Genomic DNA, 119,989 nt, shown 5'->3' with positions numbered 1-119,989 from the left:
TTGCAAACATAACACAATTGTATCATTCACAATAAAGTTTATAGATTTCTTCTAAATATCAAGAATTAAAAATCTATTATGATTTTTTTTTCACCTTATAGCATAATTTAAGTTCACACTACTTTAGGATTTAAAAATTTTATAATTAAAAGATTTTTTATTTTAAAAAATTTATAAAACATTTATTTAATGAAATGTTTTTAACATTTATCTATAAATAATATAATAAAATATATCATTTAAAAACTTAAAAATCTTATATTACAATGATATGCACGCAAAAATTAACAATTAAATTATATAGCCAAAAAATAATTATTATATTCTGTATTATACTTTTTATTTGATAAAATGATTATACATTCGAAAGATATAATTTTTTAAAATTTAAAATATAATTATTAGCTGTTAAATATTACAATTATCTTTATAAAAACACTAAACTCAAATCACAAATGATTATTTAAAAAAAAAAAATTAATATGCGACGTGTTGTACTCTTCTAACCATGTGAATAGCTTACACTTGGCCATGCAAATGTTATATTTGCGTGGCAAGATCTGATAGCTGGTTAAAGCCATACCTTTAAATGATTTCGCTGAGGATCCATTTTTGGCTTTCGCGCTTTTTCAGGATCTTACGCTCTCCGGCCTCAATCTCCTTATCTTTCTCGCAATAAACCCAAAAAGAACTCCCTCTCCAGTCGCTGCTTTGTTCTTTTGGTCACAAAGCGGCTCTCTTTATCAGATTTTCCTCGCTATTTCAACTAAATGATCCCTTTCGTCGTCTACTGGCCTTAAACGCTGCCTCTTTTTTCTATCTCTATCCTCTCCTGACTCGCTACCTCTTTTTAATTTCACTTATGCAGTCTCTAAGGATCACCCAGGGCCGATTGTGCCCATCATCTCCAAAATCAGTAAACACCCATCTCAGTTTTCTTCCGATCGCACAACTTGGTTTTGCTTATTTGTTTGGAGAAAGGTGTAAAAAGGCTTCCTTGACGCTTGTAAGAACAGAGGTAGGCGGGCTGGGCAATTCACGAGATGGATTATCAGAGGTTCAAAATGGGAATGAAGAGAAAGGTCTTATATTGGGGGCAGAAAGAGATGAGACTGGTTCTGTTATTGGGTTTAACTTGATTTCTCAGTCTGGTAAATGTTCTCTCTTCATATTTTTTGAATTTTGAGATGTGCTTTCTATGTCTCTTTTTATCTTCCTTTACTCTTCTTCGTTGTTTACCATAATTTACTGATATTCGTGATATCCTAATGATTACTCTTCGATCTTGTCGCTTTTCTTGTCAAATATACATACATAGGCACTTCGAGCCTATCTAGGATTATAGTTGAAATATACCAAGATGGCTTGAAAAAAATCATTTGGAAAGGCTACGGATATTATAAATTCCGAGATTAAATATTAGCTTCTAGGCTTATTATAAATTTTAATTAATTCTATCCATTTAAAAAATTTATTTTAAAATTAGTTTTAATAATTTTTAACTAATACATTTAAAGAAATATTTTTAAATATATTTCCGCTCTTCCTAGCAGAAATAATAATTTATAGCAAGACGAAGTAGCACTTCAATGAATTACTCTATTTTAAAATATTTTTGTCTTCGGGATGATGAATTACAATACTTTGCCTGCATTTGACGCATGGCACTGAGTGAGGGAACAACTGCCTTAATTTTTTATAGAAACTTCCATTAACAGATTTCATGTGACAGTACAGTTGCCAGAAGTAATCACATGCTTAGGCTGACTTTTGGTGAGCCCACCACTTTTTTTATGCCAGATATTGATGGCCTGTTAGGATTTAGGGACAATTTCTTGTTGCTTTTGGGATGTTCCCAAGTTTAATTCCACAAAATGTTCCCGGCGATCTGTAAAAGCACATTGGATTGCAGCAGTAGAAGAATCAGATTTAGCATCAAACTACCGTTGAGTTATAGGATTCTTACAAGTCATTTTTTAGTTTGTTTAATATGTTATAGTAATTAGGGTGCTAAATACAAGAGTGTCTTTTGGGAAATATTACTTTGATCGAATTGGGGTCACAGATTAATTATGATTATGTACGATATACCGAAAGCCATTTCTTAAAACAAAAATGACCTAACTGTTAGAGTCATGCCTAGCGATCCCTGTTTTATGATAAGCGCCTTAGCATATAATTTTGTCCATATGTCGAAGTAAACTCTTCTTTTCAATGAAAAAAAGCTACTTGACATTATACTTATTTTATTACTGATTTAATTGTAGCAGATGGAAAAAAAAAATCTAGGCTGAAACGTGTTTCTACTGGTTTTTAATATTGATCGTTAGTAATGGATATAAAATTATCTTATTATGTATAATTATGGAATGCTTTGGGCCACTATTCCAAGGTTGAAGTACTATAATAAACGTTTTAATGTTGTGTTCTGGATTGCTGTGGATGCTGAAGACTTGTGCAACAGCTTATTGCAAAATTAATACACTGTATTGCACTCACAGGTGATGATGGCATTGAATCTCCTGACGATGTAGCTATTGATATGGCAGAAGAAACTGTGGATGCTGAAGGCAGAGAGAAAGCCCAAACCAGAGTAAATCTCAATATTGTTTTTGTTACTGCTGAAGCAGCACCATATTCAAAGACAGGTGGATTAGGAGATGTTTGTGGTTCTTTGCCTATAGTACTGGCTGCCCGCGGACATCGTGTAATGGTTGTTTCCCCTAGATACCTGCATTCCTGTCCTGAAGATAAGATTTTTGATAATGCTTTAGATTTAGACTGTCACATCAAGGTACAATGCTTTGGAGGCGCACAAGAAGTCTCCTTCTTCCATGAGTATAGGGAAGGTGTAGATTGGGTAAAAATTCTGGCATCCTGTCATTCATGAATTTCTCAGGACTTTTATTTTCTGTAAAATTTGTATTTGCTTCTTTTGAAAACTATTTCAGAAATTATAAACTTTTTCCCTCTAGTTCATTCGTTTTCTAGTAACTTCACCAGAGTAGCAGAATCTTTGTGGTAAAGATGACTTGTTTAAATTTTCATTTTAGGTGTTTGTAGACAATCCTTCATACCATAGACCTGGAAATCCATATGGTGATAGCCATGGTGCTTTTGGTGATAATCAGGTAGTTTGCTGATTTTTCTTGCTGTAGGGTTGATATTGATTATATTATGGCCTCTTTGGGTCACAACAATGACAAGCTTTCTTCTCATTTGGCTTTACAGTTTCGGTTCACTTTACTTTGCCATGCAGCATGCGAAGCTCCTCTAGTTCTTCCACTTGGAGGTTATAACTATGGAGAGAAATGTCTCTTTCTTGCTAATGACTGGCATGCTGGGCTAGTCCCTGTGTAAGTGGTTACTTGTTCATCACTAGGCCTAATGATCTGCTTGTTAGTGGAAAGATGCATGTTGAACCATGCATCAGCCAATGATCTCGTGTTGCTTTTTTTTCTTTTTTTTAATTTTCATCTCTTGGTTGGATGCCTCTCTTTTTCTCTTTTTCCCCTGCTCACTCTATGTTGTGGATCATGTTCTATTCTTGTAATAATTTCCACAATACCTCCAAGGGATGTGTGGTTCCTCTTATTCCTAAGAACTGGGACGGAACCTCGGTTCTTTTTTTTTACTTTTTTTTTTAATCGGGATCAAAGTCTTGGTTTATTTCTAAGCATTTTCGGGTCCTATTTTAGTTTTGATTCCATTTTGGTTTTGATTTCGATATCAGTTCCTATACGAAAAATTACAGCATTCTTGTGTTTCTTTTAAAAAGAGTAAAAACAATTATAAATTTCTAACATCTAAATATCAATAAAAAAATAATAATACTAACATCTAAATAAAATACTAAAATAAAAAAAATGTATTTTATATAGTCTTTAATAAGTATATCATATTATCTATTACCTATTTCTTAATTATATAGTTTTTAATTAGAAGATATATATATATATATATATATATATATATATAAGAATTAAAAAGTGTATTATATGACTAAAAGGTGATCTAATCACATAATTAATTACTATAAAGTTAATACTGTTATGTTTAAAATTGTTAAGAAAATTTAGAGGAATAAAATATAATATTAAATGTAATTTGAATTATTAAAATTTTAAATAATTATATGCCTATCAAAATGAAATTAAATTTTCATTTCTTAAATGACTATTAATTATTTTTCTCTAAATATTCTTTCATAAGAATATAACAGTATAATATCTTATATTTTTAATAGTAACTTATATGATTTTGTATATGATAAAGGATATAAAAATATAGTTAATTTAATTTTAAATTTTGAGATAAGTTAATTAATAGATTGTCTTTATTATTTTTTAAATTCTATTAATTTTAGTTTTTTTAATATATCATGCGGCGATTATTATTAAGCTCTAAGTTGCTTGCTTTTTTAAGCTATTTTTAAGTAGTACTTGGTAAGCTGTAAATCAGTCATGTGTTGATCTTTACGTTTCGTGTTGTTCAGACTTTTGGCTGCCAAATATCGTCCTCATGGGGTTTATAAGGATGCCCGTAGTCTTCTTGTGATACATAACCTTGCACATCAGGTTTGACTCTTCTTTGATACATATGGCCTGCTGTATCATTCTGTCTCCTGGTTCTTGCAATTATAAAACAAATTTCGGTGTAATTAAGCTGCAAATTTCCAATGCTAATTAAACAATTGGCTTTATATGCAAGGGAGTGGAACCTGCTGTCAAATACAAAAATTTTGGACTGCCTCCAGAGTGGTACGGGGCACTGGAATGGGTGTTCCCAACGTGGGCAAGAACTCATGCTCTGGACACAGGTGAAGCTGTAAATGTACTTAAGGGTGCAATTGTGACAGCTGATCGAATTCTCACAGTTAGCAAGGTCATTGATTTATATATTAAGTTCCTACTTCCCTATTTCCAACCCTTTAAGTATTTCAGAATTAAAAGCCTCTGTTAGATGGCCTTTACTTTTGAAATAATATAAATTCAGCATGAAAATTGCAGAAATTTAGTTCACCTGTGTGGTAATGATTATCTGTTGACATAATTTTGTTGGGTTTTCAATATTGCTTCATATTAATACTTAATATTAATTTTAGGGCTATTCTTGGGAAATAACAACCGTTGAAGGTGGATATGGTCTGCATGAGCTGTTAAGCAGTCGAAGGAGCGTGTTGGATGGTATGTGTTTGAACATAATATTTAGGACTTAATTTTTTGTGAATAAGGGCTGTGTCAGATGATAACACAGATTTCTTTACCCAATGTTATCCATTTCGGTCCTTGAGTTAGTAAATATTTACCATGTTCATTAGGGATCATAAATGGCATTGATGTTTCTGAATGGGATCCATCATCGGATGAGCATATTGCTGACCATTACTCTGTTGATGATCTCTCCGGAAAGGTGGTTAAGTCTCAATTCATTTTCTGTAATCAATTGCTTTGAAGTATTTTCTATTACCCTAGTTCTTTGTCAATTGCAGGTTCAGTGTAAGATTGCTTTGCAGAAAGAATTAGGTCTCCCTATGAGGCCTGATTGTCCATTGGTAAGATATTAATTCCTTTTATGTACATGTTTATTAGCAATAGGATCTCTTCTTTGTTAGTTGATTGAAATTGAAATTTGTAGATTGGATTCATTGGGAGATTGGACTATCAAAAAGGCATTGACCTGATTCGCTGGGCAGTTCCTGACCTGATGGAAGATGATGTTCAGTTTGTAAGTGAATTTTCCAATTCATTTCACTTTTCTTTTTCCCATTCCTTAAACACTGTATTTAGAGGGGAATTGTTGATTGCTTTGCAGGCTGCTACCATTGATTCTTTACATAAATTTCAATCTCAAACATGTTTAGACATTCTTGTTCACTTTAATTTTTAGAGTTAAACACCTCAATCTGGTAGTCATATCTTCTAGGTTTGAAATTATAAACATTATTCTGAATTGATGTTTCTGAATGGGAGCCATTATTGATGTGTATTGAAACCTCTCTTGAAGGTGATTTTTTTTATATGCATACATGCATCGGATTATCTTTAGTCTTTATGTATCAGGTCATGCTAGGGTCTGGGGATCCACTGTATGAAGAATGGATGAGAGCAACAGAGTCAACTTACAGAGACAAATTTCGAGGATGGGTTGGATTTAATGTTCCAATTTCTCATAGAATAACTGCAGGGTAACCCAAAATTTCCGTCTATGTTTATGCACTACTGGAAATATGAATGACAGTTTTTTGAAGTTCATTCAATGACACTGATTGAAATTTTGGAATGAACAGATGTGACATATTATTAATGCCCTCAAGATTTGAGCCATGTGGGCTAAATCAACTGTATGCAATGAGATACGGAACTGTACCAGTAGTTCATTGCACTGGGGGACTTAGGGTGAGTGAAAATGTTCAAGAAGTTAAAAGCAATTTTTTTATTATTTTGTTTTTTTTTTTGTCCATTCTTTATTCACTGTATGACTTGCTCTGTATATATCAGGACACAGTACAAACTTTTAATCCATATGCTGAAGAGGGATTTGGTGAAGGCACAGGGTATGTGATTTTTCTTAAGCTTTTGCACTATATAATTTTCTGGAAAGATCCTTTTAGTTGCAAAACTTAATAACAAGAAATGGTGCCTTTTATGCACCTGGGATAACATAAAATAAATCTTAATTTTAATTCTGCATCTGATATTGTGTTTTGTAGCATTGATGTGGATGAATTCTGGAACATAATTAATTCAAGTTCCAATGCTTCAGATCTGCAGCTAGGAACAAGCACTTTTTTTAAAGACACTTTTTTTTCTTTGAGGTTGTCAACAAAAAAATATTCGTCTAATTCACTTTGTTTCTTTTTCTTGAAATTGTTTTTTCCTTGTCCAAATTTCTGTCTATAATGGAATTAGAAGGATTTGTTATATATAATAGAATGTACCATTATTTCCCAATTAGGAAAAAAAATAAATTCATATACCTGTGGCTTTTTGCCATTTATTATTTCTTCCCTTTTCTTTTAATATTTCTTTTTCCCTTATTCCAATGTTGTTTTGCGAAGCATTAACTTACAGTTTCATATAACATTTACACCCAATCCTCATACATTATATTTTCATTATACAACAATAACCTTGTTATAATGAGAGAGAATTTTAACATATTCTATCTGAACTGCTGGTACTTGTTCACTCAAAAACTTATTAGTGAAGCATTATGATCATAGAATTTTATAGACTCGAAATAACTCTATTCTTACTTAGACTCCAATAAATGAATACCCCATTTATATGACTCCTACACCCATTAAGATTCTTATAAACTCAAAACATTAATGAACGGAATTTAAGGCTCAAAAGATTAAAACCAGGACAATGCTCAGCAAAGCCAATAATTAGCAAAGTACCCGGAATAGTATTATGAAGTCTCTAGTAACCGATTCATTTGAGTGGACATATTTTTAAGATTCTTAAAGAACTAGAAAGCACTCTAATTTCCCAAATAAGCCCCCTAATAAATTTCAACTGTAATTCTAAGTTTTTCAAGTCCTTAATCTTGTTTTCTTGTGAGTTCTATATTGTCTGTCTCGCCACAAAACTAAGACATGCATGTCTTTTTCTTTTTTCATGGGAGAAAAACTAATCTAACAAAGGTTGTTACCGATTAACTTCTAGGGAATTTTATTTTGGGGGGAAATTACTCATGATGATCAAGTCATTTTTTTGTTAAATAAACTTAATATGATGACTAGAAATGTATGCTTTATGTTACTAGAATGGCTCTCTGCATATTTGCCAATTTTATTTCCTTACTGGGAATTTAGTTTTTTTGTTTCGTTTAGATAATGACTTGCATAAAATTCTTTTTATGGTAATGTCATGGAATATATTGGCAGGTGGACCTTTTCTCCGCTATCAAAAGAAAGTATGCTGGCAGTAAGTTAACTTTAATTCATGCGCACTATATTTCTTCGTCAGAAATTCTGATTCTGTTTCAATGCAACAAATGTTTTAATTGTTTATTAAGTTTACTATTTGAAATCACCTTTTGTTCCCTTTGTTCTTGTTATCCAAGAGACATTTTAGTTTGTGAGAGATTTGAGAGTTTACACATTACAAAGCTGATTTGTTGGTTTTGAGACTAGACTTTTGCAGACACTAGTCATTCATTCAGTCGAGCATTTATCATAAAATCTGCTTGATGAAAAAGTTTTAAGGGTTTTCCTGTCACAAGCATTCCTATGATGAATGACAAGCTCTCCCCTTTTAAGTTTTGATTCTTCTGCAATGTCATCACCTGCAGATGCCCCCTAATCAATTTCTCACATGAGTAGAGATTTTAATTAACTTTCTGTAAAATTTATATAATTTGGTGAAACTCTACTAAACCATTTTAAAAAGGGTATCTTTTTCCTGAGCACATGAACCCTATCGAGTTGACCTTTAGGAATAAATTTCATGTAAGGTGCTAGGAGGACCTTCCCTGCAATAATTTGGCTCGTGCCTCGTGATGTGATCAAGTATTAGAACAGGGAAAGGATTCAGAGTAGCATCATTGGCCTCATGCTAGCATCTTCCTTTCACCATTTAATTAGTTACCAAAGGCTTTTTTGTATTTTATTAATGGTTTTGTTGTTTATCATTACCTTATTTCTAATTATACTTGGATTATTTTTTTTATAGGCATTAAGACTTGCTGTCAAGACATACAGAGATCATAAATTATCCTGGGAGGGAATAATGAAGAGAGGTATGGAAAGAGACTACACATGGGAAAATGCTGCAATTCAATATGAGGAGGTCTTTGAGTGGGCCTTCATTGACCAACCCTATGTTGGCTAAAAAGGTAATACAAAATGAGCGATAGACAACCAAAACACAAAGGAAAAGAAGAAACAGTATGAGAAATATCATCTGATTCTGAAGACCAGCTAGAAACCATTTTTTTCTCCTAATACTATGGCTATGAGTTTTATTCTTTGTTTATTTTAGGTCATTCTTTTTGTTGAGGGATTATAATATAGGGTGCATGTGCACCTCATTCACAATGATTTTAAATTTTTATTGTAATGTATATTTTGATGAAAACAGCAGCAGCAGCTTCTAAGATGGTTATTTTGTTGTTTTATTTTTTTTCTTTTGGGCAAACAGCCTTTTGCTTGTTTCCTAAGGGCTTAGGACAATGTCCCTTTCACATGGTACTAGCAGAAAAATATTTTGCAAGTACCATGTGAAAGTGAACATATTATATCATTGACACTCAAAGGCAGTTCTCTATTATTGGAGTTGTTTTATAATTATGAGTTCTTCTAAATACATAAGAAATAACTCTGTAAATAAAGATACAATATTTTTCTTTTAATAATAGAAAAGAAAACAATTATTCATGGATTACTGATTTATTGTAAAAGTTAGGATTCAAATTTTTAAATTTTGATAGTGTTTTTTCTTTTAAAAAAATTTATGAAATACAATAAAAAAAATATTATGCTATTCACCTTTCCATTGTGTTCATGGGATTAAGATGATTAATTATTTTATTAAAAAATTATAAAAATGTTGACTAAGCAAGAAGAAGCGAAAACTAATATATTTTTAAAGAATAAAAATATAAACTTGATTAAAAATTGGATTTTTTTTTTATTATTTGAGAAACCTAATAGTGATAGGGACAATTAGTTAAATAGGAAAAAATAGGGGTGGAGATTTCGCTTTGCCAACCTTGAAATGATAGCATTTATAAATTTATAAATGCTTTGCATTATAAATTCATAACTTTCTTTTAAGAATCAAAATTTTGAAACTCATTTATTAAATTTTAATAATTTATTAACATATGTTAAATTTTAGTTGATTTATTTTTATTTAATTTAATTCGATTCAAATTTAAATTTAATGTTTCATATTTTTAAAAATAATTTTAATATCATTAAACTAAAATTCAAAGTATATAAATTAAATTTTAAATCAATAAAAATTTTATAAGTAAAATTTATATGAGATTATTAATAATTATAATAAAATATGATAGTGAAGTTTTACATTCTAAAAAATTTTAAATTAAATTCTAATTATATAATTTTCTCTTTGTAATATTCTAATTTTAGTCTTGATATAGCAAAATATTTATATCTGAATATTCATTTTATTTATTTAATAAAACATTTAATTTGGTGTTTATTTTAAAAAATAAAAATAAAAAGAAGATTATATTAATTAAATTAAATGTCATAGTGGGGTTAGCAAAAGAAAAAATCTTAGTGAAGGGAAAGAAACTAATTTGACTAAATTAATCCTATACACTGGGCCGTTAAGTAAAAAATAAATAAAACAAACAAGGCACATCCGTAATTAGAAGGAAAAAGAAGGGTTAATTAATGTTACAGAGGCTGCCGTTATTCTGTTTTCTTCTGCCTTCCAAAGAATCCTCATTCTGTTCATCTCTCTTCCATTCCCAAACCCTAGAAAGATAGACAAAATTGCAGAGCTTCAAAGAGAGGAAGAGAGAGAAACCAATAAGAATTTAAATCCTTTTCAAATTTCAGAGAAAAATCAATTGAATCGATAAGAAAAGAGAGAAAATTTATCGTACTTGCAATGCAATTTTTTTTTTCTCCATTTCAGTATCCATTTTCTCTCGAAAATTTTGCTTTTCCTTGATTTATACCAAAGGAAAAGGAAATGATTTCGAATCCACATCTCGTCTTCTATGCTTGCATTGCAAAAGGATCCACAATCCTTTCCGAGTTGTCGTTGTCCAAAGAGCCGGGAATCGAAGTTGTAGCTAAGCAATGCATAGAGAAGACCCCTCCTCTCCACTCCATCTTCTCCCATACCATTCGCAAGAAGACCTATGCCTTTTTAATCCATGAACCTTTTGCTTATTTCGCCATTTTCGATGAAGATCTGGAGAAATCAGAGTCTATGTGGTTCTTGGACCGTGTAAAGGTCGCTTTCGAGGAGTTTATTGCGTCCAATCCAATCAAAGATTTTGCTAAGCTCACTTCCCTTTGTTTTCAAGGCCAATTCTATCCTATTTTTCGCGAGATACTTTCATTGGATGTAGACTTGGTGGATTCTTTATTGGAGGTACCAAAGGATTTTAGGAATCCAAGTGTGGATTCTACGAAGGGAAAGAAGACGGTAGTGAGACCCTTGCATTCGAAGCCGACTAAAATGATGATGAAGAAGAAGAAGAGACCATTATGTTGTGCTGGTGCTGGTGCCGGTGGTGCTAGTGATGGACGAGGAGAGGCAAATGGGGATCATCATAATTTTAAGGATGGTGGTGGTGCTATGATGGATAGTAAGGTGAATCATGTGTATGAGAATGGAAATATTGTGGTGAATAGAGAGTTTTCAGTTTCGATGTCCCACAAGAATGGTGGGTATTATTTGGGTGATAACAAGCAAAAGGTCAAGCAAATTTGGAGGAAGCACGTTTGGGTCATTTTGATATTGGATTTGGTTATTTGTGCTGCTTTGTTTGGGATTTGGTTGTGGGTTTGTAGGGGATTTAAATGCATTGATGGTTGAATTGGGAGATGATTTGACATGCTAATAATAATGTGGGTGTTCTACTTTGAGGATTCTGCATCAGAGATCAAGAACGTATTTGGGAGAGAATAGTGTAAATGGGGTTGCAAGAAAAATTGTTGTTCATTCGTTCTGGAGTTCTGTTTGGCTTCCATTGGTGATATTCTTAGCTTCTTTGATGAACTCTTTCTCTTTGTATAATTAATTTCTGGACAGGTTGTATAGCCATGTCAACATGCATATTTTCTTCTATTGCCATGAACTGTGAATACCTATCAGCAACATATATAAATTGTGCAGGCTTTTGTCTTTTTCCCATTGTTTGTAGAGGCTGTATACGATGTGTTTTTGCCTTAAGCTTCCACAAGCAGAAACTACGCAATTTATGACGTGTCAATGAATTTCTTTTAATTTTCTTGCTACATTGCCATTTTAGGGAGATGCTTATTGAATGACGTAGTTTTAAGATTGCGGGTGGCATTTTAGCATCTGTCAAGGTTCCATTGATGAGTACTGGTTCTATTGATCAACTTTTAGCACCATGAATACTGCCTTGGTCAATCTATTTGCCTTGTAATTTGTGACCATTCTCATATGTGTATGATCAATTCTCATGATATGAGCAATTTTAGTAGATCAAATTGGGTAGGGAAATTTTTTGGACATTTGAAGACTGGCAGATAAACTGTCATTCATGCTGCTGTTGTTTTATTCTTATAGTCCACTGCAATTCATCTAGTTTAGTTCTACCTACATTACTGAATCTGCTTGGTAAATCTTCAGATTCTCTTGTAATGAACAAATATGAATGCTGCTAGAGGGGCTCCAAAATCAGCATCCTAGATAATGAGATCTTACCTCTATTTGTACATGTCAAAATTAGTGTTTTCTTTTCTGCAGCAAGTTCTTTTATGCTTTCATGACCAACAAAGTTGGTTTCAGTGTGTACTTTACAATTTTCTTTTATTATTTTTTCCCTTGGGTATAAATAATACCAATGCGATGGCTGTTAAAAGGTTTTCTGCTGCCAACCACAATGTAAGGTTGCCATTGCCGTCTAAGCTGCAAAATCTAATGTTATCTCATTCCAGGTCTTAATTTGCCATTAATTGCGGGATGAAATTTATTAGCAAATAACAAGTCAGCACTTTGGTCGTTACTTGAAATTGGAACTGGAGGGTTTAGGATCCAAGGAGTCTTGAATATCAAGAGGAATAAAATTATTTGAAAACAAAGAAAGCAAACGTCACGTGGGAGAGGCATAAACACAGAATCTAACTCATCCTTGCAAGTTCGATACAATTTTGCATTCAACTATATTTTAAATAATCTTTTTTTCTTTTTACCCTTATTTTATGTTTTAATGTAATGATTTGAAGTGTAATAGAATTGGTAAACCTTTTTCGGGTTAAGTTGGAGAATTTTTCAGGTTTTGCGTTGAATTTAATCACCAACAACATTTTATTTGTTTAAAAGCTTAACTTTTAACTTTTCTTAAATTTATATAAAATTTTCAATTTTTATTAATTTTAATGAAAACTTATGATATTGGTAATAATTTTAACTACAAATGTTGAAATTATACACTTTCTCTGCTTCTTACTCAAGCCAAGCCGAACCGAGCCAGTTATCGTACGGATCTATCATAAAATTAACTGCTCATTAGCTATACAAATGAATTAATTTTAAATCTTGGGATTGATATTAGTTTTTTGATGGTCATTAGAGCTACGCATAAAATTAACTTCATTTCTAGTTCTGTTATATGATTATCTTTGGCAGTAGTTCTCTTTCCTCGGTTTAATTTGTCATATTTCATCACAAACTGAACGCTTTTTGACAAAATAAGAGAAAAAATATGTTCAAAGAATTCAAATTCAGTCATTTCAATTCGCTTTCTATCCAAATTTGAACCTAAACAGTTTCTTTTTTCATGTAAATTACTGCCCAAATATTTCAAGCTTTACAATTAATATAGTGTTTAATTAGGCTGAATTAGAGGCAAGAAAAATAAAGTATTGGCTTTGCTAATTTGTACATAAAATGGATAAGTTAACCTAAAAAACATCAGCATTTAAGCTCAACTGAGCAGTTTTGGAAACCGAGTCTTGGGAACCATACTCATCATCAACGCTGCCCAATTTATGCAGAGCATCAGACACCTCACGCAATAACTTGGTAAGGCAGAATCGTAATTCCAACTCTTGCCCTTGTAGGGACAAAATGCGCACAGGAGGAGGAGAAATTTTGTTATACCTTCATGTTTACACGAATTTATTTCTCTATATTTGGATGAATAGACTACATACAATTAAGGAAAAGAGACGGAGAGAGATGATGGATACCAGAAAAAAAAAAGAAAAAAAGAAGAAAAGAAAGCATTGAATATAAAATGTGCAGTCACAACTCATCCTTGTACATAATAGACATAAAACAACCTACTCAGAATTTAGGCAGCACAGTTGATCATCAAAATGCACGACTATACACCCTTGAGACAGCAAATATGCTATTCCCAAGCTGGACCAGCTGCAAAAAAAATGTGCCTCACTTGTGAAAGAACAGACTCTTTTTCTTCCCTTTTCTTCTTTCACCAGCCTGCAATGGCCAACAAAATTGAAACTTTGGTATACATGCTTTTAAATGGGAATGCACATGAGTTCAATTTGTTAATGATAATCACCACAAACTTTAGGGTAAATTTCATCAATCAACACTCAATTTAACTCTTAGTTTCAATTTCATGCCAATAAGATCACTGGTGCCACAATCCTGTTGGAAACCAGCTGAAAATTTGATGTAGCAACCTTTAAAAGCTACTTTACTTTAACTAAGATAAGGAGCAGATAAAATCTATACAACTTGAAACATGATATTCCTGCACTAGAACTACTAATTCCCATTCAAATTTCAATACGAATTAAGGAGCTTAAAATGCTATCTAGCAATCATATTATCACAGAGAAAGTAATATTTTGGTTATTAGAAAGTGGACCATTTAAAGCTAAAACTGTGTTCTCCTTCGTCTCTCTCAATTTGCAATATTAAGTCGAATTCCAACAAGTTGTCATGCTAGATTACTGTTTTTCCTTTTCAAGAAGATTCTTCATAGGGCCATGGAGCTTAACAGAAAGTCATGGAGATGTTAAACAAAAATAACTTCAATCTAGAGCGTCTGAACTTGTAGACATAGAAAACAGTAGTTTGCAGCCAGATGACTTTCCAAACTAACAAAAAGAAGACTGAATATTATATTATGTGAGCCTGATCCTTGTGTTAACCCTTCAATACAAGCTGGTCTAACCCAAAGGTTTAAAGCCACATCCATGAAAAACCGTATCATCTGCAATGCTTGCCACCAACAAAGAGGGGGGAAAAAAACCAATTTATGAGTGTGGTCCTAAATGCGCCAAAAAAAAAAAGTAATAACTCAAAATCTACATGGATGGATAAATGTAAAAAGCAACAGAATTCCATGTCACATGGAGAGAGAGAGAGAGAGAGAGAGAGAGAGAGAGAAACTAACAAAAAAGTGACAAGAAATTTGTACCCGTATGATAAATAATCTCAAGATGATCACAATTGTATCTCTTGAACTGCAAAAAAGGAGGGGAAAAAAAAACAGAATAGTAAATTAAACCTAAAAAGGAAGAAAAGATGCTACAGAAAAAAATGTAAACTGCTTCAGGTAACTAGAGCAGGAAGATGTTAAAAAAATGACAAATTAACCCAATCTCAGCATAATCATTCAGAAAGAAAGCTTTCAAATCACCATTCCCAAACCTTCTGGAAGAACAGGAAAACAAAGCCCAATAAAGATGCATAGGGTTGGCTTGAGAGGAAAATGGAATGGAAAGGTACAAGAACTGTTTATGGGGGTAAAATGATGCATTTCAGCATTCCAGCAAGTAAATCCAATCATTTATACCTAGTTAGAATAAATTTGTCCATTTAGACACTTGATTGCCAGAAATAAAAGTTCAGATGCTAAAAATTTCAGACACCAACAATATGATTATCCCTTTATTAATATAATAAGTAATTAATTAAGAAGACATAGCAAAGTGCACACACAGACATACATCAAGTGGGACATCAAAGCCTACAAGACAAATAGACAACCAATGCCTCAATCGACTAAACAAAAAGCCAATTTAACCTTGTAAGGAGACTAAATTATATTACCATAGAAGAACAACTTGATCACTGTCAAGTGTCAACCAACACAAAGCTTTGGAACTTCTACGATATTTCAAAATTCTAAAGCAATCCAAACAATTACAGAAAAATGTTTGTATCTTAAAAAAAGGAATATCTTAAAAGCAGGATAATCATTTGGAGCAATAGTTGAAGTCTGAAACAGCCAAAGCTGAGTGCATGGTTCGCCATAATAATATAGATATATTCACATAAAATATGCTGACAGGTAGAGGTAACTTTCCATATTTTACCAAATGAAGATGTTGGTATAGAACCACAATGGGATTATGAAACATTTTAAAGTCCAGCCTGTTCCGTTTATTTTATCTTGTTATTTTATTTGCATTTTCAGATATCACAATTGGAATTACCATACATCAATATTGCACAAAAAAAAAGCAATTTAAATTATTAAGGTTAAATGGACACTGAACTAAGCTAATTTGCTTCTGTGTTAATAAAGCTGAATGGTTCATTATACTCATGCTTTAAGATTCACTAACCAGCATTAGTAACCTGGATCCCATTTCCCTCTAAATGGTAATGATCTTGCAATACTCATAGAGTTGGTCCTTGCATAAAAGGATCCTCAGGTTTGTAGCCTTTTTCCATGCCAAAGAGAACTATCAAATCATAAGTTTTCTTTAGCAAGTGGGCTTATGTTCTAAATTGGTTCTAGGATTTAAGCAATGAACATAACGTAATTAGACAACACTGTTGTTATTCTTTATCCAGTGAACCATATTTATAACATAAAGGAAAATTAGGAACACATAAGAAACCACTGAAACTCACCAGCTAAAATCCATTGAGTTGCTATCCACTCGTAAGAGATGCTGAATGCCACTAGAACTGGTGATTATAAATTCTGTAGGCTGTCCATATGGGATTGCAACCTACAGAGAAAAACAACAAAAACCAAATAAGGCATTAAGCAAAATATCGTGTAAGACGTAGAAAAGGCATTTGATTGATGGTATTGAATGAGGAAAAAAAAAAGACTTAGAATATAAGATCTCAAGTCATCAGTGCACGGTAACTCTCAACTCTAATAATATGACATGATGGCAGGTTGAACAGAAGCACGAGTCTTTCTTTACCTTCTCAGAGCTCACTCAAGGTCAGCCCATAACTATTGCTATTGAGTAGTCAAAATTAGACAATGTTATTGTTGCCTTTTGTCATACCAAAAAATAGTTGCATAGTGGAAACTAGATTTGAAACTTTCTCTAACCCAGAAAGTGCTGAAGACTATTGGTAAAGTCCAATTGTTGAGTTTGAGATTGCCTCTACCAAAATGACTTAAGCCAATTGGGTTTGGCTCACCCTTGATTATATTCTCTTTTAATTTTTCTGTAGCTCTACAGTGTGGGACTCTAACAATTCCACCTTAAGTGCAATTGGACTGGACTTAAGGTTTTTAGGCCCAATTGTCACTTGTAATGCATGCGGTGGCCTATCCAGAGTTTCACCTATTCTTTCTGTTCTTTTTTTTTTTTTTGGCTTGGCTCTACAGGTCTAGTTAATTTTACAAGAACATTGATCCACTTGGGTCTGGTTTGTTGCAACTCCACCCACCATGCTTTTTCGGATCTACAACTCAACTCAACTCAACTAAGCCTTTATCCAAAAAATTTGGGGTCCGCTATATGGATTCGCTTTCTCCACTCTGAACGATTTTGGGTTAAATCCTCAGAAATGTGTAATACTTCTAGGTCATGTTGTACTATTCTCCTCCAAGTCAATTTAGGCCTACCCCTTTTTTTCTTTCTATCCTCTAACCTAATGTGCTCTACTTGTCTAACTGGAGCCTCCGTATGTCTACACTTCACATGACCAAACCACCTTAATCTCCCTTCTCTCAACTTATCTTCAATTGGATCTATAGAACAAAATAAAAGATTTATATATTTTATTCCCTATGCTCCACTATATCATTGTCCTTATTCTCCATGTCAACCAAACAAGGGAAAATGATATCTTTTCTTTCCCCCTCATTTTCCTTGACTTTTCAGGCAATAAAAATTAGCATTAAGTAAGAAATCAAAAGAGATCGAAATTTGCACTAGCATCAAAGTAATTGTACAACCAAATAAATGAAAACCTAATTAAAATTCCCCAGTTATCATATTTTTTTCAGAAATATATACCATAAAAATGAAAACCAATTAAGGAAGCCTTCTTGCAAATGATGCCCTCCCCCTAGAGGTAACACCGAAATAAACTTAAGTTCAAAGTTAAGCATATAGAAATATGAATGCTCTATCTCAATCTTAGTCATGGAGTTTAATTGCTAAGTACACCAACCTCTACACCCAAAGAAGATTACACATTGGGACACTAAGAAAAGGATCAAATAGCTGTGGGTACAATTTAATATTATTTTTGGGAACTTCATCTGCCTCATTAATAATGATAATGAAGTAATGAACAAGCATGCAAAGAGATTCAGCTATTCAGATATCCCTTTTCTCCCTTTGATATGTGGTTCCATTTAAGTATTTTCACATAACTCAGATGATACTAAATTAGTTAAGCCAGATGTTCAATGCCCACCACATGGTGACGTGCAAATCAATTGCGAAAGCACAAGCAAACCCCAATTACCTTTATCCTACCTCTAGTCAACAGCTCACTCCAAATCTCCAAAATTTATAAAAATGAAATTAAAAAAAAGACCTATCAGAAGTTAAAAAAATTTAAATCACATAGCATAATAGTTATGTCAAAAAGTTTCTAGCATCAATTCTAGAAATTCATAAATCGAACAATGAGAATAACCAAGCAAGGAAACATACACTTGTGTTTGGGGAAAACTTCTCAGTGAATATAGCGCCACTGGATCCACTACCCTTAATGTTGTAACCGTCTCTCTTAATGGCCAAAGTGACCGGTTCCCATATATCAAGATATCCAGTCTGCGTCATAAAAGGAATATGTAACATTAGCTACGCCTTTTCTTTTCTTTTTTTTTTTTCAAATAACTTGATATTCAAATAGAGAATGGAAAGAAGGAAAATTATATTTAGAGCTTGTTCCACTCCCACTAGAAGTCATACCGACAAGGATACTTTATATGAAGCATGACCACTATAAAGAGTTTTCTCAATATGTCGTTGCATTTCAAGATCTGTGAACAAAGAGAGAAAAAAATTGTAACATTTATAACCAATAAAGGAGATACAAAGAAGTTAAATGTTTTTACCATTGCACACAATGCAAGTATTTTACTTATGATGTTGTTCTCTAAGGTACATGGTATGGATACAGGAGTGTAGTTTGATGTTTTTATGGTGTGCAGTACAGGTGGAAGGCTTAGCTGGAACGTATTTCAGGTTGTGAGTTCATGGATATATATATATATATATATATATATATATATATATATATATATATATATATATAAATTCTTAATTGACAATAAACTAATAATAAAAATGGCTAAGCATATGTTTGATAATTAATATTTTTAAGGGGAAGATGATTTCAACAGTAACTAAAATTAAGTCTATGACAAGACTCATTAAAAGCATAAATCTCCCAAGAAAAAAAGTCCAACAACTAGAAAAGAGACCACACAAAACTCAACAATGTGTTCATTTCACTCTTTTTCCTCTGATCCTTTTCCTTATTATATTTTTGTGTATAAGCTAACAAACAAAAGAGTTAGTTAATATCATAAAAATTTATGGGACCGCAATGCTTTTGTTATTCTCAATATATGATCCATCATCTCCAAAAATGGCAGAAGTTCTGCTCTCTTCATTGAGTCCCACCCACATGCTACCCTCTCTTCAACTCCCTCTCATAATTGTTTCTCAATTAAAAAATCACAAGGTATTTAAGGGAAATATCTTAAAAATCAACATAAGTTACAAGTCCAACACCCAACTGCTTAGAATCAAGCTCATATTTCAAAATATGTATATCAAATCAAATTGAGACTAAGAGTTCAACCAATCATAGTTTCCTCAAGATTTCAAATAAAATCTATTAAGTTTTTTTTTAAAAAAATCCTTAAAAATCTGCTTCTATTTTCATATGTGCCTATCAAATTCAGATAGACTGATTTCACGTTCCAGAGTGCAAACACACCATGTTTGGGATCAAGCAACCTGGAACACATTTCCATAGGGGGTTGAGCAATCCTGGTCACAATGAGCAATAGTGACACAGAGAGAAATATGTAAAGAAATCAACTCAAGAGTTACCAATTTTGATGTAACTTGCACGAAGGTAAATAATGTCAGAATCTTTTACCACTAGAATATGAATAAAGCATGGTTACAAAGCACAATATAAAACATCATTATTTGGAGAACAAGGTTAGGAGAAGGCTGTTATAAATGACATGCAACATTCTAACAAATCAAGAACAAGAGCAGCAACTTGAGTAAACAAATGCTTTTATGATGCACTGTAAGATGCCAAATTCTTAAAGTCATAGGCAAAAAGATTGATTCGTAAAAATTGAAATACTGATTACCAAATGAAAGCTTTACACCAAAACACATGCAGACATAAAACTCCATCTAAACCATGTACAAGTTATACTGCAATTACTAACCACAAATAATTTTTCTGTGCTCATTTGCAAACACCTTTACAAGCTCTCCCTGCAGAAATTGAAAAGAGAAGAAAAAGAAAATATCCTCATATGCAAATTTTCATATAACTTAAAATTATGGTTAGAATGAAAAATCATCACTCAAGTCGACACTTCTACACACATTCATTTACGTGACTGTGGATGCATGTCTGCACATATTAATTTTTGTGTTTCTGTCATTCATCTTCATCCCAATAGCCCACAACCAAAGCTCCTATTTGTCCGTGAGGCCACAATGCTAAGATGTTGAGATTGCAGAAAATCAACAACAGCAAGATGCATTACGGTTCTATACATCCACCATGCACTTCTATCAGCCACTCTTATTATAATAATAAAAAATAATAAATAATTATTAAAATATAATAAGTAATGGTTGAAATAAATATGGAATTTGTATTTATAGCCAAAAAAAACTATTTATTATAAATATATACACAAATTTAATGTCAATTTTTTTAATTATTATTTTTTGCTTTTTTTTTGGTCAAGGTTTTTTTTAATTATTTGATTTGTAAGGAAAATAATATAAGATATATCAATTATATAAACGTATTGACAGTAATAGCTGCCAAAGTTTTACCAAACAATTAACAATTATCAACTATCAGTCATTGGCAACCAACTATCACCAGTAACTAAACCAAGCAAGCCCAAAAGTTTAAGTAGGATGTCCTAAAGTAATCCTAAGATCTAAACCTTTGCCCCTTAACCATGTCTCACCATCCCAGATGACCAAGAGAATGTGCATTTAAGTGGTCTTGTGCTCTGCATGTTCAGATTATCCTGTTACACTGGATGACTGGAATAAAATTTAACTTACAACCAAGTTAAAAATCCACAAGTTCTCTACAGAATGAAAAATTAGGACTCCCATTACAACACTATGTCAAAGCCTTGCAATGTTGCATCAGGAAAAAAAAAAAAAAAAAAAACACAAAGGCCAACAGCCAACTAGGCAACTACTACAAAGTACATGGCACATTCATCCATAGCTAAGAGTTTATACCTTACGCTTTCTGTCATCCAGAGGCTGGACTTCTATAGCAAGGTAGGTATCAACATCATCGGCAGTAACAAGATAGTTTGGTTGTTTTGCTCCTGCAATCAAGACATCCTTTTCCTTCAGTAATAGTTCCTAGCTATGGGCAAAATGATAAGCAGTAAAAGAGGATGACATAAGAGAGGCATAAAAGGATTACCATCAATATAATCAACAGATCCATCTTCCAAATGGCGTACCCACTGATGGTGTAACAAACAGTAGAAGAACATGAATAACATTATAAAGAAATATGCTCAGAACAATGTTTAATGCATATCTAGAAACTATGACCAAAATATTAATGGATGAGACCCAAGAAGTCATACCTCAAAATTACAACTAGTTGTTCCATTGATAGAATATCCACATGCCTGCAGTTCTTGTCCAGGAAATGCTTCACCTGAAATTTGGAGACCCTCAATAGCTGGCAATGGATCATCTTCTGCAGCTGCACACCACAATGTATCCATCTTAGATAGTCAACAATCTCAGGCAGAGAAAAATGGACCAACGACCAAGCTTTTCTCACCCTCAGAAAAGGAAGAAGAAGGTTCCTCAAGAACAGGAGGTAGGTAAGGCGAATATGAGGAGCCAGGATCATCAAGGGCAGTAGTCCCCCAGCTGGCCGAAGGTTCTCTCTCATTCTGTTGTCCCTCTGCATCTGGATTATCCATCTCATTGTTGCTAACAGGATCAGAGAATGTAACTTGTTTATTAGTGATTTCTTCACCATAATGTACAGCACGACTATCACCCCTAGTAGCTGCAAACTGTGCTGGTATATCATGGATCGTAGAGTTCCTGGAAAAAAGTGACATACTGGATCAAGGTTACATGAATAGAGAGAGAGAGAGAGAGAGAGAGAGACAAAGATCATCTAAAATAATTCACTGAAAATTTGAGATGGCTCCAATGCAGATATGCATGAAGTTCAGTCTCTGCTATAAAATCTTCTTTTCATTTTTTTTTTAGGGGAGAGGAAAGAGGCAAGACGTCTCAGGAAACACCAAAATTACCCAGTGTTGTGTATGTATTAGGTAATGCTTTAAAATTTCAACTTCCAATTAAGCCAATAAACAATATATAATAATATTCACCATAATGCACCCATATGTTAAATACATCTTTCCAGTGAGAATATTGCTTCATTCAAGATGAAAAGCAAACTGATCCATTTAGCTGGCCCCACTATTGGGGCCAGACTGTCAAAGTTCGTATATGCATGCATCCATAAGTATCAAAAGATTCCACTGCTGCATCTCATGGCGTCAGCTTATGGAAGGCTACGAGGAGTGACAAGGAAGAATACTTGAAAAATTCAAGGTGTAGATTGCTCAATGGGCTAATTTGGGAAGACTGTGATCAGGGGAATAATACTTCATGGAATCTTTCCCTTAACTTTAGTGCAGACAACAAGAAGGCTTTAGTGGCTACTACATGGTGCTTGTGAGTGGATGGGGTGGTGAACAAGAAGACTTCTCAAAATAACTCATGAGAAAGTACAAAGAAATGAAATCCCTTGGCAGTATAAAAGAAAAAAAAAAACTGCTTAAGGAGTCACTCTTCTCTTGCTGTGTATCCCTTGATCTCATATTAACTGTTGATAATTGAAAAGGAGAGGTTTTTCCCTGGCTACTAGGTGCTTCCATGATCAGCAAAATGCTTGCTTGAAGGATTGGGTTTCTTTTTTTTTTTAAAAAAAAAAAAAACTTTGGAAACAAAGGAATCACAAAGTTGATGACAAGGAGACAAAAAATTCTCCAAAGAAAAAACAAGCAGCAAAACATGATGACAGGACAAAAACCAGCAGCACCCTAAGTATGCCACCACCTAATTTCTCAGAAGTTGCCAACTTCTGCAGCTTTCTCTCAACATTCTTTTCTTTCCTCTCACATGTTGTTAGAAGATACGCAGAGAACTATTATGGTTAGAAGTAGAAGACAAGCAGATTAAAAAAGAAGATTAACTATTTTGTTGCACAAATGCAATTCAACGTCAACATCAAGGGAAGTTCATTATCAACACAAATTCACATGCATTATTTACAAAAATATGCCCAACCAACATAAAAATTTAATGAAAACAGAACCCACCAACAAATGGAGATGATTGTTATTTGTACATTCAGTTCATGGTAGCAGTCTCCATTTGACCAGGCTCACCTGCTTGCAAGAGGTGAATATCTCCCCAAATCATCCGATTCTAGATTTTTTGCAACTGCACCTCCTAAACCTCTCTGTTGGTGACTCAATAAATCCCGATCCCAATCTGATGTCTGCGCATCAGGAGAAGTCATTGGTATCTTTCCAAGGGAATATGCAGGCTGTGACACCAATTCAAGCCCATTTTTGTGCTGACAGAAAACAGCGAGAATTAAAGAAAATTATTATGACATACTGGAAGAAAGAAGATATGAGGACAGTGAAATTACTAATGCTAAACCAGTGGAAAGAGATGGTGACTGAGGAGATACATTTGAGTGGTTCACATCAGAACGCCAAGGTGCCATTTGATACTGGGATTCCTTGAGCTTAGACTGAAACAAAGAAAAGAAGATAATCAACAGAATTCTTTCATGAAAGAATCAATAAATAAAGCCACGGGATAAGTTAACTGTCATAACCCCAGTAAACTTGCCTATCAATTAAAAATTCAAAATAAGATAGATAGATAGCCATGGAAAATTTACTGAAAGCCTTGCATATGCATAGCATACCTCAGTTTGAATGAGCTTCTCCTGAAGATGTCTGAACAGAACCTGTAGAACAAAACCCCAGCAGTAAACAACATCAGGAAGCAAATGATTTTTATAGCAGAATAGCAGAAACAAATGAAACAGAACAATAAATAACCAGATAAAGATAAATAGAAAAAAAAAGAAGAGGGGGAGGGGGTGTGAAACAGCCTCAGAGATGCTTTCAAGTACTGTTCCCCAATTGAATCTTTTCCTACAATATTAGTTCTCACATCAAGTTAAAGTAATATAGAAAGCTGACTACAACAACACAGCATTGTAATCTCTCTATCCTCTCTTTGGAAAATATGCCAGGCCACTAACAAGGGGAACATATATATATATATATATATATATAGAGGGAAAGAGAGAGAGAGAGAGTCAAATGGTCTATTATTTGTAACTGAATGATCGGCCATTTCTATATAAGAGAAAATTGATAAAAAAAAACAGGGAAAAATAACTATAGATGATTAATTTTGTTTGACATTTCTCCCTAATATTTTCAATTATTTATTTTTTTAAACTTTGTAATGTTAAAATTTTTCAGATCAAATATATCTTTATTGAAATAATTTCTACCATACAATAACCAATAAAAAAAGTAACTATAGACAATATATTTTGTCTGACATTAACACATCAAAAATGGCGGATCTACCACAATAAAAGAGGGGTCAATTGACCCCTCTTTTTTCTTAAATTACTCATATATTTATATATTTGTTTAAATCAAACCCTCATAAAATCTAAGTATTGAGCTCCTCTTTTTTAATAGAGGATGTAAATTTAACAATAGGACCTCAAAAAAATTTTTTTCTAGATCCGCCATTGTTTCACTCTTTTTTTCAAGCTTTTGTAATGTTAAAATTGTTTAGCAGCAAATATATCTCTATCAAAATAATTCCTACACCTACTTTATTTCATCTACTGTGTTTTTTCTAGGCTTTGTTTCACCTACTTTTATTTTGATGGAGACTTGGTATCCAATAGAGCTGAATGACCAAAAAAGATCCATGTAGGCATAGCTAACCCAACTAGTTTGGGATTAACGCTTAGTTGGTGTTGTTGTTGTATGCTCGCAATTTAAACATTGTTGTGGGATAAAAAAAATTTAAATAAAAGTAAGACAAAAGTGTGAAAATAAAAAAGGCAAAGCAAAATGAAATAATAAACAGTAGTACATTCCTCTTTCATGTAGTCCATATGGAAAAAATAGGATATGAATCAGATTCTACTCAATTAAAGTACAATTGAACATTCAAACACAAATACTAATTTACAAGCAGCAAGTACAAGCAATCAAATACATACCATGCAAAGAAAGTTCTAGGAGCATAGAAGCATAAAATATTTCAAAGACATAACTAGGAACAATTTGATACGGACCCTGACATCGCTAACGATAGACTGGGCATCTGGAACTGGTGGCTGCAAAGAATACTCTGCGAGAAGGGGCAGCAAAGATGAAACAAACGTTGACCTTTCTTGCTGTGCAGCCTGAGAGAACCAAAATAAGTACCTCAACATTCACTCTCGTAAAATCTTATTAAAGCCAATATCAGTGGCAGCTAAATTTATGGTGATTATAGTGCCATTCATAGGATGAAATTTACATTAGCTTTTCAAAAATGGTTCTGTAAGAGTCATATGTTGCCACACAAAAGCAAGCATGCTTCAACATCAATTCACAGGGAATATTCAAACATGGTGAGCAAAAGAAAGGAAGAAATTAATGACTAGCATTTGTGGTTAGTCGGTCAAAAACAATTACTTGGCACTTAGCCCAATACATTATCAAGGGTAAAAATTTCAATCCAATAAAGTATTGAACAATATGGAAGGAAAAGAAGGCATGCAAAAAAATAGGCTATCAGTGGTTGCAGTGGACACTTGACAGTTGACAAACAAGATCAAATTCTGACTAAAAAATATAACATATCAGTGAGCAGATCCAAGCAATGCGTGTGAAAATGAATAATAGAGTAAATCAAATACCCCAACCCAAAAACGAATAAATAAAATAAAATAAACATACCTGCAATTCATATGTCAGACGTATATTCTCTTCAATTATGTCTTGTCTATATGAGAGAGCCTTTGATTGAGTATCAACAAGGTCCTGTTGTTGTTGATCGAAGGCCTAGTGGCAAGAAGTCCAGAAAGTATAACAATAACCAAATACTATGAAGGTAACAAGAAGAGAAAACAGGGATAAACTTCTAATAAACCAGTAAGAACATAAGGCCAAAGTCTGCCTACCAGACGCATATAAGCAATACGCTTTTCCATAACATATTTTTCATTGCGTATTTGTGCTTCCTATCAATGAAACATTAAATATTAGGCACACACACATCCATTGGCATAGGTTTTTAACAAGCAGTAAGGAAAAAATGTCTAAGAAACAAGCTATTACTACTTATGCTCATACTACCTTCATAGAATAGTCGGAAAGATGTTTCCTTAACTGCAAAATCTCTTCTTCATGCTCCCGAACCTTGAAAGCAAAATCCCATAGAAATATAATATAGTTCATAAAACTCAAAACACTCAAGCTATTACAAGGGCCTTGAAGAACAATTTGCAACTACCTCTTTCCAGAGATCACCAGGGTTATTTACTTTAGCCATTTGCATTTGCCCATGTCCAGACAAATTGAACTGTTGATCATATTCTCCTTCCATTTGATACCTAGGAGAAACAAGCCAAGTTGTTGAAAATTGTGTGCATCATTCACTAAGACTACTTTATTTCATAAAAAAAAATACCTGCTTGGCGAAACTGATGTTGTGGATGGTGAAGATAACTGGGAGAGACCAGCATTATCAACAGGTGCCTGCCCTCCCGGAAGTACCTTCAATGTCCCATTGATCTTGCTGCTGTCAGAGTGGCTTTCCACTTGACTCTTCATGGCAGGATCCTCTCTATTAAGCGTACCTGATTGATGAACTGCAGAAGTGCTGCCCATGCTCTTAACTTTGTCTTCTAGATCACCTACAGAAGGAACTGATTGATGAACTTCATAAGGGCCATTAACCCGCTCATTCCATTGATCAATAGAATGAGATCTTTGTGCTATTGATTCATCTATTTTCTGCCAAATTCCATGGCCAATAAAAATGAGTAAAGAATCCACTGATGAGGGATATGACTGATTTATGAAGATTAAAACCCATTATACAAAACAACAACAACTCAATTGCATAGTTTCAAGGCACAATTCACATTAAGTTGCAAAGGGGTCCCTGATCCTAGGCAAACAGTGGAAGCACACACATAGGAGACGTGATGCACAAAAGAAATTGAAAAAAAAAAAAGACAACTGGCCTATAAAAGATAACTACAAATATTAATAGCATAAATCATTTAGAATTATAGCATCAATTTCTTTGAAATCCAAATAAAACTAAAGCTAAAGATGTTAACAAGTCTTAAACCATAATCCTTCATTCCTACTAAATAGCAATAACCACGAAAACACCCATAAGGCAACTACTCATTATCAAGGGTAAAATAGTATTTTTTATCATGAAAGAACAGAACATGCTGTATGCTATAAATCTAACGTCTTCATTTTCCCTAATTGCAGATTCCTTACAGTCAAATTAACAATTTAGCATCAATTCATGCAAGCTATGTTAACGTGCAGCAAATTCTTCTTAAAAAATTAAGCAAAAAAGAAACATAAGCATTCAAGAAAAGAAAAATCCAAAAGCCCAAATCAGCGCTCCCACTGGACTGGACCCTCATGTTTCAATTTAGCACTGTTAGGCCCTTACAAAATTTGAGATTAGGCAATTGAGCCCACTTCCTCCAACTTAGAGCATGTTAAACAGATAGACGTCAGTCTAGTATAATTTATATTGCTTTAAGGCTAAAACCTGTGCTAAGGTGCCAAAAAAAAAAAAAAAGTGTTCCATCAAAAAAATGAAAATTGGTGATAAAAGGGGGAAAAAAAAAATAAAATATGGTGATGATATCATTGAATAAATATAAGGGGAAAAAAAGGAAAGTCAGCTCATGACAACCATTCTCAATTGTAAATCTCAAGAATTATATAGTCAATGGTATCACAATTAAAAATTATGATGGAAAAAAAATTAATTCCAAAAGCAAAGGTGCTTTTAAAATCTACCAGCAGACATGTTGAATGAGAAATAAGTTGCAAACCAAGTAAAAAATAAAAAGCTTTCATTTTTTAGCAAGGGTAGAAGTTTTCTTTGTTTAGCGTGAGCAAGAATGAGAAGGTTAAGATAGACGTGCAGAAAAAAAGGATGAAATGAAATAAATAAGGAATGAACACATTCATAGGAAGTTGGAAGCAGTGTTGTTGAAGGCGTTCCGAAGCACCAGGCGAGGCGAGGTGACCCTCTAGCGCCTCGCCTGGCTCCGCCTCGCCTGGGTTACATGAGGCAACCGCAAGGGAGAAAGAGATGCAGGGCGTGAGGCGAGGGAGGCGACACCTCTGTTAAATAATGTGTATTTTTTTATTTTTTATTCATTCTTTAAATGGCAAGAGTTAGGCTGATTGAAAAAGGGAAAGAAGAACAACTCAAGGAATAAGGTACGTCTCTCTCTCATCCTTCCTTTCTTTCTCTCCTCTGCTTCTTCCTTCCTCTCTCTCCTCTCCTCTCTTCTTCTATTCTTCCCTTCTCTCAAGTCTATCGCAGCACCCATGTTTTTCTTTTTTTCTTTTTTCCTTTTTAACATTTTTTTCTCTTCTCTCCTCTCCTCCTTCTTTTCTCTTCTTCTATTTTTTCTTCTCTCACAGTCACACCATTTTTAGTCCATCTATAACACTTATTTTCCTGCATTCTTTTTTCCCTTTTTACTTTTTTTCTTTCTCTTCTCTCCTCCTTCTCTCTTCTTCTATGCTTTCTTCTCTCACAGTCACACCATTTTTAATTACCCAGCAGCAACACTTTTTTTTTTCTTTTTTAATTTGTTGTTTCACTATTTATTATATGGGCATTTGATATGCATTTGTTAGATGGGTATTGTCAAATTTGATGTGCTTTTCATTAAATGGGTATTGTGATATATTAGATTGAGGTGTGCATTAGCAAATGGTTATTTAATTTCGAAATTAGGTCCTATTAATTGGAGACTTGAAGCATGGGTAATTGTCAATTGTGATATGTTTTTTATTAAATGGGTATTGTGATATGTTAGATTGAGGCGTGTTATGTATTTGCAAATGGTTACTTGATTTTAAAATAGTTTATGTTCTATTAATTGGAGATGTGATATGCTTTTTAATATGCTTTTTTACTTATTAAACTAGTTAAAGGTATGAATTTTTATATTCAAAGTACATATAAATATATATATAATTTAGTAATTTAGGTTATAACGCCTTGTTTCAAAAAGGCCATCGCCTCGCCTCTCGCCTAAGACCATAGGGTATCCTATCACCTTAGTGTCACCTTTCGCCTTAATAACACTGGTTGGAAGTGATACCTACTATAGAAAAAGTTAAGAGAAGGGAGATAGCTTAGAAATGTGCATTATAGACCAAAAAATGCACCATTACATAAGGTTGAATACACTAGAGTGGTAAAATATGAGAAAGGGAGAGGCAAACATATGATGCATGAGGTGTGGAGGGAAGTATAGAGAAAGCACTTGGCAACTATATCATAGCCCTAAACCAAGTGAAACGAAGGAAATATATCCATATAATTGAACCCAACTAGTTTGGATTAAATCTTCAATAGTTGAGGTTTTTATTGCTTTCTAACACATTTAACCCAAGACAGATCTACAATATATGCTCACCAACAACCATGCAAGACCCCTCCCACCCTCCAAAAGAAGCTAAAGAAAAGGGGAAAAAATCCCAATCCGATCTCCCAAAGAAAATGGAAAACTAAGTGAATATTTGGTTGAGTTATTGAGGGCAATTGTTAGTTGTTCAATCCCTATAGCTGGAGCTAGCCTATTTGGTTAAGCTTGCAGTTATTAGATATCCTACAGCTACTGTTCACACCAGCTTCAACTTGGAACTAAAATTATTTACAGCTAGAATGAGAGCCTAAGTATGATTAGACTTGAAATTTGTTTAGCATAATATTACATCAGAAGGCAATTTAAGCATATATCTTCCTTTAAAGAACTAGCCCATCTTTTTGGCAAGAAAATTGTCTTGCGATAAGCACATAAGAATTGGGAATTTGTTCAACATACAACTGCATCAATATATTTCTCCACAGGATAATAGAGCTGCTCTAAAGGTTTGAGATTTTCATATCAGTATATTTTTCACAATGAATTCATTACTTCCAAGTAATATTATATGCCTTAAACTTTGTTTTATAGTTTTAAGTCATGCTATCATATTGAAGTTATCACCCATTTATCACATCCAACCACAAATATATTTCCAATTAAATCATAAACTAGAGATATCTACTGATATCTACTAAACTATCCAGAGGAAAATGAGGACTGCATATGCAGTACTCAAAACTATATGCTTAAATCCTAAGCAGTTTAAGTAGCAAAATTAAAATCCCATGCATTGTAACTCACTCTCAACATCAATGATATACTGAGATAACAAGGAAATAGTTAGATTTGATCAGTTGGCAATCCAAGTCATATTAGATGGACAATTTGTAGAAACTATAGAAGCACTTACATATTTTTCGAGTTCCTTAATTTTTTTCTGTAGTTCAGTCCTTAATCGCGTATTCTCCTCTGCCTGAGAGAGTGCAATGTGAAATATTACCAGCAAAGCTCTATGTTTTACATGCCAAAATCAACGAGGTAAAATAGTAAGAATGCCACCACTAGTCACCACGTCTACGGTTAAGACATCTAAAGGACCATAAATCCTTATACAACTCAGTGCATTCATTCATCAATGAAAACCAAGTGAATAAACATATTAAGACTACAAGATAGGAAACACTTGATCCATTAAAATTATATAGCATATATAGCAGTTTCAGAGTGAGCATTCCGTGATGAGTGGATTTAAACAGAGATAATTTAAACAATAGATACACACAAACACAAGAAAAAACCAGAGCATACCCATCATTTCATTTCACGTAAAAAATAAAAATAAAAATAAAAATAAAAAATAAAAATAAAAATAAAAATAAAAAAACAAAAAACCTGTTGTCTGATGGTGGCCTCAGCAGCTTCTACAGCTTTCATAACCTGAAACAAACTATCGTTATTATTGCTGTTGTTGATGGTAGTACTTGCAGTAGTAGTGGCGGTACTACTGTTATTGAAATTAAGATTGGAAGATGAAGTCGCCGAATCATTCAGCGCTAATCCCGACATCTTATTTGCTAATTTCCCATCGTGACCGTTCTCCATGATCCAAATCCAGCCAAAAAATAGAAATAAAACCCAATTACAACACCTCTTGCATCAATTTCATCCTGCCTCCTTCAATAAACAATACCAATTAATCCAATAGGGAATGAAATGCTGAGAGAAGCAAATATTTTGAAACCCTAAACCTAATCAGACGGAGAGAAGACAGAGAACGAGAGAGATATTAATGAATTAGTTGTGCGTGTTTTCTCTCTTTGTCTCTCTCCATGTGTGCGTGTAGACAGAGAAAGAAGCGCGTGTTGAGGAGGAAGACATAAGCATTTTAAGAAGACGATGCTGATTTTACTTTTTCTTTGTTTGTACACTTGCGCGAGACCATGGTGATTTTCATGATTAATTAGTAGACTCGTTTTTTTTTTTTTTTTTAAGGTTAATTTTTAGATTGACTTGATAAGTGAACTGAATGAACTTATTAATATTTACTTTATTTGAATTTTTAAAGTTATTTATAAATAATTTATTATTTAATTATTAAATTTTAATGAATATTATAATTTAATTTTTTATATTTTAAAAATTAAATATTTAATATCCCATTTATATTTTTATTAAAATAAAAAGTGATTTTATTTAATATTATTATTAATTTAAATAAAAAAATGAATATACCTTTTATTTAATTAAAAAATTTATTATTTAACCTATAAATTTTTGGTGATATTATAATTTGATCTTTATGTATTAAAAATTGGATTATTTAATTTTTTTATTTGATAATTATTAAAATTATTAAAATTTATTTTTTTTTCTTATTAACTTTGCTCTACTAAAATATTTTCTTGAATTTTTTTATATAATAGAAAAAAATTAATTTATTTAATAATAATTAATTTTAATTGAAAAAAATATAAATGAGAGACTAAATTATTTAATTTTTAAAATATAAATATCAAATTATAATATCAATTAAATGTTAAAAATCAAATAATAAATTTCTTTAATAGAATAAACGATATTTTTATTTTTTTTACATAAAATAACAGTAACACTGGATGTAAAGAGTTTTGATTTTAATGAAAATATAAATAAAAGACTAAATCGTCTAATTTCTAAAACATAAAATTAAGTATAATATTGATTAAAATTTAATAACTAAATAGTAAATTTCTCTTTATTTATTATAAATTTATAAATTGACTTATTAAATAAAAGTTTGAATTGTTGGTCAAATAAAATGTGAATGAATTTATTGAATAAACTCATAACATGACTTTATTTATAAATGGACTTAGTTTATTTATAATATTAAAATTATCATAATGTTTATGTTACGTATGAATAATTTATATTTTTTATTTTTTAATTTAATTTTTAATTATATTATAGATAAATTATTATCAATTTAATTTTTAATTAAAATATTTCTCTTAATTGAATTTAATAAAATTTTACTCAATATAATAAAAAAAAATTTTAATTAATTTATGGTGTAATTAATTAAAATACCTATTTATTTCTTTTTATACATATAAAAATAGTAGTTTATATAATTATTTCATTTAAAATGTAATAAAATTACTTTATTCAAAAAAATTTAAATTTTATGAAATTTTTATATTTTATTTCATAATTTACGTAAATCGATATTTATTTTTTGTAGATTAAAAAATATATTAAATTAATAAGAAAATAATATTATTTTAAAAATATATAAATATAATATTTTTGTTATTAATATTATAAAAATATATTAAATTTCTAAAAATGAATTAAATTGTTTAATTTTAATAATAATGAAAATATATAACATTATTATTAATTAAAAATAACTTTTTATTATATTATTTTTTAAAAATATTATTTCTTTAAATTTTTGTAAAGTATAACTTTTTTATTAATATGATATATTTTTTGTAAAAAAAAAATTATAGAAATGATTATCATTTTATATAAATTTATGATATAAAATAAATATATTTCATAAAAATTAAAATTTTAAAATATCATTATTTTTTATTAATATAATAAATATTAAAAATAAAAATAAATCTCATAATTTTGATATTATAACTTTAACTTTTTAATTATCTTTACTTTTAGCCTAATTTTTAATATAATCATATTTATAATTTATCTTTAAAATTTAAATATTTAGATATTTAATTAAAATTTGAAAGTAATTTTATTAAAAACTAATAATAATAAAATATAAATAATTAAAATATTAGTTATAATTGCTTTGATATATAATTATAATGAAATAAAATATTAAAAAGTTTTAAGAAATATTAAATAAAAAATTTATAAAATTTTTTTAATTAAATAAATATTAATTAAATATATTAAATAAATAAATTTTGAGAATTATAACAATAACTTTTAAAAGAAATATAGCAAATCAAAAAAATATTTGAGAGCACTTAGGTGAAAAAAAAATATTTAATGAGAGGATAGTATTTAATATGTATCAAATATCTCATATGATATACTGTATATAGATAAATAAATTAAAATTATTTAAATAAAAAATTAATTTTATAATTAAATATTATTTAATTAAAATACGGTAAAAAAATATTTAAATTCAATTCTTATAATAATAAAATATTTCTCATTTATTTCATCATTTCAATTCAATGACTATATAAGTTAATAATAATAATAATAATAATTAATATTAAAAAAATAAAATAAAAAATATTAAATTATTAACGTAAAAAATAATATATACCGATTATAAATAAGATAAATTTTTATATTTTTATTTTTCTATAACTTTTTATGTAAACTTTATCTCTTTTTTTTTAATATTTCTTTAAATTAATAGTCATTAGTAACTTTTTATTACTATTATTATTATTGTCATCATTTGTTAAATTATTTTTTATTTTTAATTATTATTATTATTATTGTTGAGAGTGACATGTGATAAATAATATTTTTATATAAATAAATTTTTTAAAAAATATAGATAATTTTTAAATATTACATTTAATTATAAAAATATCTTAATTTTTAAAAATTAAATTTTAAAGAAAATAATAATTTAAATAATAAATGTTAAAATAGTATTATAAATAACAATGATAATTAAAAGATAAAAAAAATAAATAATAATTAGTATAAAAAAATTATTTATGAAATGTGACTAGGGGTGTGAAAACGATCGGTTAGGTTTCAAACCGAACCAAACTGATAAAATTGAAAATAGAAAATCAATAATTTTAAAAATCGAACCAAACCGATAAGTTTTAAACCAATCAAACCGAATTTTATAAAATTTCATATTTTCAATATTAAATCTCAATAACAAAAACATAAAAAAAAAAAAACTTAGAAATCAAAACTCTAAAATCTTGGGGTTTCCTCTCTCTCTCTCTATATATATATATTAGTAATTTTGGTTCGGTTTGATTTTTTTATTTTTTATGAAAATGACCGAATCAAATCGATTAATTGAAATTATCAAAATTTATAAATCGAACTAAACTAATTAAATTTTAAAACTAAACTAATTGAACCGAATTGACTCAGTTCGGTTCGATTTTTTCGATTTAGACTAAAATCTATTCTCCCCTAAATGTGACACGTGGCAAGCTCTATAAAGAAAGTGACATGTAGCATTTCCTTAAGAATACCTTACTAATGTCTGTATATATATATATTCAATCATTTTATTTTAATTAATGGTATTTTTATTATATTATAAATGTTAATTTTATTTATAATTATTTTTATACAATAATATATAAATAATTATTATATAATTAATTTATTTAAAATACAATTAATCCTTAATATTATGATACTAATAAAATCATAAATTATAATTTAATTAAAAAAAAAAAGCTGGGTGGACGTGCATAGCGCCAACGGCAGGCATGACAGTCTGATTAAAGCAAAGAATAAGCATCTGCAATTGCAAGAGAGTTGAGAGAGTTTAATGACGACTGTAACGGTTGAATTTCAATTTCAACTCTTCGAGGTGGATGATGAAAACGCTGAATTAATTGGAAGGGTTGAGCAGGAGTAAGAGAGAGCCATTTTAACTATCCTTTTCGATTGTTTCTTCTTTTCCATGGGCGATAAATCTCAAAAGCTATGTCCCAAAAATTGTATTTTTGGGTTTATTTTCAATGTCTTAAAATATTAAAAAAATATATATACTCATTAAAAACCAACTTTACTATTTTCTAATGCCAGTAATTTTGAATTTGTTTAGTCCAAATTCAAATGTAATGGTGTATTTGACGGTAAATTAATTTTATGGATTGGGTCAGTATTTTTACCCACGATTTAATATGTAACTTGAGAAAGTTTGAAGGAATAAAAGTAAAATATCAGGTCAATTCCTGCAATAATAAGTCAAATAGTTTGATTTCAATACGTGAAAGTTGACGGTATGTTGTGATGTGTAGATATGGTCCATTAGATGAATGCGGCTCCTTTGGGCCAATAGTAGAAAGATGGTATCAAAGAAATTTCTTACTTGCATCAAGGTATATCTATTTATTTAATAAATAAATGATATATTATTAAAATAATAATAAATCTTACCAGTGAATTTTACTATAAAATATAATTTTATAAATTTTGATTGGTTGAGTATATAAAATAGTTTGCACATCTCGATGCAACTAAAAATTTTCTTTATGTTAAAAACTATAGTGCTAACCTTTGATGGTGGTGGCTACTGAGTAACCCCTTTTGGTTAAAAGAGATTCAGATGTTTGTGAGTTGTATAATGCTTCTTCTTCTGGAATCGTTGTCGGCAGATCAAAGTTCCACTTTTTGGGTGTTTTTACGGCGACTGGCTTGGAAGTGAGGAGCTTTCGTTTTTTACTATTGGCTAAACTTATCTCAATCAAACGTGCATCACTCAATGAGTTTATCGGCCGAAGGGGCTTCTCTCGCTGATCTTGTTTATGCTTTGTCTTCGCTCTTCCTAGTTTATTGTTGGAGTCTCATTGAGGGCTGGAGTAGCTCAGTGATATGCTAGTGCTGGAGGTCTTCAATACTTACTTCATTGTAGGCTGCTCCTTTGCTGTTGAGATGAGTAGTGCTATGCTTGCTTTTGCTGATTCTGAAATATGCAGGTCAATTAACTCGTTTGTTTTAGCCGCCTAATATTTATATTTTTGGGCTTTTCGGGCTTAATATATTAGATTCTAGATGGTTTGGACATATGGATATATCCATTTGTTATATCTCCTTAGGCCTTATACTCTGCATACTAATGGATATCCATCTTTGATAAAAAAAAAAAAAAAAAAAATTGAAGAAAGTAATTTTATTATTTTTATGAAAAAATTACAATTTAGTTTTCAAATTTGACTCAATTAACTATTTATCTCTTATTTTAAAAAAATATATTATTTAGCTTATAGACTTTATTTCTGTTAAACTACTTAGTTTCTCCATAAAAAAATTTTTAGTTAAATTATTATTTAATATTTTTATTTTAGTGAAATTAATTAATTAATCTCTTTATTTTAAAAAAATATATTAATTAATTCATATAATTTAATTTCATTAATTTTTTAATTTCTCATATTTTTTATACCTAAATTATTATGACCCTCCCTCCCTTATTTGTTTTTTATCCACCCTCATTTATCTCTCCTCTTATCTTTTCTCTTATGTATTACACCCTTTCTCTCCCGCATTCTCTCTCTCTCTCTATTTTTTATGTTTTCATAAAAATTGATACAAATTAGATGCGTAAAAAAATTAATCAATTCTCTTAAATCTCTAAGTAATTAAGTAACAATTTAGGAGAATTATTTTCCAATAAAAAAATGATTCACAAAGAATTGAATGAAATAATTCAAACAATTTAAAAAGATGTAAAATCAGATTTAATCTTTATATAATAAAATTTTCATCTAAAAATATGCTTTTCAATGTATAGGGATAAACTAACTTATTTGAGACTAAATAATAGTATTTTTTAAAATATATAAATTAATTAATTAATTTTACTTAAATAAATAATTAAATAATAATTTAACATCTATTAACTAATGAAATATTTGATGAAAAATTAAATAAATTAATAAAAATAAAATATAAAAATTAAATATTATATATTTTAAAATATAAAAAATAAATAATTAGTATGACTAAATAATAATTTTTGACCTTTTTATTCAAACAAGCCAGTTAATTTTCTATTATCAGAATTGCATTTAAAACCAGGATGCGTTGTTTGTGCAGTTTTTGAACTCCCCTGCATGTCAGGTGCTGGGCGGACAAAATGAATTAACACCAAACGACGTTGTTTTTGCAAAAAGTAAACCTCAACTCTTCCTCTTCTCCTCCTTGGGCCTTGGCCCTTCCAACCCTCTTTTCAACAGCCGCCACCCACCTACTTATCTGTGTCGTGTGATTGCTCAGTGGCGGCCAGGACTCCTGGGTAGGAAAACCTTCCAATAACCACGAAACCTGATACGTGTTGTTTGAGTGAAAGTTTGAACCGTTGGTTTTAACTATCAGTGTGATACCCCTTATTCATTTACAGTGTAGCCGAGCAAGATATATCACATAATATATCGAAATATCATATTTTATTTCAATCATTTTTATTCTCCCTTAATTTATTTCTTTATGGTGATATAATGCAATTTGTAAAATTTATCTTATTTAAGTCATTTATTGAAATTATAAATTTATTTAAAATTTCGAAAATTTTATAGAAAATTTGGCAGAGTACCGACTAAAAATGGAGAAAATACTTCCAATAATTATTCAAATCACAACTCCAATTCTCACATCAATTTACAACAATTTCTTAATAATTTCTACATTTGTCATTCATTCATTTCACATCATCATCATGCTCAAATCATAAATAAATTTTCATAAGTTATTTATAATCACAAGTTACAAATACTTACATTAACACAAAATTATATTACATTTGTTTTAAATGTACATGATAAAATAAGAGTTTAATTACAAAACTTACAAAAATCACAAAATACAAAATGGGACCTAGTGTCCTACCAATGTACTATAGCCTGTGAGGTGACACGGATACTATGCAGAATTATGAACGGCCTTACCCAGTTTGTGGTCTACTGGGCTCTCTGTCTAAATCTTCAGTACCTACGCGTTGCAAAAGCGACGCGCTAAGCATAAAGCTTAGTGGTGCCAATAATACAAGAAAATATAATATGCGAATAAAAATAATAATTTCCTAATTATTGTGTTTGTAAGAAAATTAATAATTACTAACTTATTGTTTAATCGAAGGCTAATTATATTCTATGATATTAACTTATTCTTGCATTTTGTTAATTGTTTTCTTGATAATTTTGAGCTTCTTTATTTTATTGTAATAATTCTTGATATTTATCATGATATTTAATTTCCTTATTTTCTTTAATAATCAGTTCAATTACAATTATACTTTTCCATGCCCAAGTAACCTATATAAATTGACCGGACTGGATAAACGGGTAAACTAGCACTGGGCACCAGGTACCTCAGGCCGTCACACTATCGGTTACAATGTGTCTCCCGGTGTGCAAACAGAATGGCTAATAAGCCATAAAAGCAATAAGGGATAAAGCCAAGTTAACATCATAATTATTATAACCATAGGCTATCACATCATAGAATGGTATGAAGCCATACATCATACGCAGTACTGCTATCAGAACCCTATTGGCATGTCAACCTATCCAAACTAATCACATTAGGTGTTGTCGGGGTCAACATTAGGCCTACTAGGGCATATTACAAAGTAATTTCTTGAATATTTGTACTTTACATGTAGGGTTATTATTCATTTCATTAGTCAACTAAAATGTTGACTTTTTCATAGATAATAGGTATATTGGTTCAAATATCACTAACATACCATATTTTGCATTCTAAAGTTATTGGCATTGGTTGCCAATTTCATTTCAAAGCTTAGTGTTAGTTATTTACAATTTTATAGAAAATTTGGCAGAGTACCGACTAAAAATGGAGAAAACAGTTCTTCGAAACCTATGAAAAATACTTCCAATAATTATTCAAATCACAACTCCAATTCTCACATCAATTTACAACAATTTCTTAATAATTTCTACATTTGTCATTCATTCATTTCACATCATCATCATGCTCAAATCATAAATAAATTTTCATAAGTTATTTATAATCACAAGTTACAAATACTTACATTAACAAAATTATATTACATTTATTTCAAATATACATGATAAAATAAGAGTTTAATTATAAAACTTATAAAAATTACAAAATACAAAATGGGACCTAGTGTCCTACCAATGCACTATAGCCTGTGAGGTGACACGTATACTATGCAGAATTGTGAACGGCCTTATCCAGTTTGTGGTCTACTAGGCTCTCTGTCCAAATCTTCAGTACCTAAGTGTTGCAAAAGCGACGTGCTAAGCATAAAGCTTAGTGGTGCCAATAATACAAGAAAATATAATATGCGAATAAAAATAATAATTTCCTAGTTATTGTGTTTATAAAAAAAGAATAATCACTAACTTATTGTTTAATCGAAGGTTAATTATATTTTATGATATTAACTTCTTCATGCATTTTGTTAATTGTTTTCTTGATGATTTTGAGCTTCTTTATTTTATTGTAATCATTCTTGATCTTTATTATGATATTTAATTTCCTTGTTTTTTTTAATAATCAGTTCAATTACAATTATACTTTTTCATGCCCAAGTAACATATACAAATTGACCGGACTGGATAAACGGGTAAATTAGCACTGGGCACCAGGTACCTCGAGCCGTCACACCATCGGTCACAATGTGTCTCCCGATGTGCAAACAGAATGGCTAATAAGTCATAAAAACAATAAGGGATAAAGCCAAGTTAACATCATAATCAGTATAGCTATAGGCTATCATATCACAGAATGGTATGAAGCCATACATCATACGCAGTACTGCTATCAGAACCCTATTGACATGCCAACCTATCTAAACCAATCACAGTAGGCCTACTAGGGCATATTACAAAGTCATTTCTTGAATATTTGTATTTTACATGTAGGGTTACTATTCATTTCATTAGTCAACTAAAATGTTGACTTTTTTTATAGATAATAGGTATATTGGTTCAAATATCACCAATATATCACATTTTGCATTGTAAAGTTGTTGGCATTGGTTGCCAATTTCATTTCAAAGCTTAGTGTTAGTTATTCACAATTTTCAGATTTTAAGCATTAAGTTTATTATTCTATTGGTCATTTGTACAGTAGGAATTTGGCAAAATTGTCTTCATAAAAGTTGTTTCTTATTGTGTCTAGATACATTTTTTTTTGAATCACTCCATTTGGAGTTTCGTAGCTCAAGTTATGGCCTAAATACCATAACTGGCCAGATTGTAAATTTTCCAGATTTTATGGACAGAACCAAATCTACAGTGTTTTGTACACTGACTGCAGGTTAGTTTTTGAATATGTTATGATCAAAATTTGGCTTTGGTTTCCTCATGAAAGTTGTAGGTCTATGTCTCAGCTTTCTGCTGGTAAAATTTCAGGTCAATTGGACCTTTCTACACTAAGTTATGACCAAATGAATAAATACTGTTCATTTGGTCATTTTGCCTAGCAGAATGCAAGTCACCCGGATTAGGGTAATTTTGAGGTCAATTTAGTTTAGTTTTCTGGGCAAGGTTTCTTCACAAAGGTTGTGCCATTATGTGTGTAGTTTCATGTTCAATTGGCCTTGCACTAATTAAACCTATACAACTACATTTATAACTACCCAAACCTGCTGGACTCACAACCAGTCCTGCAGGTCACCAAGGACAGCATGCCTAAGTTCCACTCCAACATCCTTACTCACTTCAATTCCTCCTCACACACATTCAAATGGTCACTAATTGACCATTACAAGGTTAACATACCATTATATGAGCAAACCCTAATGTTATACAAATGTCCAAGTTCTCAAGTTTATTCATGCACTATATTTGCATTTCACTTACATAATCATATTCAAGCACTCATCTCATGCTATGGGTAGCTCATAAACACTTTACTTCAAGTAAATTCATTAAACCCTAACTACCCCCAGGCTGCTGAAATTTATAGGGATGGATACACATAATTTTTATTTTGTTTTTCTTACATTTTCTACTTATCTCATGGCATTAAGCATGAATCAAGTAAAAGTGCTAAGAGAATAGACACTAACCTCTTTTGCTCACTCTTCCAAGTCTCCAAAACTTCATTCTTTCTTCTTCTTTTTGCTGGGTAGAGGTTGTTCAAGATGCAAGATCACTTTTTTGTGAAGTAAGATAGTGGTTTATCGTGAGATGAGGTAAGGTTTGAAGCTTTCATTAAGCTTCCATGGAGGAATGGGTTTGGGAAAGGGAAATGTCTGGTTTGGGGTGAAGAAAAGCATATTATGTTTTGTTAATTTTTACCTCATTTTACCTCTTTTTAATTGATTTTTAATAGCTTGTTCAAATGTGATTGGTGGGAGCACTTTTAATGACATCATATGATGTTATAATTCTCTATTTTTTTCATTTTTCTTTCCTTTTCTTTTCTACTCATTTTCAATTAAATTTTTAGCAATATTTATTCATATTTTAGATCATAATAATTATTTACTTAACTGGACAAGTCGGCCAAAAATCACCTCTGAAGGCGAAATGACCAAAATGCCCTCCGTTTGGCTTATTTAGCCAAAATCCTTTATACCAATTGAAAATTTTTTCTAAGCATTTTTTTGGTATTCTAATACCATAGAACCCTCAACGACTCTTCTCTAAAGTCCCAAAAATTATTTTATGAATTTTCTCCTCGGTCTAGGGCTCCTAATTGTGAGAACTGCAACTTTCCACTAGGTTACCCATCGCTAGAGCACCGGCTCATTTAACTTGGTTGTATTTTATTTTTAAAATTTTTTCTAAATTTTTCTTATTAATATTTGAGTTAATTATGGTTCCTTACTTTAGTTTAAATATTTTTCCAAACGTTCTAGCTGTCCAGACCGACACCGGTCACCTGAATAGTAGAATGTATGGAATGGTTATAGTGAGGGTGTTACAATCAATTAGAAAATTGTTAAACTATTAGTTAGCTAGTTAGAGGCAGTTATTACTTAAATATACATAAACCTTTAATTATAGGAGATCATTAGTGTATTAATTGAATAAAACTACTATTCTCTTTTAATTATTCTCTCTCTTGTCTGAATATTCTTCTCTTGTTCTCTCTCTTTTCCATTGGAATTGCATCAATGGTATCAGAGCTGGTTGATTCTCGGCCATGGTGGAATTATAGGTTCTGATCTTTTTTTTCCTTTCTCTTATATTCTCATTCTCCTTGTTCTTCTTCTGATTCTACCCAATTTCTTCTCAATTTCTCCTTAATTCTTCTCAAATTCTTCTTCCTTTATTGAAATCTTGAATCGAATTATTCCTTCTTATGTTGCTGTTTAGTTCCTTCTTCTACTCTGTTCTTTAATTTATCCTTTTCAGTATTTTAAGAAACTTGTTTCTTGAAAGGGTTTCAATTCCTTGAAATTCTTCTCAATTCTTGATCATTCTTCAATATTTTCTTTTTCTCTTTTCTATTTTTTTTCTTCAATTTCTTTGGTTTCTATAAAGTACCGATAGCAAACCAAAGAATTAGAAAAGATTATTCAAGGTATGCTTGAGATTATAGAAAGATGCGAAAAGAAAACATAAATTTCTGAGAAGTCAGTTCAAGAAGAAACAAAATTTCAGGGTTCTGAGAATGAGAGCAATGGAGGTGAATTGGGATTACTAATTCAAGGAGGAAAAGTTGATGAAGGCCAAGCTGAAAAAACAAATCTCTGGCAATGAAAAACCAATGTTCATTTCTCAATCATAAAGACTATCTCAAAATTAAATAGAAAGAGTGTCACGACCCAACCTATGGGCCGGACCGGCACTAGGACCTGGGCCAGCTTAAAGCCCCCGAGGCCCGTAGTAAGCCTAACTATTCCTCAAATCCATAACCAGGCCCAATATGCATATAAAATAATTTAAATTAAACTGTTCTAATTATATTTTGAGCCAACTTAACCCAGAAATTTTCAGAAACTAAGATTCGGGGGAGCCCAGCTCAACCCTGTTACCTCATTTACAAACTGTTTAAATACCATACAAATCTTTATTTATTAATTTCAAAAATTTAAATTAACACAATTTCTATCAAGGTCCACACTATTACTAACACATGCGGAGTTCTAGATTTTAAATTTTGAAAAGATAGTAAAATAATTAAATAATCTACGTTAAACCTGCGAGGAAGAAAATAGGTTGCTCTGTAAAATAACTCCTCCTGTGGCCTGGAAAAAATATTGAACAGGAGTGAGCGTTCGACTCAGAGAGTAAAATATCAATTTTAACCATAATCTCTATAACTATCTAAAACTAATGCACCCTGTGGAGTGAAATGCAACATCAATAATATTTTCACATCATAACAGCAAAAAGGTAATTTGGAGCACTCACACACCCAGTAATATCAATAATAATATATGGGAGCTGATCCCATGTACAGCTCTCTTAAATCCAACCTGGTGTCAGCGAAGAACTCAAGCCGGACTTTCGCTTAATAAACCAAATCGGGGGTCCCAGCGAAGAACTCAAGCCGTGACTACCCGTCCTATCCATAGTCCACACCACATCACACGCACGCCAACGCACGCACACTGCTCCAAATTACCACAACAACATCCATGACACTTTTAACAGTTATGAATGCAACATAAATCGTGCCTAGAGTTTAACTACATAAATATATGCATATAAGTGATACATGGACATGCTTGGACATATAATAATATCGAAATTACAATTAAAATTAATATTTTACTCACAGTACACCGATGACTATTGTGGTTGCTGGATGCAGAAAAATAGCCGACCTCGATCACCTAATAATTAAATTATAAATTTATTAGTACTAAGTTAAGATAAAACTCTAAAGAGGCAATAGACAGCCTAATTCATGCCGAAAATCCGACAGAGTTTTCCCTATACCTAGGGCCTACCCAACCTGCAAAAAGGCTCAAATAACACTTCTAAATTCTCAATTTCCACAATCACATCTCATCAATATCACATGGCCCCTCCTGGGCCCTCCAAATCAGACAATACTCAAAATCTTAAAAATTACGTTTTAGTCCCTATAATTGACATTTTTCAAAAAATCCACTCAAACATGCTCTAAAAATTCTAAAATTTTACCCCGCGGTCCTTAATAATATTATAAGGCTATTGCAAAATGAATTGAAATTTTCTAGTCACCCATGAATATTTTATTCAAGAATTTTACTCGATTCCATAAGTTTCCAACAGCTAACATATTTTTAATTCAACTCAATTCAATATTCACATATTTAGACCTCCATCCTCAAGCTTCAACCAATTATATAAAATTTAATTATCTTAATTTCAAATAATCTTATATGCCCATATGCTAAAAATCTAACTAAAATCCATCTATATTTTTCAAAAATATTATACAATCACTCAAAAATTCAACAAACACCATAGAATATCTCCAAATAATTTTACTTTCATCATATATTTTTCTTAGAATTTTTCTCCAATTTTTCCTGTTTAAGAAACACTGTATTTATGCTCCATAGACAGAGAAATAATAGAAATTGTCTTACCCGAAGTTTATCTGTGTCTAAAAAATTTCAAAAATTTACGAGGAAGCCTCTGAAAGTTGAATCACCTCCATAGCCCATCGAGCCATCACGAACCATCACAAGACGCGGTGGCCGGCCGCCGGTCGCCGGCGACATTTACCGGATCTGATCATACCAACATATTCCTCTCATCTTCCTCAGTCTATAGGTGGTCTCGGATCGTCGATCCAACGGTCGGATCGTCGTAGATCTGACGAAAAAGCTTGAAAAACCCGAAACTTCTCTCCTCCATATCTCACTCATCCAACCTCCATTTGCTGCAAAATTGGCATCAAAAGAAAGCTTTCGGAACAAGCTTTCCAACGCCACCTGAATCGCCTCGATCGGACGTCGGATGAAGCCGAAATCGCGCTGGAAAGCCGCTGCCCACTGTGCGCGCATTTTCTCTCTCCTCTCCCTCTCTTGCCGCCGTTTCTGGTGTCTGGCCGTCGCCGGAGGGTCGCCGGCCGGGTGGGAAGCTGCTTGGGAGGTCGCCGGCCGGTCACCGGAGAAAGAAAGAAGAAGAAGAGAGGGAAGGAGAGGGAAAGAAGAGAAATGGGGGGGGGGGGGTCCTCCTCCCGTTTTTCTTTTGAATTTTTTTTTTTTTTTTAATAAAAAGTTGGCAGTGTGACAGTGGAAATCCACTGTCACACGCCAAAGTCAATTCATTCATTTTTTTTTTTTTTGTGGTTGTTACAAGAGAGAACAAGATCTTTGTTATATTTGTGGCAAAGAACCAATGTAGGTCACCATTATAAATGTTGTTGAAGATGAGGAAGTCATTGTAGATTTTGAATTCAATGAAGAAAATGGGAAGAATGATGATGTTATTGACGATTTCACCAGGTCCTATGAAGAGAAACAACAAATACAAGGAAGCTTTGATGTTATGATAGGAAGTCATGATGATGAAATTGTGGAAGATGGTGCTAATACAGTTGTTCAGGTTAAGGATATTGAAATAGTTGAAGATGCTTTATTTGAATTAAAACAAGGACATGACATTGAGAAAAATGTCATAGTATTAAAACCTGAAGATGAACTTGTGATGCCAAATTGTAGCAAAGGCTTTAACTTGGCTTTTACGCAATTGCTCGGGGTCAATTTGGCTAATGATGGATTGCTTATTGGTTTTAATAAGCAATATATAGTTGGTGCTTCTCTTCTGTTTGGTTTTATGCCTAAGATAGCTAGCTTATTGGCAAGTGTCCAAAGAGGCTCTGTTGAAGCATTTGCTAAACATGTGGATGATGGCCATAAAGCTAGTTGTCCTTGGGAAGTTCCTTGTCATGTTTCTTCCAATATTTTGGGTCTCTTGCAATTTCAGCTTCTCCCTACTATTGCTGCATTTGCAGTTGAGCAAATGTGGGTCTCTCAAGGTCCAATGGTTGGTTGCAATTTTACTTTTGGAGAAAGAGATTTCATGTCTAAGGCTATAAATGTGGAGGAAGTATTAGAGTTAGATATGGGAAGAATTAAATGGGAGATGAAACAAATGTTGAGACAAAATTCAATTGGACATTTGGAAATGATACAATGCAAGATGAAATTCTTCAAATTGCAAAGAAATTCAATTTGAATTGGACATTTGAAAATGATAAAATGCAAGATGAAGCAAGCCTACTCCTCAAATACCAATAATTCTATTTCAGTTGAACTCTCTTTTCAGTTAGATTCGATGTGTTCTGCAATTATTTGCATCTTCATGACCATGAACTACCTGCTACTCATTCTTCTATAGACTCTTCTTGGACATTTGTAGCAAAGTTATATTCCTTGAGGACAAGGAATCTTGAGGAAGGGAGTCTTGATACATGTTGTTTGAGTAAAATGTTGAGCTAGTTAGAGAGTTGTTAAGCTGTTACTTAGCTAATTAGAGGCGGTTATTACTTAAATGTATATAAACCTCTAATTATAGGAGATCATTAGTATATTGATTAAATGAAACTACTATTCTCTCTTAATTCTTCTCTCTCTTGTCTAAGTATTCTTCTCCTGTAGGAGATCATTAGTGTATTGATTGAATGAAACTACTCTTCTCTCTCGTCTGAATATTCTTCTCCTGTTGTCTCTGTTCTCTCTCTTAAGAGAGAACAAGAGAAGAATATTCAAACAAGAGAGAGAAGAGTAGTTTCATTCAATCAATACACTAATGATCTCCTACAATTAGAGGTTTATATAGATTTAAGTAATAACTGCCACTAACTAGCTAACTAACAGCTTAATAGCTCTCTAGCTGATAGCTAAAACCCAACAGCTCAACCTTTTACTCAAACAACACATCACTTCCCCACCTATTGTTATTCCGTCACTTGCCATATGTCAGTAGGTGATGTCTCCCATTCCCGCTTCTCGAGCAGAAGATGAGATTATATCGAGTGACAATCTAGCTCGATTTCGTAAGTTATGCTCTCAAACGACTCTGATTTGGGGCTTTTACCCTTTAAACTGAATATTTTGAAGATAGAGTTGCTCAATTTGTATAGGAATTTTTTTTTAATGATAATTTATTTGAGCTAGCGTCTACTATGGTTCTCTGTTTGAATGTATTTGATACAAAATTTGTTTAATCTGAGAAATGCCCCTCAATTTATTATTGATTAATTAGGTAGTAATTTTCTGGTAAAAACAATACATAAAAAGGTTCGAGTAATATGTGCGTTGTCTTAAGCAGATTTGGGATGAATACAGAAAACAGTTAATGAAGTTTAATGGGTTTAGGATTGGTTAGGGAAGTTTATGGCAATTTTCACGGTCACTCTGTCCTGCCCATTTCCATCTCTGCCAGGTGCTTTTTCCTTGTGTGCGTGTATGTATCAGGTTGATGGCAGTTAATTTCAGCCATTTCCAATTTCACGTTTTCGTTTTTCCAGTTTTTGTCATTTCAGTGCAACTACATTTTGCTAATAATTATATAGCTAAGGTGTATAGTGGGTAATGCAGGTAGTGAGACATGAATGCATTCAAGGCTTTCAAAGCCCAAGTCCCGATTGCATGGAGTCCTAACTTATACATAACCTTGGTTAGGGGCATCCCTGGAAAAGGATACTCCACAGGCGTACTTTAGAGGCATTGCGTCTTCGTAAATGCAACTGTACTGTCATGCGATGGAATACTCCTACTGTTAGGGGAATGCTCCAACAGGTTTTAGTATAATTCTTTATTTGTATGTAGTTTATACTGCTTGGTCATTGTCTTGATTATCCAATATATATATATATATATATATATATTTTTCTGCAGGTAAAGAGGTTAGTTGTGATCGAGACGGAAGAGATGTGCAAAGCCCGCAAACAAAATGAAGCAAGCCATCTAGCTCTACGTTCCCTATTGGTCATAAGCTACTTGCCTGTGCATTCAAGCAGTTCTTCCTAGAGTGTGCATCTATTTGTCTTTAAAGGTCAGCTCTCTTTCTTAAAGTGTGCGTCTGTTGCTGAACTAAAAAGTTTCCAATAGTGTATTTTCTGAAGTTTGGCTGATTTAAGAACAAAATTCTAAGCATTCTGTTTAGTGTTCATAATGGTTTAAGCGGTGCATCTAATTTTTGTCCTCATTCCATATATAATTTGGAAGTGCGATTAAGTAGCAATATTATTCACAGATGAAGGTTTACAATTTCAAGAGTTGTTGCTTTGATATACCCTTAGTATTGTTTAATGATGTTCACATAATGTGTTGACGTAGAATCAAGAACACTCAAAGGGAAAAGAAATAAAATTCTCAAAATATTTTACTTATGATAGGGAGTTTTATGTTATAGTTACTCCCTTCGTCATTGGCGATAGTTATATTATCTATTACCAGAAGAGTCCGTCGTCTGTTTGAACCATCAAGCATTGAGATATTTGAACTAAAAATTAAATTCTAGACATGTTGGTTGGGTTGAGTTTCTGCTCGCCCTCATTGAGTATAAAATCTTATCTTTTTGTTGTTATTATGGTCATGGTGTATCCCAATCAAGGTGGAAACTGCATCTTTAATATCTATTGATTCAATGTCCTTAGATTATATATGTATATATTTTTTGAACTGGAAAATACTTTCGATTTTTTTTTATATGCTCACTGTAAATGTTTTCTTCATTCTCAGCATGCTAGAATTATTTAGATATATAAGTACACGTAAAAGAATAAAATATAGAATACAATGGTAAAGCCCATTCCTTTTCAGTCTTTGTTTACTCAAACAAGTTTTTCTTAACATTGTAATAATATCTGAGCAATTGTAAAATTTGGGAAATGCTTACTCTATGTTTGGAGCTTTGCTGAATTTCCTTCAGAAATTTTATGAAAATAACCATTTTGCAAACAACTTTTTATGTTCATTTTTCTACACCAAGTGGCTGGAGGAATATTGATACCCAAGTTGATGCAGCTGTTATTCTGGGTTTTGTTTGCATTTGTGAAGTCACAGATACGGGAAAATTCTTCTCTAAATCCAGCACACCAAGATCAAAGACACAAGTATACGAGACCTATCTATTTAATAAATGAATCTTACCGTAGCTCTTATGTCTTGAGTTTAGTCTACGGTAGACCGAATATAGATAATAAAAATCCTATTTTTAGTTTAAAATGATTATGGCGATAAAGCATATATTAATGGTAATGAGCTAAGCATAAATGAGATTGTTCTTTTATTTGATGCGATCTGTAAGATAAATGCATATGTAGTTGATCTGTTTGTTTTTATTTTTATTTTTTTGAGTTCAGGTTTTGTTTTAATTCCCTTGGAGAAGATAAGAGCATTTGAGGCTCATTGAAGTGCTTAATTATATCGTGATCTTGTGGCAAATTTATCTCATTTCAAGTGCAAGCTTCAAGAATCCATTTACAAGGAGAATTTGTTGCAAAGTTCTATTTTTGAAAATGTCTGTCAATGATTAATTTTGCATTATTTTGAAATGAATATACTTAATTTTTTTTTAATCTTTTTTCTAAATTCAATGATTAATTTTGCTTTATTTTCATTTCAAAATTCAATCTAGTAAATCAATTATCTTTTGTTCTCCATTTTGCCCCTTTTTAGACTAGTTATGTTTTGTTAAGTTTTCATAAACGAAGTTAGGGCTTAATTATTTCTGTAAACTTTTTTTTTTTTCTTTTTCAGACTCTTGCTCATTTTTTTTTTTCCAAAGAACTGTTGCTATAACTTTTTTTATTGAAAGGGAAGTCAAATTGATAAGTAGCATTTTGATGTGAATAAAATTAGATTGCTAGTCATTTCTTTCCTAATTATTGGTCATTCATTTTTCAATCCGTCTATCAACCCTTAATCATATGACATTCCTCGCGAAGGGATTTTACCACGTGGGATGGGACCTCTATGGGTGACACGAGCCTTAACTCTCCGGCATAGTAGCAAATTAAAACATCGATGAACAATGTTTTTTTTTTTTTTTTTTTTTTATAAATTAAAGTCATTCACATCATCAATGAAGCAAAAGCATTATAATCTTTATTAATATTAAAAGATAACCTTTTAGGAATTAAAAAAATAAAAATAAAAATATACAGGGCTCCAGAAGCTATAATGCATATAAAATTATTATTTTTTTTAAATATTTTCAGTGAAATTTAACTCTTGTAAATTTAAAAAAAAAAAAGTTTGTTCTTTCAAATAATTTTGAAGAAGCATTTTTTACTTTAATTTATTGCATTTAAAATTATTATTTTGAAATTTTTTTAATGAAATTTAACTCTCCCTAATAAAAAAAAAAAGGGAAAAATCTGATGCATGGCTTTCTTTAATTTATGAATTTATTCATCCATTTTACTTTAGAAATCTGTTATATGTATATATTTTTTTAAATTTGCCTAAATCCTTTGACTCGAGACGAGATCGTCAATTCTAAAGGTTATACTTTCGTCTGTTTTAATATTTTCAATGTGAAAATTAAGAAAAGAAATTGTAGAATGAGAATGAGATTTGAACAAAACGCTATTTGCGAATATAATGGCGGCAAATGGCAGTACTGAAAATGATTAGTCTGAAAGATTAGTTGGAAGGCAGGATAATCGTACAATTCACAACTCATTGGGGACCCTCATCATCAATTCACTCACTTCATCAAATATTTTCAAGCTAACCCATGAAATCTATATCAATATCATTACCGCAATTTTCAACCATTGATAATGACCTTATGTTTTCTTATTCATTTATAATAATTTTATAAATTTGTATATTGCAATTTTAGTTGAATTTCATTTTATTTATAAATCAAATTTACTTAAAATTTATTTATAAAAAAGTGTTCATTATTATTTTCTTAAAAGAAATAAAATCGTGGACTGTGTAACTGAGGGGGAGAGAGAGAGAGACAGAGAGATTGCTTTGATTATATTCAAATGAATCCTGCATCACCAAGCCCAGATTCCAAGGGCAGATCTTGGGAAGGAATATAAAATTAAGGGAGGTCAATATTGTTGTTGTATGAATCCCTTTATAAAAGAACTAGTTTAATAAAATGGGTTTCTATAGCCTTTCTTGAACAAGTTTCCTGCTTTACAGGTCTCAACCAGGGAAGCAAACTGAGCTGAGGAGAGGCCAATCTGCAATCTCTATTTGGACCCATGAAGACTTGGTTTCTGAGGTGGCTTCATCATGATGACTATGACTTGACAGCGACTTCTTTGATTGCTAGCTGTTTCTATTTGCACAGTTTGCTGCTCCTCACCAATTTAGGTCTACTTGAGCTGCCTTTCTCAGGTACTATGCATAAAAGTCGTCTACCATTGTTTTTCAGGATAATTGATACGTACATGTATTTGTTTTACCAGATAACAAGGAAAATTAAGGAGAAGGATATCTTTTTTCTGAGTTTTCAAGTAGTTGTTGATAGGTGGGGTTTTTTCTTCCCTTTTCAACTTTTCACCAAGTGTTTGGTGTTGAAAAGTGTTTATTTTATTTTATTTTAACGCTAAGAATCATCATGGGACATGGGCTTTACCCATTTCGGTGCAGTAAGTCAATTACTCCTTGCAGATGTAGCAACTAGCAAGGTGCTACCAAATTAACAACAGTAAGAAATGACATGATAATGTGGTCCATGCATATTAAGTTTATGTGGTTCATTTTTTGAACATGTTTTGGGAGTTCAGACCATCCAAGAGATTGACTAATTTATTACAGATTGGTGAGAGGTGTAATCAACTTAAGAAAATTCTCCTTTTTATTTAGTCTCAAAAGTAAGAAATCAAAAATGGGAAAATTTATAATAACTGCAAAGAATTATTATTTACTTTTCTGTAACTCAATAGTTTGTTTAATTATAATTTTATATTGCATATGATATTAGACAGGCAAGCCACTCTGGAAATAATATTCCAAGGAGTGTCTGATAGAGATTTGCTTCTTTTTTATCTTATTCAACTCTTGCATCTTGTTTAGTATTGGAGACAAACTAGCAGGAATCTAGTGCTTTTGTTTCCCACAACAGTCATTGCCTGAGCTAAACAAGGAAAGGAAGAAAAAGGGATCGTGGGGAAGGGAAAGTAAATTACTTGGGTCAGTCTTTCGCTGAAAACCAGGGAATACTTTTGATTGTTTTCTTCTATTCTGTTACAGCATGTCCATCTTTTTTTAACTGATTTTGTAGTCTTTATATACGTGTATAAATTACACATGCTTTTGGCATTCTCTGGCCAAATTTTTGATGGATAACTTCCAAATCATAAATGCAGTACAGGTTTTCCTGCAGTTGGGTGAAGTGGTGGTTCTTGAGGTCTCAATTGAAACACAACACTGCTACTGCTGTCTTAAAGGCTATAATTTCCATTTTTTTTCCCTTGAAGTTTGTGTGGCCTCTGATTTTGAGTTGAAGAAGCTGTTGTGCCTTTGTTTCTGACCTTCTGTAAGTTAAAGAAATCATTTATTCTTGATTTTCTTTCTGTCTTATTGTTCGCTTTTAATTGTACGCTCCATTATTGCTTCTCAATTATTGTGATAACTTTTTGCCTCAATTATTTGTGCCATACCACTTGGTATGTATGTCTTTCAGATGACTACAGTTTTTCAGCAAATACATCTAATTAAGGGTTTTTTTTTTTTTTTTTTTGGAAACAGAACAACTGGAATCTTGATGTTATTTTTTTTCTTTTTTTTTTATTCTTTTATTTAAGCTCTGACTTTCAATACCTTAAACACATATTTTTCTGTAGGAAAAGAAGGGAGTTCCTCAGTAATGGATGAAAAGGGAGTTTCTGGTTCATATTTAATTGTCTCAGAAGACAAGGGTAATAGCTTTTATCCAATGTATTTTGGAGTTTCTTGTGCTTTTTTTGCTCTCAAAGTTTTAGCAAGACCTGGCAAGGAAGAAGAAAGATGGTTTGAATTATGTGATAAAATGCTTCAAGGAAGTGCCCAACTCTTGGGATTGCTTGTTTGGAGAATCCAGAGAGAAAGAGCAAGTAGTGAACAGTATAAGCTTCTCCATGAGCTTGAGACTGCAGAGAAAGAGATCAAAGAACTTAAGCAAATGAGGCGTGAGGATGCAAAAGCAAATGAGAAAGTTGTTGGCATCTTTGCATCACAAGAGCAGAGATGGTTGATTGAAAGGAAGAAGCTCAGTCAGCATGCTGGAGCTCTTATGAACGAATTAAGGGTTCTTCAAAAAAGGAAAGAAGAAGCTATTTCTGAAATAAATGATAAACTGAAGGAAATGGAGCTTTTGGTGCAGGCTAAGGATAAGGCATTAGAGGAAGAGGAACATAAGAGGAAGGAATTAGAAGAAAAGTTGACAAAGGCTGAAAATGTTTCAGAAGAGTTGAGAGAAACTGCAAAGCGAGAAGCTCAAGAATACTCTACTGATCTTTGGAAGCATAAGACTGCTTTTCTGGAGCTGGTGTCTAATCAGAGACAGCTCGAAGCAGAGCTGGGTAGAGCACTTAGGCAAATTGAAGCTAAAAGGCAAGAGATTGATTTGGTCTTGGAGCAGAAAGAGGAGTCAGACCTGTTGACCCAAAAACTTTCTATGGAAGTTGTAAAGATGCGCAAAGATTTGGAGCAGAAAGATAAGATCTTGTCTGCAATGCTCAGGAAATCCAAAGTGGATACAGCTGAGAAGCAAATGCTCCTAAAGGAGGTTAAACTATCAAAGGCTAAAAGGAAGCAAGCTGAACTAGAAACAGAAAGGTGGAGAGGAGTATCTGAGTCTAAACATGAGCGACACTCATTGAGAAGTATGTTTGCTCGCCAAGCTAATTCAAGATCAGATGATCCTTCGCTTGCAAGAGGGACCTCACAAATTGGGAAAAGGAGATCACAGCCTGCTGGCTATGTTCTTGAGTATGAGAACCCTGAGTCCAGAAAGGATGCAGTAGTTTTTACTCCACTTTCTGACAGCTACTCACCAGAAATAAATGATGAACTAGGTATGGAAAAAAAATTATCCACATTTCTCTATACATATAAATGAACATATCCTGCTTTTTTAGTATTGGATATGGCAAATTTTGATATCAATAATTGATATAATATTCCTTCATGAAATCCAATCCTCATGCTTAAGATTTGATCTTGTCTTTGCTGGATCTCCTTTTTTCTGTGTTTTCATTCCTTTACTGTTCTTTCTTTTGAAGCAATTACAACTGACATCAAGCGATTGGAAGGTTGGGTTCACTCAGAAGCGGAAAAGTACACAACCACAATTGAGAAGAGGCATCATCTAGAAATAGATGCTTTTGTGGAACAGATGAGACTCAAAGATGAGAAATTAGAAGCTTTTCATTGGCGAATGTTAAGCATGGAAATAGAATCAAAGCGGCTGCAGTCTCATGTGAAAGGATTGAGCCAGGATTTGTCACAGCTCAGACATGAGAACATGAAATTGGAAGCATTGTTATTGGAAAGGCAAGAAGAATTAAAAGCCTTGAATGAGCAATTCGTAGTGCAATTAAAACCTCAGATTACTTGGAAGACAGACTTTGATTCATCTCTACCTGATCCAACTTCAGCCCTTGATGCCTCCAATGTTAAGATTGTAAAGAAAGAACCTGCTGAGAGGGATCAAGAGACAAAAGCAGATTTAATGGTAATGTCTCAAGAGAAAGATGCAGAGAAAGAAGGAGAAGCAGCCCCTACTAACTTGTCCAAAAATGTTATTTTCATTGTTCAATCTCCTGAAAAGGAGTTTGAAGAAGAGAAGGATTTATCTAATGAGGCTCCAGTGAAGGACAAGAGTGTGAGTCCAGTGGAGGTTGACACTGTTCAACAGTCACCTCTGCCTAGCCAGCCATTGATAAAGATAAATAATTCACCATGGAGGATGGATCTTCAAGCCCTTGGAGTTTCTTACAAAATCAAGAGGCTGAAGCAGCAGCTTGTAATGCTTGAGAGACTGACAGGAAAGCAACAAATTGGAGAACATGCAGAAAATAATGATAGTATGCAGAATGAGATAAAGGGCTTCCAATTGGTGATGTCTTTGCTTAATAAACAAATCAGCAGATACCAATCCCTACAAGGCAAGACTGATGAACTTTGCAAGAGGATGGTAAGCTCTATTTTAATTTGGTGCATTTCAAGAATTACAGTTAATTTTGGTTAATTTTGTTTCCTATTCAATTCTCTTTGGCGTGTCTAGATTTGCATCTTGTACAATATTACCCTCTTTTGACAAACATTATGGAGTTCTTAAAATGTTTTGACTAGTGCTAGTTTGCTGTTTTGCTTTTCTTTTTCCCTCAATTATTCACAGCATGATAATGATGTAGACAAAAGTGGAGATTCCAGTTCATTAAGAACAAAAGGAAAAACTAAAACATTAGAGCATTTTCTTGAAGAAACATTTCAGCTTCAGAGATATATGGTTGCAACAGGACAGAAGTTGATAGAAGTTCAGTCCAAGATTGCTTCTGGATTTGCTGGTGTCCCTGAAGAGCTTGACAAGTCTGTCAGCTTTGACATGAAGTGCTTTACTGACAACGTAAGAACTCTTTTTCAGGAAGTTCAAAGAGGTCTTGAAGTTCGAATTGCTCGAATTATAGGAGACCTTGAGGGAACGCTGGCTTGTGAGGGAATGATACGAATGCGGAGTTAGAAGTATACCAAGAACAACACGAACACAAGGATAAACAAGGGTGTTGTGATTTACAATTGTTTATGCTGATACTTACATAGTCAAATATGTACAGGAAAATCACACAAGTTTTATTGCAATAGAGCATTGCTTTCAAATCTTTTATTGTTGTAAGTTTCATGCAATTGGTCTATTAATAAATACAATTTCAATATACACGGAATACAAACATCAGATTCTAGACTACTGATGTGTAACCTCACTAACGCATGCAATCCAAATAAAAATCAACATACAAATCAAAACTAAAATGTAGAACCTTGTATAAAATAGAATTGAGATGCCATTTTAGAAATATAACCTACTAAATTATTTTCTTTCACAATTAAATCACATATCTAAAAATGAGGAACTAAGATATTATTGTACTTATAAGTAGCCTTTTATTAATGAGAAGTAAGTCAAAACCGTCAATATTAGAGTTTCTCCACCTCTAGTCAGCGTAAAGGAAAGTCTTCCAGTAACCTATCAGCAGACTATGTATGAGCAGCAATACAAATGAAACATCGGCTTCTGGATACGTTATTGGGTGTCCGAGGCAGTTCATTGTATTTCCAATCACCCACATAGGATCTTCAGCGTCTGGATTCCAATACAGCATATCAAAGGTCCAGATGTCAGTAGCATACTCAATCTTTTTGTTTCTTGATTTAAATTTAGGTATTTTGTTAAAAAATTCTTTTTAAATTTTATTAACTCAATAAAAATTAATCTTTTAAAAATTAAAATATAAACTTATTATTTTTTTAATTGTTCTAATAAAAAATTTTAAATTATTAGAATATTGTCTATTTAATTTTTTTTATTTTATTAGATCAATAAAAAATATAAACTAACGATGTTATAATATTTAAATATATGGAGGAGGAGTATTTTAATAAGATTCTAAAATTTACTGGACTTAAATTTGGTGGTCTTGGAACACTGGTTAGCGTGCTTTTGAGTGTAAAAGCCCAAAGGACAAATCTGTGAGGCCTGGTATGGGCTGGGCCAAAGCGGACAATACTAGGTAGCTGGATCTCTCTTGTGCTTTGTCAACGTGGGATTTGCCTAAGGGACCATTCTCCCCCCCTTTTGGGACTTAGCGTCCTCGCTGAAGTTTTCCCCACCATAGCACAAGAGGCCACGCGGAGGGCTCTGATACCAATTGTAATGGCTCGGCCCACTGGCTAGTATTGTTCGCTTTGGCCTAGCCCATACCAGACCTCACAGATTTATCCTTTAGGCTTTTACACCCAAAAGCGACAAATCCGTGAGAACTAAAATACTCCTCCTCCATTCATCATGCATTTTATTTGAGTTTAGAATCTTATTAAATATTTATATAATAAGGGAGACATACAGAGTTGCTTAAACTATAGGAAAATTAAATTCATGAGCCATACTATGAAGTTGTGGGAGAGAGTTGTGGAGCATCGACTACGGCATGATACTTCTATCTCTCTCAATCAATTTCGCTTCATGCCCGATCGTTCAACTATAGAAGTGATCTTTCTCATTAGAAGTTTGATAGAGAAATATAGAGATATGAAGAAAGATCTACACATGGTTTTTATTGATTTAGAGAAGGATTATGATAGTGTTCCAACAGATGTCTTATGAAACATGTTAGAACAAAAGAGGATATCTATTAGGTACATACAAGTGTTGAAAGATATGTATGAAGGAGCAACTATTATTGTGCGTAAAGTGAGAGAGGACACAAGAGATTTTCCAATCTCAATCGGATTATACCAAGGATCAGCTATAAGCCCTTACATTTTTACATTAGTTTTAGATGAATTGACGAAACATATACAAAAGAGTATTCCTTGGTGCATGATATTTGCGGATGATATTGTTCTGATAGTTGAGACGCGAGAAGGAGTCAATAGAAAGCTAGAGTCTTGGAGAAGTACTTTAGAGTCAAAGGGCTTTAAGTTAAGTAGAACGAAGACATAATACATGCATTGCAAGTTCAGTAAAGGCAAAACTGATAATAGGGAAGAAATTAGTTTGGATGGAGTGGTACTGTCCCAAAGTAATTACTTTAAATATCTCACCTCAGTCTTTCAAGTATATGGGGATGTGAGGAGGATGCTAGTCATAGGATTAAAGCCAGATGGTTGAAGTGGAGACGTGCCATGGGAGTTTTATGTGATCACAAGATTCCCATTAAGTTGAAAGAAAAATTCTACCGTACAGCCATACGACCGGCTATGTTATATGGTAGTGAGTGTTGAGCACTGAAGAGTCGTATGCCTCTAAGATAAGAGTTGCAGAGATGAGAATGTTAAGGTGAATGAGTGGTCATACTAGACTAGATAAAGTCCGTAATAAGAGTATTAGAGAAAAGGTAGGAGTGGTGCCAATTGAGGATAAGTTGAGAAAAGGGAGATTCAGGTGGTTTGGTAATGTGAAGCGTAGACATACGGAGGCTCCAGTTAGACAAGTTGAATACATTATGTTAGAAGATAGAAAGAAAAAAAAGTGATAGACCTAAATTAACTTGGAGGAAAGTGGTACAATATGACCTAAAAATATTACACATTTCTGAAGCTTTAACTCAAAATCGTTTAGAGTGGAGAAAACGAATCCATATAATTAACCCCAAATTTTTTGAGATTTAGTTAAGTTGAGTTGGGGTCAATGATAAATATAACAACTAAATATTTTATTACTTAAAAATTAATTTAAAATTATTAGAATATCAAATCATAAAATATTTTTATTTAATAAAAAATTAAAATTATATATATATATATATATAAAAGCGCCGATCATGCAATTTGAATTATCGAGTGTGTAGAAATAAAACAGAATGAGAAAAATTAGAGAAATTAATTATATAAATATTATTTATAATCAATTAAAATTTTTTTCTAACAAATGTTAATTAAAAAAGATAAAAAAATATAATTTTATTATTATAAATGTTACACCAAGTAAAAATAATTTAAAAATGAGCTAAAAAAGTAAAAAAGAATTTTATATTATTTAAATTAAGGGTTAAATTTAAAAAAAAAATGAATTAAGGGTTAAAATTTTGGATCATAAATTAAAATGTAGATACATACCCCAGGTACGTAAATGTAATTTACTCCAATAATTTGCCTTTCAAGTAGAGGCGGTTATTGCTTAAACGACGTAGCATTTTGAAGTAGTATTCAAATGAGTAAAGGGTGAAAGAGGGTTGGGAAAGACGAGAAGAAGTTAGAAAACCCAAAAGCCCTTTCCCTGAAATCACCTGAACTCCTAGAAGCTGTATCCGCCCGTTTTCTATACGGAAACTCTCGGAGATTACAAAGACATTGTCTTCATCCACCTCCATCAACTATCTTCAGGTGCATAACTTCTTACTTTCAGAAACTTGTAAATAGCATTTCTTTGTTGCATTTTGCAGCAAGATCTTCGCTTTTTCTAATTGAAGAAATTGAGAAGCTAAAGAAAGAGAAACTCCTTTTTTTGTGTATTTGCATTTGTATGAAATTTTTTACAATCTGAGCGATAAGTGCTAAGGGATTTTAGCTTTGGCATTAAATACTGCTTTTAGGCTATTGAATATGTAGGGTATAGCAATACCATAGTAATATTTCAATTTATTAAGGTTGCCTTGCTAAAATCTGTTCTATTTGTTTAGAACTTTATTATCGCGACTTCACAAATGTTATTTTATTGAAAATATATTGAGATGTTCTTTTTTGAAGAATTTTTTTCTGACCTATTATCAATTCACATAGACATGAATGAAATGATGCAGTTGAGTTTTTTTTTTTTTTAAGGGTAAAGAATTCAACCAGTGGCCACATTGTATTTGTTATCAACTAGTACTACATTTTACTGAGAAAATTCCACTTCTGAAGAACTGTTCATTTAATGCTTAGACTGTTGTATATTGTATGGATATAATGACCTTTATTAGTATTTAGTTGAGTGTCAGAAAAATGGGGATGTTAGCTATAGTTATAACTAGGTAACGTTGCAACCAACTTTGTCTTGCAAATGAAGATGATGACAACAAGAATGTTGTCTGGCTCAATGGGTGCTTGTTGTGGATGATTTGTATGTATGTGGTAGTTTTAGCCAGGCAGAGAGAATAATTGTAGTTATAGCTCTGTTGTGGGATCTCATGGCCCTTTTTTTTTTATGCAGACAGATTGATTGTAGTTGTAGACAGTCTTGCGAAGGAATTTCTCTCTCAGCTGCTTCAGGACTTGCAAAATGTCTACTGGCCTTGGACTTGAGTCTCTTGTAGATCGTATGCAAATTCTTTAAGATCCTGTTTAATTGCTTTTTCATTCCTGTAGAAAGGGATTTTAGCTTTGGCATTAAATACTGCTTTTAGGCTATTGAATATGTAGGGTATAGCAATACCATATTAATATTTCAATTTATTAAGGTTGCCTTGCTAAAATCTGTTCTATTTGTTTAGAACTTTATTATCGCGATTTCACAAATGTTATTTTATTGAAAATATATTGAGATGTTCTTTTTTGAAGAATTTTTTTCTGACCTATTATCAATTCACATAGACATGAATGAAATGATGCAGTTGAGTTTTTTTTTTTTTTAAAGGGTAAAGAATTCAACCAGTGGCCACATTGTATTTGTTATCAACTAGTACTACATTTTACTGAGAAAATTCCACTTCTGAAGAACTGTTCATTTAATGCTTAGACTGTTGTATATTGTATGGATATAATGACCTTTATTAGTATTTAGTTGAGTGTCAGAAAAATGGGGATGTTAGCTATAGTTATAACTAGGTAACGTTGCAACCAACTTTGTCTTGCAAATGAAGATGATGACAACAAGAATGTTGTCTGGCTCAATGGGTGCTTGTTGTGGTTGATTTGTATGTATGTGGTAGTTTTAGCCAGGCAGAGAGAATAATTGTAGTTATAGCTCTGTTGTGGGATCTCATGGCCCTTTTTTTTTTATGCAGACAGATTGATTGTAGTTGTAGACAGTCTTGCGAAGGAATTTCTCTCTCAGCTGCTTCAGGACTTGCAAAATGTCTACTGGCCTTGGACTTGAGTCTCTTGTAGATCGTATGCAAATTCTTTAAGATCCTGTTTAATTGCTTTTTAATTCCTGTAGACTTTAAAGGCTAAAATTTAGTAGCAAGACTGCTTTCCTTGGAACTTCGAAGCATTTAGTCCTTGAGATATCATAAAATGCAAGATGTGGCTTACTATTTAGACATTGAGGTGTAAGCATTTTGAAAATTGAAACTTTGATTCAAGAAGTAATATGAAAGCCTGTGATAAATATTATTCAAACTGTTTTGAAAAGCATGTTAAAACACTTAAGAAATGCGTAAAAATTCCATAAGATTTGTAAGAAATGGAAGAAGTAATATGATAAATATATTTTTAAAATCAAATTACATGTGAAATATGCTGCAGAAATACTATCATTAACAAGCACATAATATAAGGAACTTTGATTAACATTGCTTTACTAGGAAATGCCAAGAAAGATGCATGATTCTGTCATCTGATCAAGCATGGGCTTTATGAGTTGGGGTAAAATAGATTAAAAAGTCACAACCTAAACTATGCCGTGTTTCATGAACAATATGCTTTACAGGACTACTTTTTGAGGTGTATGACTTGTGTTTTGTTTTTGAGCCTAGGCTTTGTTTTATTTTATTTTATTTTTAATGTTTGTTCCACATAATTCTTGCTGAGAAAGGAATTCTCTCCATGCTTCAGTGGCATTGACTCGTTCAGATTTTCTCCAATTTGGCATAGTTATCCTGTAATTATTTCCCTTTTTTGCAGAAACAATTTCAGTTATAACCAATGATGGCCGCAACATAGTGGTAAGCTATAAGTTTGGTCTGCATGACCTATATTTCTTTAATACATTCATGTGATCATTTAGAATATCATCTTAATTATGAAGAGCTTTATGATTCAGGGAATCTTGAAAGGCTTTGACCAGGCCACAAATATCATCCTCGATGAATCTCATGAACGTGTTTACTCTACTAAGGTTTTTATGCTTATTTGTCTAAGAAGCTGTACATGTAGCAGTGATTTATTCTTGGTTTTCTAACAAATTTGATGCAGTTTAAGGGGATATTTAATATTATCTGAGTTGAACTGCTATTATTTAAATGATGTAATTCCAGCTCCTCTTAGACAGTTTAATACTGAGCTGAGTTGAAACTTCATTTATAGTTTGAACATTTGAAGATGATATTTTATGTACTCACGCTGCATGAATAACTATTAATTGATTTGCAGGAGGGCGTTCAACAACTTGTTCTGGGTTTGTACATAATAAGGGGTGACAACATGTAAATGCTTTCTTCATTGTTTCTTGCGCTTTATAATATTTTTGTTTTTTTGCTTGGCGAGGAGTATTCAATTTCTTAGTTCCCTTGTGTTCTCACTACATCCTAAACTGTGGCTTTTTTCTGATCTTTCCTGATTGATTCTTTCAGAAGCATTGTTGGGGAACTGGATGAAGAGCTTGATTCACATATTGACTTATCAAACCTAAGAGCTCATCCTCTCAAGCCAGTCATCCATTGATCACTATGAATATGTGGGTTGTTGTTGTAGTGCAGATTATGGGCTAAATGCAAAATGTTACATTGGTTTAAGTCTCAATGGTTGTAGACCGAGACCTAATTTAATCGAAATTCTGCTGGTCTTATTTTCTCTTTTAACTTTGTTGGCATCATTGTGCTTTGTATACTTTTTAAATATTGGTGTTAGTTGTCTTTCCAATTTTAATATATTTTGCCTCTTAATGCTGGTTAACGAGGAAGAAGATAATTTATAATGTTAGCGGTCTGTGTTCACTCGCCAACGGATTATTGTAAATAAGACATTGCTATGTTAGTCTTGTTGTGGTTGAGTGGATGGTTCATACTTTATAGGTCTCCAAAAGCATTAATTTTTCTTAATACCTGAGCTTTAACAGGACCCATGCTACACACTAATGTTTATTAAGATAACTATATAAGATTTACGTGTAAACTTATTTATTAAATTGATCAAAATTGTTATAAATATCAAGTTGATTTTTCTTTTGTTTTTTTTTAATAAATAATTAGTGTTACATCAGAATTAGTTGGCAGTTTTATATGGATTAGAAATTAATTGTAGGGAAGGAAATAGTATAAAAATAATAAATTAGGATGTGACCAAGCAAAAGAGAGAGACAACCATAGGAAGCTATCGGATAAGAGTGAAGACCGGCTTTGAGATGGGATTTGCTGCTTGCTAAATCTTGGTCACTTTGGGCATTTGTAGGTTCACATGCTTGCGTTTTGTATAGCACTTTTTAGTGTTTAGAGAGGCGCATGTGCACGAGTTCTTATCAAAAGTCTTCGTGAGGTCAATAAATATGATTGTATCCAAATCCCACTGTAAGTCTGGCACTTTTCTCCTCTCTTTACAACTTTCCGTCCACCATTGCCTTAGCTTAAGCTAATATATGAGTTTTTTTTTTTTTCTCTCTTTTTCTAAAGGCTTTGGTGAATGCTTTTATTTTATTTTTATGAGATTGTTTTATCTTTCCTTCAAGGAGTAGGTGTGAAGCTTTTAAGACAAAAAAAAATTTTTTTTTTTTTTTACAAAGAGATTTAAGTCATAATATATCAATGTTTCGTGATATAAATTGAGATATGATGATATTCTCTTTTATGTATTCTCACTGAGTGTAATCACACATTATTGTTCATGAAGTATACTCATTGTCTGGTTTTGATTAAATTGTTGTAATTTTATTTATTTTTACTATTTTTAAAATCATGATGTGATTTCAATGAAATTTTATCTTTTGAAAAAAAAAAAACTGGCACCAGCTATTGGTTAGGTCAAGTGAGTGGCAATTGGGTTAGGTGAAATGAGTGGAATTTTGGCACGTGTGTTGCCTTGACACAATCTATCATAAAAGTTGGCGTCTTATTTATTGTAATTTAATATTGAGATTTAATGAAATATATAGTTTTTTTTTCAAAAATAAAGTCTTAAGTCATGAAAGGAAAAATATTTTCCTATTATATGTAGTGATGAAATTGATATGATATAATTTTTTTCTGGTAGAAGTACTTTATATGATATTTTTCACATTTTGTGCCTTCTTTAAATGTAAGGAAAAATTTATAAAAGTAATGACGTATTCACATTTTATAATTTTATTTTAAGATAATTTAAATTTTAATATACAAATAGAATAAATTCTTTAACTGTGTATAAATTTAATAAAAAAAAGAAGATTTTTTATGAGTATAATTTTTATGTTAAAAAAAAAAAGGTTTTTTATGTATATAATTGAGTTAAAAAAATATATAAAAAACAATTTTAAAATTTATTTTTAAATTTTAAAATTGTGTTTGAGATTATGATTAAGTTGTTAGTTTTTTTGTAAATATTATTAAAATAATATTTTAATTATTTTTAAATTTTATAATTAAATATGCTTCAAATGCTTTCCTTTTTATTTTTTCAAACAAACAAAGGAAAGTGATATATTTAATTTTAATTTCCTATATTATTTAGCATCCGCGTTTAGTGGAAGACTCCATTAATCGATTGTGTTTATTGTTTTTTCTAATATATAAAAATTGATGCTATTTTGATAAATATTAACAAAAAAGGTATGAAATGTTAGAACTTAAAATTTTGAAAATACAGTTAAAATGAGAAAATATAAATGTTACATAAAATTAAATATTTACGGCATAAATAGTCTAATTTCAGTATACAATTAAAAAAAATTACTACAAATTATGAAGTTCATCAAAAAATAAAATATATTTTTAAGATTTTTTTTATCTAAATTTGATATACCATAGACTCAGTACTAAATATTTATGGTGAAATCTATATGTTAAATACATGAATATTACATATTTATATTTTAAATTTATGATCTAGATATAAATTTCCTTTTTTATTAATTCGAGATTCGCCTAGTCTAAACCTGATGTACTATAGACTCAATACACAATATATATAGTGGAATTTACATATTAAATATATGAGTCTTACATATTTATATTTTAAATTTATAATCTAGACATAAATTTTCTTTTCTATTAATTTGAGGTATGCATAATCTAAACCTGATATACCATAGATTCAAATATATAATATGTATAATGAAATTTATATATTAAATATATGAGTTCTATATATTTATATTTTAAATTTATGATTTAGACAAATTTTTTTTCTTATTAATTCAAGATATGCCTATATAATTATAGATATGTATCGTCGTATTTTAAATAAATAAAATTGGGCAGCTAAACCGTCAAATTGGAAATGATTTTTTTTTCTTGAGAAATGACAAACTTGTAATTTTATAAATTATAAGTCCCCTAGTATATTGTAATATAGCCGGCTTAGACAATTTTTTGATAGGGTTTTAATTACCCATTTGGCTTGTTGTAGCCATATGTAAACCATATTATTTTACAATCATGAAATCATTAGTGTCCCTATCAGCATCTAATCACACTAATCAATGAAAACAAGTAGCTAATTAAGTTGGTCTCTCTCTTGCTCTCCGTGACTTTTGGGAAGAAACTCGTGCAGAAGAAGCCTTCTTCTTCTTCTTTTTCTTCTTCTTTCAGTGTCACTCCTGCATGATCTTTTAGACACAGAAATTAAGGAAGAGAAAAATTCAAAACTATGGGCTCTGAGCCAAGTCCTGCACCTAAGCTCTCCTTCTTTTCGCTTCCAAGCAAGCCACAAGAGTCACCAGGGTTGTCGACTTCACCAATACATACCTTAGCTTCAGTTCCATTCCTTTGGGAGGAAGCACCAGGCAAGCCTAGACCCTGGACCACCAACCAGGTGCATCCCAACTCCAAGACTGCAAGATGCTTGGAATTGCCTCCGAGGCTGTTTTGTGAGGCCAGAGTCAATAACATGCCCTCTCCTACTACTGTCTTGGATGAACCTTATTTGAGTGCTCATCATCAGTCTCTGTCTCACTCTAGCTCTTTGTCATTTGGGAAAGGAAGGTCGTTATTTAGTAGCTTTGAGAACTTGGCCACGAGAGACGGTAAAGGAAGAGTGATATTTGGATCTAGCCGGTGGGGGAGTTTCAGAAGGAATAAACCAGTTGTTGAGGGTAGTGTTGACTTCTCATCATCTCCAGTTTTTGATCGTCGTGGTGTTGATGGTGTTACTGCGAAGGTGAAGATCACTAGGATAAGGAAATCCAGCTTCTTGGGTTTTTCTTCTACAAGATCACACTTGTGGGTAAGTATGTATATACCAACATAATTAATGTTATATATACATGGCTAGTTATCGATGGTGCTTGTTAAGCAAGATTATATTCCTCAGAAGCCATTGAATTTCTTAATTGACTCCAAGGGAAGGATTTTATTTGAATTATTTATCCAAAACAGAGGAATGTGTTTCTTGAAAGTTAGAAAATAGCAGTATTTCCCTTGAGTCTTTTGATTTTTCTACAGATTGATGTTTAATGATGCATTAATGGTAACTGCAGACAGACATCTATAAAAGCTTTAAGCAGGTGGCCCCATGGAGACGCAGGCAGCAGAAAAATTGACAAAGATCACAAGCCAGTGATAATTGCCAACTTTTGATCTTCTTGATTTGATCACTTCCAATTCAAAGTGGTGTGCTCTGATTCCCTGCAAAATTGGTTGAAATTTTGTACATAGGAACAATGTTAATGATAATATTTCCTGCTTAATTAATTTTGATAATGTAATAATATTTGGATGCTGCCAAATTTAATATCATCTGATGTTGCTTAAATTTACTAATGTTTGCTTCAATGTCTAGCCCATGCATTATCACATTTCAACTTTTTTTTCAATTTTTTAAATGACATGATTCACTTGTGCACATATATCTCTTAACTATTTATATATTAAGTTCTATCATTATAAGATAATAAAGAGTAATAATAATGTCTAATTTATTAATATCATCTACAAAGATTAAAAACCCAAAAAGGAGAATTTGGTAACAGGCTTTCTTTGACTCCCATTGTCTAATTGGCAGTTTCTAATAGTAATTTTCCATTGTAGTGAGAATAGTGGTGATAACTTGACATTAGCATGATGAGAGAGTTAATATTCCCGCAAAGATTTCAACAATTAAACGGTAACTATATATCAGTTTGCCTAAAAACAAACAGTGCACCTTGCAAAATCTAGTCAATAATCATGTATGCTTTTTTCTGTAGAACCTAATTACACTCACTGCCCACGTAAGTTCCCTGTGTGTACCAAAAGTCAAAAATAGCTTCTTCATGGGAGCAAGTTTTCCTTCCCTATTTGCGCTACGGATGAAGTGCTTGTCAAGCATGAGCTGCCAAGCACCTTTTCTTCTTGTAATTTGCTTTGAAAATAGCCTGCCTAAGCTTCTTGGTGGTGTCATTGAACTCCATATCTGGCTTTTTCTCTAGAAGTCTTTGATGCTCCTCCAGCATCACTATCTCATGAGTCAACCCCATCTCCTAAAAACGCTTACTTGCACGCACCCATTTAGTAAATACATCAAACAAGTTACGATCTCACTTACATGTATAAAAACAAACCCAAAATTAAGAATATACATACCTTGACATTGTTGATAAGAGACTTCAAGCTTCTGATTTTCCTGTGTGGCCATCTCATTATTTTGAGTTCTCTACACCTCTTCTTTAAAACTGTCAATCCCACCTTCATCTCCTTGGCTGCTTTTGTAATGGGCACATCAAAATGCTTTCGAATCTCCTCCAATTCTAATGGAATCGACCTCTTCCTTCCACTTGTTGTTACCCGCTTTTCCTCCAATTCTAATGGAACCGACCTCTTCCTCCCACTTTTTATCACCCTCTTTTCCTCTTCCTTGTCCATTATAGTTGAAGTAGCAGCAAAATCATCAGCATTGCCTATAGTAGTAGTAGCAGCAGCAGCAATGGTATTAATTGTGTTTAGTGGCTTTGCGTCGACTACAATATCTTCATCCCAAGAAAGAAGATGATTATAACCCAAGGAGTAGTCATTAATGCTCATCAGCTCTTGAAAGCCCTCGGACCCAAAATTTTTGTCGTATGATGACAAAGACGGATAATCGATCTCCAAGAAACTCTCTAATGGAGGAAGTTCTGCAAGTCTGCATGCATATATGCCAAAAAAAAAAAAGTCAAAAATTGAAACTTTTTCAAGAAGTAGCAATTGAGTGACTAGTAATGCGTAAGTGATGAAACAAACATATACATATGTACATACTTTTCAAAGGATTCATCCATGGAGAACAAGTCAAATTCATGTTGGTTCTCTTTCTTTGGAATGTTCATTAGTTGTGCAGAAGTTTTAGAATCCATATTCCCAGAGATTGAGAGAAAAGGGAAGAGGGGGGAATGAATTGGTGTTATGGGGAGGAGATGGATATGGAGATTATCGGAGTTTGTGCACGTTTAGGAGAGTTACAAAAAACTAAATGGAATGTATAGTAAACTATAAATATGGCATTTATTAGTGGAACGATTACCAATAATTAATCACTCTGGGGGGCTGCATCATTCTAAATTTTCATATGAACACTTTTAATTTACAATCTCTCTCACTCTCTCGTTGTTGCTCGTGGCGCTTATAATTGAAATTAGTAAACCATTTAACATTAATTTTGATTAATTTTTCGTAAGAGAGATTCATTAACTAAACATTAATGTCTTATCTCCGAATAGAATCAAATTAAAAGACATTTTTATTTTAATTTTGATTTAATATTTAATATAATGTAATCAAAATTGTAATATACTCATAATTACATTGTATATTTAATTACATTATTTGATAATACAAAAAGATTTGACATAATAAAATGATGATTACACAAAGCAACGTAGTGATTATTATTTGATGTAATTAAAATTTTTTTATTTATTATCAATACTATCACCACCGCTACTCTCCAGTCATCACTGCTATTACCACTATTATTATTATTCTGTCACCTCTATCACAACACCACTATTACCACCACCACAATCACATCACTATTACCATCATTGTCATGTTACCACCATTGTTATTACCATTAAACCATTATCACCTTTATCATCATTTGGCCATTACCATCACCACACAATTTCACCTTACCACCATCATCAACACTACCACAACCATCTAACTACCTTGTCACAATCATAGCTATCACTACTACTCGCTTACTGCTTATTGCAACCATTATTACTTATTATTAATAATATGAATAAATTAAATATTAAAATAAAAATTATCATTACATTAATTAGTTTATATTTTTATTTTGTAACGAAATATAAGAATATAATAATAACTATGTTATATTATATTACAATTTTGATTATATTATATAATTAATTACATTGCATTATATTACGCTCTATCAAACGTAGCGTGAATTTAATTTAATTTGATTAAATTTGATAGTTAAAATTTTTTATTTTTTTAAATTTTTAAAAAATAAAAATTTTGATTTTAATTTGAAATTGAATTAAGTTTATTAAAATTAATATGATTAATTTCAATTCAATTTTAATCTACTTCAACCCATTTTTGGATCGGTGAAAAACGGTTTGAAATAGATTAACAAGAATGATAAGGACATAAATTCACTTAAAGGTCGCATTTAATTAATTAAACATTTAATTTATGAGATCAGATTCCATTTTCGTCATTTTTATAACTTAGTAAATTCCAGCCGTCATAACCTGCCATTGGCACAAAATGTTACGTTGTTATTTTCTAATATGTTAGTTCCTTACCCTACTCTTATCTGTTCTATATTTTAATTAATAAAATAATATAATTATTTAAATTATAATAAAATTATAATAAAATTTCATTAAATTATTATTTATTTATTAAAAAATTTAATTAAGAGAGATAATCAAATGAATTTTATAAAATTATATAAATAATTATTATGTTTAATAGAGATAAAAATAAAATTAAAAAAAATTATTAACGTATATTAATTTTCTCAAAGCACAAATAATTTTGAATAATATAATTTTAAAAAAATACTGAAAAATGGAGAGAGAAAATACTAAATATCATTTAGTAGAAGGAAAGGAAATAATATGGGGCAGGTAAGGTTTGTTTAATGAGAATTAAATGTCTGGATTTGTTTGAAATTTCTCTGATGAAAACGTTCCGAATGATATATAGTTTTCAAAATCCACTTTCCATAGTGGCTTTAAATTTGGAAAAAAAAGTTTTGAGTGAGCAATATTATATTTCTCTCAATCTATTTTTATTTTTTTAAATTATTTTATCTAATATTATTTATCATTTTGAGATGATTAAGAATATTAATTAATTTTTTTTTTCAATTATACTCTTACCGTTACTTAAATAAAATAAGTATTTTTATAATTTTCTGAAACACACTTGTTATTTTTCTCTTTTTTAATTATGTGAAATAAATGATAATTGTAACATTTCGTGCGGAAAGGAAGAACTTGGTTGAAGCGGTCTTTTGGAGGGGCAAGACTCGCTGGTAACTTTGTCCAAGTGGGGGTAGAAATGAACCGAGTCTCACATCGAAAATGAAAAAAAAAAGTGATGGGTTATACAAGTAGCAAGTCTTCTAACCTGGATAACGTGCTTTTGAGTCTCAAAGAAGGGGTTCAAGGAATAAAACCGTGAGGTCCAGTGAGCCAGGAAAAGACATTACATATGGTATCGGAGCCGACTTCCCTTAGTACGGTGTGATTCGAGGATGAACCAGGCAGAAACTGGTGGGTCTGTAACATCCCGTGTAAAAAGGAAGATCTCGGTTAGAGCAGTCCTTTAGAGGGGCAAGGCTCACTAGTAACCTTGTCCAAATGGGGGGCAGGAATGAACCAAGTCTCACATTAAAAAATGGAGGAAAAAGTGATGGGCTATATAAGTAGCAAGCCTTTTAACCTATATAGTGAGCTTTTTAAGCTTCAAAAAAAGGGGTCTAAATAACAAAGTCGTAAGATCCAACAGGCCAAAGCTAACAATACTATCCAATGGGCTAGGAACGAGCGTTACAATAATTTAGTCAACTTAAGACATATTTTATTATAATTAAAGTGATTTAATTATTTTCTTAATTATTATAAAAAAATTAAAACAATGGACAAAAGTGTGCATGTATATATATCAAATTCATAAAACGTATATTTATACAAGTACATAAATTAAAAGCTCGGAAATTTTATTCGGACAAAGTAACAAAAGCCCATTTTGATGCACAAACTTTTGGCCCAGAATCAATTGGGGCCGATTTTAAGTTTGTGTTCAGAATAAACTTGTAATTTTCGCCCATATTTAAGGGGTTTTTAAGTTTTTACATGAGTTGCACGTGTGTTGAAATAAATAAAAAATGAAAAATATTTTACCCTTCACGGTTACATTTTTTTTACCAGCTGACCAAAAAGATCCCTGAAACCCCAAATTAACTTTTACTCGTGGAGTTTTTTTTTTTTTTTTTTTCATGAAACGATAAGCATATATACTTATTTCGGGAGCTAAGAAATTAATTAAATAATTATGATTCAAAATTAAAATCACATGATTAAAAAATAGAAATTAAATATTCGTTTTCATAATCATCAGGTATTGAGTTTAAGTTGTTTAATAATATTAAAATTATTTCTATAATTATAAAGTTTTAATTTTTAATTTTAATTAAAATTAAGTAAATTAAAACAATAATATAGATAAATTTTTAATGTAATCCATCGAAATAAATAAAAACTTAAACTACGTGGTATGCAACCCCTTTATGCAAAATGGTTTTTTTTTTTTAAATAATTTTATCAATTATATCTTTTTTCTGGAGCCATCAGCCAATCAGCCATTACCTATTCCACTTTTCTTTTTTAGATTGATTAACTTTAATATTTGCTGCTAATCAAGCCGCTGATTCCCAACGAAATCGAACCGAAAATATGCAGCGGCAGCCAGCGGCAGCCAACATGGCACATGCGCAAATAAAAGGATGTTAAAACTCGCTTTTCTAGAAATCGGCGAAGGAATGTAAATCATATCGTAAAATCGGATGATAAAATAGTAAGAATTTATAATTTATTAAAAACTATCTTTAAAAAAAAATCATATTTATAGAAATAAATAAAATTTTATATACATTTAAATATAAGAAGTTAAAATCGGATGATAAAATAGTAAGAATTTATAATTTATTAAAAACTATCTTTAAAAAAAAAACATATTTATAGAAATAAATGAAATTTTATATACATTTAAATATAAGAAGTTATAAGAAAGCTTTTTAATATATTTTCAAATTTTATATGTAAATTATTTTAATTTTAAATAAAATATTTTTTTCATCAAGTTATCAATATGAAAATAATTAAAATTATACATACATACAATTTTATCCAAAATTTCAATTCGAAAAATATGTAAATACAAATAATGGAAATATTTGATTAATAATATATAGAAATTAGATCAGGATAATTGAAATATAACAAAAATTGTTAAAAAAATAATATAAAAATTACAATGTAAAATTGTGCTAGCAAAAATAATAGTTATTACTATATTTAGAAACTTAAAAAATCTAAAAATGATGCTAAAATAAATAAATAATAATGAATTTATGAATTAAAAGGAAATATTTTAAATATGTACAATCGTAAAGTTATATGAGTTAACTCATGATTTTAACAATTATATATATATATATAATTTAATATTATATTTTTTTTTGTGATTTAAGTTTTTTCACATAATTAAGAGAAAATAATTAAATTACTTAAATTATAATAAAAAAATTTTAATTTAATTAAATTAATTTTTATTTCATCTAATTAAAAGAGATTGAGATGTAATAAAATGAGCTATAAAAATTATAGAAATAGCAATTATTATACTTAGTATAGATAAAAGAAAAATTAGAAAAATTTAATTAATATACCAAATTAAGATGACAAATAATTTTGAAAAAATAATTTTTAAAAAGTGACAAATAAAATAAACATAGGTAGAAGATTAACTAATAATTAATAAATTATATAATAAAAATATTTTAATTATAAAAATAATTAATTTTCAAAATATATAAAGAAAAAATTTTAAAATTGAGACTCTAAATCTCCCATTTGTTATACTCAAAAGGATGTAATGATAATGATGATGATGATAATGAAACACTCTAATTGATTTGATGTTATTTTTTTAATATAAAATATTTAGCAGATTGAATTTGAAGAAAAAATTAAATATACTAAATTTAAAATTAAAATATCTTGATTTTGACTTTATTTTTCAGTTGTTTTAATTTTTTTATTATTAAATCTTTACCAAAAATACTTAAAAATTAAAATCAAATTATCAAAGTAAATTACAAAAATAATTAAACCAAATTAAATTGTGTCAATTCCATTTAATTTTAAATTTTAAATTAAAGAAGACACGTTTCTCTTTATTATCATCCACCCTCTTTATTATCATCTAATTTATCATGAATATAAAATTATAAATTACAATATTATCATTTGAAAAATATATAAATTGAATAAATCATATCCAAAAATGAGTCCTCCTAAACTCATAATACTAATAATAATAATAATAATAATAACAATAATAATAAATAATTGATGAAAAATCCTAACAACAATAATAATTGTGTGCATATAATTGTTTTATAGTTAGTAATTACTTGAAAATGTAAGTGTATACAGTAAGTTTTCCTTGTACCATATGTGTGTGCGTTTCTTTGAATTAATTATTAAAAAAAGATAATGATGTGAAAATATGAGTGCTTTTGTAGTATTTTTGTTTTTGTTTTTGAATCTCACATCTCTCAAATGGAGTGTGTGTGATACATAAATATATATATATAATTAACTTTTAATCAGTAATTACCTTAAAATATAAGTATATATAATAAAATTTTCCTATATTATGTGTGTATGCATTTTCTAAAATTAATTATCAAAAAATAATAACAATAATAACAACAATTTTACCGCCCTTGCAAACGCTCTTCCACAGTAATAAGGGTGATTGAGATGGGGTGTGTGGGAGCAATGATTGGCTGATTGGTCATACTACTTGGAGGTTTCCAATTGCCAAGACCAAAAGCAACGATAACGTACGAGCAATTGCATAACTAAACATTGAGTTTGTATCTTCTTTCCAGATAGTGGAACTCACGTCTCCATATTTTTCTTTTTCTCTCCAGTAGCTTTCCGATCACCGCAGGGTTGCCCTTCCGGATAGGTGTCTGGTCTTCTTTCTCCTACCTGATCATGGGTTTGCCCTTTTCATTTATTTGTAATCTTGGGCTTTTAGATGTTGCAAACCTTCGGCCTTCTAAAACCTCTTAATGAAACATGATCTTTCGGAAAAAAGAAAAAAAAAAAAAAAAAAAAACTCTCAATCTCTAATATCATTGATGTCTATAAAAAAAAAAAAATATTGAAGTCTCATGTCCTCCATTTAATATAAATTTAAATTTATATAAGAATGCATTTAATTATTATTAAATTAAATATATATATATTAAAATATATGTAGAATTAATTAGAATATATGTATAAAATGTATAAATTTATATATAAAAATTTAATTTAATGATGGATACACTTATCTTTAGATGATTTATTATTTTTGGACAATACATCTCTATTTCGAATATCACGATTACTAAATTATTATTATATTTTTTATATTAATAATTTATTGATAGTAATTTTATTTTAATCGTTTAACCCTGTTTCTCATAAAAACAAAAATCTCATATGCATTATCATGAGACATGTTTTTCTTGCAGTGGATTTTGTGCTGCAGTGATCTTGTTAAAGGAAATAAAATATATGGTTAATTATAGTCTTAACTCTTTAACTTGCAGTAGAGTTTACTTTTTTTATGGGCTTTTATTTTTTTTTAAAGAATTTTAAAATCAATTAAATTATGAATGGGGAGTTTTATGTGATAAAATTGTTATGAAATGAATAAAACAATTATCACAATTTATAGGTTTTAATTTTTCTTCAATAATTATTTTCCAGATATTTCTTGGACCTTCCATTTTGCTTAGGATAATTAAATTCCTACTTCACTAAATAAATAAAAATTGTCTTGGGTTTCAATTCTTATAAAAATAGGAATTTCATAAAAGTTTATTTTAATTTAAAAAGGTGTCTTCTATAATTTTATTTTTTAATATTTTATTTTTACTTTATTGTTCTATCTTCAAGATGTTGATTACTTCTACTATCTAAGAGGAATTGTTCATAAAAATAAGATTATAATAAAATAATAAAAAATTTTATTTCAAAATAGTAAGACAAAAAAATTAAAATATAAATTTTTAATTATAATAATTTTAAGATTAAAAAAAAATCAAAATAATTTGAACTAAGGATTTAAAGATTTTTTTTTAATTAAATGCATTTGCGGTAATATGTAAAAATTAATATAATATTGATGTCGAAGAAGTTTCGCGCTTGGTGAAGGTAGCAGCAAGCTGTGAAACAACAACAGCCAGGAGTGCCTTCGAAGGGCAAAGAAGATGAAACAATGGTTAGCTCTTAACCAGAGTTACCTACAGATTGATGGTTGATGGGTTTTTATCAAACGGTTAAGATCACTTCTCTCCATGATTAGTGGACAAAATGGTTTACTTCATTGCCAGCAATGTAAGTACTAAGAGAAAATGTTTTTAGAATAATTAAATAAATATTAGTTTTAAGGTTAGTGAAAGAGTGGATTCCACTAAAATGGGCCGAATGATGCGTAATGGGGTTGGAGTGGTCAGTTTTTGCTTCCAAAAGGAGTAGATTTTCCCTCACAAGTTACTTTGACTCCCAATACAAGACGTCAAGACGCGCTATCCTTGATGCCCGTCTCCTCCTGCATCTTCTTCAACTCCTCCTCCTCCTCCTCTCTCTCTCTATCTCTAATCAGCTACTTTTCTTCTTCTCTATCTATATAAAGCCTTTTGTTTGCGTTTTATGGTGCTCTACTCATGTGGCTTCCTAAACGACTTGAATTGGACTTGAACTGAAACACATTAATGTTTGTCGTTTTCTGTTGTTTAGTAAAAAATCTTTACACCTAAGACACTTTCCTCTGTCCATTTGCTCTGGCCTACTTGTTTGCTTCTTTCCTTTCGTTGGCTGGCAGTGGATGGATTTTGATTGGGGAGATGGGTCTTGGCCTATAGTCTCAGCTCGTGCCAAAATAACCTAAGTTTGTGCCATAATGGGAGAATCAGGTTAGTCCCCTTTTAATTTCACTTGCATACCCCGTTCTTTTCGTCCGCTGCCCATTCTTATCAGAAGGTCCAATTTAAAAATAACCTTGTAAAGTAGCCACCTTTGCCGAGCACAATCCACTGGGACTGTTTGGTTAAGCTAAGGTAATAGGATTTTCTATTCATTTCCCCAGCAACCAGACAGAGGGAATTGAAAATTTCCCAGCTTTTGGTGCTTTTTAAGGATTGGTTTACTTTTCTTGGATGTTTATTTTATTTGATATAATTAGAGTATTGTTGAAGATTCAGATTTTTTTTGGGGGGTTACTAGCAAGTGTTGCAGTAGTTCAAAATTTTGATTGTCTTTATAAATTTTGGTTTTCTGAGTGGTTGCAGAAGTGTGGCAACTGGCAAAGTACTGTCTGGCATGTAATATGCTAAATCTTGTTTCGAATATAGGTGCTTTTGGTTTCTTTTTAGTTGTAACTTATCAGGAAAGAGTGTCTCTGTCTCTCCCTTTCTCTTGTTTTTTATTCTTCAAGGTGTTCGAATTTTAAAATTTTCAGGGTTCAAATAGGATTATTATTTTGGGTATAATCTCTCTCTCTCTCTCTCTCTCTCTTGCACGTTTGCTGCGTTTGCCATCATCAATTTTTTGGGGGTAGGATTTTATTCGGTTTCTGATTTGGGTTCTTAGAAGAAAACACTTAAATTCTTTGAGGAATTGTAAATAAAATGTTCAGCCGAGGATCAATACTAGATTATCCTCATTCCATGCTTTTGGTGTCTGCAGGATAAGGGATTCCAAGTGTAATTTTGTCCACTATGGGTACGATGGCTGCATCTTCTGTCTCTACAGAGGCATCAAATTATGATGAAGTTTCTATGCAACAGAGTTTGCTGTTCTCTGATAGTCTTAAGGTGCTGCTTAAATTCATTCATTGGTACCTCGTCTACGAAGTCTCATTTAATCTTGCCAATCTAACTGAAAATTGAAGTTAGTATTTTCGATGCGTGCGTATTATGGTGTTTACTATTCTGGCATGCTAATTCTTTCGAAATCTTTTATTGGCCTTCTCTTTTATAAGCAGCCTTTCAGATCGACTCACCCTTCTAGTATTTTTGATATCCTTCATTTAAATATTGGTACAATTTGTGTCTTGCAATTAGGCTGTTTTAATGGATTTTTGTGGCATAATTTTTTCATTGCATCTATCTATTCCAGGATTTGAAAAATCTGAGAACACAGTTGTACTCAGCAGCTGAGTATTTCGAACTATCCTACACAAATGATGACCAAAAACAGATGTGAGTTGCCTTTGTTGGGAGTTGTCATGAATGGTATTAATGAAATAGGGACTGATGTTTTCTTTGTATCCCCCAAGAAATTAGAATCTCATTTCTATGCAGGGTAGCGGAGACATTAAAAGATTATGCCGTTAAAGCTATTGTGAATACAGTGGACCATTTGGGTTCTGTGACATATAAGGTTAATGATCTGTTGGATGTGAAGGTTGATGAAGTTTCTGGAACAGAGTTCAGTGTGTCTTGCATTGAACAGGTATGCCTTGATTTTCATTTTTCATTAAAATGTTTGAAGTTTAGGTTCTATTATGATATGAGATAGTGGGAAGAGAAGTACCATTTATGATGTGAATATTATATAGAAATCATTGAGGCGATTCCAATGATTCTACGTCAAATTTGAAGTTGATAGCTTGAAGAAGCCCGTATTTTGAATATTCACAGTTGAGAGTACCCCATAAAGGAAGAAAAGTATAGCAATGAACATAGAAAAATAAGTCCTTGTTCTGTATTAAGCATCAGTATGAGAAACTCTTGATGACCTTTGACTGATTGTATCTGAAGATGGAATCTCCCTTGTGTTAATTGCTTTTCAAAGACAGTCAAATGCCCTCTGTTTAGAATCTGTGGCTGTTTGTTTGTTCGTCTAGCAACATACTGGGAGATCTTTACAAATGGGGTTTGACATTTAATACTGACATTACATCTGAATAGTATGGAAGACACGTCATGCAGAATGGCTGGAAGGATATTTTTTTCTTTCAGTGGTTTTGTTTTGATTAAAGATAATGCTAGAGATCAGTGTACTGATGAACTGCACTGGAGTTAAAACATTTATATATGCTTTTAACTGAAGGATGGCCTTATTTTTCCCGTTTTGTGGTTTGTTAAGAGACTACGAGCATGCCAAGAATATATTGATCATGAGGGTCTCACCCAACAGTCACTGGTAATAAATACTCCAAAGTACCATAAGCGGTACATCTTGCCAGGTAATAATGCTTCCCTGTTTCCTTTACTGTTACTATGATTATTAACCAAGTTTAGTGTTTCCTTTTCTTCTTGCAATATAAAAACATGGATCTTTACAATCTGCCGATTCATGTCATGTTCAGTTGGGGAAACCATGCATGGAGCCATCCACACCAAATCAAAATATCTGGGATACAGCCTAGACAATGAAGATGTTTGGCATCAGTTCCGGAATGGTAAGGAATTCCTCCTAGTTTGTATTGGTTTCTGGTGTCCTAGGCAAGATTGTATAAGAATTTAATCCTTTATCTAATGTTACCAAAGTTGTTCGAGCAACGATCACAGAAACCCCCACATCTTCAGTCAGGTAAGATTGCTGCATCTTCTGTACTCATCAAATATTTAATCATGGTTAAGAGGATAATTTTAAGTTATGTTCCATACAGAAAAGGGCGTTCTCGTTCTCCTTCACCTGCTCGACGACCTCTGCAGCCATCTGCAACCTTTTCCTTTACATCTACCATGCCCCCAAAAGAATTAGGTTTGTTTACATGTCTCCTTAACAATTTGTTTTGCCTTCTTTTTCATGCAGTTTTCAGAACTTACTTTGGACTATTGTTCTTGAACTGATGATGCCTTCTTGCAAATCAGAGAAGCGCACAGTTTCACCGCATCGTTTTCCATTATTGCGCTCTGGGTCTGTGTCAAGTAGGCCAACAACCCCAAATGGCAGTAGGCCTACCACTCCAAGTTCAGTAGCTGCTGCAAGACTACGGGTGAGAATGGGTTAACTTTATCTATCATGTTAAAAGTTGAGAAGAAATTGCAGATAAACCTGCACAAAAGCATTGCTATGAAAGCATATGAAGTTATTTAATATTTGAAAATAGTTTTTTATATTTATTTAGCAGAAACGACTGCTGAATATTTGGAAATTTTTTTCTGTTTCTGTCAGTATCCTTCGGAGCTTCGAAAATCGGCTTCAATGCGAGTCCAAGCTGAAAAGGAGGAAAATTCCAAAGACAGTGAGCAATACCCCAGCAAAAGTAAACGTCTTCTCAAGGCATTGCTTAGTCGACGCAAATCTAAGAAAGATGATATGCTATATTCTTACTTGGATGAATACTGAAGGAAAAAGTTGTCTGTTAAAAAAAGGCCAAGGTTGCAGGGAACAATTGTGGACTTGGATTTCCTGATTTTCTCTTCTTTTGGTACCTCATTTTTCCTCTCGAGCAGTAGCTATTTATCATGTGATGTTAATTTTTTTCCTTTCAGGTGCAGTATTATTGCATATTTTGATTTGAAATCATGTCAAAGGAATGTCAGTTTACTCCTTTGTTGATTTATTCTGCTATTTGTAATTAGTTCTATATATGATATACTAGTCTAAGACCTGCACTTTGCGGTGGTGATATTAAAATTTTATATTTCTAAGAGTTTTAATCATAATATTGATTTCAATCTCCATGTTTGTGCTGTTCGAAAATAAGAATCTGCTGTACGCATGATCCTGCAATCATATATGTAGGCAAATGAAGTTTATGGACTCATCCTTAATGATCTTTACAGGTCAAAACTGAGCTAAAACACATTCTACAATTGATGAGAAATGGTTGCATGTAAGGAAGCCTTGAAAAACATGGCAATTATGTTAAAAGGATCAAGTTAAATCCATCTGTTGATTAAAATACCATGAAAGGTCTGAACATCATCACTTCTATTTTACAAAAAGAAGACGGTGATTGACCTGTAACAAAAAAACATGATGCATTTTTACACTTGGACCAGAACAGGCCTGAGTAAAACTTGAAAATCCTACACCTGATTAGACCACTTCTTTGAAAATCCTACATATCTTAAGTTATCAAGAGCGACAGAATCGATTAGAATTACACAACAGTACGACTAATTTGTTGATAATAACTGCATATCACAATTCCATTCCTTTCCCAAATTCTTCAGCCGTTTTTGTCTGTGAAAGTGGAAAATGATGCTCAAAGAAGTCTCGCTTCCACGGCCTCAAAATGCCTGTCAATAACGAGGAAAAAATGAAAATAAAAAATTAATTAGAAGGTAAATTAATTGGAATGATTTCCAATCAAATTGAGAATAGCCACAGATCTACCAAACTCAAGACTCCAGGGGGACAGCCCAGCGATAAGAACTTGAAAATTGGAATGTCCATCTTGGGTCTCTTTAATTTAATTTGGATATTCTTTACTATTTAGAAAGCAAATCCACGAGATTCAGCTACCATGTTTAAAAAGAAAATGCAGAAAATCTATCAACCACCACATAGATTAACTCACACTGACAACTTCCCACCAGAGATTGACATATGCCTTTTCACTTTATCTGGTTGCAACTGCATTAGAAAAAGTTTTTTGTTTTTTTTTTTTTTTTTTAAAAAGAAAATAGAGTTGCAAAAGAACAATCAATGAAGCAATTGAAGCATTCTCCTCAGACTCAAAATCCACTTCCAAGTCACAGCAGTGATTATTTATTTACATCAAACAATGTCATAAAGAAATTCTGGAAGGTAATGAACTATATCTTACTGTTGTAGTACAGCACCAACCACATCTCACCATATGCTTTGTTGAACATTTCAACATGGAGTTTCTATCTATGAGAGTTTATTTTTCAAAGTCATCAACATTATTTTGATATTCTCATCGTTTTAGCACTGATAATTCACATCTCTGACCTTCCCTGAATAATTATTATTGAACAGCAAGTGCTAAGGAAACACTAGTCTAGAATCTGAGAATTGTTGTGAAAATATAATGAAGTTCTGATATAATAAATTCTAGGCCATACTAAACATTTAAATCGCCTCTGACAATGTCCAAGGGCTACACTGATTAGCTCATAATCCCTGTATAGTTGTCACTACAAATTTAAAACCACATATTCAATTTTGTGACACTGTAACATCCCAAAATGAGATTGTTCTTGAAAGCCTTATGGACTTACCCTAAAATCATTCAAATAGCCACAAAATTGCTTCACCGATCACATTTTGAAACCAAATCACAATGGAAAACTCAAACACAGAAAGCAGAAGTTACACATTTTTAGCATTTTCTAGTTTCAATTCTACTCTTCTAAGCAACTTATAGCAGTCCTAAACATATGATGTAACCCCACAAGGCACAAGTGAGAATTACTTCATAAAAAAGAAAATATCATCAAAGATTATTTCTCTCAATCAATTAAAGGCAACATACCTCTAATTCATCCACTAAATAATTTTAAAAAAATAACAAATTAAAACGGGTAAATTAGGCCATTTGATAATTGCATCAATGATAAGTGATGATGAAGGAAAACCGCTGAGCAAGGCCGCCCAATTTGATGCGTCGTCAACAACACCTTTCATTCCTTGTGTTTTGTAATGTTGCTGCAAACCTTCTGCAGTGCCTTGTTTAGTCGCGTGAAAGCTGAAACAATCAATTCTTCTTGTAAAAGATTGTACATCCCAGAGTGAACACTTTCGATGCAATTTGGAGCCAAAAGAAAATATATTAATAATTATAAAATCATTGATTTAATGGATACAGATATAAATTATAGATAATTGTACCTAAAAAAATATTGGTATAAATTATAGATTAAATTTTAATTACTTCAAATCATTTAAATTAAAATTTTATTAATTAGAATATAGTTTAATTTAATATAAAAAAATAAAATATAAAGAAAATTTTTAAAATTTAAATAAATTTTATGGCTATTAGCAAATCATATAGACCAAAATTGCTAATTTTAAAACAACAGTGTCAATGAATAAAGTATATATTTTGAAAAACCTACTAGAATTTAAAAAAAAAAAAATCTAATGAATAATAATAGAAGTATTAGATAAAATATTATTAAAATGGAAAACGAAACATGCAGTTTCCTTGAACTTGCACGTGGTCTTTCTTGGAGTAAATAGAAAAAAGATGATGAGAAACTATGGATGGAATGGAATATTAGCATATCCTTTGAGTTGGTTATTTTCTCCAACATTATTTGTATTGTTGGAGTATGGTATATTACTTGGCACCTTTAGGAATCTCTCTCTCTCTCTCTCTCTCTCTCTCTCTCTCTCTCTCTCTCTCTCTCTCCTTTTTATTTAAACAGTTCTGCTTTAATTTGCTCTGTACTTTTGCTTTAAAACTTCTCTCTCTCTCTCTCTCTCTCTCTCTCTCTTTAATTTGTTTTCTACTTCTTCTGCAAGGTAATTTCTCTCACAGCTATGCTCATATATCAGGAAGAAGTGGCAGGTACGTTCGCCCTCTCTGTCTCTCTCTCTCTCTCTTTCTTTAGCATAATTGTTGCTAATTATTATTAATTATTACATGCACGAGAAGTTGATATAGTGATTATATTTATACTTAAGGAAATGAATAAAAGAAAATTAACGAACAAAATTATCTAAGGGAAGAAGATTAGCAGATTGATAAATTGCACGCATCGTGCTTCATCATTTTAAAGTTTTTTCTCATTCAATTATTTATTTTAAGAAAAATTAGTTTGGTTTTTTTATCACTTTCATCATCTTTAATTCACAAATAATTTCAATTATTAGCCTTTGTCTTCCTTCCTGTTTAAGATTCTTTGCCTTCTTATGTTAGCCCTCATTTTTTTTTCAGCCTTCTATTCTATATCTAATTTGTTTTGAATGTGTAGTCTTACACTTCATTTGAAGCATGTTTTTTGGAAGTAAGATATATATATATATATATATATATATATATATATATATATATATATATAATTTTTTTTTTAATGTAATTAAGAACTTATTTGGAGGGAAACTTATTTGGGAGGAAAGTTTTATAGGGAATGTAAGGTTTTGAGAGTTTTTGGAGATTTTTAAAATTTTCAAAACCTTCCCTTTTTATTTGGTGGAAAATTTTTTAAAACGATAAGAAGTTTTTCAAGATTTAAAATCTTTGAATTTGAATTTGAATCTGTGTTTAGGAGAGTGGAATGAATTTTCTAACCTATTAAATTGATGGGTTTAACAAGAATTTCTTTTTAAAATCTACAAATGCTTAAATTAAAAAAAAAATTATCATATTCTCAAATACTAAAAAAATAAAAAAGTTCAAAATCATAAAAAAATCTTACTTTAAAAAATTTTATTTTACAAAATCTTACTTTACTTTATGTCCAAGTTGAAGTGTTAGTTTTTCAACCTCAATTTTAGCGGTGTTGAAAAGGTTTTATAAATTAAAATATTAGTTATTACTAATACTTACCTTTTTCATATTCAAACAAAGATTTATAAACCATTATTTATCTTACCTTCCTCTCAAACAACATAAAATTACCTTACTTTTCATTATTGTATCTCACATTACTTTAAAAAATCTTTCTCACAATACTTTAAAAAATCTTACTTTACCACTTCATACTACTCCCTAGCTCGTAAACTCGTAAGCTTTGGCTGTTTTATTTTTATTCTCTCTCTTTTCTTTCTAACCTATGATGTTTTATGTTTCTATTCATCTTACCTCCGTTATTGTTATTAATTTTTCTCAAGAATAAATATATACACACACAACAAAAAATTAAAAATCTTAATACATGTATACCGTTGAAAATTGTATCTCCAATACAATTCTATCTTTGCCTTTGGTTCTCGAATCGCTAGACCATCTACTTGTTTTTTCCCCCATTTTTGTAGGAAACATACATAAATTGTTAAAATCATAGTTGCTAGTGTCCAGGCAACTTCAAATGTTCATCGGTAGGAACTTCAGATCTCTCTAATTACGAATGTCAATTATATGCTATTGTATATGCGTGTGCCCTGCCTATCAAAACTTATTCTGAATACAATGCACCACCAAGTGCAACTCACATTATCATTTATTGCCGCTGTATTAGGATGACAAATCAATAAACCCTGCACAATGAAGGGAAATAATTTATTCTCTCGATAAATGACAAGCATTTCTTAAAACGAATTACATGTGAAACCAAGTTCCTTACCTGTAAAAATTAGGTTCATTGACAATTAGCTTATGTAAGTGAAGCCTCAACTCTAGATGGTCTCAGACTCCTTTGAACCCTTCGTGCACGCTCAAATACCAACACAAAGAGACTACAAATATATAATAGGCATATATGTATCTTTTCAGCTATGCTAAATGTTGGCCGATCTGTACTTGTCGTAGTAAGTGACGTCCATGTCAATCTCAAAGTGGCTGACAGAAAACAACAGAAATTATCACATAATCTAGGAAAGAAAATAGCTACTAAGTCCTACTTGTGTGGATAGAGCTAACTAATAAACTGCAACTCAGCAGACTGTTATAACAATTTAATGTGTTCATATCATGAATTGTTGTTAATCAGCACAGTTTTTCAATCCACTCATCTTTATCTTCACCTCTCTAATCTAAAGCATCTTGAAATTGAAAGAAAAGATGCTAGGATGTAGCAGCTCTATAGTCCATGGAATTCCATAACTTACACCATATTTGTCATCGTCCTAGCTTCTCTTCCCCAAAATAGGATGAAAACAAAATATAGGAAAAGGAAGCTTAAGCATTGACCTTATAGGCAATTATATGCTTCTATCTCAAGGTTACAGTTGCTTCTCAAGCACATGAAAGGAAAACCTTTTAACTGTGCATGCTTACCAGATTTTTTCTGGGGCAAATTAGTCCAATCGTGTGGGCTAACCTTCGATTCAGATGCCTTTATCAATTCATGAAGAGCTTGATTGACCTGAAATTTTAAAATGCAACAGATACGTATATGGATTAATTTTCACCAAAGTGCAACTGATAAAGTCTGGATTAATTTCGCTAAAGTGCAATTGATAAAATCCAAGAGGCTGCATGTTTTGTGATATATTACTTTATCAAAGTAATAAAATTTTCAAACCAAGGAGGCACAACGATATGTTTCTGACAATTATTAAAGTAATATCCAGTCATATATTACTTTAGGTGTGGTGTCTTAATTCATGGATGCCTAAAGAATTGTGTGCCTAGTTCTACATGAAATCACTAGTGCATTTTTGTTGCTCTTTAAGCAAATACGATGTTATAATTTGCACTTGATAATATGCTTTAACTTACTCCCATCAAATTATAATTTTGGAATTGCAGATTTTTCAACAAGACATAGTCAAATGGCCTTCTTCATAAAAAAAATCAACAAGACATAGTCGAATGGCCTTCTTCATAAAAAAAATCATACACAGAAGGAATACCTCCTTAGTCCTCTCATGACTCACTAAATGACCACCATGCAGATCTATCATCCTAGCAACTGGCTGCAGCTTCTCTGCAAGTCTCTTGGCGTAGTATATTTGAGCAATGATATCATGCCTACATTCAAAGAACCTCAAATTAATCTTAAGCAGGTATGCTTTATCAAGGATGTAGTTAATAGCACATCATAGGCATGGATGCGGTCCGGTTCTAGGTTGAACCCGGAACCCTTAGGGCTAGAGACTTGGGATCGGACCGAAGGGTTCTCCTCAATTCTGATTCCGGTTCAATTCAGTTTAATCTGGTTCATCAGGTTTGATCAAATCCGACAGTCAAAATTATTATTTTTTTTAAATAAAAAATCTGGTTTTTGACCTAGAACCTAACCAAACTGGTCAAAATTGATCTTGTTCAAGATGGTTCTGGTCAACTCTAGGTTTGATTGGTTCTGGTTCAAACCCAAGCCAGACCCATGTCTAGCATATCACCATAAAAAAATGCCCAAAACATCTAAAAATAAAGACATTATACACATGCAAATGATTCATTTCACCGCACGATATGATGATACTTTGCACAAAAATCTTGATAATACCCAAACACAAGTAGGTATGCACGCACACACAAACACATTGACTTAAAAATAATTTGTAATTATATATATCTATATATATAGGTTGACTAAGAACCTTGTCTTTATTTTTTGGTTCTTTCATTTCAACCCATGTCGCAGTTCATCCAAATGCTTAAAAGCACCAAAGAATTTATTGTTTAAATATGTTTTATTCACTGGCGAAATAGAAAGACAGAAATATGAAATTGCAGAAAATGCTGGCACACGTATATTAAACAAATGCTTTGCCATTAACCATACATTCAATGTCATTAAGAAAGAGCAGTATAACTGTTTGCAGGGAATCTATACTACCTGCCATGTATCACAGATACAAGAAATCCAGCAGAGCGGATAACTTCAATTTCCATTTGTGTCATCTTATGTGTCCAACAAGCATTGATTTGACCTTCAAACCCATAGTTAGACTGCATCCCAGTTGATGATATGCCTTTTACATATTCCTGCAATATAACCAGGGACATCTTTATGCATAATGCAATACTATGAAATGCGTAACTAAACTACAAGTTGCAATGTAAAGTAATTAATCAAGTATCTCATATAACCAGGGACATCTTTGCGCATATGATGAACAGGCTTTTTCTTACTTGATATAAAATTGCTCTTCTCGTCTTACACCCAACATATTCCTCAAGAAATTCCTGTATATCAGAGGAAAAAGTGAGATTGACTGATCTCCCACATAATCAACATGAAATCTGTCTACAAAGTAAAACAAGTAAAGAGCATATCCCCAGATATTAAAATTTAATAGTTTTAACTGCTCCTAATTTCGTGCAGAAAGATCACAATTTCTACTTTCTAGTTGCTGACAATTGCCTGTATAAAGTTTGTTTGCAGCCATTTAACTCTCCAATATGTATTTCACGATGAGAAAAATAGCAGCGTAATTGGAGACAGCGTAAAAATGGCAGTTACACAAATATGTTACCCATAAATCATTTTCAACTTATAGTTTCAGTTTCTTATCAAACATTAGTCATATTTCCAAATCAGCTAGTTGGCAGAATCAACAACATTTTTTCACCTTTGTGTAATGGGTATCTAAGTCAACTGCTGCCCTTTGCTCAGGAGTCTTTGCCTTTAAGAAACGGATTGCAATTGACACTGTTTGGCGATCAAGCTGCAAGAAATGAATGACATAGTTTAACGAAGAAATTAGAAATAGCAATCCATTTATGCCTATTGGGATAAAGGCTGAAATAAAACTCCGCATTTCGATTTGTGAAGCAGTTCTAATTTAAGAGATTCAAGATTCTTAAAATTGCAATCTGTCCTGTACCATATCAAGCAACTTACATTTTAAAAGCTACAAAATCCATATCCTTGAAAGAAGACCTTGCCATGAAGAAACCATAAACAGATAAACTTACCATACTGATAATAAGCATTTCAAGATAATAACCATAACCTAAGAATTCCACACCATGGGCATTAACAAAACCATATAGTTCTGTTATTCAAATTTGTTATGCTTTCAAACAAAATTAATTATCATTTATGACAGTATTTAAAGGGTAAAAGAATTTGCTTATGACATATAAGCCAAAATGCTAGATGGCAAAAAGGAATATGTTCAAACCTAGGAACAAGGGCCCTAATATTTACAATCAATCGCCAAAATTCCAATTTTAAGTTGTTTCTGGAAACATCTAATCCAACACCTCTTTTCAAGATTGTTATATTTACATACTGCAAATACCCAACTGAAATATGCTGGATTTGTCTCAGCATTGGGATGCCTAAATATTCAAGCCATATCACACCAAGGTGCACTTAAAATTTTTCAACCCAAGCAAATTCCAACCAGTCTCAAGCTAAACATCAGGCAGCGCACAGTCCCAATAGGGACCAACCTGCTACGCTGCAGCCCCCCAGCAGCCCCCCAAGCACTATAGCAATTCTTGTGTTTAGCACACAAGCAAAACACAAAAATTAGTAAAATTTTGCCCTAAGCAAGTAAGCAACATGACCATACATAAGTAGCCATGTAATCTACATTAATGAGGCAACAAGTATGGATCACATTCTTTGACTACATGCTGGTTGAATAGGTTAGGATCCTATGCTGACTTATTCAAATTCAAACATTGACATGGTCATAATTGATTGCTGGAGTAGCTTTGAAATATTTTTCTGTTAGTTTCCCAACTTAATTTATTAACGTTTTGAATACACATCTCATGAGTCCACTACTAACTAGATTGACTTAGGGTAAACCGCTTGAGTTATGCTGAGGGCAGTTTCAGACCTAACCCAAATTTCAACCAATTCACAATAAACATGCCCTTGTCACATATCACAAGGTACTTCATCATGCACAGGTTTGACAATTATTTTAATTGATATTTGTGTGATTAATAGGTGCTTAACAACATGTAGTGTAAAAATATTCGGCTTTCAGACTTGATACTTTTGGCTTCTAATTCAAAATTTTGCACAAAAATGAGAAACGTGATAAAAATATCAGATGAGGCTAAAAGGGGAAAAATATATACAATTCTATGCTGTCATATTCGTCAAATCATAAGCTTCCCAGTCATAACCGTAAATGAAGAATTTTCAGGAAAAATAATAATAATAAAGATACTCTAAAGACTGTTCCTCACAAAGAAGCTCCTTTCGTGCTAGCAAAATTCTTTTGAGGATTCAAAATCACGCAATTGCTATAGAAGTTACACAATACAGATTTTCTTTGCCAGATTATCCAGCTGTGAGTCTACTTGTGTTATATGAGTAACAAGTCAGACAAGAAGTCTCAGGGCTCAATAAATGAAACAAATCTATAGAAGCAACGAGTTGCAAGGATGGACATACCAAGCAATGTTCGGAATCAGCAATCTATCGGTACTAGGATATTCACACAATCAATTACTAATTTTGGTTTAGGTCCTACATACAAATATATTCAATCACAGCAAAGCCAACTCATGGCTACACAACAATAAGAGACTAACACTCCAAATGATGTGCAATTAATGTGCATTGCATTTCAGGAGTTCCCAAAGTCAAGAACAACAGAAGATAAATCCATCAAATAAACTCTAGAGAGTATAATATGTTCATCACCTAAGAATGGAGTAGGTATGACGGAAATGAATAAATAAAATTTCTTAGATTCAGTGAAATAGAAAAAAATATATATATAATCAGGTAGAATCAATTTCCAGCTAAGTCTTTCAAAAGCTTTCTCCAACTTCACAATCAGATAATACAAGGAACTTGGGAAATGCTCAAATGCATATGATAAGCTGTTTCAAGCTGATATATAAATAACGTAATCCACTTCAAAAAAAGAATTTTCAAACAGAAAAAAAGAAAAAATAAGAGTTGCAGAGAAAACTAATGCCCATGTTCTGCAATTCAGAAATAAAAGAAGCTTGCTCAGCTGTTCAGTGACAAAAAGGATGTATACCTTTGGAAAACATTCAAAACCTCCACCAGTAACATTAAGTAATGCCAAAGATAGAACCCTGTCAGGCACCATTGCTGCTAACTTGCAAGCTATCATAGCCCCTGTTTCAGCAATAATACATCAAGTGAGTTAGAAGATGATTGACACAGATATCAGTTAATGTAAACAGTTCAATTTTATCATAAGTTCAACTCCCAGACGATTAGAGTTGAACAAATAACATCAAAATCAATAGCTTCCACAGATTTGTCTGTGATGTGGTTGCAATTAAAATGTACCTATAGTTTTTAGAATCGAATCAGACCAATCAATTTAATCGGAAACTGGACTAGTGGTCAGTTGATTAAGACATAAAACATTTTTTTTTCTAAGCTGGTAACCAGTCAATCCAGTGGGGGTTTAAACTTTAAAGCAGGTCAACCAATTTATTAAAAAGATGCATTTTAAAAGCTATTGTCATTTGATCTACACAATACATTTGCCTCTTTTTCTTCTAATGTATATACAAAAACATAACAAAATCAAATTACATCTATTAGATAACTATATAAAACATATCAAAATCATTTATTCTATTAATTTCAATTATATTGTATTAATATAAAATCAATTTTTTGACTAGAAAAGTTAATTGTGTCAATACTTTATTTTATTAGCATATTAACTTGATTTATTGAAATTTTTATTTTACAATCTTTATCGTGCTATAAAATTTTCTCTATTCATTGGGGTATAATATTTAATACATCAAAATTTATTTTTTATTAATATAAATAAATTTACCATTATGAAAATTTCAATCTGAATATTTCTTCTATTGTAAAATATTATAATTTAAATCTAAAATTTTAATTAAAAATTTTGTAATATTTTTCAAAATATTATATATTAAAATTTAATTACATTTATTTTAATAACTATTTATAAAATACATTCAATTACTAATTGCAATAATCAATTATTATTTTTAATTTTATAATGTATAATTAATTTATGCATAATAATATATCATTAAAACCTGGTTTGAGTCAGTTGAATTTTTTCAAACGGAGCCGGATTTGAAAACCTTTACATGTACCTCATCATCACTGCTGTAGAAGTGTAAAAGTTGTTCCAACTACAACTTAATTGGAGACACATTTGCTCAAACAACAAAGGTAATACAAAGGACTTACCCATTGAATGGCCAAAAACATGGGCTTTTTGCCAGCCCAGATGATCCAGTAAAGCAATGGCATCTTTTGCCATTATTTTTGTTCTACAACCAGCAATCAGAGAAAATGTATATGATCAGAGAAGAACTAATATATATAATTAAATATACACTCAGGTTACACTAACTATCTTGAATTTAACGAAATAATTTTTCCTAAATTTTCTCAGCAAACAAACAGAGAAAAAAAAATTATATTGAATTTGACATTCACACCGGAAATAAGAAAACTCACGTATATTGGGATTTTTTGGTGGGTATGGAGCTGCGACCCATACCGCGATTATCAAATGCACAGACCTCGATACCACCACCCATTTCAGTATCACCTTCCTCGCGTGAATTCTGATCAAAGATCCTCAATTGATCATCATCAGTCGGTCTATCGCTACCCGTCAGACCCTTTATTTGCGGGCCCCAGGAATCATGCGTCCCAGCCAATCCTGACCCGTCAATTGATCACCCAAAGAACCCATCAACGATCGAGAAATTTCCAACAAAAGAAAAAAATACAAAATATTAAAAGAAAATTTCCATAACAGAGACAGAGCTACCTATGATGAGTAGGACCTTTGTCGGTCCATGACCGTACGTTCTGTAGAAAATTTCGGTGCCATTCTTGCAAGCTCCGTCCGGATTGGTCTGAGGATCGGCGACCTTGCAAAACGGCATCGTTTTTCGTCCTTTCGCGCGCAGGTGTACAGATGTTATAAATTGAGCTTTCAGCTTCCAGAAAGAGGAGAGGGAATACAAAGGAATGGTAAGAAAAATGGTCCTTCTTGGCCTGAATTATATAGGGGAGATGAGAGATAATGGGAAGGGCACGCGTGGCAGTTAAAGAATGCGTCGTGCCACGTAGGATGGTTGGCGGGCGGCTATTGGGTCAAAAGCTACAGTCTCAGGCCGGGAGGGTGAAACTTTACCCATATTATAATAAACTTTTCATCTTTGAACTTTTCTTCATCTGGAATTTGACCTTTTTGTTTTTGACAGTGCTTTTCCATTTTTTTAGTAATAATTAGAATGCACTTTTGTTTAGTTCAAACATGGCAAATTATCTACAGTGAAAGTTCTTTTAAGACGTATGAATTATCAATATAATGACATATTTAATTATATATATATATATATATGTTGAATTTTTTTAAAATTGTTAATTTTTTTATAAATTAAATTATTTAAAAGGGACAAATTTTGTTATTGATGCTCTAGCCTATAAAAGTCATGCCATTGATCGTGATATAATCGTTCCATCAATTTTTTTTTTTTTTTTTTGAGAAAATCGTTTCATCATCTTCTCCTTTGGAGATCTCTTCTTGATTTGCTGTTGATGTAGTTTGGGTGCGATTAGACATAGTTAAGGGTCAATTTGAAATTGAATTAGCTCAAATCAATATTAAAATCGGATCATAACATATTAAAATCAAACATTGAATTGTAATGAAAGTATCAATTTGATCAAACCAAAATTTTTAAAATAATAAGTTATGAAATTGGATCAAAATTTAAAATCGAAACTAAATCTAAATAGGTACCATAATCAGTGTATTCTATGAGGCCAAATTCAATTTCCTAAACTTTGAATTGAAATAACTAATTGGCATATAAAAATCTTTTGTTTGGTATAACATAATATAATCAATTATATAATATATTAAATATTACATTACTTTGTTTGAAAGAACAAAAATTGTAATGTAATTACTATTGCAATTTTATGTTCACATATATATAAAATTTTTGATTTATAATATTAGTTTATTAAATAATATTTTATTTTAAAATTATTAATATTTTCACCATTACTATTATCACTTAGTGGTGGTACCGATAACAATGATAGTGGATATCGTGGTGACAATGGCTAAGTCAGTGACAGAGCCATAAGTTTAATTTAGATAGATTCAATTAAAATATATGATTTGATAATAAATCACTTATTTAGATGTTGATTTAAAAGATTAATTAGCTAATAATGATAATTTTATATAGTGATAAAATCATTTTATAATTATAAAATAAAAATATTTAATAAATATAAAAATAAATACTTTAATTTTTTTAAAAAAATTAATTTGTTAAAAATTAAATGCAATTGCTATTAGTTTAAAAATATAATGAATTATTAATTTCGTGAATTACTAAACTTAAAATATATTGATGGCTTAATATTAAAAAAATTATTCAATTTATCTCAACTTTTTTTAAAAAAATTATAAAAAGTAAATTCAGTTAAAATTATAAATTTAATAAAATAAATGATATTATGAGATAAATTTTTTTTCTTTTAACTTGAGTATGAAGACATTTTAGTAAAAAAAAAATCTAAAATAGTAATGAAATTACAAGAATAAAGCTACTAATATTTTAAATTAATTAAAAAAATAAAAAAATTATGTTAGACTTTCATTTAATGATATTATCCAATAATTTAAATTTTAAAAAATAGAAATGGTAATTATGGATTTGTTGAATAAGAAAATGATAAAATAAAATTGATGAAGAATACAGGATTAAGAGACAATAACGATTTGGATTTTTTTTTAGTACGTGAATTTGTATTTAACTGTTAGTATCATTCTTTTAATAAATAATTTAGAGTTTTTTTTTTATAAAATTACTATTAAATCCACTTAAAACTTTCAAAACCCTCAAGGGTCTATATTCATCAAAATTTAATATAAAAATATAATTTTTTTTAAATTACTATTAAATCCTTAAAAGTTTTCAAAATTTTAGGAGACCCAATGCTCCTCTTGGTCCCAACATGGCTCTGTCCATGGGCTAAGTGGTAGGAATAACAAGCTATTAGGTGATGATAGAGATAACAGGGCGATAACAATGGTTGTAGCGCGGTTAGGTGGCGAGAGTAATAATGCACTAGTGTTGTTAATAAATAAAGAAAATTAATATAAATAATTATGATTATATTATTTTTATATTTAATAATTATTATATTATTTAAAAGATAATTATTTAGATATTATCGTTCTTTTTACATTAAATTATTTTGTATTACTAAATAATGTAACAAATATATAATATAATAACGATTATATTATACTTTTGATTATGATATATTAGACATAGCCAATGTTTTTTCGATGATAGTCACTTTTTATCTTTTAATTTTATATTAAAATAGTGCTAAATTTGAAACAATAAAAAAAAGCACATATTAATTAAAATAAACTATAAAATTCTAATAATTTATACTTTATATAAAAATTATATTTCCTTTTAAAATAAATTATATATACTCTTTAACACTATGCTGGTTGTATAAACAAGAGCAGTTAGGTATCATATATGATAAATAACAGAATAAAACATAATAAAATTAATAGATCAAAGTGTACTTTATATTTAAAATACCAATAAAATAAATATGTATTTTGAATTAATAATGAACACATGTGAGAAATGGTATCTTGTATGATTTAGTTGACCCCTGTTTTGATTGTTTGTTTCATGCATAACTGATCCATCTGCTTAACTATATATCCATGCATCTTTAATATTTTGTTATCTCATTTGTGAGGTTGAGAGACATAGAGATCGTGTATATATATAGCTAAATTTAGTATTTTTTTTTTATAAATTATGATTTTTTAATCATTTCAATTTTATATTATTTGTAACACCCCTCACTCGTCTACAGTGTAGCCGAGCAAGGTGTACTACATTCGTTGCCGGAGCACCTTATACTGTCTTTTCGTGTATAATGTTAATTTAATTATCTATTTAATTATATTATCTTATATGTAGAAATTTTTTTTTATGTTTTTTCATTTTTATGGAGATCCATGATTTTTTTTTTATGTTTTTTCATTTTTATGGAGATTCATACAGAGTTTTCTCTGTTTTATTAGTGCGTGGCGGATTTCCTTATTTACCTGTTAAAAATAATTTATATCCAGTTCATACATCATCTCATAGTAATTTCTCGTACATCATATCATACCATTGCTCATAAAATTTTTTATTTTTTTTAGAAAACCTATTTCATTTCATTCATATAAACTTTATACACAATAATTTACAATTTATATACAATCCAAAATGATTTATTGTGTTTACTTACATACAATACAAAAATGCAAAATCTAACTATACATGAGCCATACCAAAATGACTGATGAGGTGACAATCTACACTGTAGCAAATATGCTCAAGTCCTGTCTAGGCTCTACTGCTGCTGCTGTGGGTATTCTGTATCTACGCGATGAAAAAACCAACGCGCTAAGTATAACGCTTAGTAGTGCAAAATTAAGGAAAAATAACTAAACAATTTAAAATAATTATTTTAAGTATAACCTTATAAAGTAACATACAATTATATGAATTTACAGTCTTTTTACTTGTTTATCAAACTTTGGAAGTAATTAAATTAATCGGGATCTTTTTATTCTTGTAATTTATATTCGGTCTTATATAATTTATATTAATGGTTCTCTCATGTACTTGTTTGAATTTAAAATTTAATTTCTCATAACTGTGTCCAAGTAACCTATGACAGACTATAAAGACTGTAACACCCCCGTTGCATAGCCTGGTATATTTCACTGTTCCGGTGACCGGTGTCAGTCCGGACAATTAATGGGATTAGGGCCACACTTAAGACAACTTGAGAAGCCATAAACACAAATAATTAGTAATGTTCAATTAGTTAAGTATAAATAAGAAAAGACAGAACATAAGAAGTTAAACGAGGCGAGAGTCACAGCGATGGGTGACCTCCTCGAGAATGACTGCGAAGTCGTTTTAAACTCAAATTTCGAACCGTAAAAAGTGACGCTGCTGTTCTTAGGACCCTTATGAACACAGTGAAAAAGAGAAAATCAAGAAAAAGAACTATTAAGTCAGTCAAATAATTAGGTCAGGGAGCTGGAAGAAATATTGAATTATTTGCAAACCGGGATGAACCGGCGAGGGGCGATTTGGTCAATTGACCCCGAGAGCTGACTCCTGACCTAACTGTCCAATAAAATCGGAGAAAAGAAAATTTCGGAATCGAGAATTAAATTAAAGAACTAATAGAAAAAAATAAATAGAAAAAAAAAAGAAAAAGATGGAAAAGTCAAAGTTGATGACATCATGAATGATGTCATAAACAAATTAATTAAGTGAATTATTAAATTGGAATTTTTGGTCTTCTAAAAGGGATAAAGATGAAAGAAAATAAAGAAAAAAAAAATCCTTTCATCTTCTTCTCTCTTTGCCGCCCCATTTCTCCCTCTCATCTCCATGAAAGCTTCTTCCATTTAAGCTTACTTTTAAGCTTGAATTTCTTCACCCAATCCACATAACTCCCCTAAAAACTTCATTAGACCTTACAATCTCAACCTAGGAACAAGAAAGAAGGAGGAAAGAAAGAGAACAATTGAAGGCTTGGCATTTAAATTGAGGTTAGTATGCTAAACTCTTTATTTACCCATTCAAATGCATATGTGATGGTTGAAAGTGAGCTTAGAACTTGATTAAATGAAACAAACATGGGAGAAGGACTAAATTGAAATTTTGACCTAGTTGAAGGGAGTATGAATTGCATGAATTAAATGAGATAGAATGAGTTTAAAAGTCTTAATTAGTTGATTGATTATAGTTTAAAGTTTTGAATTTAGTTAATTGCACAGTTTAAGTGAATTAAGGTTTGGAGGCTAGGGTTTATGAACCAAAATTTGGAGAAATGCATAAATGGCATTTTTGACCTATTGTGAAATGAAATAATGGTCAATTATGACCAAATAAGTTGTGTGGGAATTGTTGGAATGAAAACCAAATTTGTAGGTCTAATGGTCATGCTGCTGGCAGCATGACCAAACCTACTTTGAAGGACCAAAACTCAAATTTTACAAGTCTAATCGATATGCCACCAATTGGGGATGAAAATAGACATAAAAGGGCCCAATTTTCATTGAAGAACCATGCCCAAAAACTGACCAAAACTTAGTGAAACAATTGACCAAAGTGAAATGAGAGCAGGCTGCCACTGCACCAAACTGATCAAATGAACAGTAACTGTTCATTTGGTCATCACTCGAGTTAGACAGGTCAAATTGACCTGAAATTTGGCCAGGGGTTAGAGGAGATATAGATCTAAAACTTTCATGAAGAACATCACTCCAAATTATGCCATTAACCCATTCAAATTATTGAGCAAAGTTAAGTTACCAAACCTGCAACTCTGCAGATTTTCATTTGAGCAGTAATGTTTGGATGGCTATAACTCTCTCTAGGAAACTCGGATTTAGGCGATTCTTGAACCGATGGAAACCTAAGACATAGTAGAACATTTCATATGAAGAAAGTTAGACCAAATTATGAACTTAACTTGATCAAATTACTGACCAAATTTGGATCAAAATCTGCCAGAACCCAAGATACCAATATGAGCGATTGCGTGAGCGATAAACTTATTTTGACCATAACTTGAGCTACAAAACTCCGATTGAGGTGATCCAAAAATGAGAATACACTTAAGACAATAAGGAACATTTTCTATGAAGGAAGTTTTGTCAAATTTCAACAGTAGATCTACTAATGGAACCGTGCAACTTTGAAGCACTAAAACCAAAAATTGGCAATTTTGCCAAAATGACCTAAGCTTTGAAAAAGTAACCAAAACCAACAAGTTTAATGACCAAAATGTGATATGTGGGTGAAGTTGGAGTTCCCATACGTATTAATCCCTAAAAAGTCAACAATTTGACTTGAATAGTGTAGTGAATAGTATAGTGAATAGTAACCCGAAACACAAAAACTTTGAGAACGTCGAATTTAATGCAATAGAGCTAGTTAAAGTGAAGTTAAATTTATTTTTAGACTTATGTTAAGTTATGGTACTGAAACACTATGAAATTGTGTGTTTCAGCTGAAAAAGACTTGGAAGCTCGGAGAGACTGAGTCAAGGCCTAAAGGCGACTCCAGTCAGGTTTGTGCACAATAAATTTATGTAATTATTTTCCAATTGAAAATTTGAGTTGCTATACTTTATGAAATCACTGTGTTATTTATGAATTGTGTTGCCACTTTGTGACTACAAAAATGACTTTGAAAATTGTTTGGGATCTCTCATAAATTATTGAAAATAATTGTTTTAAATTGATTTTAGATTCACACTTAGCATGACAGTATCACATTTCCTCCTCCATTTATGGGGTTGAGATCATTTATTTTCCTCCCTCTCTGGCTTGCCAGTTGAGGTTGTAGATCGGATGAGTACTCATTAGCTAGCTAGCCACCTCCCTCATTGGTTTTGATTAATGGGGTTGAGATTGCTTTGTCGTGGTGTACAACGCGGCATTGATCGAAAATTTTGTGTCATGGCTTAAGTTGTGTATGACTTTGGCAACACTGTGTTTATGAAATTGTTTGACTAAACTGTGTTTAATAGATTATTTGACAAAATAGTGTTATTATGAACTTTGATCATTATTGAAATGTGATTGAGAAACATTTGAATTGTGTTTGGCAATGAATGATTTATTTATTGCATTTTAAATTTTTATTGTGCACCACTGAGTATTTTTATACTCAGCGATGGCTTATTTTGCTGTCGCAGATAAGAGCAAGGAAAAAGCAGCAAAGTGAGCTGCGATTAAATCGAGGATTACATTGATCTTTTGTACGAGTATTATTTTATGCCCTTGTAGATAAATTTTGATGTAAATATGGAAATGTTGTATGTATCAATATAAAGTCGAGCAGTTGTAAATAAATTGTAATAATATTATTTTGGATTTTCTTACAGAAATTTAATATTTGTACATATGAATTTCCTGCTTTATGTTTTGTGAATGGAATCATTAAATATTATGAGTTGACAAATTTGATTTGGATTGTGGAACTGTTTTGGAATGAATTGATTTGAGTTGAATTGTGAATTATTGGAGGTTGGGAGTTGTGAAACATTTTTGGGAGTGTTATTGTCAGGTGTTTGAAGAACTGGTTTCTCAAAATACAGAGAGAAATCTGTCAAAATTTTTATAAAAATTACGGCAAAAGTAAAATGGACAAAAATTTTTACTAGTATTAAACTTGAATAAATGATTTTAAATTCTTATCAAAATGCTCACCACTTCCAAAATGTAAGAAAATTGTTTTAAAATCCCTTGTAGGGTACTTAATGAGTTATCGGTAGGTGAAGTTCGGTAGTTCATTAAGTATTCTACGGGATCATGTTATGCCTTACAGAGGGGTAAGGTGTGACATATTTTAGTGGTATCAGAGCATGGTTTTGCAATAAATTTTGACTATGTATGTGAATATTTCTTTGATAAGTACAACTGCTCAAGTGTCTTTAATTGATACATATAACATATTTACATTATGAATATGCACTAATGGAGGCCAACCTCCTTGTGTTTGATCTCAGGAAGTAGAAAATTGTTAAAAACGGAATGGAAGGAGGAGATCATTCCGAAGAACAATCTGTTGAGGCTGAGGTTCAAGGGGAAGCCCCAGCACTCCAGAATGTGAGTGGGTCAGCCACTCCAGCTCCTGCTCTAGCACCGCAGTTTCCTGCTCAATTTGTACAGCAGATGGCTGCCTTCTTTCAGCAAATGGCGGGTAATGTGCCACCCCAAGCTCAGATGCCAATACCTGTAGCCCAACCACGGCCCTCAGCTCGGCAGTATGAAAAATTGATGAAATTTGGGGCCACTGAGTTCAAAGGCACTATGGATCCACTGGAGGCAGAACAGTGGTTGGAAAGAATGGAACGAGTTTTCAGGAAGCTACAGTGTACAGAGGAATTGAAGTTTGAGTATTCTGTTTCCTTGTTGCAAGGGGATGCGTTTGAATGGTGGAAGACCATCCCCCACAGCCTGGTTGAGCCACCTGTGCTGACATGGACAGACTTTTTGAGGGAGTTCCGACAGAAATGGATTCCCGATGCATATGTGGATATGAAGTTGCAAGAATTTTTGAGTTTGAAACAAGGGAACCGAACTGTAGCAGAATATGAGAAAGATTTTTCAAGGCTAAGCCACTATGCTGGAAGCTTAGTCTCCACCCCCAGAGACAGATGCAAGAGGTTTGAGGTTGGGCTAAGGCAGAGTCTGAGAATGCAAGTTGTGGGTTTCAGACATCAGAATTTTGCTGAATTGATATCACAAGCCTTGGAATTAGAAAGGATAGAATCCGAAGGGGCAGTGAAGAAGGGTTCACAAGAGAAAGAGAAACCTGAAAAGACTACTGAACAAGCATCTGGAAGTGGTTCTGGGAAGAGGAAACAGTTTGGGGGATCTAGCTCCCGTAAAGGTAGAGGCAGATTTTCTGGCCAAAGACCACCTCGGTCTGGTCAGCCGACCAAACAAGCTTCTCGAGGATCTCTATCGGTCCGGCAGTGTGAAACGTGTGGTAGAACTCATGGTGGGGTTTGTTTCAAGGCTACTGGTGCATGCTTTAATTGTGGAGGAAGCGGACATTTCGCTAAGGATTGCACTAGTCCGCGCCGGTCTGGATCTTTTGCCACACCTGAAGAATCAACTCAAATCTGCACCCGCAGGGTCACGATCACCGCTAGAGGCAGAGGCAGAGGTAGGGGTCCTGGTAACACCCCTGGAAGTCAAAGCACTGTTAACCAGCCAGTACCTAGTAGCGCACCAGTCAGAGTGTATACCATGCGTCAGAGGGAAGAGGCTGAAACATCAGATATTGTAGCTGGTATTTTTTCCATCCTTGACCAAGATGTGTATGTGTTATTTGATCCTGGCTCCACACATTCATATGTTAGTGCTAGTGTGATGTGTCCTACTGCTATTCAGTGTGTACCAATGGACTATGATGTGCTAGTAACTAGTCCATTAGGCCAGGAGGTCCGAGTAAATAGGCTATATAGAGATTGTCCTTTGGTGATCCAAGGACACACTTTTCTGTCTGATTTAATTGAAATGCCCTTCAGAGATTATGACATTATCTTGGGCATGGATTGGTTAGCCAGGCATCACGCCATGATTGACTGTAGACTAAAGACAACCACTTTTGGTCTCCCTCAGTATGGTGATGTAGTAATACATAGGGAGAGGCAGTTATTGCCTTCAAACACCATTTCAGCTGCACTGGCCAGAAAAATGAGTAGAAAAGGGTGTGAGGCGTACTTGGCACATGTGATAGACACCCAAGTGGGGAGTCCAACATTGGAGGACATTCCTACTGTATGTGACTTTTCGGATGTATTTCCTGAAGAATTGCCAGGATTATCTCCAGAAAGAGAAGTGCAGTTTGAAATTGATGTTATGCCTGGTGTGGACCCAATCTCCATAACACTATACAGAATAGCACCTGCAGAATTGAAAGAGTTGAAAGTGCAGTTGCAAGAACTGCTTGACAAGGGCTTTATCCGCCCTAGTGTGTCACCTTGGGGAGCGCCAGTGTTGTTTGTAAAGAAGAAAGATGGCACTCTTCATTTATATATTGATTATCGGCAGTTGAATAAGGTGACAATAAAGAATAGATATCCATTGCCCCACATTGATGACTTGTTTGATCAGTTGAGGGGTGCAGCTGTGTTCTCCAAAATTGACCTGAGATTAAGTTATTATCAACTGAAAGTACAAGAGCAGAGTATTTCTAAAACTGCCTTCAGAACCCGCTATGGCCATTATGAGTTTTTGGTTATGCCATTCGGGTTAACTAATGCTCCGGCTGCTTTTATGGATCTGATGAACACTATCTTCAGACCATACCTCGACCAGTTTGTTGTGGTATTCATAGATGATATATTGGTCTATTCGAGGGATGCAGAAGAGCATGATAGACATCTGCGGATTATACTGCAGACTTTGAGAGAGAAACAGCTATATGCCAAATTGTCGAAGTGTGAATTTTGGCTGAAGGAGATATCCTTTTTGGGGCACATAGTATCAGCAGAGGGTATTAAGGTAGATCCTAGCAAGATTGAAGCTGTCCTTAATTGGAAGCCACCCAGAAATGTCACATAGATTCGCGATTTTAGGTTTAGCCGATACTACCGTAGATTTGTGAAGGGATTCTCCATGTTGGCATCTCCATTGACCAAGCTGCTTAGAAAAGATGTAAAATTCCAGTGGACGGATAAATGCCAACAGAGTTTTGATGAATTGAAAAGATGTTTGACAGAGGCTCCAGTCCTGACTTTACCCACACCGGGTAAAGAATATACTGATTCTGATGCTTCTCACAACGGGTTAGGTTGTGTGTTGATGCAAGATCGAAATGTCATTGCCTATGCATCACGCTAGCTAAAACCGCTTGAGAGGAATTATCCAACACATGATTTGGAGCTTGCAGCCATTGTGTTTGCTCTTAAGATCTGGAGACATTATTTGTATGGGGAGAAATGTTACATCTACACAGATCATAAGAGTTTGAAGTATTTGGGCACCCAGAAAGAGTTGAATTTGAGACAGAGGAGATGGTTAGAGTTGATAAAAGACTATGATTGTCTGATAGACTATCAGCCAGGGAAAGCTAATGTTGTGGCTGACACCCTAAGTCGCAAGACTATGGCAAGTCTATGGGTTACTCCTTTGTCTTTGATACATGAGTTGAGGTTATTACATGCCAGTTTAGAGATTAATGATGATGGGCAGGCAACAGTTGCATGGCATGTACAAATGTTGTTGACCGATCGATCGTAATGGTCGCTCGTAATGATGAAAAGTATCAGAAGTTGTTGGAAGAAGTTCGGCAGGGCAAGAAACCAGAGTTCTCAATCAGAGATGATGGTTTACTGCTACACCAGGGTAGAATATGTGTTCCTAATGATGTTGTTTTAAGGCAGATCATTTTGAAGGATGCACATGAGTCTCCTTTTGCTATGCACCCTGGTGGTACAAAAATGTATAGAGGGCTAAAGGAGCATTACTGGTGGATGGGTTTAAAAAGAAATGTGGCAGAGTTTGTATCTAAATGCCTAACTTGTCAGCAAGTAAAGGCAGAGCATCAAGTGCCAACTGGGTTATTACATCCACCGCCGCGTAATGGAAATGGGAAAGAATAACAATGGATTTTGTGATGGGACTTCCGAGAACACAGAAGAGTCATGATGCAGTATGGGTCATTGTCGACAGACTAACTAAGTCTGCTCATTTTCTGCCAGTTCGAATGGACTACAGTTTAGACAGATTGGCTAGGTTGTACATTGATGAGATTGTGAGACTTCATGGAGTGCCAGTATCCATTGTATCAGACAGAGATCCTAGGTCCACTTCTAGATTCTGGGGTAGTCTTCAGAGAGCCCTAGGAACTAGATTGAACTTCAGTACTGCATTCCACCCACAGACAGATGGCCAGTCTGAGAGGGTAATTCAGATCTTGGAGGACATGCTACGGGCTTGTGTGATTGAGTTTGAGGGCAGTTGGGATACACACTTGCCTTTGATTGAGTTTGCTTACAACAACAGCTACCAATCAAGCATTAGGATGCCTCCATATGAAGCTTTGTATGGCAGAAAATGTAGAACCCCGTTGTGTTGGGATGACGTGGGTGAAAGAAAAATGATTGGACCAGAAATAGTTCAACAGACTGAAGAGAAAATCAGGGTGATTAGAGGTCGACTTAAAGCTGCATCAGACCGTCAGAAGTCATATATTGATTTGAAAAGAAGGGATATTGAGTATGCAGTGGGTGAGAAAGTTTTCCTCAAGGTTTCTCCTTGGAAGAGGATTATGAGATTCGGCAGAAAGGGGAAACTAAGTCCTCGTTTTATCGGGCCATATGAGGTTCTGGAAAGAGTGGGTCCTTTGGCATATCGGTTGGCACTACCTCCAGAGTTGGAGAAGATACATAATGTCTTCCATGTGTCTATGTTGAGGAGGTACCGATCAGACCCATCTCATGTACTACCAGTAGAAGAAATAGAAGTGAATCCAGACCTCACATATGAAGAAGAACCCATAAAGATTCTGGCTTATGAGGTGAAGCAGCTACGGAATAAGCAGATACCGTTGGTAAAAGTGCTGTGGAACCATCATTCGGGCCAAGAAGCTACTTGGGAACGAGAGGAGGACATGTCTTCCATGTGTCTATGTTGAGGAGGTACCGATCAGACCCATCTCATGTACTACCAGTAGAAGAAATAGAAGTGAATCCAGACCTCACATATGAAGAAGAACCCATAAAGATTCTGGCTTATGAGGTGAAGCAGCTACGGAATAAACAGATACCGTTGGTAAAAGTGCTGTGGAACCATCATTCGGGCCAAGAAGCTACTTGGGAACGAGAGGAGGACATGAGGAGACAACACCCACGGCTGTTCAGAGATTGATACCAGGTAAAAATTTTGAGACAAAATTTATTTAAGGGGGGGGGGGGAGAATTGTAACACCCCCGTTGCATAGCCTGGTATATTTTACTGTTCCGGTGACCGATGTCGGTCCGGACAATTAATGGGATTAGGGCCACACTTAAGACAACTTGAGAAGCCATAAACACAAATAATTAGTAATGTTCAATTAGTTAAGTATAAATAAGAAAAGACAGAACATAAGAAGTTAAACGAGCCGAGAGTCACAGCGATGGGTGACCTCCTCGGGAACGACTGCGAAGTCGTTTTAAACTCAAATTTCGAACCGTAAAAAGTGACGCTGCGGTCCTTAGGACCCTTATGAACACAGTGGAAAAGAGAAAATCATGAAAAAGAACTATTAAGTCATTCAAATAATTAGGTCAAGGAGCTGGAAGAAATATTGAATTATTTGCAAACCGGGATGAACCGGCGAGGGGCGATTTGGTCAATTGACCCCGAGAGCTGACTCCTGACCTAACTGTCCAATAAAATCGGAGAAAAGAAAATTTCGGAATCGAGAATTAAATTAAAGAACTAATAGAAAAAAATAAATAGAAAAAAAAAGATGGAAAAGTCAAAGTTGATGACATCATGAATGATGTCATAAACAAATTAATTAAGTGAATTATTAAATTGGAATTTTTGGTCTTCTAAAAGGGATAAAGATGAAAGAAAATAAAGAAAAAAAAATCCTTTCATCTTCTTCTCTCTTTGCCGCTCCATTTCTCCCTCTCATCTCCATGAAAGCTTCTTCCATTTAAGCTTACTTTTAAGCTTGAATTTCTTCACCCAATCCACATAACTCCCCTAAAAACTTCATTAGACCTTGCAATCTCAACCTAGGAACAAGAAAGAAGGAGGAAAGAAAGAGAACAATTGAAGGCTTGGCATTTAAATTGAGGTTAGTATGCTAAACTCTTTATTTACCCATTCAAATGCATATGTGATGGTTGAAAGTGAGCTTAGAACTTGATTAAATGAAACAAACATGGGAGAAGGACTAAACTGAAATTTTGACCTAGTTGAAGGGAGTATGAATTGCATGAATTAAATGAGATAGAATGAGTTTAAAAGTCTTAATTAGTTGATTGATATAGTTTAAAGTTTTGAATTTAGTTAATTGCACAATTTAAGTGAATTAAGGTTTGGAGGCTAGGGTTTATGAACCAAAATTTGGAGAAATGCATAAATGGCATGTTTGACCTATTGTGAAATGAAATAATGGTCAATTATGACAAAATAGGTTGTGTGGGAATTGTTGAAATGAAAACCAAATTCGTAGGTCTAATGGTCATGCTGCTGGCAGCATGACCAAACCTACTTTGAAGGACCAAAACTCAAATTTTACAAGTCTAATTGATATGCCACCAATTAGGGATGAAAATAGACATAAAAGGGCCCAATTTTCATTGAAGAACCATGCCCAAAAACTGACCAAAACTTAGTGAAACAATTGACCAAAGTGAAATGAGAGCAGGCTGCCACTGCACCAAACTGACCAAATAAACAGTAACTGTTCATTTGGTCATAACTCGAGTTAGACAGGTCAAATTGACCTGAAATTTGGCCAGGGATTAGAGGAGATATAGATCTAAAACTTTTATGAAGAACATCACCCCAAATTATGCCATTAACCCATTCAAATTATTGAGCAAAGTTAAGTTACCAAACCTGCAACTCTGCAGATTTTCATTTGAGCAGTAATGTTTGGATGGCTATAACTCTCTCTAGGAAACTCGGATTTAGGCGATTCTTGAACCGATGGAAACCTAAGACATAGTAGAACATTTCATATGAAGAAAGTTAGACCAAATTATGAACTTAACTTGTTCAAATTACTGACCAAAGTTGGATCAAAATCTGCCAGAACCCAAGATACTAGTATGAACAGTGCACGTGAACAGTAAACTTATTTTGACCATAACTTGAGCTACAAAACTCCGATTGAGGTGATCCAAAAATGAGAATACACTTAAGACAATAAGGAACATTTTCTATGAAGGAAGTTTTGTCAAATTCCAACAGTAGATCGACTAATGGAACCGTGCAACTTTAAAGCACTAAAACCGAAAATTGGTAATTTTGCCAAAATGACCTAAGCTTTGAAAAAGTGACCAAAACCAACAAGTTTAATGACCAAAATGTGATATGTGGGTGAAGTTGGAGTTCCCATACCTATTAATCCCTAAAAAGTCAACAATTTGACTTGAATAGTGTAGTGAATAGTGTAGTGAATAGTAACCCGAAACACAAAAACTTTGAGAACGTCGAATTTAACGCAATAGAGCTAGTTAAAGTGAAGTTAAATTTATTTTTGGACTTATGTTAAGTTATGGTACTGAAACACTATGAAATTGTGTGTTTTAGCTGAAAAAGACTTGGAAGCTCGGAGAGACTGAGTCAAGGCCTAAAGGCGACTCCAGTCAGGTTTGTGCACAATAAATTTATGTAATTATTTTTCAATTGAAAATTTGAGTTGCTATACTTTATGAAATCACTGTGTTATTTATGAATTGTGTTGCCACTTTGTGACTACAAAAATGACTTTGAAAATTGTTTGGGATCTCTCATAAATTATTGAAAATAATTGTTTTAAATTGATTTTGGATTCACACTTAGCATGACAGTATCACATTTCCTCCTCCATTTATGGGGTTGAGATCATTTATTTTCCTCCCTCTCTGGCTTGCCAGTTGAGGTTGTAGATCGGATGAGTACTCATTAGCTAGCTAGCCACCTCCCTCATTGGTTTCGATTAATGGGGTTGAGATTGCTTTGTCGTGGTGTACAACGCGGCATTGATCGAAAATTTTGTGTCATGGCTTAAGTTGTGTATGACTTTGGCAACACTGTGTTTATGAAATTGTTTGACTAAACTGTGTTTAATAGATTATTTGACAAAATGGTGTTATTATGAACTTTGATCATTATTGAAATGTGATTGAGAAACATTTGAATTGTGTTTGGCAATGAATGATTTATTTATTGCATTTTAAATTTTTATTGTGCACCATTGAGTATTTTTATACTCAGCGATGGCTTATTTTGCTGTCGCAGATAAGAGCAAGGAAAAAGCAGCAGAGTGAGCTGCGATTAAATCGAGGATTACATTGATCTTTTGTACGGGTATTATTTTATGCCCTTGTAGATAAATTTTGATGTAAATATGGAAATGTTGTATGTATCAATATAAAGTCGACGATTGTAAATAAATTGTAATAATATTATTTTGGATTTTCTTCTGTAAATTTAATATTTGTACATATGAATTTCCTGCTTTATGTTTTGTGAATGGAATCATTAAATATTATGAGTTGACAAATTTGATTTGGATTGTGGAACTGTTTTGGAATGAATTGATTTGAGTTGAATTGTGAATTATTGGAGGTTGGGAGTTGTGAAACATTTTTGGGAGTGTTTTTCTCAGGTGTTTGAAGAACTGGTTTCTCAAAATACAGAGGGAACTCTGTCAAAATTTTTATAAAAATTACGGCAAAAGTAAAATGGACAAAAATTTTTACTAGTATTAAACTTGAATGAATGATTTTAAATTCTTATCAAAATGCTCACCACTTCCAAAATGTAAGAAAATTGTTTTAAAATCCCTTGTAGGGTACTTAATGAGTTATCGGTAGGTGAAGTTCGGTAGTTCATTAAGTTTTCTACGGGATCATGTTATGCCTTACAGAAGGGTAAGGTGTGACAAAGACTGGATACACAGGAGTATACTAGTTAGACATCCATATGTCTACCCAGTATACAACGGTCATGTCAGGTACAAGGCCAGTGGGTAGGCATAAGTCAGTAATAATGAAAATTTGCACTATGGCCATCAGGCAAGCATAAAGCCAGTAGAACAATCATCTTAGACATATGTTGTTTGTCAATGATTATCCCCATGGGCAGTACTGCAATCTGTAGTCCCTAATTGGTATACCAATTGATCCAAGCTATATAAATGAGTCTAGGTGTACTTTGGGTAGACTAATATTATTAAGTATATATAGTTTCATTAATTCATGTTATTTTTATGTTTAAAAATTTATTCTAATTCATTTCATCTCATATACTCAGTTATTTTATGGACCTTTCTCAAGGTCCAGATTTAGTGTCTTCAATTTATCTAACCAATTGGCCAAGATGTGGCCACTGTTTGACTATACTTCCTTCATGTAAGTTATCCCTCTATGTCTTGTCTTTGTTTTTCTTTTTGAATGATGTCATTTGAAGTTTTAGAAATCAAGTTATGGTCAAATAACCATAACTGGTTCACTGTCTCTTTCTGGGTTCAGAATTAGACAGATTCTGGAGTTTGTCTTGGTCTAATAAATTGGACATGTTACAGTCATTTTTAGGTCTAATGTTCTTCATAAAAGTTATTACCCTATGTCTTATGGTCACTCAGAAATTTTAATTACAATTTTCTAAATTTTATAGAATTAGTTATGGCCAAATCACTAGCCTGGACTCAGGTACCTTGTGTCTTCAGGGTCCAGGTTCAGGTCAGTAGATTTGATCTCCATTTTAGGGTTCTTATGTTCATAAGTTGAGAACCATGTCTAAAACAAAGTTGGAGCCTTGTTTCTTAGAGTTCCAGATTAGTATGGCTCATCCCAATTGGAGTTTTCTAGTGGTAGATATGACTAAATGAGTGTTCTAGGGTCAAATGGTCACTTAGGTAATTTCCAGAATTCATATACTGACTTAACCTAGTAAATTGACCTAATTTCCTTAGTTTCTGAGTTTTGGTTAAATCATCAATGTTGTAGATCTATGTCTTGTGGAAATTTTGTCACTGGTTTCATTGGATTTGGGTTTTTATAGACCAAGTTATGGCCATTTTGCCAAAACTGGTCGGGTAGGCTTATGTCCAGAAAATTCTGGACAGAATTGATTCTAGTCAGTTTAGTGACCTCACTTAGGCTAGCAATTTCATTTGGTTAAAGGTATTTCTGGGCTTGGTGTTCTCAATGAGAGTTGTAGTCCTATGTCTAAGCTTTCCAATAGTATAAAATTAAGGTCATTTGGACCTGTCTAGAGGGAGTTATGGCTAAATGAACATTTAGTCATTTTTTTCTGGGTTCAGTGTACGGATATCCGGATTGGGACAGTAAATTGGTCAACTTATGGATAGAATTTGGATATGGTTTCTTCATGAAAAATGGGGTATTTTGAGTATAGTTTCACCTCTAATTGGCTTCATACCAATTGGAGTCACATAATTTCAGTTATAGCTCAAAAAAAAAAACACTGTACTCATAAGTCCGAATTTCCTGCAAAGAATATGCACTCCTTATATTCATTCGTCCTTACTCCCAAACTACAATTTATCATCCGTAGTACTTCTAAATATCATCAATCAGTCTTAATTTGGTCAATTTCAAACAATTTCACAAAATCCTCAAATAATTAGGTCAAAACCCTAACTCAAGGTTTCAAGGTCAAGCATACTTAATCCATACAACTTTCAATACATATAACAACTCATTAAACATCATCACTAAACTAGTTTACATCCATAAAATGCATCAAACTCCAATTAACCCATGGCTACCGAAATTTAAAGTCCTATGTATCCAAGGTTTTCTTTTCAATTTCATAAAAATTCGACTTAGTTTGAGTGTTAATAACTATAAAAGAAAGGAGAAAAGTCTTATAGTGCACTAACCTCTTTGTAGCTTAATTTCAAGCCAACAAAACTTCAATCCTTTCTCTTATTTTTGCTACAATTAGCTTCTCCAAGATGTAAGGATAAGTTTTGGTGAAGATAAGTTAGGGTTTTATGGGAGAAAACTTAGGGAAAATCAAGGTAGAAAATAAAAAAATGAAGAGAGCATGGGAAAAGAGGGAAGTCGGCCATGGAGAGAAAACATGAGGAAGATGACTCTTTTTTTATGAATTTTGTCTCATTTAAATCCTCTTCTTATCCCTTAATGTGTTTGTTAAATTCCCATTGGGCAAGCTTTTTAATTGATGTCATCATGACATTATATATATATATATATCTTATTTTTTTTATTTTATTTCTTTTCTTTTTCTCTTTTTCTATTAATTTTTTTTAGAAATATTTTATTCATATTTTATGTCATATAATTCACTTACTTTATTAGATAAGTTGGTAAAAAATCATCTCTAAAAGTGAAATGACCAAAATGCCATTCGTTTAGCTTAATGTGCTAAAATTGTCTATACCAATTGTTTTAATTTTTCTTGTGTTTTCTGAACAATTTATTATCGTTGAACCCTCAATAACTCTTCACCGGAGTCCTAGGAATTATTTCACAGGATTCCCCATAGGTTTATGGTTGCTAGCTGTCTTTACAGTAACTTCCCGGTGAGGTCACCCATCGCTATGACCTCGACTCTTTTAACTCATTTGCAATTCACTTCTTTTATTTTTCCTCAATTTTTCTTGGTCTTTATTCAATTAATTTATGCATTCCCACTCTAGTTTGAATGTAGTTCCAGATATTTTGGCTATCCGAACAGACATTAGTCATCAGAACAATAGAATGTACGGACTATATATATATATATCGAGTCGAAACTTAAGATACTTTTATAAATTGAACAATTAGACGTAAATATATTACCTTATTAAGAGATCAACAAAAAAACTTAATCTATCAAACTTAATATTTCTCTTATGCAGAATAAATATGCCTTACTATTTGAATCAATTCTCAAAGATAAAATATTGATCAATTTTTAATACAAAACAAAACATATTTTGTTTAGAAAATGTGTGGACAAAAGAGCTTAAACAACATAAACTACTCTAATAATGACTACATATAATTAGGGTGAATATTCAGTTGACGAAACTGAAATTTCAACTAACTAAATTATTATTGACTTTAAAATTATTGTAACGCTTTCACTTTAGGTAGTTTGTACATTCAACTGTTCCGATGACTAACGTCTGTTCGGACAGCTAGGATGTCTGAAACTACACTAAACTAGGATGAGGAGACATAAATTATTTGAATAAAGACCAAGAAAAATTAAGGAAAAATAAAAGAAAAAAATTGTAAATGAGTTAAACGACCCAGAGTCACGGCGATGGGTGACCGTACTGGGAAGTGACTGTGAATACAGTTGCTGACCCCAGAACCGCGAGGAACCCTGTGAAACAAATACTTGGAACTAAATTGAAGGTTTTATGAGGATCAAATGATATTAAAAATGTCAAAGAAAAATTAAGAAAATTTAGTTAATCGGTACAGATAGATATAACCTGATAAGCATAACGAAGGGTATTTTGATCATTCCACCCTCAAGGTTGAATTTTGACCTAAATGTCAATTAAAATGACAAAGATTAAAACACGTAAAAATAAATTAAAATTATGAAATATGCAATGGAAAAAAAAAAGGAAAAGAAAGAAATGAAAATTTAATGAGGTAAGCATAACATAGGGGTGATATAATTAAAATTTTGAACCAATTAAATTTAGACATATAAAGATATAAGAGACAAATATAATTAAGCTATTCTTATCATCTCATTTCATCTTCTTCCTTTTCAACATGTTGGCCGAACTCCATGAGAACACATTCCACCATTTTTTCTCTTCATCCCAAGCTTGATTTTCCTCCATATTTCACCATAAAAACCCTAAGTCATTTCACTAAAAATTAATTCTACACCTTGGAAAACCTTGTGGTGGCCAAGAAAATAGAAGAAATTGAAGTTTTAACAAGTCTAAGAAGTTGATCAAAGAGGTTAGTGCTTATTCTTTCTTCCTCCCTTCACTAGACCTTGAATTGATGTTAAGATGAGTTGATATTGCATAAAAGTTAAAGAAAATGATGGGTATGTGAGGGTACCAATTTCGGCAGCCATGAGGGAAAGTGGAGTTTGATATTTTTAATTGATATAAATTAGTTTAGTGATGATGCTTGATGAGGTTATATGCATTAGAAGTTGTATGGATTGAGTTTACATGAATTATAAAAATTAAAGTTAGGGTTTTGACCAAAAATTAGGGTTTTTATGTTATGGCTTGAAATTGAGAATGTTGTGATGATTTGTTGCCTATTAGAAGTTCTATGAATGCCAATTGAAGTTTGGGAGTTGGAGAAATTGAATTTGGAAGTGTTGAATTTTCATGTAGAAATGTGGACCTATGAGTCCAGTGTAGTGTTTGAGCTATAAGTAGAGTTGTGATGCTCCAATTGGCAGGAGGCCAATTGGAGATGAAACTAGGGCTATAATGCCCTTCATGTAGAAACCATACCCAAAAACTGCTCCTAACTTGACCTAAAAACTACTTGAATCCGGACAACCCTAATTTGGACCCAGAAAAATGATCAAATAAATAGTAATTGTTCAAATGTCCATAACTTACTCTAGGAAGGTCAGAATGACCTGATTTTTGAACCATTGGAAATGTTAGATATAAAAGCACATTTTTTATGAGGATCACAGAATCCAGTTCTGACCCTAACTCAATCAAATTGCTAGAATAAGTTAGTTTACCAATTCTGTCTAGAACCAAACTGACTTGAAATTCTAAACTTAGGCCTATTCCATCAGTTTTGGTAAAAATGTCATAACTTGATCCACAAAACTGCAAATACAGTGAAACTAAAGCCAAAATCTCTATATGACCTAAAACTACGATTTTGGTATTTTGACCAAAACTCAGAACCCAATGGAACTAAGTCAATTAACTAGGACAATTTAGCATGCCAAAACCTGAAATTGAACCAAATAACCACTTGACTCCAAAATAGTTTTTATATCATAACTTTTAGTAGAAAACTCCAACTGGGGTGAGCTAAACTGTTCTAAAAATCTAAAAGATAGGGCTTCAACTTTGATTTAGAGACTTACCTCAAATTTTGAGTGTAAGAATCCTAAAATGGGAGTCAAAGCCACTGACATAAACCTGGAATCCTGAAGGCATAGGGTACATGAGTCCAGGCCAGTTAATTTGCTATAATTAATTTTATAAAACTTGAAAAATTACAAATCTTAAATATGAGTGATCCTAAGACATAGAGTAACAACTTCTATGAAGAACATTAGGCCTAAAAGTGACTGTAACATGTCCAAATAATTAGATAAAATTGAACTCCAAAATCTGCCTGATTCTGGAACCAGAATAAAGCAATGAACCAGTTATGGTAATTTGATCATAACTTCAGTTCTAAAACTCCAAATAATATGATTAAAAAAGGAAAACAAAGATAAGACATAGAGGAACAACTTCCATGAAGAAAGTGTGGCCAAACAGTGGCCACATCCTGAACAATTTTCTAGGTGAAGTAAAGATACAAAATCTTAACCTTAAGAAAGGTTCATAAAATGATTTAGCATATGATATGAAATTAATTAAAATGACTTGTTAAACATAAAAATGATGTGAATATATATGTGGGACTTATGTTTCCTATTACAAGTGACATGAAAATGCTATGAAATACAATTTGTACATAATATGAAATAATGAAACTATAAGTACTTAAAAATATTATTTTGCCCAAAGTATACCTAGACTTATTTATATAGCATGGATCGATTGGTATGCCAATTAGGGACTACATATTGTAGTACTGCCAATAGGAATAATCATTGATAGACAATATATATCTAAAATAGTTGTTCTGCTAGCTTTATGTGTAACACCCTCACTGTAGCAATTCCATGCATTCTACTGTTCTGGTGACCGGTGTCGGTCCTGACAGCTAGAACGTCTAGAAAAATATTTAGACTAGAGTGAGGAGTCATAAATAACTCAAATATTAATAAGAAAAATTTAAGAAAAATTTTAGAAATAAAATACAACCAAGTTAAATGAGCCGGTGCCCTAGTTATGGGTAACCCAGTGGGAAGTTGCGGTCCTCGCAGTTAGAAGCCCTAAACCTAGGGAAAAATTCATGAAATAATTTTTAGGACTCCAAAGAAGAGTCATTGAGGTTTCTATGGCATTGGAATGCCAAAAAAGGCTTAGAAAAATTTTTAGATCGGTACAGACGATTTTGGCTCGATAAGCCAAACGGAGGGTATTTTGGTCATTTCGTCTTCAGAGATGATTTTTTTGCCAACTTGTCCAGTTAAGTAAATAATTATTATAACATAAAATATGAATAAATATTGCTACAAATTAAATTGAAATTGAATAGAAAAGAAAAGAAAAGAAAATGAATTAAAATTGTAATTTTGACCTCATGCTTATGTCATTAAAATACTCTCACCCAATCACACTGTGACACATGTCTTTAAACCACTTAAAATGAGTAAATGGGTAGAAATTAAAGAAAAAAAAATTAGATTCTTCTTTCCTTCTTCTTCCAGTCGAAACTCCCTCTCTCCCATCCACCATTTTTCTTTTCTTTAGCTCAATTCCTTTAGGTTTTCATCATAAAAACCCTAAGTCCCAACACTAAAAATTATCCTGGAGTCTTGCTAAGGTGATTGGTTGCCAAGAAAGTGAAGGAAAAGTTGAAGTTAACTAAGGAAAAATTCTGCTCACAAGGTTAGTGCCATATCTCTTCCCTTTCTCTTTAAAATTGATGTTAGGAGTATGAAATGAGTTAGAAATTTAAAGAATTGAAAGAATATGTTGAGGAAGTGAAAGCCATAAATTTCAGCAGCCATGAAGAACCTTGAGGAAATTATGATTTTGATGGAATTAAATTTGATTAGTAATGTTCTTGATGAGTTGTATATGTAGAAATTGAATTATAAGGTCTTATGCATGAATTGAGGTATTGGAAATTAGGGTTTTGAGCTATATTAGGGTTTGGCCATATTGATGGTAAATATAAGTTCTAATGGTCAATTAGTAACCATTTGGCTGAGTATAATGAGGAATTGAAGTGAATTACAGCTTTGGATTTGAGGTTGGGTGTGCTGCCTTGAGTGCCCTGCAGGTTTGGATGTGAGTCCAGCAAGTTTAGGCAGCTATAACTTGAGTTGTGTAAGTTCAATTGGAGCAAGACCAATTGGAAATAAATTTAGACACATAATAGCACAATTTTAGTGAAGGAACCTTGTCCAGAAAACAAACTTAGGATGCCCTAAAAATTGACTAAATCTGGGTAACACACATTCTACCTGGGCAAAATGACCAAATGAACAGTGTTCATTCATTTGGTCATAACTCAGTGTAGAAAGGTTCAATTGACCTGAAATTTATATCAATGAAAAGCTTGGACAATTTAGAACAACTTTTATGTTGGACACAAACTCTAATTCTGGACTTAACCAAATGAAATTATTGGCCAAAATTAAACTATCAAATATGGCAGAATGGTATTCTGCCTAGAATTTTTGGGTAGATACTAATCCAGCCAGCCTTGCTCAAAGTGGCATATCTTGAGCTTGAAAACTCCAAATGGAGTGATTTAAAAAGAGAATTAAAGAAGACACATAAAGGAACAACTTTCATGAAAACAATATTGCCAAATTCTTACTGTACAATTGACCAATAGAACAGTAAACCAAGTACTTGAAATCTGAAAATTTTAAATAACCAACCCTAAGCTTTGAAATGGAATTGGCAACCAATGTCAACAATTTTAGAATGTAAAATGTGGTATGTTGGTGATATTATAACCAATATACCTATTGTCTATAAAAAAAAGTCAATATTTTAGTTGACTAATAAAATGAATAGTAGCCATAAAATTTCAATTTCAAAGAATTACATAATTAAAAAGTGTAATTGCCCTAGTAAGCCTAGTGTGATTGGTTTGGATAGGTTGGCATGCCAATAGGGTTACGATAGCGATCGCTGCATGGCTTCATGCCATTCTGTGATATGATAGCCTATGGCTATACTGATTATGATGTTATACTTGACTTTATGCCTTATTGCTTTTATGGCTTATTAGCCATTCTGTCTGCACGCCGGGAGACACATTATGACCGATGATATCACTACAAGAAAATGCAGGAATAGAAACCGAATTTAGAAACGAATTTATGTCGGTTTGTAATTTGAAACGGCTTTTGAAACGGAAATTGAATAGAACAAGTTAAATATATTAGAAACCGATTAGCAACCGCTTTGAAACCGAAATTTGAAACAGAAAATCATCAGTTTCTAAATTACGCGGCACAATTTGTTGGTAAATTTAGCATCGGTTTAGAAACCGATTACAAACCGACTTCTGAAACCGAATTATTTTTCGTTTCTAATTTAAAGGCTCAAAACTAGTTTCATTATATTTAAGTCATATTAGAAACTGAATATCATCGGTTCCTAATTTTTTAAGTTTAATTTAGAAACCAATTACCTTCGGTTTCAAAATAAAAGTATTATCTATTTATATTTAGAAACCGATTTCTATCGGTTTCAAAATTAATATAATTTTTTTTTATTTACTCAATATTAAAGTCAAAATAGAAACCGATTCCTGTCGGTTTCTAATTTCTTCATTTATACTTAGAAACTGATAGCCTTCGGTTTCAAAATTTATCTATTGTATATTTTATTTAATAAATTTAAAGTCAAGTTAGAAACCGATTCCTATCGGTTTATATTTTCTTTAGTTATATTTAGAAACCGTTTTATGTTGGTTTCAAAATAAATTTATTATTAATTTTATTGATAAAGTCAAATTAGAAACCGATTTATATCGGTTTCTAAAATTAAAGTGTTATCTAATTATATTTAGAAACAGATTTCTATCGGTTTCAAAATTAATATAATTTCTATTTTATTTACTAAACTTTAAAGTCAAAATAGAAACCGAATCGTGTCTGTTTCTAATTTTTTCATTTACACTTAGAAACCGATAGTTTTCGGTTTCAAAAGTTATCTATTGTATATTTTATTTAATAAATTTTAAAGTCAAATTAGAAACCGATTTCCATTGGTTTCAAAATAAATCTAATATATTAAAATAAATAGTTATGAAGTATTTTTTCAATAAAATTAAATTTAATAATAAAAAACTCTCATCTTAATTAATTAATTAAGCTCAAATTAATTCATATTATATGATGATTATTATTTTTTATATTATAATAATTATTAAAAATATCAGCCCCACCCTTTCCACGCCTATTCTCCCAAGTACCCAAACTAACTTTTCTTTGTGTCGTCTCTCTTTCTTCGATTTCTCTCTCCCTCTCTCTATTTTTCTCTCTAAGATTCTTCAGCTTTCACTCTCTGGATCGAAATCTCCTCAATTCGGTGAATCAAAGTTCGAGTGGGATCAATTCTTCTAAAAAACAGAGGTCGCAGGATTGGAATTCAATCAGAGGAAGTGAAAATTAAGTTTTTGATTTCGGTGAAAATGTTGGAGGGTTGGTGGATCTAGGGTTTGGAATTGGTGAAATTGATATAAGGAAGTGGAGCAGGGTTCAGTTTTTGAATTAAGCAGAGGGGATTAATGTTACTCGAGGGGGAAAATGCAAGGCTATTTATGGGCGGGCAGGTGAGGAAAGGAAAAGGGGTCGGCACATGTGGACAGGACCCAAGTGTAGCAATTCGATTGTAGCTGGTGATGTTTCCTCGTCTTCTTCTTCAGTTTCCTAGCTTAGCAATCTCTAGGAAAGGAAAAGCGCTGCTTCCAGTGGCCAACTGACCTGTTCTTTCTTATGTTTTGGAGCAATTGGAACTCAGCAATCTCAAGGATCTTATTGCGGTTTGATTTGTTTTCATGTAATATTATTTGCCACCCTAATTATTTGTATTTGTGTTCCTGTCTTTCTAAGACAAAAAAAATAAAAATAAAAAAATTAATAATGGAATGGATTGGAAAGAGAAGAGAAACGCATATAACGGAATCATAAACTGTAAAGTTCGCTTCTTGGGTTATTCATAATTTTAAAACCAATTAAAAGTTCGCTTCTTTAGGATTTGAAAGTAAATTTACAACAGATTTGAACTTGTATACTCGTAGTTTCATTATAGGGTTTTAGGATTTTTAATTTTTAGGGTTGCTTATTCATCTTTTATGCGTATCTTGTTGACTAGGTGGTTGAAGGGCAAGATATAGCTCTTTTTGTTGGTGCTTGGATATCAAGTGCTTATGTTGATCGACTACAGGTTGAGGTACTTAATGTTGTTCTCATGCAATGAATCATTATGCATTGATAATAGATTTTACGATCTAAAATGGTTGATTGAATAATCTTTTAGTTTTTATGAAATAACTAGTAACAAATTGGTTGGAATATGAAGTGACTATTAGGTTAAAACATGTCAGAGATGTAGCTTAACTTTATGCAATAAGCTAACCAAGTGACCCAACAATGTCTTATTACTGCTATGCACAAATTTATGGTGAAGGAATTTACTTGTACATCATTGTTTTGGTCCAATTCCTATGAAAACAAAGTAAATAAAATTGATACTGAAGTATCAAGATTGAAAAGTGAGAAAGTGCAGCAGTGGTGCTGAATAAAATTATTTAATCATTGTAAGTTCTTTGTGCCAAGCTATTTTGTTAAAAATCTTAAGTTCTGTATTCTCCTTAGAAAATGCATTATCAATATAATTAGTGCAATTGTCAGAAAGGATGATGCCTCATTGCAGGGTTCATCTTATGAAATCCTCCCTATGTAATAATTGATTTTTTATAGTTGAAATTTTCAATATGGGATGTTGTATGACTATATCTGTGTCATCTGTAAAATCTAAGTTACATAAACTATGTACTGGTGTCTCCTTTTAGCACTGAGTGGTGAGTATTGAAAAAAAAATTCTCTTCAACTACATAGTAAAGTCTAGTTTTATGGTCTTTTTCCCCAAAATATAATTCTGGAAACTTATGATTATGATTACTGCAGGTAAAAGCTGAAGGCAGAGTAAGTTGAAGGCAGAGTAAAGATGGAATTAATTCATTATATCTAAAATGATTTCTTTCTCAGAGAACATATATTTTCTTGTATTTTCTCATGGAATAGAATATATAATTTGGATTTTCGATCAGCAAATTTCATTTTTTATTAATGTATGGCAATTTTATAATTGATGGATAATTTAGTTAATTTCTCTTGCCTTGGAGCATAGGAGTTTGGGCTCATTCCACTAAATGTAGCTACTTGGGGGCCATTTGTTCTTCTCAATGTGGTCAAAGAGAATTCACCTCATCAGGAAGTTGGTGGCAATATGGTAGAAAATGAATGGCTTGGTAGCTATTCTGATACACTGAAAACCAATGGAGAAGATTCTTCTTTGAGTTATGTTTGTAGCCGCGTATACGATATTGAATGTAATTGGAAGGTAAGATGCTTAAATATAAGTGAACTCCTGAATTTCAGCATCTGATTTTAATAAAATAATTTTAGACAGGAAACCCTTTATGCAAGGTGAATGTGGGCCCTTCCAATTCCCTTTATGTTTTCTTTCAGTGAATTAATTCATCTATTCATTATCCTTGGCAATGAGTTCACTCTACAATAGACTTAAGACACTGAAATTAATATCCGTTAATTGCACTGTGTAATTTTATTTCATGGACTGTTGATTCCCCTTCCTCCTTTCAGGTGTTTTGCGACAACTAATTAGATGGTGACTACCATGTCCCATATGCACATAAAGCTTTGGCATCTAGTTTGAAGCTTGATTCTTACTCCATCATAGTACGCATCTTGTGCCTCCTTATCATTCTTGAATAGTGTGTTTTAGTTTTAGCACTTGCAACACTTGATTATGATAGA

General features: G+C 32.1%; 9 protein-coding genes and 4 long non-coding RNA genes across 44 annotated transcripts; 8 read left to right on the top strand and 5 right to left on the bottom strand.

Annotated features, from left to right (window-relative positions):
- Nucleotides 1-582: 582 nt before the first annotated feature.
- On the top strand, nt 583-9,113 carry LOC110648161 (soluble starch synthase 1, chloroplastic/amyloplastic). Its single transcript, XM_021802299.2, has 15 exons — nt 583-1,151; nt 2,502-2,860; nt 3,054-3,131; nt 3,232-3,356; nt 4,496-4,577; nt 4,711-4,884; nt 5,105-5,186; nt 5,321-5,412; nt 5,492-5,554; nt 5,638-5,727; nt 6,063-6,187; nt 6,290-6,398; nt 6,501-6,556; nt 7,895-7,934; nt 8,682-9,113. The coding sequence occupies exons 1-15, from the start codon at nt 863-865 to the stop codon at nt 8,838-8,840; spliced, it is 1,923 nt and encodes a 640-aa protein (XP_021657991.1). The 5' UTR covers nt 583-862; the 3' UTR covers nt 8,841-9,113.
- Nucleotides 9,114-10,359: 1,246 nt separating this feature from the next.
- Nucleotides 10,360-11,956, top strand: LOC110648162 (phytolongin Phyl2.2). The gene has a single exon (XM_021802300.2). It carries the CDS (start codon nt 10,680-10,682, stop codon nt 11,532-11,534), a length of 855 nt encoding a protein of 284 aa, XP_021657992.2. The 5' UTR covers nt 10,360-10,679; the 3' UTR covers nt 11,535-11,956.
- Nucleotides 11,957-13,900: 1,944 nt separating this feature from the next.
- On the bottom strand, nt 13,901-31,801 carry LOC110648159 (uncharacterized). Of its 5 annotated transcripts, none has more exons than XM_021802291.2 (21): nt 31,248-31,797; nt 30,766-30,828; nt 26,894-27,219; nt 26,717-26,816; nt 26,560-26,622; nt 26,385-26,444; nt 26,161-26,265; nt 25,512-25,622; nt 24,105-24,146; nt 23,820-23,924; nt 23,551-23,741; nt 21,918-22,189; nt 21,715-21,836; nt 21,546-21,588; nt 21,353-21,444; nt 20,302-20,350; nt 18,794-18,864; nt 18,533-18,652; nt 16,530-16,630; nt 15,085-15,130; nt 13,901-14,132 (listed from the first exon to the last, which is right to left on the bottom strand). In XM_021802291.2, exons 1-21 carry the CDS (start codon nt 31,455-31,457, stop codon nt 14,082-14,084), a joined length of 2,343 nt encoding a protein of 780 aa, XP_021657983.2. In that variant the 5' UTR covers nt 31,458-31,797; the 3' UTR covers nt 13,901-14,081. The 5 variants fall into 5 exon arrangements, 3 of the variants coding, with proteins under 3 accessions (XP_021657983.2, XP_058008864.1, XP_058008863.1); XM_058152881.1 differs by lacking the exon at nt 13,901-14,132 and adding an exon at nt 14,328-14,934 and having other exon boundaries at nt 21,715-21,830; nt 31,248-31,801; XM_058152880.1 differs by lacking the exon at nt 13,901-14,132 and adding an exon at nt 14,328-14,934 and having other exon boundaries at nt 31,248-31,799.
- An 11,727-nt stretch (nt 31,802-43,528) lies between these two features.
- Nucleotides 43,529-45,140, bottom strand: LOC131183360 (uncharacterized). The gene is made up of 3 exons (XR_009151476.1): nt 45,064-45,140; nt 44,263-44,319; nt 43,529-43,728 (listed from the first exon to the last, which is right to left on the bottom strand). It is a non-coding gene; the product is annotated as an uncharacterized LOC131183360 (long non-coding RNA).
- A 6,247-nt stretch (nt 45,141-51,387) lies between these two features.
- Nucleotides 51,388-56,315, top strand: LOC110648166 (uncharacterized). 9 transcript variants are annotated; one of them, XM_058152878.1, is made up of 6 exons: nt 51,388-51,499; nt 51,595-51,792; nt 52,474-52,936; nt 53,244-54,455; nt 54,663-55,576; nt 55,781-56,315. In XM_058152878.1, exons 4-6 carry the CDS (start codon nt 53,267-53,269, stop codon nt 56,120-56,122), a joined length of 2,445 nt encoding a protein of 814 aa, XP_058008861.1. In that variant the 5' UTR covers nt 51,388-51,499; nt 51,595-51,792; nt 52,474-52,936; nt 53,244-53,266; the 3' UTR covers nt 56,123-56,315. The 9 variants fall into 9 exon arrangements, with proteins under 9 accessions (XP_058008861.1, XP_021658004.2, XP_058008862.1 ...); XM_058152879.1 differs by having other exon boundaries at nt 51,391-51,792; nt 52,474-52,590; nt 52,772-52,936; XM_021802307.2 differs by having other exon boundaries at nt 51,391-51,792; nt 52,474-52,590; nt 52,767-52,936.
- A 2,971-nt stretch (nt 56,316-59,286) lies between these two features.
- LOC131183058 (uncharacterized) lies at nt 59,287-60,398 on the top strand. The gene is made up of 2 exons (XR_009151223.1): nt 59,287-59,484; nt 60,293-60,398. It is a non-coding gene; the product is annotated as an uncharacterized LOC131183058 (long non-coding RNA).
- Nucleotides 60,399-61,057: 659 nt separating this feature from the next.
- LOC110648158 (sm-like protein LSM8) lies at nt 61,058-62,891 on the top strand. Its single transcript, XM_021802286.2, has 5 exons — nt 61,058-61,191; nt 61,927-61,967; nt 62,066-62,140; nt 62,395-62,447; nt 62,595-62,891. The coding sequence occupies exons 1-5, from the start codon at nt 61,155-61,157 to the stop codon at nt 62,683-62,685; spliced, it is 297 nt and encodes a 98-aa protein (XP_021657978.1). The 5' UTR covers nt 61,058-61,154; the 3' UTR covers nt 62,686-62,891.
- Nucleotides 62,892-65,629: 2,738 nt separating this feature from the next.
- Nucleotides 65,630-66,923, top strand: LOC110648168 (uncharacterized protein At4g00950). Its single transcript, XM_021802313.2, has 2 exons — nt 65,630-66,375; nt 66,629-66,923. Exons 1-2 carry the CDS (start codon nt 65,800-65,802, stop codon nt 66,689-66,691), a joined length of 639 nt encoding a protein of 212 aa, XP_021658005.2. The 5' UTR covers nt 65,630-65,799; the 3' UTR covers nt 66,692-66,923.
- Nucleotides 66,924-67,052: 129 nt separating this feature from the next.
- LOC110648169 (protein RKD4-like) lies at nt 67,053-68,596 on the bottom strand. Of its 3 annotated transcripts, none has more exons than XM_021802314.2 (3): nt 68,367-68,596; nt 67,713-68,250; nt 67,053-67,609 (listed from the first exon to the last, which is right to left on the bottom strand). In XM_021802314.2, exons 1-3 carry the CDS (start codon nt 68,459-68,461, stop codon nt 67,451-67,453), a joined length of 792 nt encoding a protein of 263 aa, XP_021658006.2. In that variant the 5' UTR covers nt 68,462-68,596; the 3' UTR covers nt 67,053-67,450. The 3 variants fall into 3 exon arrangements, with proteins under 3 accessions (XP_021658006.2, XP_058008860.1, XP_058008859.1); XM_058152877.1 differs by having other exon boundaries at nt 67,468-67,622; XM_058152876.1 differs by having other exon boundaries at nt 67,468-67,618.
- Nucleotides 68,597-75,950: 7,354 nt separating this feature from the next.
- LOC110637383 (protein ABIL2) lies at nt 75,951-81,004 on the top strand. Of its 16 annotated transcripts, none has more exons than XM_058152867.1 (10): nt 75,951-76,350; nt 77,123-77,250; nt 77,555-77,637; nt 77,722-77,890; nt 78,491-78,626; nt 78,750-78,842; nt 78,931-78,973; nt 79,053-79,147; nt 79,258-79,382; nt 79,562-81,004. In XM_058152867.1, exons 2-10 carry the CDS (start codon nt 77,155-77,157, stop codon nt 79,733-79,735), a joined length of 1,014 nt encoding a protein of 337 aa, XP_058008850.1. In that variant the 5' UTR covers nt 75,951-76,350; nt 77,123-77,154; the 3' UTR covers nt 79,736-81,004. The 16 variants fall into 16 exon arrangements, with proteins under 16 accessions (XP_058008850.1, XP_021643145.2, XP_058008857.1 ...); XM_021787453.2 differs by having other exon boundaries at nt 75,958-76,350; nt 77,740-77,890; XM_058152874.1 differs by having other exon boundaries at nt 75,959-76,350; nt 77,123-77,273; nt 77,740-77,890.
- LOC110637386 (uncharacterized) lies at nt 80,253-82,208 on the bottom strand. Its single transcript, XR_002491504.2, has 2 exons — nt 81,982-82,208; nt 80,253-80,634 (listed from the first exon to the last, which is right to left on the bottom strand). It is a non-coding gene; the product is annotated as an uncharacterized LOC110637386 (long non-coding RNA).
- A 472-nt stretch (nt 82,209-82,680) lies between these two features.
- On the top strand, nt 82,681-87,010 carry LOC110637392 (uncharacterized). 3 transcript variants are annotated; one of them, XR_002491507.2, is made up of 3 exons: nt 82,687-82,877; nt 85,722-85,978; nt 86,726-87,010. It is a non-coding gene; the product is annotated as an uncharacterized LOC110637392 (long non-coding RNA). The 3 variants fall into 3 exon arrangements; XR_002491505.2 differs by having other exon boundaries at nt 82,688-82,877; nt 86,741-87,010; XR_009151222.1 differs by lacking the exon at nt 86,726-87,010 and having other exon boundaries at nt 82,681-82,877; nt 85,722-86,150.
- Nucleotides 84,171-91,887, bottom strand: LOC110637391 (uncharacterized). The gene is made up of 11 exons (XM_021787477.2): nt 91,646-91,887; nt 91,327-91,534; nt 91,054-91,136; nt 89,879-89,979; nt 87,491-87,586; nt 87,051-87,104; nt 86,755-86,903; nt 85,826-85,943; nt 85,248-85,335; nt 84,595-84,809; nt 84,171-84,508 (listed from the first exon to the last, which is right to left on the bottom strand). The coding sequence occupies exons 1-10, from the start codon at nt 91,761-91,763 to the stop codon at nt 84,625-84,627; spliced, it is 1,200 nt and encodes a 399-aa protein (XP_021643169.2). The 5' UTR covers nt 91,764-91,887; the 3' UTR covers nt 84,171-84,508; nt 84,595-84,624.
- Between the last annotated feature and the right edge of the window lie 28,102 nt (nt 91,888-119,989).

Source organism: Hevea brasiliensis, chromosome 9 (genome assembly GCF_030052815.1).
Source record: "Hevea brasiliensis isolate MT/VB/25A 57/8 chromosome 9, ASM3005281v1, whole genome shotgun sequence".
NCBI classification, from domain to species: Eukaryota; Viridiplantae; Streptophyta; class Magnoliopsida; order Malpighiales; family Euphorbiaceae; genus Hevea; species Hevea brasiliensis.
The sequence above is the reverse complement of the archived record's forward strand: the minus strand, read 5'-3'. Positions and strand labels throughout refer to the sequence as shown.

What these genes read in the sequence shown, in the direction of transcription:
- LOC110648161 (XM_021802299.2), top strand. Translation starts at nt 863, where the DNA reads ATGCAGTCTCTAAGGATCACCCAGGGCCGATTGTGCCCATCATCTCCA. An exon ending in TACATAACCTTGCACATCAG is followed by an intron (nt 4,578 to 4,710) that starts GTTTGACTCTTC and finishes TTTATATGCAAG; the next exon opens with GGAGTGGAACCTGCTGTCAA. An exon ending in TGGAAGATGATGTTCAGTTT is followed by an intron (nt 5,728 to 6,062) that starts GTAAGTGAATTT and finishes TTTATGTATCAG; the next exon opens with GTCATGCTAGGGTCTGGGGA.
- LOC110648162 (XM_021802300.2), top strand. Translation starts at nt 10,680, where the DNA reads ATGATTTCGAATCCACATCTCGTCTTCTATGCTTGCATTGCAAAAGGA.
- LOC110648159 (XM_058152880.1), bottom strand. Translation starts at nt 31,457, where the DNA reads ATGGAGAACGGTCACGATGGGAAATTAGCAAATAAGATGTCGGGATTA. An exon ending in GTCTGACATATGAATTGCAG is followed by an intron (nt 25,623 to 26,160) that starts GTATGTTTATTT and finishes TGGTTCTCTCAG; the next exon opens with GCTGCACAGCAAGAAAGGTC. An exon ending in TATTCACCTCTTGCAAGCAG is followed by an intron (nt 22,190 to 23,550) that starts GTGAGCCTGGTC and finishes ACTTTTTTCCAG; the next exon opens with GAACTCTACGATCCATGATA.
- LOC110648166 (XM_058152878.1), top strand. Translation starts at nt 53,267, where the DNA reads ATGGATGAAAAGGGAGTTTCTGGTTCATATTTAATTGTCTCAGAAGAC. An exon ending in AGAAATAAATGATGAACTAG is followed by an intron (nt 54,456 to 54,662) that starts GTATGGAAAAAA and finishes TTTCTTTTGAAG; the next exon opens with CAATTACAACTGACATCAAG. An exon ending in ATGAACTTTGCAAGAGGATG is followed by an intron (nt 55,577 to 55,780) that starts GTAAGCTCTATT and finishes AATTATTCACAG; the next exon opens with CATGATAATGATGTAGACAA.
- LOC110648158 (XM_021802286.2), top strand. Translation starts at nt 61,155, where the DNA reads ATGTCTACTGGCCTTGGACTTGAGTCTCTTGTAGATC. An exon ending in AACGTGTTTACTCTACTAAG is followed by an intron (nt 62,141 to 62,394) that starts GTTTTTATGCTT and finishes ATTGATTTGCAG; the next exon opens with GAGGGCGTTCAACAACTTGT. An exon ending in ATAATAAGGGGTGACAACAT is followed by an intron (nt 62,448 to 62,594) that starts GTAAATGCTTTC and finishes TGATTCTTTCAG; the next exon opens with AAGCATTGTTGGGGAACTGG.
- LOC110648168 (XM_021802313.2), top strand. Translation starts at nt 65,800, where the DNA reads ATGGGCTCTGAGCCAAGTCCTGCACCTAAGCTCTCCTTCTTTTCGCTT. An exon ending in CTACAAGATCACACTTGTGG is followed by an intron (nt 66,376 to 66,628) that starts GTAAGTATGTAT and finishes TGGTAACTGCAG; the next exon opens with ACAGACATCTATAAAAGCTT.
- LOC110648169 (XM_021802314.2), bottom strand. Translation starts at nt 68,461, where the DNA reads ATGGATTCTAAAACTTCTGCACAACTAATGAACATTCCAAAGAAAGAG. An exon ending in ATGGATGAATCCTTTGAAAA is followed by an intron (nt 68,251 to 68,366) that starts GTATGTACATAT and finishes ATATGCATGCAG; the next exon opens with ACTTGCAGAACTTCCTCCAT. An exon ending in CTCTTATCAACAATGTCAAG is followed by an intron (nt 67,610 to 67,712) that starts GTATGTATATTC and finishes AAGCGTTTTTAG; the next exon opens with GAGATGGGGTTGACTCATGA.
- LOC110637383 (XM_058152864.1), top strand. Translation starts at nt 76,594, where the DNA reads ATGTTTATTTTATTTGATATAATTAGAGTATTGTTGAAGATTCAGATT. An exon ending in AATGATGACCAAAAACAGAT is followed by an intron (nt 77,638 to 77,721) that starts GTGAGTTGCCTT and finishes CCAAGAAATTAG; the next exon opens with AATCTCATTTCTATGCAGGG. An exon ending in TAAGCGGTACATCTTGCCAG is followed by an intron (nt 78,627 to 78,749) that starts GTAATAATGCTT and finishes TGTCATGTTCAG; the next exon opens with TTGGGGAAACCATGCATGGA.
- LOC110637391 (XM_021787477.2), bottom strand. Translation starts at nt 91,763, where the DNA reads ATGCCGTTTTGCAAGGTCGCCGATCCTCAGACCAATCCGGACGGAGCT. An exon ending in GAAGAGCAATTTTATATCAA is followed by an intron (nt 86,904 to 87,050) that starts GTAAGAAAAAGC and finishes GTTATATTGCAG; the next exon opens with GAATATGTAAAAGGCATATC. An exon ending in TTTGCCCCAGAAAAAATCTG is followed by an intron (nt 84,810 to 85,247) that starts GTAAGCATGCAC and finishes GTTTTCTGTCAG; the next exon opens with CCACTTTGAGATTGACATGG.